The following is a 142,723-nucleotide window of genomic DNA, read 5'->3' on the forward strand; positions in this document are numbered from 1 at the left end:
CTGGATCAGTCCAGACCGTGGGATGTACCCAAGCTTCCCTAAACCGGGTGGGGTCCTGCGAGGCCTGCTCGGAGAACCTGTTCACCAAAGTGTCCCGTGACAGAAGAGGCGAGGTGTAGGCGGTAATGCCGCGCGAACGTGTGCAACGACTTCCAGGTAGCCGCTCGACAGATCTCCTGGGATGAGACCGAGCGCGCCTCCGCCCAGGAGGCCGCTTGCGACCTTGTGGAATGCGCTACAATGCCAGGCGGAGGCGTCCGCCCCGCCCCGACATAGGAAGCGGCAATACCCGCCTTCAGCCATCTCGCAATGGTTGTCTTGGAGGCTTGGGAGCCTTTCTTCGGACCGGACCAAAGGACAAATAGATGGTCGGAAGTCCGGAACTCGTTGGTAACCCCCAGGTATATACGCAGTGTGCGTTGAACATCCAGGAGTCGGAGAGACTTCGGCTCGGAGGCGGAGAAGGACGGCAACTCCACCGTCTGGTTCACATGAAAAGCCGAGACCACCTTCGGTAGGAAGGAAGGGACGGTGCGGATCGAGACTCCAGAGTCGGAGAACCGGAGGTAGGGTTCTCTGCACGATAGCGCTTGTAACTCTGAGATACGCCGAGCGGAGCAGATTGCCACCAGAAATACCGCCTTGAAGGTGAGATCCTTAAGCGTCGCGGAGCGCAAGGGCTCGAACGGAGGCCCCGACAGGGCTCGCAGCACCAGGTTGAGACTCCAGGAGGGACAGGGATCCCGTAGCGGAGGCCGGAGGTGCTTAACGCCCTTGAGGAACCGAGCAATGTCCGTGTGCTGCAGGAGAGAACCCCCATCACGCAACAACGAACCAAGAGCGGCAACTTGGACTCTCACCGAGTTGTAGGCTAATCCCTTGTCCACCCCGTCTTGCAGGAACTGAAGGATCTGAGGGACCGAAGCCGTTGTGGGACTAGTTTCCTGGTTGGCACACCACCGCTCGAACACCTTCCAGACGCGAACGTAGGCCACCGACGTGGACGTCTTGCGCGCCCGCAGCAGCGTCGATATTACCGCCTCCGGGTACCCCCTGCGCCGGAGGCGTCGCCTCTCAAAAGCCATGCCGCAAGACAGAAGAGTTCTGCCTGCTCGAAAAATACCGGGCCCTGGTGTAGGAGGAAGGGGAGATGCCCCAGCCTGATCGGGCCGTCGACCACCAGCTGCAGCAGGTCCGCGAACCAGGGTCGCCTGGGCCATTCCGGGGCGACGAAGATCACCGTCCCCGAATGTCCTTCTATTCTGCGGAGCATCCGGCCGACTAGAGGCCACGGTGGAAAAGCGTAGAGCCGCAGATGTGTCGGCCATGGGAGTGCCAGGGCGTCCACCCCCTCGGCACCGTGTTCTCTTCGCCGGCTGAAGAAGCGGGGAGCTTTGGCGTTTAGAGCGGATGCCATCAGGTCTAGGTGGGGAGCCCCCCACCGATGTACGAGGAGCTGCGTCGCCTCGTCGGACAGAGACCACTCCCCGGGATCCAGCCGTTGACGACTGAGGAAGTCCGCTTGCACATTGTCCACCCCGGCGATGTGTGACGCTGCCAGCCGGACGAGATGACGCTCTGCCCATTGCATGAGCAGCGCTGCTTCCAGCGCGACTTGTGGACTGCGCGTGCCTCCTTGGCGATTGATGTAGGCCACGGTGGTCGCATTGTCCGATAGCACTCTGACCTCGCGGTTTCGGAGGAGCGGGAGAAAATGCCGCAGGGCGAGCCGGACCGCCCTGGTCTCCAGACGGTTGATGGACCACGTCGCCTCCACCGCCGACCACGTTCCTTGCGTGGCGCTGCGATCGCAGACAGCGCCCCAGCCCGCTAGACTGGCATCGGTGGTGACCACCACCCAATCCGGTAGGTCGAGGGACACGCCGCGGGCTAGATTCGCCGGATCCAACCACCAGGCCAGACTGTCCCTGGCCTTCTGAGGAAGTGGCAGAATCATCTGGTAGTCCTGCGAAACCGGTTTCCAACGGGAGAGGAGCGCCCACTGCAAGGGCCGGAAATGGGCAAACGCCCAGGGGACCATATCTATGGTGGATCCCATCACCCCCAGGAGTTGCAGGTAATCCCATGAGTTGGGTTCCGGTAACACAGAGAAACGTCGTATGTGCTCCCGCAAAGAGAGCGCCTTGTCCTGTCGCAAGAAGACTTTGCCCAGCCGGGTGTCGAAGGTTGCCCCCAAGAAATCCAAGCGCTGTGAGGGTACGAGGGAGCTCTTGGAGAAGTTCACCACCCATCCCAGGGAATGCAGGAACTGTAGCACCCTGGACACGGCCGCCTGGCCAAGGGTGAACGATTTCGCGCGAATGAGCCAATCGTCCAGATAGGGATGAACCAGGATCCCCTCCCTCCGGAGGGCCGCAGCCACGACTACCATAATCTTGGTGAAGGTGCGTGGGGCCGTCGCCAGTCCGAACGGGAGAGCTATGAACTGGAAGTGCTGGTCCAGTATCTTGAATCGCAGAAGACGGTGCTGATCCGGCCGAATGGGGATGTGTAAGTAAGCCTCCGTGAGGTCCAAGGAGGCAAGGAACTCCCCCCGATGTACCGCTGCGATCACCGACCGCAGCGTTTCCATGCGAAAACGGAGCACTCGGAGGGACTTGTTGACCTCCTTGAGGTCCAGAATGGGCCGAAACGATCCGTCCTTCTTTGGCACCACGAAGTAGATTGAATAGTGGCCCAAGCCCACCTCTCCGAAGGGCACGGGCGCAATAGCGCCTATCTCCAGAAGCCTGTTCAGCGTGGACTGCACCGCCTGCCGCTTGAGGGCCGAGCCACAAGGGGAAAATACGAAACGACTCTTCGGTGGCCTGACAAATTCCAAAGCGTAACCCAACTTTACGGTGTCTAAGACCCACTGGTCTGAGGTAATCCGCGCCCACTCCCTGTAGAAAAACTTCAGACGTCCCCCGATCCTGGGGACGGTGGAGTGGGCGACTCTGGCATCATTGTGAAGACTTGGAGGAGGGGTTACCTGTCCCGAGAGCGGGGCGCGCAGGTCTGCGGCCGCGAAAGGAGCGCGACCAGGGCTGTGACCGGGAAGCAGGCGGCCTGGAGCCCCCCGGCCTGAAGTTCCTGTAACGTCGCTGCGCTCTGGCTCTAGTCCGGGATGAAGCAAACGCCCGGGAAGGGCGATATCTATCTTCCGGGAGGCGGTGCACCGCATTTTCCCCCAGCGACTTGATGAGCTGGTCCAGATCCTCTCCAAAGAGGAACTTACCCTTGAATGGTAGGGAGCCCAGACTCGACTTGGAAGACGTATCTGCCGCCCAATTGCGAAGCCACAGCAGCCGCCTGGCCGCCACCACCGAGACCATAGTCCTCGCCTGGACGCGGAACAGGTCATACGAGGCATCCGCCCCGTACGCCACTGCAGCTTCTAACCTGTCCGCTTGGGCGGCCTCCGCCGCTGGCAGATCCTGGGAGGTGAGAAGTTGTTGAACCCACAGGAGGCTTGCCCGCTGGGCGAGTGAACTGCACATCGCTGCTCTCATACCCAGCGCGGAGACCTCGAAGACTCTTTTCAGGAAGATCTCCAATTTGCGATCTTGCGTATCCCGCAAGGCCGTGCCCCCTGTCACCGGGATTGTCGTCCTCTTCGTGACCGCCGAGACTGCAGAGTCAACTCTCGGAACCTTGATGAGATCCAGGAAATCTTGAGGTAGCGGGTACAGCCGTTCCATGGCACGACTCACTTTCAGAGTCGCTTCGGGGGTATCCCATTCCCTCGTGAGGAGCTGCAGGAACGAGTCGTGAATGGGGAAAGCCCTCGCCCTCGGGCGCAGGGCCGCCAGGACCGGATCTCCTTTCTTTGAGGATGTGACCACCGCCGGCGCTACTGGAGCAGGCGGGTCAGGTGGCGGATCCAGGTCCAGCTCCTGAATGATGCGCGGGATGAGCTCGTCCAGCTCTTCCCTCTGGAAAAGGCGCAGCGTACGCGGATCGTCCCCCTCCGTCGTGGCGTCCCCTTGCCCCAGATCGATGAAGTCCGGGTCAGGGTCCACTGGGTCCGGCGTCGATCCCCCTGTCGTTGGCGAAACCCGAGCCCGTGCGGGTAGGCGAGGGGCCCCCGCTCCCGCCGCAACGGGGGGGGCCGGAGCCGCAGGCGAGGTTCGGCATATCTTGGCAGGGGGGGGGTCCACCGGCGTATCCAGACCCTGCAGGTATGCCGTGTGCATAAGTAGTACGAACTCCGGGGAAAACCCGGGTCGCGCCGCGGAGGCTCTGGAGGGGGGCACGTCCGCGCTCTCCTGCCCCTGCGGGCCCTGCTCCGGCAGCAAGGGCGGGGGCGAGTCTGGCTCCGACTCCCTGTCATTCGCTCTCTCCTGAGGTGCCTCGGGGCGCCGAGCGCTCAAGATGGCCCCCGTTCCCGCCAGGCCTGTGGGAGGGGTCCGCCCCCCGGCGTCCGGGCAGAGGCGCGAGAAAGGAGAAATCTGCCACAGGCTGTGAGGTGCCTTCCCCCCCGGGAAGACACCGGGCACAGATGCCCTCCCTGGAGATGCGGGACCCCGGTTCGCCGCAGGCCGCGCAGCGCGTCGGCCGCGGCATCGCAGTGCCGAAAAAGTACCGCGAAAAACGATAAACGAAAGACGAAAGAAAAACGAAAGTGCTCAAAATGAATAAAATAATGAGCCTCGGGGTCCCGCGAGCCGAAACGCCGCCGCCGCGGGGGGGCCCGATGGCCTGCACTGCCCGCCGAAGTGAGGAATCCGAAGGCGCGGGGGGGCCCTCCTGGCCGCACTACCCGCCAAAAAGAAAAACCTGCCTGCCTGCCTTGCCGAGCCGCCCACGAGGCGCTCAAGATGGCCGCTGACAGTGTGGCAAGCGCGCAGAGGCCGGTGCTATCGGTCTCCGCGAGGTACCAGGGGTGTTTGGGGAGCTGAAAGGAAAAGAAACAGAGACTTACCCCAACAGTAGTGCATAGAACACAAGGGAGACGCAAACAGAGGGTAAGCCACGCCTCCCCAAAGTTGAACCCCTCAATAAATTAATTTGCTCAATCGGAGCTTTCCTTTTTTTTTTTTTTTTTTTTTTTTTTTATAACAAACTTGCTTCAAACTTGATTCCACAGAAAAAAGGCAATAGCCCAAGAAAAGGCAGCCAAAGACAAAGTGAAAAGCTTATGCTGAATTGGGAGCACTCCAAATTCCCTACTCGCATCTGCTGGAGTCAGAAGATACTGAACTCCTGCAGAGGGGGTAGTTCTACTTATGGTGACGCCCCCTCAAAGTTTTGGCTGACTCCATCTGCTGGATTGGGGACATAACCCACGGTCTGGACTGATCCAGGTACGTACAGGGAACGTGCTATTTGCCATGCACGTGTGTGAAAGCCACCGTTTAGCCATGGTTAGGAGCAAGGCCTAGACTGATTCTTTGGGATCCTACTCCGTACTTGTGACCTGAACTGGCCACTACTACAGATAGGATGGTGGGCTTGATGGACCTTTGGTCTGACCCAGCATGTCATTGCTTTTGTTCTTAACAGCCTGACCTGGTCCCTATTTCGAGGAGGCCCGTTGAAACTTCAAGAAGGGGTCACCCTATAGCTGCCCCTTACCAGACAGGAGCAGTCTGGCACATAGGGGTAGAGTCTGCACCTGCTCCCTGCACAGCTCCTCCAGAGGCAGCAGAGGTCCTCCTAGAAATAAATAACCTGGGGCTGGGAAAGGCTTGGGCACGGAGAACCACATGTCTTCCTATTGGCGGCCCTACTGCTAGGTAACCCAGCTGCTGAGCTTCTTGCCTTATGAAAACCCATCATAAGAATACAAGTCGCCATACTGGGTGAGAGCAAGGGTCCATCAAGCCCGGTATCCTCTTTGTAACAGTGGCCAAGCCAGGTCCCAAGAACCTGGCAAGATCCCAAGGGGTAGAGAGAGTCCAAGCTGCTTATCCCAAGAATAAGCAGTGGGTTTCTGCAACAGAGAAAACTGGACATAACTTATAAACACCCACCCAGTAATATTTATTATGACACTATGTTACAGTGTTGTGATGGCACCTGTTAGTATCCTAGACATTTTATACAAAATAAAGTTATGTGCCCCAATGTAAACCATTGTGATGGCGCCCCGCTTAACAACGGTATAGAAAAGATTTTAAATAAACAAACAAACTCCACCTTAATAATGGTTAATGGACTTTTCCTCCAGGAACTTGTGTGATTCTTTTTTAAAGGCAGCTGCACTAACAGCTTTCACCACCTCCTCTTGCAAGGAATGCCAGCACTTACTTTAGGGGTGAAATAAATATTTTCACTTATTAGTTTTAAAGGTATTTACCCAGCGCCTCTTCCTGTTGCATATTGAACTCTTATTTAAAATGAACATTGCAGATACCAAACTACAACCGGGGGGGGGGAAGTGACAACTGAAAAATCCATAACCCTTTAAAAAGAAAAACTACACTGAAAATGTTAGTCGTGCAAAGTTTGCGTGAAACCCTCCTTGCCCTAGCGGGACCTTTTATGTATTGTGCCCTTGCTCCCTTTAAGAGGTGCCAAGATGGCTCGCGCCGCTCCTGTTCGCCCTTTGTGCGGGGAACAGTACAGGCCTCGTCCTCCAACCCTCCTCTCCCCCACCTTTATGTTTGACCCTTTAAAACAGGCACATGCGTCCTCGAAAAAAAAAAAAATGTGCACACGCCTCCCGGAAAGAAGAGGCAGCCGGAGCCGGGCGCTGCAGGGCGGTCGGTAACGCAAACACACACAAAAAAACAAGAGCGAGCATCGCTCACGCACGCCGCCCCGCACTGACGTCACCGCAAACGCGGCCAGTCCCCGCCCGCCACAGGGCGACGCCTTCCAAACTACAGTTTTTCTTCGGAAGGAGACCGTGAAACCAGAAAGAGGCTTGGAACGCAGCGCAGCTAAATTTCTATCTATACACAGGCAGGCACGGCGCACGCTCCGGCGTACGTTCTTATTGCGCAGGGTAGTAAGCTGCTGCGTGAGCTCTCGCGATCTCTACACCTCGCTCGTGGTTGGTGGGGGGGCGGCGGCGGCGCACGTGACCTTTGCCCCGCCTTCTCCCTGGTCGAGGCTGCACGCGCTGGGGCCGTTGCAGTCAGTGATCGCGCGCCGGGCCGCCGCTTTTCTCTCGTAGACGCCGGCCGTTGCACCGTCTTCCCCACCTCCCCAAATCCCCACCTCCCAAGCCTTTTTCCCCCCACCCCGGTAAGTGAATAACGACGATCACGGCTTTCTTACCTCCTCCTCTATCGCTGAGCATCCGGCGGCGGGAAGCGCGCATGCCGGCCGCGGACATCTTTTTTCCCCTCCTCGCCGCTCAAATGGCGCCGGTGACGCAGCGGCCCTCCGTCTTTCTCCCTGTTATGGGGCGGCGGCAAGCCTGGTCCTCCCCACCGCGCTCGACTCGCTCACTATCGGCGGCGTTATTCCGGGGTTTGGAGGGCGACCTTTTTTTTTTTTTTTTTTTAATCGCTTTTGCTCCTCTCCTATTGTGAGGAGAGAAAATGGCGGCCGGCGAGGAGGCCAGATCCTTCCGCCCAACCTTCCCACCGCTTTCCCCGCCGAGCTGACGAGTCGCTGCGCCGCGCCCCCTCCCCCCCGCTCCCTCGGTAAAGCGGTTCTACCGCGCTCCTTCCCGCCAGGGCTGGAGGCGGCAGCTTTGTGGGGGGAGGACTATATTTTATGACGGCTTGCGCCGTGCTGGTTCCGCCGGTGGAATCCCTCCGCCCGGGACTCCTTCCTTTAAAACCCCTTTCACGCCGCTCTTAACACATTTTTTTTTTATTATTATTATGGATGGTAGCGGCAATTGCGTCCTGTCTGTCACTTTTACGAAACGTTGCGGGCGGGGGATTGAAGTAGTTAATCACCTTAGAATCGCTAATGCATTCTTAAACCAAAAAAAAAAGTGGTGGGTGGGCAGCAGGTCTTGATTAGGACTGGAAGGCCCGTGGTTATAGAGTTGTCTTCCCCGCTACGGGGGAGGCGCTCTCCCGGGAACAGATGACCTTCAGGGCAGTAAATCTGGCCCGAGGGCTGTGAGGGGGGGGGGTGGTGAAGCGATACAGGAGAAGCTGTCCTGGGCCTGCTGCGCTTGCGTAGTGTAAAGGCTTCCTCCCTGCTGCCCCCGGCTTTACCGCTGCCTTCTCGGGCCTGCGGGGCGAAATGTCTAGAAGTGCGCGAGCCAAAGGAGGAGTCGAGATCAACCCGTAGCAAGTGCTACTCAAAAGAGGCAGAGAAATGGCATGAGATGTTGGTTTTAATAATGCAATAACGTTCCTTGTGCATATTTATTTTACTCTTCATCCCGGAACTTTTTCTTTCCCCCACCAACATCATGCTTGAAATCAGCCTGCCCTTTTTTTTTTTTTTTCGGCGTTTGCAATGCCTCTTTGTGCCGTGGTTTGCTACTAAATACTACAAGGAAAAAATACCACACGGTGCTCCCAAATGGGATCTTGCAGCACTGGCTTGTGGTTTACTTGACACAAAAAAAAGTCCTCTGAGGAGGACTGCATTTAATTTGACTGCAAGCTCGGCTTTTTGATTAAATGTCCAAAGTGCATGAAAGCTGTGCCAGGAATGGTTAATCTCTTCTTAGTGGTTTCTGGCCGTGGGCAATCGTGCTCATTATGTATGTCTCCATTTTCTTTCAACTACCTTGAAAGCTGTTTCTGTATTTTTTACCTGCAGAAAAACTTAAGCCAGATTAACCTTTTTTTGTTTTTAATGAAGGGGAAATATGGTTCAGATATTTTGGAACTTTTTTATTGTATATTTCCTCATTAATCTTGCAAGGCCCATGTATAGACAGCTTCATATAAAATACCATCAGTACCTTAACTGTAGAACACCTATGCCATCATAAGCTATGTACTTTCAAAAAGTTATCTTTTGTTTTTATCATGGACTTACTTTGAACTTGACATAAGTGTTGGAGCATGTGATTTATATTGCAAAACAATCACTGTTCAATTTAGATGAGGTAAAAGGTTCTTGGAGTGTTACTTTACATTGTGTAGTTTTGAACTTGACATTTGACTATAGTCCACTCTTACAAGTGCCCTTTACCTCAGGCTTTCTTAAATTTGGATAACTGCTGCCTGAATAACCCTTCCTTTGAAGAAATACTTTTTCTTCTGAATCTAACCCTCTTAGCTGCATGTGATGTGACTGGTTGTAGAACTTTTTCCTCGTTCATGACGTATCATTGAATTATTTCACTGCTTCTCATAATGTGCCATTCCACTGTAAACATCTGGATTGTGAGTCTCACCTAAGGCTTGTGGGCATATTACCCTGATAGTCATAATTTTTTTTATTTATTTTTTTCTGAAATCAGTTGACTAAAGGAATCTTGGATCTGTGTGGTGATATGTTTAGTGCCTTATTTTAGCTGTAGTGGTTTGGAGAGGCATTCACTTCATATTTTAGAAGTAGTTTCCCTTGGTTCTGATAAGAGATTTTCCCCACAGAATTGTTATTTGAGTACAAATATCAGTCTTTATTTCTATTGTAAGGTTTGGTTAAACTTTTTTTCCCCAGTACTAATCTTGTATCATACCAATGTTATGAGAGTTCATTAATTATTAGGAAGGGAATAGTTAATAAAACAGAAAATGTCATAATGCCTCTATCTCTCCATGGTGAGACCACACCTTAAATACTGTGAACAATTCTGGTCGCCGCATCTCAAAAAAGATATAGTTGCGATGGAGAAGGTACAGAGAAGGGCAACCAAAATGATAAAGGGGATGCTCCCCTATGAGGAAAGGCTAAAGAGGTTAGGACTTTTCAGCTTGGAGAAGAGACTGCTGAGGGGGGATATGATAGAGGTCTTTAAGATCAGGAGAGGTCTTGAACGAGTAGATGTGAATCAGTTATTTTACACTTTTGGATAATAGGACTAGGGGGCATTCCATGAAGTTAGCAAGTAGCACATTTAAGACTAATCGGAGAAAATTCTTTTTCACTCAACGCACAATTAAACTCTGGAATTTGTTGCCAGAGGATGTGGTTAGTGAGGTTGGTGTAGCTGGGTTCAAAAAAGGTTTGGATAAGTTCTTGGAGAAGTCCATTAACAGCTATTAATCAAGTTTACTTAGGGAATAGCCACTGCTATTAATTGCATCAGTAGCGTGGGATCTTCTTGGTGTTTGGGTATTTGCCAGGTTCTTGTTGCCTGGTTTAGCCTCTGTTGGAAACAGGATGCTGGGCTTGATGGACCCTTGGTCAGACTCAGCATGGCAATTTCTTATGTTCTTATGTTCATTATTGAAAGGGAAACTAAAATACTTTTTGCATTTTAGATTCAAAGAAATAGGATATTTTATCTGCTTTGAAGATCCGGTGACTATTTCATTTGGAGATTTTAAGAATCAGCAGGGAGAAAAGATCCCGAAGCTAAAATGGTAAATTTTTTCTTTATGGAAAATAGTTGAGTACAAAGTCTGCTGTGGTTGAAGGCACTTCAGTAAAGAAAATGCAGTATTCCTCTCATGTTATAGCAAACACCTTGCGACTTAAAGTTGAGAGAAAACATAAATATTAAGAAGCATGCACAAAACTTTGAGATGTGCTGACTTGCCATTCCCCCTTTGTATGAATTTGGAGCCTTAAAAGAGATTCTCCTAGGACAAGCAGGATGGTAGTCCTTACATATGGGTGACATCAGATGGAGCCCAGCATGGAAAAAAACTTTTGTCAGTTCTAGAAAGTTTGGCACACCTAGCATGCCACTGTCCACGTGGGTTCCCTCTTCAGTCTCTTCCACGGAACTATCGTCTCGCAGATGTGGAGCTTGTGCTGTTTTTCTTGGGAAAACTTCCATGTTAGAGTTTTTCTCGGTTCTTTTTCCTGTGCCAGGTCTTTTGTCATCTTCCCAGCCTTAGACTGCTCGCCGATGTCCATTACAGACCCCCATGAGGTCTGTCTTGTGCAAGGGGGAGTTGCACCACATCAGGGGTGTCCACTCTGTGCCCAGATGAACCCCAATTGTCGCTGTGCCTTGATAAAATGGAGAAGCTGTTCGCACCCAGAAAGGTATGCTCTGCTCAATGGCAGACCAGACTCCACAGACGCACCATGATATGGAGGAGTGTTCCTGACACCTTCTCCGTTCAGTGTACGAAGGGTTTGAAACATCTAGAGCATTAGCGACGGCCATAGCAGCCCGTAGGATGGCATGGCTGCGTTCGAGCACCATCAGAGGATTTACATGAAAAATTGGCAAATCTACCGTGTACAGGAGACAACCTATTTGGTGACCGTTTTCAAGAGACGGTGGGCAAATTAAGATGGTGGGCAAATTAAGCAGTGCAGTCATTACAATCACAGACTGCCTACTCTTAACACACGATGTTATTTCACTCCTCGTATAACTGTAGACCTCATAGATCTTACCAATCTTTTCATCCACCGACATATCCGTCATATCAATGACCACAACAACATGCCCCCCTTCAATACAGGGGTAAACCTCGAAATCAGAGACAAACAAATCAGCAACTACAGTGAAAACAACTCGCGTCTTTTTAAGCATACAGCTACCACCACAACACTTAACGCCATCGGGAAGAATCCACTCTTGCCTACCAGTTTGGGAGCAAATAACTTCAGATCAATGAGTTTTGGAGATAGTATGTCAAGGTTATCAACTTCAATTCACTACAAAACCCACATTACCTCACCTTACCACACTAAAAATTCAGAGGTCTGTCACAACTAGCGGAAGAGATTGCACTCCTGCACAGGCAACAGGCCATCACACTAATTTCCCCGAAGAACCAGAACTCGGGGTTTTATTCCCCATATTTCCAAATTCCCAAGAAATCAGGTGGCCTCCATCCTATCCTGGATCTTTGAAAACTCAACAAATTTCTGACCAAAGAGAAATTCAAAATGGTATCCTTAGTCAATCCTACCTCTAATTCAACCCAACAACTGGATGTGCTCCATCGATCTGAAGGAAGCATACACACACATTCCAATCCATCCATCCTCTTGGCGTTACCTATGTTTTTGGTACAAGCATCAGCATTACCAATACAAAGTGCTCCCTTTTGGACTGTCGGCTGCACCCAGGGTGTTCACCAAATGCATGGTAGTGGTGGTGGCTCATCTCAGACAACAAGGTATGACAATCTTTCCATACCTGGACGATTGGTTAATAATAGCCTTGACTCCAGATATATTGATCGATCATCTCCGAAGAGTAATATAGTGTTTACAAGCATTAGGACTAGTGATCAATTTTCAAAAATCACATCTGCAACAAACACAGAGACTGCAGTTTATAGGAGCATGCCTGGATACCGCTAGGAACAGAGCACACCTCCCAACGGAACGAATAACACAGCTACGTCAACTTCTTTCTCTTGCACAACACTCAAAGACCCTCAGCGAGACAAGTTCTAGTAGTCTTAGGTCACAGGGCGTCAGCCAATTTCACGGTTCCCAATACCAGACTTACACATGAGATGTCTGCAGTGGGGACTAAAACGACAATGGAAAAATACACACAACCGTTAACACAGAAAATATCGCTGACAGCCGAAATGCGGAAGGACATAACATGGTGGCTCTCACACTCCACCCTTTCCAAGGGAGCACTATTCAGTCCTCCTCACAACGCAGTCCTAACCACAGACACATCTCGCAAGGGGTAGGGAGCGCATCTTGAGATCTATGAAATGCAAGGATTATGGACAATTGCAGAGCAGACCCTGCATATAAATTTGTTGGAACTCAGAGCGATTCGAAAGGCTTTACAAGTTTTTCAAGATCACCTCAAGGGACGCAGAGTAATGATCTACACAGACAATCAAGTAGCGATGTTTTACATCAACAAACAAGGAGGGTCCGGTTCATGGTCCCTCTGTAAAGAGACCTTGATCATCTTCGAACATGCTCATCAACATATTATACATTTACAAGCGACCTACCTTCTGGGAGTGGCGAACACAAGAGCGGACAGGTTAAGCCAAATCTTTCATCCTCTTGAATGGGCACTCAATGCAGAGATAGCCCAAAACATCTTCATACAATGGGGAACACCTTTGATAGATCTCTTCGCAACGGAGATCAACGCTCAGGTTCAAAAATTCTGCTCGATGCGTCCCGCCCGCTCAGGATGGCTTCCTCTTCTCATGGACGACAGGCCTCCTGTATGCCTTTCCTCCCATTCCACTTATAACAAGGACAATTCAAAAGTGCATAGCAGACAAAGCTCAAACTATACTAATAGCTCCAGCCTGGCCCAGACAACCATGGTACAGTTTCCTTCCCAGATTCTCTTGAAGAACCAATACGTCTACCGAACCGTCCAGATCTGCTATCCAGGATCAGGGGACGCTTCTACACCCGTTACACTCATCTCTCCATTTGACAGCATGGAGGTTGAACGGCTCCTTTTACAGAGCAAGGAGTTTCCGCTTCAACACAATTCATTTAGTTAGAATCCAGAAAACTCTCAACGAGAAGGAATTACAACTACAAATGGAAACTATATTCTACTTGGTGCATATCCAAGGGCGTACCACCATTGGACTGTCCACCGGAAACCCTCATGGATTATCTTCATACACTAGACACATCTTCCATTAGAGTTCATCTCAGTGCTTTAGGGGCATATCATAGACTGATTAATGATATCCCTATATCTAATCACCCTTTATCTCGTTTCATCAAGGGATTAATTCACCTTCGTCCTCCAATTTCAATACCTCCAGTTCCATGGAATCTCAACATAGTTCTGGAACCACTCATGCTTTCCACGTTCAAACCTTTAGACTCCGCACACATAAAGTATTTCTAGTAGCGGTAACATCAGCTCGACGAGTCAGTGAATTACAAGCCTTAGTCCATTATTCTCCATACTTGCAGTTTTATCACCAAAATGTAGTTCTCAGAACTCACCCATCCTTTTTACCGAAAGTGGTTTCACAGTTCCATCTCAATCAAAGCATAGAACTACCAATCTTTTTCCCTAAACCTCACTCCAATGATAGGGAAAAGTTATTCCATACGCTAGATTAGATTCATCCCTGAAGTTAAAACATCTCTAAGGAACAGGGCCTTTTCTTCCGCAGGTCCTATTCAATGGAACATTCTCCCACCTGACCTCAGACAGGAACCCCCTGCCCAATTTCATTCAAGAAAAAACTAAAAACCTGGCTATTCAACCTAGCTTTTCCAGAAACAGCATTTTAGTTAACACATTCTCTCCTCTTTTTGCTACATATCTCTGTTCTTTCCTCACCTCAAGATAGGCTTGTTTTATTTCTGCTTTCATATTTTACTTTTCTTTTTTCTCTAATTCATTTCCCTTGAAGAGCCCTCCTATTACCCTTTGGTATTATTCTGCCTTTCTCCTCCCTTTTTTCTCCTATCTTTTTCACTTCATATCTTCTGCTTCAACCTAATAGTATCTAAGACCAATTTAATAGAATCAATTGCTTATTGTGACTGTATTGTTTCATAATTCAATTTGTTGTTCCAGGTTCTTTCAAGGTTAATGTTCAAGGTTCAATGTATAGCCTACAGGCAAGTTTTACGTTCTTTGTAAACCGGTTTGATTTGTATCTAATGCAAGAAGATCGGTATATAAAACCCAAAAATAAATAAATAGATTGTAAAAGAGCGCTAGCTTACTACAAAGAACGAAATAGGATTCCTGAGCTTCTCAACTATTTGTATCATTCGATCCGAAAGCACCTGGACTTCTAGTAACAAACATACCATTTCTAGCTGGATAGTACAATGCATACAATTTTGCTATGACAAGCAGAAATTACATCTACTATTCCCAAAGCTCACCAAGTCAGAGCACTGGAGACTTCATGGGCACACCTTCGAAACGTACAACCCATAGACATTTGTAAGGCAGCTGCATGGTCATCACTCCTACCTTCACATCCCACTACTGCCTTGATCAACAAGCAACCATGGATGCAAAGATAGGGCAAGCAATCCTGCAATCCCTATCCTCCTGTCCACGGTGACTGCCACACTTCTTAAGATCATGTTCAACCATATGTATCACAACTAACGTGATCGGGAGCTTGGGACTCCCATGACAGCATGGCTAATTCAGCCCTGCTATCAATGGGGAAAAAGCAAGTTTGCTTACCGTAAACAGTGTTTCCGTAGATAGGATGAATTAGCTATGCTGACCCGCCCTCCTCCCTGGCAGTCACCGTCTCTTCAACTCAACTACAGCTTTATCACAGACTGAGGAGAATCTGTTACTTTCCTGCGCTGGAACACACGCGCAGCCGCAGAGACTAAAAAGCCAAACCTCTGCTTAATAAAGCTCCGCCTCCCGGACCTGATTGACAGATCCCATGACAGCATGGCTAATATATCCTGCTATCTATGGAAATACCGTTTACGGTAAGTAAACTTGCTTTTTTCAGTGGTAAGCCACTCACAACTTGTAGGCTACAAGTTGTGAGTGGCTTACCATTGAAAAATAAGTGTATATGATTTCCTTTTTGTACTAGTCAATCTGTCACCCATATTTGAGGACTAACATCCTGCTGTCCTAGGAGAACACCTATTACAGGTAAGCAACTTTGCTTACCTGAAAAAGATCGACATTCTATTTTACTATTGCTTTTAGTGAATACTATAGGCCTTGTTTTAGAGTATTTTAAGTAATTGTATTGTCATGTTCTAGGTATTATGAATGTAAAAAAGTTAACTGCACCAAACAAAATATGGAGGATATGGCTAAATCTGCCTTGTTGCTCTGTGACATCTGTCTTCTTTAATGTGCCTCTTTTTAGTCCTGCCCAGCAAGCAGTTTTGCCCTTTCCATTAATGCACCTCACTCTTACTTTGAAATTGTGCATTCCCCTCTAGCGACCGATGCGAGTCTTTGTAAATGATGACCGCCATGTTATGGCAAAGCATTCCGCTGTTTACCCAACTCAGGAGGAGTTAGAAGCAGTTCAGAATATGGTTTCCCATATAGAGCATGCACTGAAAGGTGTATCTGACTGGATTGATGAGCTGGAGAAGTGCAATGAGACTCCTGAGGAACAGGCAGAGCCAGAAGTTATGGATGTAGCAGCTGAAACTGAAAACAAAGAAGGGTAAGATTTATTTGTGTTCGACTGGTGGAGGAAGAAAGTAATGTGTTGCTGTTCTTAGTCCTCACTACCACTGCTTTTACACATTTTCATTTGCACATTTTTCCTAACCAGTTACTGGGACCTTCTGTTAAAACCTGACTACCCTCATTTATAAGGACATAATGGCAGTAGTCCCAATCCTGTCCCGACTACCTCACAACCATTTGCTCCCTGTACGTACCCAGGTCAGTCCAGACTCCTGGGTTTATGCCTCCCCTCCAGCAGATGGAGACAAAGTTTAACTGACACTGCCATATAGCCTAGCATGCCTCCTGCAGTCCCTCAGTATTTCTGTCCACAGCAGATGGTAGATGTGAATACCTGCAATCTCGACTAAACTTTAAAAAAAAAATAAAAAATTCTAATTTCCAAGCCAGATGGACTCAGGACCAATGGATTATGTTGCTCCCCTGTTAGCAGTTGGAGACAGATTTCAAAGCTGATGTCACCATAGTATACCCCTGCAGTGACCTCAGCCATTCGGTATCTTTCTCTCTCTCAGATGTGGATTGTCTCCCTATCGGGAACACAATACTCTTTAGAATTGAACATTTTTTTAACCTCTGAATTGGAGAATATCAAGCCCCACTCTCCTGCCGTGATACTTAATGGTTCCTCCCCCAGTTGAGCATTTCCGAAACGATTTCAGAGATCCCTCAGAGGTGCGCCTTCTACTTTATTTTTTTAAAAAAAAAAAATCTAATTCCTCCCAGGAGTTTGGCAGGCCCTGGTGGAGCTATCCCTCCTGGTCGGTTAGTGTTGAAGACCAACGCAAGCAAGTGGATCTGATACAGTATTTATGGTCCCTTGGCTGGGTAGTAAATTGGACCAAGAGTCATCTCGTCCTGTCTCAACAGTTGGAGTTTCTGTGAGATCATTTTGATACCAAGTTGTGGAAGGCTTTTCTGACAGGAGTGCATTGCATTCTCAAGTTGCAGTTGCAAGTTTGGCGTTTGGAAAGCCAGATGCCCATGGTCTGGGATTATCTACAGGTGCTTGACTCCATGGTATCCACGCTGGAGCTTGTTCCTTGGGTGTTTGCCCATATGAGGCCTCTGCAAACAGCTCTACTTTCCCGGTGGGATCTGTTTTCAGGACAATTTCATCTTCCACTTCTGCTGATGGATTTTGCCAGGTCCATTCTTTCATGGACCTGGCAAAATCGATGTAGTCAGGACCAGTTGTGTCGTGGGGTGGACATGCATGTCCCAGAGTGGACAGTGGTCACCACAGATGCCAGAGTCTCCAGTTGGGGAGCTGTTTGCCAAGGTCGGTTGGTGCAAGGGCAGTGGTCGCCAGAGGAGGCGTCTTGGTCAGTCGCTTAGAGACGAGGGTGGTACAATTAGCATTGTCCTGCTTTTCTTCCTATTGTCCAAGAATGCGACTATGGTGACTTATCAACCAGCTAGGTGGTACCAGGAGTCAAGTGGTGGCTCAGGAGCTGGTTCACTTGGCAGAACACCTGGCATTGTTGTGGGTTCTCACATAGCGGGGTCTGACGATATGCAGGTGTATTTCCTCAGCCATCAGAAACTGGATCCCCGGGGAGTGGGAGCTGTTGGAGGTAGTGGCTCTCATCAGTGCCAGATGGGGCTTGCCACAATGGCAACGCAGCAAAATGCCAAGGCGGTCTGTTTTTTTCAGTCACAGAAGAGCGTGCGGCAGAAGGAGTCTATGCCTTGGTTTTTCCTTGGCCGAGGGACTTCCTGCTATGTGTTTCCACCATAGCCGCTGATGGGTAAGATATTGTGATACATGGAGGTCCATCATGGGGATATGATTCTACTGGAACTGGAGTGGCCTCTGAGTTTGCGGATCTGGTAAATCTCTTGTAATAGATGGCCCTTTGCGGCTCGCTCAACTGTCAAATCTCTTGCGACAAGGTCCCATATTTTTGGGTTAGGCGGATTGCTTCTGGCTCATGGCTTGGCTTTTGAGAGGAAGCACTTAAGACAGGGGCTACTTTGAGGAGGTGGTTAATACTTTTTTGCAAGCTAGGAAGCCTTCCACCTTGGTGTGTTGGAGGATTGGTGCTTGGAGCAAGGTGTTCCTATGCGAGCCTCTGTAGCGAATATTTTCTTGTAAAACGGCTATGTGAAGGGGTTATCCTTCAATTCCATCTGTGTACAAGTGGCAGCTTTGGGGTGTCTCTGGGGCAAGGTGCATGGAATAATGCTGCCTGCACACCCGGATGTGGTGTATTTTCTCCAAGGAGCAAAGCATTTACGTCGTCCAGTTTAGAAGCTCTGCCCTCCTGGAGTCTTAATGTGGATTTGAAAGATGTGTGGAGCCATTCGACCCTCAAAAGGGCTACCATAAAGGATCTTAAGTTGAAGGTGGTTTTCTTGGTGGTGATTGTTCTGCCAAACCGGTCTTGGAACTTCAAGCCTTGTCATGTAGGGAGCCTTTTTTTGAGTATTTTGGACTTTGTTACCTTGAGGACGGTTCCAGCCTCTCTTCTGAAAGTGGTTTCATTGCTTCATGTAAATCAGTTAGAGCTTCTGGCTTTCCCGAACTTGGAGGCTACAGCATCTCATGCAAGGGAGTTACAGCTCTTGGACATGAAGTGCGCAATATTGCAGTATCTTAGTCACTAACTACTTCCAGTTGGATCAACTTTTTGTATTGTGGAATGGTGCGAAGAAAGGCCATAAGGCATCGAAAGCCGCGATTGTGTGGTAGTTGAAGGAAGCTATTGGATCCGCGTTTCTGTCAGTGCGTTCAGTACCAGAGGGCTTAAGAGCTCATTCTACTTGTTCCCAGGCAACGTCCTGGGCTGAGTGTCGCCGCAGCAGATTTGCAGGGTGGCCACTTGGAAATCTCTGCAAATTTTTGCCAGACATTTGGATATCCAGGTCCCAGAGGCTGGGGGCTTTGGTGAGAGTGAGCGGGACTCTAGAGGTCCCACCCCATTTATTTATTTATTTAAAACCTTTTATATACCGACATCCGTTTGCACATCGCATCGGTTTACAAGTAACTTAATAACTTTAGGCGAAGCTTTGGTACATCCCTGGAGTATGGACTGATGTGGATAAGTACAGGGAAAGGAATATTGGTTCTTACCTACTAATTTTCTTTCCTGATGTACCACAGATCAGTCCAGAGTTCTGCCTACTGGAGATAAGTTTTGGAGAGTCCGCTCGATCTGTTATGGTACTTATTCTGAAGAATGGCATAGGATTTGTTTGGTCCTTCATGTTTTGTTAATTGGGACAAGTTTCTGTTTTTCTAGGTTGTCTCCTGCCCACTGCTTGTGCAGGGGGGATGGATTCATGTTATACTGTCTTGGCTTTGGTACAGGTCAATACTGAGGGACTGTAGGAGGCAATGCTAGGCTATATGGCAGTGTCAGTTAAACTTTCTCTGTATCCATCTGCTGGAAAGGAGGCAAAACCCAGGAGTCTGGACTGATTTGTGGTACTACAGGAACGAAAATTAACAGGTAAGAACCAATTTTGCTTTATGCGTATTGTCACGCAATGCCTTGGAGGTAGCCCCATGCACTCTTGAAGGGTCCTACCAAACATTGCCCAGGCTTGCAGTTGTGCAGGCACTCCTACATTGGCAACCTGTTGCACCAGCTGGGTTTCCACATGTCTGGTCAAATATTTGGCCCCTGGTGATTTTCTAGGGATACTGAGACTCTACAAAACCCAGAGGATTGCATAGTTTTAGAAATGCATGTACATACCATTTACAGACAATGCTGGTATCTCCAGTTTTTCACAGGGAGAAAGCTAATTAAAAAGTTTAATAAATAGAACAGGTAAAATATGAAGGACTTGTATAGCTGTTATCTAGACCAATTTCACTCTACTATAGTCAGCACCCAGGGATGCTCAGGTTAAGCTGTCCTAATTAGGTTGTGGAGAAGTGGGGGACAGGCTCAGACAAGACTGGAAAATGTTAGCAACTTCAGGGCTAGTTCTGACTGTTGGAAGGGCTAATCGGGACAAAGAGTAATAGCTTTCTGACCAGTGATACTGCAACATAAAAAAAAAAAGCAGCTCCGAGGATACTGGGAGTTAGGCAGGCAGTTTGAAGTTTACCATTGTAAAGGTTAGAACACCACTGCAAGCTAGCTTTAAAGGAAATGAGTCTTCTGGATAAAACAAGTCTCAGGGCACATAAAAGCCCTTAGGACAGGTTTGAGAATCACTAGAATAGTACAAACTTGATTAACTTTGTCTTCCTGGTTTTATTTGTAGTGACATAAAGACTGCAGAACATATGACTAGGACTCTGCGTGGAGTCATGCGTGTTGGCTTGGTAGCAAAGGGACTTCTCCTGAAGGGTGATTTGGATCTGGAGTTGGTCCTCCTGTGCAAGGAGAAGCCCACCATCTCTCTACTGAAGAAAGTATCAGACAACCTTGCAGTACAACTGACTGTGAGTATGGAGCATCATTTAAAATTGACACTAGCTGAAAATTGAGTTAACAAGCTGATGCAGATGGGTTTTAGGAAACTATGTGTAGAATTTCAGTGTGCAGTTTTAATGCAAAACAACTTTATTAATTCCTGATGCAGTAAGCTAATGCATCAAGAGTTAGTGTGCATACAAAGTTAAAATGTGTGCGCAGCACAGGCTGATGTATATTTTAACTCTAAGGGCAGGGGTGTAGAGCTGCAAGAAGGGAAGTCAGTATAATGAGAGAGGTGTTGAAATGGGGGGAGCTGTGGCAGTCATGCTCTGCTCCTGAAGTTCTGGCTGCTTCTTAAACTTGCTAACCTCTTTCCACCTGGACCTGATTTTTCTCTGAGGAAGCCTATGTGGTGGTGCTGGGAAATCAAAAGGCGAACAGAACCCATTCCAAAAGACTCAGGAATTTGGCTGTCAGACACATTCCCCCTCCTTCCCCTCCACATGACATTTCTCTCACCAGTAAAATAAAAATAAAATTGTTTTGTTGTGCGCAGGAAATCTTACTCATCTCTGACCAGGAATAGTTTCCAGAGCTAACAAAACCTGGATTAGGCCAGCACACCTCTGCATTGGTAGGAGGGGTGCGGTGGTAGGTAAAACAGTTTTTCCTGCAATTGTGCGTGTAAACCTTTCTGCCAATGCAGGTAGTCACTTGGCCCGCAGCACGAAAAGTTTTTTCTTTTCCTGACTGAAATTTTCTCCGCATTGTGGCTCTGAGCATTTTTTTTTATTCGCACCCTTTTCTATTTCACGTCAGACTATTGGTGCGCTGCTGCGGATGGCACAGAAAACAATCACAGGCCTGCCGCGTGTGTGGGTCACTGTGAGGCGTTAGATGTGGCCTCCTTATGCGCAGCTGTTCCCCAGGGTTAGAGGGCTCTTCAGGGCTTCTTGCCGCCTCCCTCGGGGCGGGAACGTCTGTCTCAGCTTCGCGGGAAGAGGATTCTCTGCCTGTTCTAGCCCCAGTGAGGGAAGACCTCACTGAGGGAACTGTTCCCTGTACGTACCAGGATCAGTCCAGACAGTGGGTTATGTCACCTATCCAGCAGGTGGAGACAGACCAGAATTGTGAGGATGTCCCTTTAAGGGGAGAACCTGTACACTAACCCCTTCAGTATTCGTCTGTCTCCCAGCAGGTGCAACAGCTCCCCTTCAGCTCTCTGGCTTGTCAGCCTTTTCTATTCCATCTTAGATTCAAGCAAGTACTTCTGAAAAGTTATATTTCTGGGGTTTTTTGATCCCTAGTGTCTTTTTTTCTTTTTCTTGGGAGACTATTTCGTCTCCTCGCTCTTGCCGGACTCACGGGGCTATTTGCCCCTTTTGCGCTGCATAGTCTGAGTCCGGGTTACCTTCCAGGTGTGGGACAGTCTCCCTCTGGGACTCACTCCCCTTTTCTGGCTGCCGAGAGGGTTTTAGACCCGCTGCTGCGCTCAGTCACTACTGATTTAAAAGAATCAGTTTAAAAGGTACCAAAGTTCCGAAGTCGCAGGTATTCAAATACCTCTGACTTCTGCAGCAGTTGACCGGAATTTTTCTTACTTTTTTTTAACCTTTTTTGGCCCTTTTCTGGTCCTCCGGCTTTAATCCGGCAGGAGTCAGCAGGGTCTCCCTGCTCTCTCCTTGGTGCTGAGGCTGTTACTTTAAGAGTTTTTACTTTAAGAGTTTTACAGTTTGTCTTGCATGTGGGCTTTTTTACTCCCGTTTTTTGCGGCAGGGTCTTTGCCCTGCTTGCCTGCCAGGTGGGGAAGGTCCCTCCTCGGCTGAGAGGACAAATTTAGCCCGGGGATCGTCTCCCCCAGGCTTGGCCAGGCTGTTTTTGAGCCGGCAGAGCTTTTCAGCGGCGGCTATTTTGGATTTTTCAACAGCTCGGATTTCGGAGCTGCCTGGGGCTGGGGGGCCAGATTTTTTTGATTTAACCCCCGATTTGAGCCCTGTGGACCCCCAGGAGGTGAGTGCTGACCCCCCCCCCCCCCCCGTCCTGTTTTTTTCCAGGGTCCCTTTTTTCAGCTGAATTTGTTCTCATGCATAAATCTTATTTAGCTAGCTTGCATGAGGAGCAGGAACCCCCCCTCCCCACCCCACCTCCTTCAAAAATGCCCCGTTCCTCGCCGTTTACTAATAGCCCGCCTGTGGAAACCCAGGGGCCAGTTAGGGTGCGGGTGGTCCCCGGCGTGGTTCCTCTCACTCATGCTCCGGGTACTCCGGACCCTGATACCTCCCCAGACGCTATGTATACCTCTCCGCTGGAGGGAGATGACCCCAGAGCCCTTCGCTTGTTCCGTAGAGAGGAGCTGGGGTCCCTTATCCTCTTCGTCCTACAGGAATTAGGTCTGGAGGGTCCCTCGGTAGATTACCTGATGGACTCCCTGCCCAAGATTATGGATCCGGTCCTAGGGGGACTTAGGGCCACGGCTTTTCCCTTTCACCCTATTCTGAAGCTTTTGATTTTACGGGAGTGGGAGGCTCCTGAGGGGGCTCTCCGAGTGGGGCGCACCGTGGAGATGCTGTATCCCTTTCCTGAGGAAGGCTTGGATCTGTTAAGGTACCCCACGGTTGATTCTTATGTCTCTGCGTTCACTAAGCACACCACGATCCTTTAAGGATCCGCAGGACCGTAAGTTTGAGTCGCATCCATGAAATTTTAGCCTTGGGGGTTCGGGCTACTTGCTGCAGTAGTCAAGTGCTGTGTGCGGACCTCCAGTGGGTTCAACAGCTCCTTGGTGCACAGCCTCTTCCGTCTGCAGAGGTGGAACAGGCGGAGCGATTGGAGGCTGTCATAGCGTATGCGGCTGATGCATTTTACGACCTGGTCCAGGTTTCTTTCCAAGGTGATGGCCTCGGCAGTATCGGCCCGGAGGCTCCTCTGGCTGCGCAACTGATTGGCTGATCAGTCTTCTAAAGCTCGACTGGCTACACTTCCCTTTAAAGGTAAGATGATGTTTGGGGAGGATCTTGAGAAACTTATGGACTCTCTAGGGAAAGACAAGGTCCATAAGCTCCCGGAGGATCGCCCCAAGCCCTCGCACCCCTCCACGCCCATGCGTTCTCGCTTTCGCGGCTAACGGCATTTTACTTCTTGTGGGCAGGGTGGTTCTTCACGAGGCTCCTCCCAGGTTCAGTCCTGGTCGCAGTCCTTTTTTGGGCGCCAGCCCTTTCGGGAGGGCCAGCCTGCATGTACCGCTCCCAAATCCTCCGCCCAATGAAGGTCATTTGATTCATTCCTCGGTTCAGGGCCTCGGTGATCACCTGTCTTTGTTTATCGAGGAATGGGTCAAAATAACGTCTGACCAGTGGGTCCTCAACATTCAGGGACGGATACGCCCCCAAGATCGTCCGCACCCTTCCACATCTGTTCCTTTTCTTGCTGTGCGGACAGTCCAAGAGAGCCGCGGTAGAATAGACGCTGGCCAGGCTCCTGTATTTGGGGGCGGTGGTCCCGGTCTCGGAGAGGGAGCTTGGCGCCGGCCAGTATTCTATTTACTTCATCGTTCCCAAAAAAGACGGGTCCTTCCGCCCGATTCTGGACCTCAAGCGGGTCAATCGCGTCCTGAAGGTTCCCCACTTCTGTATGGAAACCCTTCGAGCAGTCATAGCGGCGGTTCCTTCCGGAGAGTTCCTCGTTTCACATCCTCATTCACCGCGACTACCAGAAGTATCTCCGTTTTCACATCCTCAATCGCGATTTTCAGTTTCGGGCACTTCCTTTCGTTCTTGCAACGGCGCCTTGCATTTTCAGAAACGTCATGGTGGTGGTCACAGGGATCCTGGTCCATCCATATTTGGACGATTGGCTCATCAGAGCCAAGTCGGCGGCTTCCTGTCGACAGGCGGTGGATCGAGTGTTAGCTCTTCTCTCCTCCCTCGGGTGGATAGTAAACTTCGCCAAGAGCAATCTTTAGCCCTCCCAGGACTTACAGTTCTTGGGGGCCCACTTCGACACTTGGTGGCTCTGCCTTCGCCCACGGCCTGGGACTACCTGCAGGTCCTAAGGTCCATGGCCTCCGCCATAGATCTTGTCCCTTGGGCTTTCGCTCATATGCGACCGTTGCAGAAAGCTTTGCTGTCAAACTGTAAGCCTGTATCGGAGCAGTTCCAGATGGTCTTTCCACTCTCCGCTTCTACAGTTGACGATTTGCAGTGGTGTCTCTACCTGCCGCATCTCCTTCGGGGAATGCCTCTTGAAGCCTCGCAGTGGACAGTAGTTACCACGGATCCCAGTCTATTTGGTTAGGGCGCGGTCTGCCTCTCCCAGTCCATCCAGGGCGTCTGGACTCCGGGTCAATCTCACTGGCACATCAATCATCTGGAGACCTTGGTGCGCCTGGCTCTTCAGGAGTTCTTTCCTCTCCTACGCGGCAAGGCGGTGAGTGTACTCTCCACAACTCCACCGCGGTGTCTTACATCAACCGCCAGGAGGGTACTCTAAGCTCCCTGGTAGCTCTGGAAGCGAGTCTTCTCCTCTCCTGGGCGGAACTTCATCTGCAATGCCTGGCGGCCTCCTTCATTGCGGGCAATGAGAACATTCAAGCGGATTTCCTCAGCCGGCAAGTCCTCGATCCGGGAGAGTGAGAACTCTGAGGCGGCCACGGCTTTGATAGTGACTAGGTGGGGTCCCCCTCACCTCGATATGGCGACTCTACGCAATGCCAAGGCCAATCGGTTCTTCAGCCGCTGGAGGGAGCACGGATCAGAGGGTGTAGACGAGCTAGCTCTGTCCTGGCCGTTGGGCGTACTCCTGTATGTGTTCCCTCCGTGGCCGCTGGTGGGGAACGTTCTAAGAAGAATCTAACTCCACCGGGGTCCGGTCATTCTCGTAACTCCCGAGTGGCCGCGAAGACCATGGTTCGCGGATCTCGTCAATCTGGCGTCGGACGGGCCCTTGCGTCTCGGTCACCTACCTAGTCTTCTCCGGCAGGGACCTGTATTTTTCGACCAGGCCGATCGCTTTTGTCTAGCAGCCTGGCTTTTGAACGGCGATGCCTGAGGCGCAAGGGTTATAGAGAAGAGGTTATCTCCACCCTCCTTCGAGCGCGGAAGCAATCTACTTCCCTGGCCTACATACGGGTCTGGAAGGTTTTTGAGTCTGTTTGTGCGGAATCAGGTTCCTCTGTCCGCTCTGCTTCGGTCCCAACGATTCTTTCTTTCCTCCAGAAGGGACTTTCTAAGGGCCTCTCGTTCAGCTCGCTCCGTGTTCAGGTCTCTGCGCTTGGCTCTCTCCTAGGGCCCGTGGACGGTCACCCTCTTGCGAGTCATCCCGACGTGGTTCGGTTTCTCAGGGGTGTTCGACATCTTCGTCCTCCCTCTCGAGCCACTTGTCCGTCGTGGAGTCTCAATCTGGTCCTTCGGGCGCTCTGTGTGGCTCCCTTCAAACCTCTACGCCACGCTACGCTCAAGGATCTTACGCTTAAGACAGTCTTCTTGGTCTCTGTCTCCTCTGCGTGGCGAATTTCTGAGATCCAGGCGTTGTCTTGCCGGGAGCCCTTCCTGCGATTCTCCGATTCTGGGGTATCTCTCAAGACTCTGCCCTCCTTTTTGCCCAAGGTGGTTACCTCCTTCCACGTCAATCAGTCGGTAGAGCTCCCAGCATTTTCTGAGGTGGAACTTGCAGGCCCCACTGGCGGGGATCTCCGGTTGGATGTTAAACGGGTCCTGCTTCGCTATCTTAAGGTTACTAATGACTTTTGTCTCTCGGACCATCTCTTTGTTCTCTGGAGTGGTCCTAACCGTGGTAAGCAAGCTTCTAAAACCACTATTGCCCGGTATTTGAAGGAGGCGATCTCTTTGGTCTATCTCTGTCAAGGTCGCCCCATTCTTGAGGGTCTGAAAGTTCATTCTCTTCACTCTCAGGCTACTTCTTGGGTGGAGAGTCAAGCTGTCTCTCCGCAGGAAATTTGCAGGGCCGCCCCTTGGACGTCCTTGCATACCTTTGCTCGACACTACCATCTGGATGTTCACGCTCCGGTGTTCGGTTCCTTCGGGCAGCAAGTGCTTCGAGCGGGACTGTCTCGGTCCCACCCGGTTTAGGGAAGCTTTGGTACATCCCACTGTCTGGACTGATCCTGGTACGTACAGGGAAAGGAAAATTAGTTCTTACCTGATAATTTTCGTTACTGTAGTACCAAGGATCAGTCCAGACTCCCTTCCCTGTTTGTCATTTTGTCTGTCCTCTTGAAGCTTTTCTTGCAGGTTCACAGTTTCTCAAATGGGCATGGAGTAAGATTACTGAGCAATTACACCGGAAGTCTTGGTCTTCTGCCCATACCAAGTATATTCTAGAGCGTATAGGTTCCATGGGTTTTTATGCTTATCCAGCAGGTGGAGACAGACCAGAATTGTGAGGATGTCCCTTTAAGGGGAGAACCTGTACACTAACCCCTTCAGTATAATGACTGTCAAAGCATAAAAACAAAGAACCCAAACTAGGGTCAAGCAAGTAACAGGAAAGCTCAATGGAGCAATAATAGAACCCATGGAACCTATACGCCCTTGCGGGTCCCCAGCAGAAGAGTTGGTCATTTGACAGACCCTGGGTAGCCTCCAAAGTCTCCAAGAAAGGAAGGAAATTTTCCACCCATCCTGGATTTGAAGGAGGTCAATGTAGCCCTCGGTATACCTCGTTTCTGCTTGGAGACTCTCCGGTTGATCATTGCATCCGTGCGGAAGGGCGAATACCCTCGCTTTGTGCGGCTCTGATGTGGCATGCTGGGCAGAGGCCTTGAGCCTTTATCCCTGATTCTGGTGGGGCCATAGCTGTCGGCGCGGCATAATACCATCTCATCAGCTTGCGAGCATAGGGCCGCTGATTTCACCTGAATGAGCCAATCGTCCAGATAGGAATACACCAGCACTACCTGCTTCCTTAAGGATGCCACCACCATCACCTTGGTGAAAGTCCACGGAGCTGTGACAAGGCCAAACAGCAGGGCACAAAACTGGAATTGTTGTCCGAGGATCATAAATCTGAGGAATTTCTGGTGGACCTGCCAAATGCTGATGTGTAGATAAAGCATCTGTCAGGTCCAAGGACGCCGGGTATGCGCTCCGGTGCGCTTAAGATGAGCGTGTGAGTTGTGCGCACAGCTGTGCGTCCATCTAGAATGACTTCAGCTTTGAAGTCTGACTCAGTCTCCATCTGCTATCAGGAGAGTACAATACCCATTGGTCCATCTGTCTACACTAAGGAAAACAAAATTGTCGGGTAAGTAATTTCTCCCTTGATCAATTTTTAAGCAATTGTTATTCTTAAGCTCTTGAGTGCTGGCCTCAGACTGGGTTAGATTTGTAAAGTGTTGATTGCTTTGTCTTTTAGACCATTACTGAAGATAAATATGACATCATCCAGTGCATCAGAGAAGCAAGTATCGTCCTAAAGAACAGCAAGGAAACCCCCCTGACAATGACCATTCGTTTAACATCACCCGTTGTCCGTGAAGAATTTGAGAAATTGGCAGCTGGAGGTATGGAAGACTGCACACAGCCAAGGAGTCAGTCTTGAGACATTGGTCTGGGCTTATTTTCTTTCAGATGTGCTAGTCAAGTTTTCCATACAGCTAGTAAAAGCCAATTTGGATGTCCTTCACCTGCTATACCAGTCCAGATGCATGGGTTTATTTCCCTCCTGCCAGCAGATGGAGACACCAGGCACAACTTTTTCTGTGATATCACTGGTACTTACTGTGGTGCGGCCTAGGCAAAATCCAGTGTCTCCAGCAGACAGGAGGTTCTGGTACTGGTTCAGTCAGATGTCTAGCTCCCAGGGTTTTGGCTCTGCCTTCCCTGGTGGAGCATTTTGAGGCAGTTTCTAATTACTGTACTAAACTTCAGCTTAGAAGTTTTCTCTGCATTTCTAGATTATACTTTTATTTGGAAGTTCAGTATTAATTTTTCAAAGGAGATTTTGCTTTTCTTGTATTTGGCCCATGTCTGCTAGTATGTTCTGTAATTTTATGTATAAAGATATTCTAATGTGTCCAGAAGCACAGTATTACATTTTAAACTGTTTTAAAAACAGTGAAGGCATCTTTTGCATGTTCTTGAATTTGTTATACAGAAGTGTGTGTTGCAGCAAAAATGACCAGCATTTTATTGGACTGATTGTTCGGCGGACGTTCAGAATTCCAGAAAGTGATGCAGAGTTTTGGATAAAGTTAGATTTTTGAATAGCTGGAATTGTTCAAGACCTTGAAATGGTGACTTGTGAAGAGCAGACTCTAGTTAATTTCAAAAGAATGGTTTTCTGTTGCATCACGTGGCTTGAAAGTCCTATTTGACATTTTGAACTAGCCTTATCTAAAACCCTGGTCTTTAGTCATTTTGTTTTGGCCTAATCTTCAATTTTGCTGCAGCACAGACTAATGAATTTTTTTGTGCTGTTGATTGCATATGGTTCTGATTCTGATCTCGTATCAAGCCTTCTAGTTTGTCAATTTTTAGGGACGCTGGACCTTTGACCAACAGGATTCTCTCTGTCACGGGCTGGGGCCAGGGCAGTCAAACCTTGTGGGCGGAGGGGGTTCCCTCAGTAATAGCAAGCTGTTGAGAGAATTTTCAGTTCTTTCCCCCCGCTATAGTAGATACAGCTTACATAGATTATTTAAACAGTGTAGGACTTAAGCTCTATTTTTTTTTTTTTTGTAGTAGGTAAGCTTTCCTTATTTTGTTTCTGTAGTAAGTAATCTGTTATATTTAAGGGTAGCAAGCACTTTGCGTAGCTTAGGTATTGTGTGAAGAGAAGAGTGCAGGGTCATTAGGGAGCCTCAGCTGCCCTTTAGGAAGCTGCCTTCTCCCCTTTCCACCTGACAGACCCCCCTTGGTCAAACTGTGCCTTGTCTTCTTATTCCACCCGTGGCTAGAAACGCTATCAGTCAACGATCCCCCGGACCTTCTGGACAGGCAGAAATGCCTTGCTGCCTTGGCGTCACTTCGACACGCCAAGTGGTTCCAGGTTTGCATTTTGTTCTTATATTTGTCTTAAAGTAGAAACCGTGTTTAAAGAAAATTAACATATATTAAATTTACGATTTGAACCGTAAATAATTGTGCAGAACTTAGCGTCTGTCATTGTACAGTTGCTAAAGAAGCACGTAATGATATAAAGCACAGGAAACATTAAATGCATAGCTGCTGCTTTGTGTTAAGAGTAATTTTCTCTTTGCGCACTAATTGCTGTTAAAAGTTACATAAATACACCATACATTTTATACGTAGCTTACCCTTGACAAAGTAGCACCGCAAGAATTGATTTTTTTTTTTTTTTTTTACTGCTTTGTTTTGGTGTATGTTTTACTAAATCTGATTTTACTTAATTATCATAGGCCAGAGCTAATGGGCTGAAGTCATGTGTCATTGTCATCCGGGTTCTCAGAGACTTGTGTACTCGGGTTCCAACCTGGGCACCACTTCGAGGATGGGTAATCAGCTTTTTATCTCTTTTTACTTTTGGACCTTCATCATGCGCATGCTGAGACTTAAGTGATTGTGGTCTCTAATTATAGAAGTATATTTATATCCAAAATCTTCCTGCAGCCAGAATGCCACTGACTTAATTTCTTTTCTTAATTCTTCCTTCCCAGCCATTAGAACTTCTCTGTGAGAAGGCGATTGGAACGGCCAATAGACCAATGGGAGCAGGTGAAGCCATGAGGAGGGTACTAGAGTGTCTCAGCTCAGGAATCCTTATGCCAGGTGAGATTTGAATTAGTTACTCTTCATTTGGTAGATGATAGTAGCCAGGTATCAGTTCTAGTGACTCAATGGGAGTCCTGGCTTGTTGAGCAATGAGAAATTACTACTTATCTGATTTCCTTTTCTCCAGTGAAGACAGGTTAATCCATGGCCAGTGCGGTATGCACTTCTACCAGCATATGGAGACAGAGCAAAGCTGACGTCATAGTTATATATACCCCTGCTCTAACATCAGCTTGCCAGTATTCTCTGCAAAAGTCAACTTTGAATACACTAACAATATCTGATTATAACCATTAACAGAGAACCACTGAAGCACTCAGTAACAAAAAACACTGAACTCAGCCTAAGTGTAACATCACTAATCTAGGACTGAAACTGATACTTACCAGTTAGCCCTTTTGAGCATAGCCACTCGGGAGGACAATAGAATCACAAACCAGCAGTTAAGAACATAAGAACATGCCATGCTGGGTCAGACCAAGGGTCCATCAAGCCCAGCATCCTGTTTCCAACAGTGGCCAATCCAGGCCATAAGAACCTGGCAATTACCCAAACACTAAGAAGATCCCATGCTACTGATGCAATTAATGGCAGTGACTATTCCCTAAGTAAAATTGATTAATAGCCATTAATGGACTTCTCCTCCAAGAACTTATCCAAACATTTTTTTAACCCAGCTACACTAACTGCACTAACCACATCCTCTGGCAACACATTCCAGAGCTTTCCCTGTACGTACCAGGATCAGTCCAGACTGCTGGGTTATGCCTCCACTCCAGCAGATGGAGTCGGAGAGAAAAACTGAACAGCACCCCCTAGATATACCGGTGTGCTACCTGCGATCCCTCAGTATTTTCTCTGACTCCAGCAGATTGAGAGGCATAACCTGCAGTCCTGGTCTAACATTTCTTCTGGAATTTCCAGGTTTTTTTTCTGATAGTTGAGATTACGCTGGCTAGATCAACTGGTTGTTGCTGATTTTCTAAAAAAAAAAAAAAATGTCTGTATAGATTATCCTGTTTCTCCTGTTCTGTTCCCCGCGCAGCGGCTAGGCAGATTATCAGGCAGGCGTAGAGAGCACTGCCCTCAGGTGTTTTCCCAGTGATAGTGTGTCCCTGTATGTCCCGGGGGAGAGCTTACCGGTGGGTCGGTCCCCCCCCAACAGTGATTGTTTTCCAGAGGTTCCTCTGAAGGGGGCTTGCACTTAGAAAATTTGTCTGCTTCAAAAAAAAAAGGAAGAGACAGTTTATTTGAATTAGAAAGCCACGTAAGACCTGTTGGAGACAGGCAGTGAGCTTGGTGCTTGCAGCCCCGGCCTGCCGTGCGTTGGACCAGGGATTCCGGAGGGGGTGGCTGGTTTCACCTGGCGCATTTACAAATTGGGGGCATTACTTACTTTTGGCGCGCTTTTCCTGCCGACGGCCTCTTCATGCCGCGAACTTCGGCCTGCGGGAAGGTGGGGGCGCGACTCTCCCGAGAGGGTCTCTGCTCCTGATGTCTTCTTGGGGGGCCAAGCGCTGCCCGCAGCAGTGCTTCCTTGTCGTTTTCGGCGTGGCGGCGAAGGGTAGCTGAGTCCTGGTCTTCAGCCCCGCCTCCCATAGAGCGGGAGACGGCAGCCATTTTGACCACACGGCAGGCTCACGATTCAGTGTCAGAGGAGGATTCTCTCCCTCCTTCACAGCCTGATTTAAGCCCGCAGAGTGTGCCCGATTCAGACGCTCCTCGGCCCCCCCCCCCCCCCCCCCCCCCCGGCCCGCAGGGGCAACATTTAAGGGACCTGTACCTTTCTCCTCCAAGTTTGTGCTGTTGATGCACAAAGCTTTTTTGGAGGGCCCTGCATTTTTTGACCTGGCGGATCGATTTTGTCTGGCGGCTTGGCTTATGAGCGGAGGCAGTTGAGGAAGAAAGGTTATCCAGAAGCGGTCATTTCCACCCTCCTTCGCGCGCGCAGGTCTTCGACTACGCTTACTTATGCTAGAGTATGGAAGGCCTTTGACTGTTGGTGCAGTGACTTTCAGATTTCGCCACAGCAGACCTCTGTAGGGCATATCCTTACGTTCTTACAGGAGGGATTGAAGAAGGGTTTGGCCTACAGTTCTCTTAGAGTTCAGGTGGCGGCTCTGGGTTGCCTGAGGGGTAAGATTGAAGGTTCCTCTCTTGCGTGTCACCCAGATGTTGCTCGTTTTTTGCGTGGTGTTAGGAACTTGCGTCCTCCGGTGAGAGTTCCCTGTCCTTCCTGGAACTTGAACTTGGTTCTCTGTGGTCTCAACGCGGCACCTTTTGAGCCTATTAAGAGGGCTTCATTGAAGGATTTAATTCTCAAGACTGTATTTCTTGTGACCATTTTGTCAGCGCGTTGTGTTTCGGAGCTGCAGGTTCTTTCGTGCAGGGAACCGTTTTTGCGTATTTGAGTCGGGAGTGTCCTTGCGCACAGTACCTTCCTTCTTGCCAAAGGTGGAATCGGCTTTTCATGTTAATCAGACGGTGGAATTGCCTTTTTCGGAGAAGGAGCTCCAGTCTTCTCAAGGTCGGGACTTGAGGCGTTTGGATGTCCGGGTAATCCTGCGGTATTTGGAGGTCACTAATGATTTTCGGAGGTCGGATCACCTGTTTGTGGCATGGGCCCAAGAGGGGTCTGCAGGCGTCCAAAGCAACTATCGCCCGATGGTTGAAGGGCGCGATCGCGTCCACATTGGTTGCGGTAAGTCTGTTCCTGATGGGCTTAAGGCTCACTCCCTGTGTTCTCAGGCGACTTCGTGGGCTGAAAGTCAGCTTGTTTCTAGCCAGGAGATTTGCAGGGCGGCCACTTGGAAGTCCTTGCATACGTTTGCGAGGCATTATCGTTTAGATGTTCGTGGTCCGGATGAGTCCTTTGGGAGCAGAGTGATTCGAGTGGGACTCTCTGGATCCCACCCCATTTAAGATGGCTCTGGTACATCCCAGCAGTCTGGACTGATCCTGGTACGTCCAGGGAAAGGAAAATTAGTTTCTTACCTGATAATTTTCATTCCTGTAGTACCTAGGATCAGTCCAGACGCCCGCCCAAGTCTTTTTCAGGAGAGTCCGCTCATATTTTGATATGATACAGACTTTCAGATACTTGAAAGGTTTTAATGATCCAAAAACGACAAACCTCTTCCGTAGGAAAATAATCAGCAGAACCAGGGGTCACGATTTGAGGCTCCGGGGAGGAAGATTCAGAACCAATGTCAGGAAGTATTTCTTCACGGAGAAGGGTGGTGGATGCCTGGAATGCCCTTCCGGAGGAAGTGGTGAAGACCAGAACTGTGAAAGACTTCAAAGGGGCGTGGGATAAACACTGCGGATCCATAAAGTCAAGAGGCCGCCAATGAAGAGTGGGTGACTCGCCAGAATGATGGCTATTGACACAATACCCTTATTAAATAAACATACACATGCTTACTGTGACTCCTACATCGCTCTAAGCTTCAACAGCAAGAGGTAATGGAAAAAAGGATTTGCACTCACAAAGAGGGGAGTAGCTGGCTTGTTACGGCGGTTACTACCCCAAACCAAATATGCCTGATACTTCACTTTCAATGCATATACAGCATAGCTCTCTGCTTCAATGACAGGGGAGAAGAATAACTGATACTTCACACATCCAGCAGAGCTCTCTGCTACAACGGCAAGGGAGAAGAAAAAGGGTTCGCACTCAAAAAGCGGAGAGTAGCTGGCTTGTTACGGCGGTTACTACCCCAAACCAAATGTGCCTGATACTTCACTTTCCATGCATATCCAGCATGGTTCTCTGCTTCATCGGCATGGGAGAAAGACTGATACATCACGCATTTCCAGCATAGCTCTCTGCTTCAACGGCAGGGGAAAAAAAAAAAACAACCAAAACAAAAAACTGATGCTTCACGCATATCCTGCATAGCTTCAACGACAGGGGTGAAGAAAAAAAAAAGGATTCGCACTCACAAAGCGGGGAGTAGCTGGCTTGTTACGGCGGTTACTACCCCAAACCAAATGTGCCTGATACTTCACTTTCAATGCATATCCAGCATGGCTCTCTGCTTCAACGGCAGGGGAGAAAAAAAAAAAAAAAAAACCAACAAGGGCTGTACAACATAGTCTAGGTAAAACAAATAAGCATGGGTGTAGCTTGCTTATCGCGGCGGTTACTGCCCCTACTACCCCTAACTAATCAAGCTAGATATTTCACTTGGATGCAGCTCCATCACTGCTCTCTACATTAATGGTGGGGGTGGAAGGGGAATAGAACAAGGAGCTAAGAGAAACAGATAAGAATGAGAGAAAAAATGTGTGAGGCTTGCTGGGCAGACTGGATGGGCCATTCGGTCTTCTTCTGCCGTCATTTCTATGTTTCTATGTTTCTATATTTTCGGCTGTTAGGCGCTTCTTAACAGTGAAATACATCTGTTCTACCTTACATACGTTAAGTTGTTCTTCCCTTCGTCTTTGTGAGGGGGCAAGTTTGTTTTGGGTCCTTAGGGCAGTGTTACTACTTGATCTAGTCAGTTTGGTTTAACTTGTTTGAATTTTCAATGGAAGGGTTGGTTTTGTTCCTTCTGCTTTGATATCAATTATACTGAGGGGGATCGCAGGTGGCACACTGGTATATCTAGGGGGTGCTGTTCAGTTTTTCTCTCTGACTATCTGCTGGAGGGGAGTCATAACCCAGCAGTCTGGACTGATCCTTCATACTACAGGAACGAAAATTATCAGGTAAGAAACTAATTTTCCTTTATTGTGCGTTGACTGAAAAATAATTTTCTCCGATTAGTCTTAAATGTGCTATTTGCTAACTTCAAGGAATGCCCCCTAGTCCTTCTATTATTCGAAAGTGTAAATAACAGATTCACATCTACTCGTTCAAGACCTCTCATGATCTTAAAGACCTCTATCATATCCCCCTTCAGTTGTCTCTTCACCAAGCTGAACAGCCCTAACCTCGTTTGAGCCTCTTCGCCGGTCTTATCTGAAGAATCTGACTTTGAAGACAGTGTTTTGGTGGGCATTCGCTCAGCCTGTCGGATTTTGGAATTGCAGGCGATCTCCTGTCGAGATCCCTTTCTGTGGATTTCCGACAATCAGGTGTCTTACGGACCGTTCCGTCCTTCGTTCCTAAGGTGGTTTCGGCCTTTCACGTCAATCAGACTGAGTTACCGGGGTTTCCACACTGGTCCTGGGATTCTCCTCAGGACAGGGACCTTCACCTCTTGGATGTACGTGTCTTATTATGGTATCTAGAAGTTACCAATTATTTCCGACGTTCCAACCATTTGACCAAAGAAGGGAGATAAGGCGTTTAAGGTGACCATTTCTCGTTGGATTCGGGAAGCCATTTGTTCAGCATATATAGCTTGGGGCTGACAGGTCCCCACGGGGCTCCAGGCTCATTCCACTCGAGCCCAGGCTACCTCCTGGGCAGAGTGTCAATTACTGTCGCCTCAGGAGATTGGCAGTGTGGTCTTCTCTTCACACTTTCACTAAGCATTATCGATTGGACGTTAGGGCGTCGGGGGAATCGTCCTTCGGTGAGAGTGTTCTTCATGCGGGTCTTTCGGGTTCCCACCCGGTGGCTTGGGTACATCCCACTCCTCTGGACTGATCCTGTACATACTGGGAAAAGAAAATTGGTTCTTACCTGCTAATTTTCATTCCAGTAGTACTAAGGATCAGTCCAGAAGCCCTCCCCTTACTTCAGATTCCGAAAGACTGTTGGCTAGCATTTTGCCTATACGTATTTTCTGAATCTCCTTTTTGAAGTATGGTTTGGAGCAGTTCAGTTCAGTTTTTCATTGTTTTTTGTCTTGAGCGGCGAGGTAGTCGGGCTTAGTGGAGCTACCTCCCGTTTCTTACTCCTATTCTCATGGGCTTGTGCTCAGGAGAATACTGACGAACTGCAGGTGGCACTCTGGTATTTATGGCAGTGCCCAGAGTTTTGGTTCTCTGACTCCATCTGCTGGTAGGGATACACAACCCACTTCTCTAGACTGATCCTTAGTACTACTGGAACGAAAATTAGCAGGTAAGAACCAATTTTCCTATATTGTTGATGCAACTCCATCATTCTTCTCTGCTTCAACGGCAGGGGGAAAAGGAAATTGGATTCAGACAGTAACCAACGAGGGTCCTGACTTTTACATTCTGGGAAACTGATAAGCATGGGGGTAACCTGCACGGCAGATACTACCATGAGTTTGCTAGCCATTCCTATCTTTCTGTGACATGGTTTATTTGTAAATACAAATATATTTTCAAAGCATCTTGTTCTTTATATTAAGACTATGTTGATGGGCTAAAATAAACTATTCAGAAAATTGCTTGACTTCTATTTTAGATGGTCCTGGTCTCTATGATCCATGTGAAAAGGAGGCGATGGATGCCATTTGTCATTTAGAGCGTCAACAGAGGGAGGACATTACACAGAGCGCTCAGGTGTGTAATGCCCTCTGGCTTTTTGCATGATCCATTTTAAACCCTGTTGCTTTCCAGTTTTGTGGTCTCTGGACACGCTTGCTATAGTCTCAAGTAAAATGTAATGAATGCTTGCCTTCTATGGGGGTCATTTATCAAAATGCGCTAAGGCATTTTCGCATGCGTTAAGTGCTTATCGCATGCGAAAAGCCCCATTAACGCATGCGAGAGCACCATATCGTATGGTGCGATGCAAATTTGAAAAACAGGAGGAGTTAGGGGTGGGGAGAGGGCTGGGTTTTCCTGTCTGCGAAGTGCTATCGCACAGACTTAACACCGATTTTATTAACTACACCTATTTCAGTAGCGTTAAGCCATGCGATAGCTTGCGTTACGGAGCGGTAAGGTTTTATCACATTTCACGATGTTTTAGGTGATTTGAAGCTCCCTATGCGAAGAGGTAAGTTAGCAGAAATGGCGATAACATTTTCAGACTTCGTGATACGTGCCAGAGCTGTTGTATTTCCTGCCTTCAACCACTGGGGGACGGAGAGGGGGGGGGGGGGGGAGAGACTAGCCATGATGTCTTCTCCCTAGATAAGTATTTGTATCACGGCCCACCTAGTAACTCGAGGTGGGGTTCAGGTATAAGAGTAGAGGGTTAGGGGCCATTGTGACATTCAACGCGAGACGTATGAACAGAACAGCGGTCTCTTGTGAAGATTTGATGGCCCTCGGAGTGAGGACACTCACCCAAAGATGAGATTTGTGCAATGTTCTCTCATGTTATCGCCATTTCTGCTAACCGTCGCATAGGTAATTAGTGCAAATTGTGATAAACTGTATATTAGCATAAAACACACCCCTTTTGCCTATCACATGCGATACTTATCGCATTTTGATAAATCCAGGACTATGTGAAGTAACAGTTGTAGGACTTGTGCTGTTCCTAGACATTACCAGATCAGTCCAGACCAGTGGGTTATGCATTCCCACCGGCAGATAGAGGCAGAGAAACAAAACTTTGAGGCACTGCTATATATCAAGCGTGCCACCTGCAGCCCCACATAATTTGTCTCCAGCAGATGGTGGTATTCCCTGTACGTACCCGGATCAGTCCAGACAGTGGGTTATGTCCCCGTTCCAGCAGAGTGAGTCTGAGGAAAACTTGAAGGGACACAGGTGCGTCCTCTGAGTCCCTTCAGTATTGCTTTGACTCCAGCGGAGGACGGTCACAGAACCTGCGGTTCCCTACTAGTCTCTCTCCAGGATGGATCATTTCTAAATAATAAAAAAAAAAAGTTTAAAAAAATATTTGCTCTTGAGGAAGTTTGAGACCTTTTCTTTTTTCTCATGGCTTTCTCAGTAAATATTCTTGCAGACTGAACCGGCAGCAGTCTAGTTTAATTTGGTTTTAAACTTGTTACGTTTTCTGTAATTTTTTACTTCACAGATTGGGGTGCACGTTGGTGGTCCAATCTCTTCCCCCACAATGACCCGCTGCCTTGAGAAGCCGTTTACCTCAGGGCAGCACTTGCAGAGAAGCGGTATTCCTCTGCTTTATTAAAAAAAAAAAAAAGAGAGGCTATTTCCTAGCGTGTAGCAGATGGACTCAGGACCAATGGGTATAGTGTACTCCTGTTAGCAGTTGGAGACTGATTAGATTTCAATGTGATGTCAGCCCCTAGTACATATACCCCTGCAGGAAGTGCAGCTCTTCAGCATTCTCCTCGAAAAGCATCTGTTTACACTAAGGAAAATGAAATTATCAGGTAAGTAATTTCTCCATTAAAATAAGCTATACGGACTGGACATTTGCTGGGTCGTTTTTACCTGAGCAGAGGTTCGAACTCTTTCCCGCTCCTTACAGCCTTTGGGGGAAGTTTTATTTTTGTTTACCTTCCCTTCTCTCATGCCGCGACCTTCACGATGCTCGGCATGTGGAGAACCAGGGACCCGGCTCTCCCGCCACAGTCTCTTTGAGTTGCCTCCCTGGTGGGGAGGGTACCTCAGGGCCAGCGGGGCGTTCCTCAGCGCGCTCTCAAGCGCGACGGATTGATGGCAGGCCGACTTCTCTCCCGTCTAAAGCGGGAGTGGTAGCCATTTTGTTTTCCCTGTACGTACCTGGATCAGTCCAGACAGTGGGTTATGTCCCCAATCCAGCAGATGGAGTCAGCCCAAAGCTTCGAGGGGGCGTCACCATAAATACTACTACCCCCTCTGCAGGAGTTCAGTATCTTCTGACTCCAGCAGATGCGAGTAGTGGAATCTGGGCTTGCTCCCGATTGTCTTTTTCCTTTGTTCTTTTGCTTCCCTTGTTTGGAGGCTTTATTGTTTGTAGGCTTGTTTTGGTTGGATCAAGTTGTGTTAACTTTTTTTTTTTTTTTTTTTTTTAATTGATTAATTGGGGAGGCGTGGCTTCTGTATTGTTCTCTGTCTCTCCCTTTCTCTATTTACCGGCGCTGTCCGTGGCTGCTGCGGGGTAAGTGTGATTTTCTGTTTCTTCCCTTGCAGCTAGGTTACACGCGGCTGCCGGTGCTCCGGCCTCCTCGCGTCTTCACCCTCTCCCGCGGCCATTTTGCGGCTCCACGTGGGCTGCACCGGGGAGAGGGCTGCTCATCACCGGCGGGTCGTGCGGCCAGGAAGGCCCCCCCGCGGCGCCGTTTCTGTCTTCGGCGGGTAGCGCAGGCCACCCGGGCCCCCCCCGCAGCGGCGATCCGTTTCGCGGCCCCCCCCCGGGTTTTTCAAGGCGTTCTGGGCTGTCGGGGGCTGTTTCCCTTGCGCTTCAGATGCCGCGGCCGGCGCGTTGCTCGGCCTGTGGGGAACCTGGATTGCGCGTGTCAAGGGAGGGAATTTGTGCTCGGTGCCTTCCCGGGGGGGGGAAGGCACCTCTCGGTCCCTCACGCATCGGCCCTCCATGACAGCCTTGCCCGGGCGGCGCGGGCCGGCCCCTCCCCCATTCCTGGCGGGAACGGCGGCCATCTTACATACGCTGCGTTCTGAAGGAGCCCAGGCAGCGCGGGGGGACGAGGTGGCTTCAGAGGGCTCTCCCCCGAGGTTAGTACCGGAGACAGACCCGGAGGAAGGCCCGCGGGGGCAGGGTCCCCCAGGGCCCCCACCCGCGGAGGTCCCCCCGACCAGGCCGGGGTTTTCCCCGGAGTTCATACGGCTGATGCATACAGCCTACCTGCAGGACCTGGCTGCGCCCGCGGATCCGCCACCACCCAAGCACCCGCGACCTTCGTCCTCCTATCCGGCCCCCCCCCCCGCCCCGGCGGGTGTGGGGGCCCCACAGCTCCCCAGTCAACCACGGCTCCCCGTGGGCTCGGGGGGGCCTGGGTCGGCACCAGCCTCCCCTGGGTCGGACCCCGCAGCGGCGGGCCAAGGGGACTCCACTTCAGAGGGTGAGGACCCACGCACCCTGCGCCTCTTCCAGCGGGACGAGCTGGATGACCTGATCCCACAGATCATTCAGGGATTGGACCTTGATCCCCCACCGGACCCGCCAGCTCCCGTCGCGCCCGCTGTAGTCACCTCCTCGAAGAAGGGAGACCCGGTGCTGGCAGCCCTTCGCCCGAGGGCTCGGGCTTTTCCCATTCATGAGTCGTTCCTGCAGTTGCTCACCAGGGAATGGGATGCCCCGGAAGCCGCTCTGAAGGGCAGCCGCGCCATGGAGCGGCTGTATCCGCTGCCGGAAGATTTTCTGGAGCTCATCAAGGTACCCAGAGTGGACTCCGCGGTGTCGGCGGTCACGAAGAGGACGACCATTCCGGTGACAGGTGGAGCAGCGTTAAGGGATACGCAGGATCGCAAGTTGGAAGTCTTCCTCAAGCGGGTCTTCGAGGTCTCCGCAGTGGGGCTGCGGGCTGCGATGTGCAGCTCGCTCGCCCAGCGAGCCAGTCTTCTCTGGGTGCAACTACTGCTCACGTCTCAGGCGTTGCCACCCGAGGAGGCCGCCCAGGCGGATAAACTGGAAGCTGCGGTGGCATACGGGGCGGACGCTTCCTATGATCTGTTTCGGGTCCTTGCCCGCTCCATGGCCTCGGTGGTGGCGGCACGTCGACTCCTATGGCTTCGCAACTGGGCGGCGGACACGTCCTCCAAGTCGAGTCTGGGTTCCCTGCCGTTCAGGGGTAAGTTCCTGTTCGGCGAGGATCTGGACCAGATCATCAAGTCTCTGGGGGAAAATGCGGTCCATCGCCTGCCGGAAGACAGATACCGCGCTAGCAGGGCGTTTTCGTCCTCCCGGACCAGAGCCAGAGCGCAAAGGCGCTATAGGAGTTATAGGCCGGCGGCGGCTCGGACCTCTGCCCCCAGGTCTCAGCCCTGGTCTCGCTCCTTTCGCGGGCGCCGCCCCGCGCGATCTGCTTCCACGGCGGGACAACCCTCGCCCAAGTCCGCTCGATGTTCAGCTCGCCCACTCCGCCGTCCCCAAGATTGGAGGGCGGCTGGCGTTCTTCCACGAGGAGTGGGCGCGGATCACCTCGGATCAGTGGGTCTTGGACACCATAGGACGCGGCTACGCTTTGGAACTTGTCCGCGCTCCGAAGGGTCGGTTCATCTTCTCACCCTGCGGCTCGGCCATCAAGCGAGAGGCGGTGCAGTCGACGCTGGACAGGCTGTGGGAGATAGGCGCCATTGTGCCCGTACCCTCCGGAGAGGTGGGCTCGGGCCACTATTCCATCTACTTCGTGGTACCAAAGAAAGACGGCTCCTTCCGCCCCATACTGGACTTGAAGGAAGTCAACAAATCCCTCAGGGTGATCAGGTTCCGCATGGAAACGCTGCGTTCGGTGATCGCGGCGGTACACTGAGGGGAGTTTTTGGCCTCCTTGGATCTGACGGAGGCCTACCTTCATATCCCCATTCGCCAAGAACACCATCGCCTTCTACGGTTCAAGATCCTGGACCAGCATTTCCAATTCGTGGCGCTTCCGTTCGGCCTAGCAACGGCCCCACGCACCTTCACCAAGATCATGGTAGTTGTGGCGGCTGCCCTTCGGAAGGAGGGTATTCTAGTTCATCCTTACTTGGACGACTGGCTCATACGGGCGAAGTCCTTCCGGCATGGCCAGGCGGCAGTGGCCAGGGTGATAGAGTTTCTGCAGTCCCTGGGATGGGTGGTGAACTTCTCCAAGAGCTCCCTCGTGCCTTCGCAGCGCTTGGATTTCTTGGGGGCGACCTTCGACACCCGTCTGGGGGCGGTTTTTCTGCGGCAGGACAAGGTGCACGCCCTGCGGGAGCACATACAGCGGTTCTCTGCATTACCAGCTCCCACTTCCTGGGACTATCTACAGCTCCTGGGGGTGATGGGTTCCACCATCGACATGGTTCCCTGGGCCTTTGCGCGCCTCCGGCCGCTACAAAGGGCACTTCTATCCCGCTGGAAACCACTTTCGCAGGACTACCAGGTGATACTCCCGCTGCCCCAGTTTGCACGGAGCAGCCTGGACTGGTGGATGGTCCCAGAGAATCTGGCTCGAGGCATGTCCCTCGATCTACCAAATTGGGTAGTGGTAACCACCGACGCCAGTCTCGTAGGCTGGGGGGCAGTCTGCGACCGCAGCGCCACACAGGGAACGTGGTCCGCGGAGGAGTCGACGTGGTCCATCAATCGTCTGGAGACCCGAGCGGTCAGGCTGGCTCTTCTTCACTTCCTGCCACTCCTTCGGAATCGGGAAGTCAGAGTCTTGTCGGACAACGCGACCACGGTGGCCTATATCAACCGACAGGGCGGCACCCGCAGGTCGCGCTCGAGGCGGAGATGTTGATGCAGTGGGCGGAACGGCACCTGGCCCGCCTGGCGGCCTCGCACATAGCGGGCGTGGACAACGTCCAGGCGGATTTCCTCAGTCGCCAGCTCCTGGATCCCGGAGAGTGGGCCCTCTCCGAGGCCATGCAGCTGATCGTGCGGCGGTGGGGTCCCCCCCACCTGGATCTTATGGCATCCGCTCAAAACACCAAGGCGCCTCGTTTCTTCAGTCGCCGGAGAGAACGGGGGGCGGAGGGCGTCGATGCCCTAGCGCTCCCGTGGCCGGCCGAGCTACTTCTATACGCGTTCCCCCCCGTGGCCACTGGTGGGAAGGCTTCTACGGCGGATAGAGGCTCATCGGGGGACTGTCATCTTCGTCGCGCCAGAGTGGCCGAGACGACCTTGGTTCGCGGACCTTCTCCACCTAGTAATCGACGGGCCCATACGGCTGGGACATCTTCCCCGCCTCCTCCACCAGGGACCAGTATTTTTCGACCAGGCAGAACTCTTCTGTCTTGCGGCCTGGCTTTTGAAAGGCATCGCCTTCGGGGATACCCGGAGGCGGTAGTGTCCACGCTGCTGCGTTCTCGGAAGACCTCGACGTCGGTGGCCTATGTGCGGGTCTGGAAGGTGTTCGAGCTGTGGTGTACCGGCCTGAACACAAGACCCTCGGAAGCGTCTGTCCCTCAGATCCTCCAGTTCCTGCAAGCGGGGGTGGACAAGGGGCTCGCTTACAACTCGCTTCGGGTTCAAGTGGCCGCTCTTGGCTCCCTCCTGCGTGACGGAGGATCTCTGTGGCGACACCCGGACATCGCCCGTTTCCTCAAGGGGGTCAAGCATTTGCGGCCTCCACTGCGCGATCCTTGCCCCTCGTGGAGTCTCAATCTGGTACTACGCTCTATGTCAGGACCTCCGTTTGAACCGCTGCGGAATGCGACGATCAAGGATCTCACCCTCAAGGCGGTGTTCCTAGTGGCCATCTGCTCCGCTCGGCGTATTTCGGAGCTGCAGGCCCTGTCGTGTAGGGAACCTTATCTCCGGTTCTCCGATTCGGGAGTTTCACTTCGCACTGTCCCCTCCTTCCTCCCGAAGGTGGTGTCCGCGTTCCACGTGAATCAGACGGTGGAGCTTCCATCGTTCTCTTCGTCGGAGCCGCGGTCTCTTCGTCTCCTTGACGTCAAGCGCACCCTGAGGCTCTACCTGGAGGCCACGAATGATTTCCGGACTTCTGACCATCTCTTCGTCCTTTGGTCTGGTCCCCGTAAGGGATCTCAGGCTTCGAAGACGACCATTGCCAGATGGCTGAAGGCCGGCATTGCCGCCTCCTATATTGGGGTGGGGCGGACTCCCCCACCCGGCATCGTAGCACACTCTACACGCGCTCAGGCGGCCTCCTGGGCAGAGAGCCGCTCGGTGTCTTCGCAAGAAATCTGTAGAGCGGCCACCTGGAAATCGTTGCACACGTTCTCGAGACACTATAGACTACATCTCGCCTCGTCCGTCCAGGGACACTTTGGCGAACAGATCCTACGAGCAGGCCTCGCAGGATCCCACCCGGGTTAGGGAAGCTTGGGTACATCCCACTGTCTGGACTGATCCAGGTACGTACAGGGAAAAGAAAATTATTACTTACCTGCTAATTTTCGTTCCTGTAGTACCATGGATCAGTCCAGACGCCCACCGCATTTGGGTCCTAGGGCCTACTCCTGCTCGGCTGTATGTGGATGCTGAGTCTGTTCAGCTGTGTCTCCTTTTACAGTAGTGCCCTTACTGCTGTTTGTTGTTACGTGTTTCCAGTTTTCTCTCTGTCACTGTTTTACTCCCTTGGAGGTTGACACGCTATGTTCGTGTCCGCCCACCCGTTGGTGGGTCGGTTTTCAGTTTACTAAGTTATCACTCAGCGGCTTATTGTTGCCGTCCTGTTTCAACTTGATCCAAGCAGGGGGTTTCTGTTTACTCGGGCTTTGATATACTCGATACTGAACTCCTGCAGAGGGGGTAGTAGTATTTATGGTGACGCCCCCTCGAAGCTTTGGGCTGACTCCATCTGCTGGATTGGGGACATAACCCACTGTCTGGACTGATCCATGGTACTACAGGAACGAAAATTAGCAGGTAAGTAATAATTTTCTTTTCTGTGCCGGCTGCTCCACAGCAGCCCCCGGAGGTTTTAAATGTGTTTGCTCCACGGATACTGACTCCGGAGAACCCCCCCCCCCTGTTCAAAAGACTCCTTTGGAGACCCCTCCCTTCCATTTTTTCCGCAGACTTTTTTATCTCTGCATAGGGCTTAGTTAGCCCCATCCAGTTCCTACTCCTCCCAAAGTGGCCAGGTTTGCGGACCCCCTTGATTATGCAGGAGCTTTTCAAGGTACCTCTAGGGTTAGGGTGGTTCCTCAGCCTGATCCTCCTCCTCGGGATCCCTGTACACTTCCAGATACTATTCAAGATACGCTGGATGATTATGTGCAAGTAGAAGGCGATGACCGGCGGGTCCTGCGTTTATTTCAAAGGGATGAGTTGGACGCCCTCATTCCTCACATTCTGGCGGAATTAGATATTGATGCTCCTCAGGAGGCTCCAGTTTACCCCTTTGGGAACTAAAAAGGGTGACCCCATCCTAGCTGGGCTGCGTCCTCCAGCATCACCTTTCCTTTTCATCCCATGTTGTTGCAATTGTTGTCCAGGGAATGGGACTCGCTGGAGGCTAGTCTAAGGGTTGGCAGAGCCATGGACAAAGCTGTACCCTATCCCTGAGGAGTATTTAGAACTTCTCAAGGTTCCTAAAGTTGACGTGTCTGTCTCGGCGGTCACTAAAAGAACCACTATTCTGTGACTGGAACTGCCCTTCGTGACGTACAGGATCGGAAACTCGAGGTTTACCTTAAGAGGATTTTTGAAGTTTTGGCCTTAGGTGTTAGAGCCACAGTCTGTAGCTCCCTGATGCAGTGTGCTGGTCTCCGTTGGGTCCAACAGCTACTTGGCACTCAAGATCTTCCTCCGAAGGAAGCGCAGCAAGCAGAACGTCTAGAAGCGGTAATTGCTTATGGAGCGGATGCTTTATATGATCTTGTCCAGATCGATGGTATCTGCAGTTTCTGCTAGACGTCTTCTCTGGCTCCGCAATTGGTCAGCAGATGCCTCTTCTAAGACTCAGGTGGGGTCTCTTCCCTTCAAGGGCAAGTTGTTTGGCGAAGATCTGGAGCAAATCAAATCCCTGGGTAAAAATAAAGTACATAAGTTGCCGGAGGATCGTTCTCGGCCCTTTGGGACCTTCAACTCTTAACAGAAACCGATTCCGGGGTCAGCGTCATTTTCATCAGTCAAGGCCTCCGCAGAAGCTTCCTTCATCACGATCGCAGTCCTGGTCTCATTCCTTTCAGGGCTGCAGACCAGCCCGAGATGGCTTCTCCCAAGGATGCCCCTCTAAGCCAGCCCAATGAAGCCTTGCCGATCCACTTCTCAATTCTCAGGATAGGGGGACGTCTTTTCCCTCTTCTTCGGGGAGTGGGTCAAAATTACCTCGGACAAATGGGTCCTGGATATTCTACAGCACGGCTACGCTTTAGAATTTGTTCGCCCCTTAAGAGACAGATTTCTCCTTGCAGAACCCTGCAGAAACATATAGTTCGACAAATGCTAGACCGCCTTCTCGACCTAGGGGCTATCCTTCCGGTGCCTCCGTCGGAACAAGGATTAGGCCATTATTCCGTCTACTTTGTTTGTCCCCAAGAAGGAAGGCGCTTTTCGGCCAATTCTGGATCTCAAGATGGTTAACAAGGCCCTCAAAATCCCTCACTTCCAGATGAAAACATTGCGATCAGTAATAGCAGTTCATTGCCGAGAATTCCTAGCCTCCTTGGATCTCATGGAGGCTTACCTTCACATTCCTATCCTGAAGCAGCATTAACGTTTTCTCCGGTTCAAGATACTCTGACAACACTTTCAATTTCAGGCCTTACCGTTAAGCCTTGCAATCGCTCCCCGCACTTTCACCAAAGTTATGGTGGTAGCTGCAGCTCTACGAAGAGAAGGGATTCTGGTCCATCCTTACCTGGACGATTGGCTCATCCGAGCAAAGACCCTGGATCTTTGTCATCAGGCAGTCAACAGAGTATTGCACCTTCTGCACTCTCTGGGATGGGTCATCAACCTTGCCAAGAGCAACCTTTTGCCCTCTGTCGATCAATTTTTTTGGGAGCTCACTTCGATACCAGCGTGGGCAAAGTCTTCCTCAGTCACGATCGTGCTCAGTCTCTTATCTCTCAGGTACAGCATTTCTGCTGTCTCCCTCTCCCCACAGCATAGGATTATCTTCAGGTCCTGGGCTCGATGGCTTCTACTATAGATCTAGTTCCTTGGGCTTTTGCTCATGAGAGACCGTTGCAGACAGCATTACTCTCCCGCTGGAAGCCTGTGTCTCAAGAGTTCTAAGCCCTCCTGCCCCTATCTGAGGTTGCCTTTGACAGACTAAGCTGGTGGCTCTGTCTGGACCACTTGCTCTGGGGAGTGGACTTGGAGATCCCTCAGTGAATGGTCATCACCACGGATGCCAGTCTCTCCGGCTGGGGAGCGGTATGTCAATCGCAGTCTGCTGCAGGCGACATGGCCAATCAATCGTCTGGAGGCAAGAGCTGTTCGTCTCGCATTACGACATTTCCTTCCTCTAGTTCTTCACAGAGCGGTAAGAATCCTCTCCGACAATGCCACTTCAGTGCCACTCCCATCTTTTTCTGATGAGGATTCCAAGGAACTTCGAAAGCTTGATGTTAAACGAACTCTTCTTCGCTACTTGGAACTTACCAATGACTTCTGACTTTTGGATCGTCTTTGTCCTCTACAGCAGCCCCAGGAAGGGAAATCTAGCTTCCAAAACTACTATTGCTTGCTGGCTGAAGGCAGCCATTTCTGCAGCATATATTGCTGCCGGGAAGCCTCCTCCGAAAGGCTTCCCTTCTGCTTCCCTTCCCTTCTGCTAGGCTTCCCTTCTGCTAGGTCTACCCATCAAACCATTACAGATGGTACAGAACTCCGCTGCTAGAATCCTCACAAACTCTAACAAAAGAGATCATATCACCCCAATCCTTCGTAACCTACATTGGCTCCCTATTAAACACAGGATACTCTATAAGGTACTCACAATCATCCACAAAGCAACATACAAAACTGGCTCCTATCATGTTAAGCTCTCAACTTCAACCACATACATCTTCCAGACCAATTAGAAGCGCATACAAAGGCACACTGCATGCCCCACAAATAAAATCATCATTGAGCAAACGTGCACTATCTTCAGCAGGCCCCCACCAGTGGAACACGATCCCCCCAGATCTAAGACTAGAACCCAGTCATCAAGAGTTAAAAAAAAAAAACTGAAGACCTGGCTTTTCCAACAAGCCTTCCCAGACTCTTAATGCTACCCAGACGGGAGGATATCCTAAATTATGGGATACCTCACCAAGTTTTACTATCATGCCTTTCTAACTGTACAATTTTTGAGTTCAAACGTTTCTTGTATTTATATTGTATTTATATTGTTCCTTTAATATTTCATTATTACTACGTTAAATTGTATCTATAATATTTATTTATTACTATGTTAAATTGGCATTCGGTTCTATTGTTCCATGTAAAGCCCCTTTCTCTTTTTTGGGCATTTCATCGTTTTATGTAAACCGGAGTGATTGTAGTTCTTACAAGAACTTCGGTATATAAAAATTATAAATAAATTAAAGCTCATTCTCTTCGGGCTCAAGCCACTTCTTGGGCAGAAACTCAAGCAGTCTCTCCACAAGAGATCTGCAGGGCTGCTACCTGGAAGTAGTTGCACACTTTTAACCGTCATTATCGTTTGAATCTACAAACTCCGATTTTTGGTTCCTTTGGCAATCAGGTCATTCGAGTAGGGCTATCCGGGGCCCACCCTACATCGGGAAGCTTTAGTACATCCCACTGTCTGGACTGATCCGGGTACGTACAGGTTAGTGCAGTTAGTGTAGCTGGGTTCAAAAAAGGTTTGGATAAGTTCTTGGAGGAGAAGTCCATTAACTGCTATTAATCAAGTTTACTTAGGGAATAGCCACTGCTATTAATTGCATCAGTAGCATGGGATCTTCTTAGAGTTTGGGTACTTGCCAGGTTCTTGTGGCCTGGTTTGGCCTCTGTTGGAAACAGGATGCTGGGCTTGATCAACCCTTGGACTGACCCAGCATGGAAATTTATGTTCTAATATTCAAGGAGTTGGCGCAATTAAGTCAGCCCAATGAGTTCAGACCCACCCACTCCTTGGTGGTCGGGGCCAGATTGTCCCGGTTTTATGAGGAGTTGGCAGAAATCACCTGGGTGCTGGAGGTGAAATGGGACGGATATGCCTTTAGAATTTTCTTGCCCTCTCAAGGACGCCTTCCTGGAGTTGGACTGCACTTCCCAAATCAAGCAGGAAGCAGTAGAGGACACTCTACAAAGGTTAAGCTTGGATGCTATTCTCTGGTTCCACTAGACAAATAAGGGCAAGGAAGGTACTTCATATACTTTCAGGTTCCAAAGAAGGAGGGTACCTTCTATCTTTTATATTGGACCTGCAGCAAGTAAACTTGAGCTTGCGAATGCTGTGATTTCAGATGAAAACTGTGCCAAACGGTCTATGCAGCAGTCCGCAAAGGCGAGTTTCTCGCATCATTGGATCTCACAGAGACCAGGATTCTAGGTCAACATTCCCTATATGTACCAGGATCAGTCCAGACCACTGGGTTGTCTCCCTATGGAAGGCGGGGGGGTTATTTCACAAATACCTCAACGATTGGTTGATCCGGGCGAAGTTGGAATAGGGCCTGCACCCGGTCCGTGCACCAGGTGATGCAAGTTTTGCATTCGCTAGGTTGGGTGATCAGCAGAGCAAAGTCATCTGTCCCTGTCTCAGTTCCTGGTGTATCTGGGAGCTGGATTTGACACCCGAATGGGCAAGGGATACCTCACAACGGACAGGATGTACAAATTGCAGCAGCAAGTGATTTGCCTGCTGCATCTTCAGGTCCCCAGAGTCTGGGATTATCTACAGGTTCTAGGCTTCACGTTGGAGTTGGTGTCATGGGCCATGGCACATAGCTGAATTTTAACTGGTATTGATTTTTTATTGAAACTTTTAAAATTTATTTTATGCAGTATTTTAAATATTTTATGCATTTTATATTGTAAACAAGTATGATTGTACCAGAATACCGGTATATAAAAATAAATGTGGCTGTTGCAGAGAGCATTATTGTCCCGCTGGAATCTAGTGTCTGAGCAGTACTAGCTGCCATTACCGTTGTCGAAACAGGCCAGGTCCAGCCTGGCGTGGTGGCTGTTGACCAATTTGCAGAAAGGAATGCCCCTCGAAGTCCCAGATTGAATGGTGGTGACAACTGATGCCAGTTTCCAGGGCTGGGGAAGCAGTGTGCTTGGGTCGTGCAGCCCAGGGTGTTGGGTCATTAGCGGAACAGACCCGGTTCATAAATAAATCGTCTCAAGATGAGAGCGGTCGACAGGGCTCTAGAAGTCTTTCTGCCTCAGGTTTAGGGGAGAATGGTTCGCGTTTTCTCGGATAATGCGATCACGGTAGAATACCTCAACTGGCAAGGAGGAACCAAGTCCTGCTGTGGCTTTAGAAGCTCATCTACTATTTGCATGGGCTGAGTGTCACCTGGAAGGGAATCGCGGCCTTCCACGCGGCAGGAGTAGATAACGTTCAAGCGGACTTCCTAAGTCATCAATAGCTAGATCCCAGGGAGTAGGAACTGTTCCTGGAGGCTTGGAATCACATTTATGCCAGATGGGGGTCCCTCAGTTGGATCTCATGACGACGTGAGCCAACACAAAGATGGCAAGGTTTTTCAGTTGCAGAAAGGTTGGATCAGTGGAGCTAGACATCCTGGTGTGCAGGTGGCCGACCGGGATTCTTCTGTGTTTTTCCCCCTTGGCCGCTCATAGGTCGGGTTCTTCAGGACATAGAACACCACGTGGACTCTGTAGTCCTGGTGGCACCGGAGTACCTGTGGTGTCCTTGGTTGGTGGATCTGGTGCAGCTTGTGGTGGTCGTGCCTTTACGCCTGGCCCATCTGGGACTTGCGATAGGGTCCCATCTTTTCGGTTTGGGAGGATCACTTCTGTCTCGCGGCTTGGCTTTTGAGAGGCGGCAGTTGTGCATGAAGGGCAGTAATTTCCATCCTGCTTCAGGTTAGATATCTTACTTCAACGACATATGTCAGGGTGTTGAAAGTGTTTTGAGTCTGGTGTGATCAGTTGGATCATCAGTTGGATACCCATTAATGTTTAATGTTACAATGTATAAATGGTAAGACACCCCTGTCATACTATTACAACTGTTATAATGTGAGCCGATGTGATGTACTCCAATGAATATCTGTATATAAAAGCAAATCAGCATGGACTGGAGCCACTATCTGTGTCCGTTCTGCATATTTTAGCCTTTCTGCAGCTGGGCTTGTGCAAAGGGTTAGCCTATAATTCCCTATGGGTGCAGGTTTCGGCCTTGGGTTGTCTTAGGGGCTGGGTGCAGGTCAAGCCTCTGGCTGGTCATCTGGATGTCATCCATTTCCTGAAAGGGGTAAAGCATTTGCACCCTGCAGTTCATAGGGTGTGTCCTGATCGGAACCTTAATCTGGTTTTGTGGGTTCTTTGTCACCCTTTCTTTGAGCCTTTAGGCTGGCCACACTGAAGGATCTTTGTTGAAGGTGGTTTTCCTGTTAGAGGCTTGCTCTGCCAGGCAAATATTGGAGCTTCAGGCTCTTTCCTCATGATCCCTTCTTGTGGTTTCCTTGCGAACAGTGCCTTCATTTTTAACAAAAGTGGTGTCTGCCTTCCACGTGAACCAATCAGTGGAGTTGCCCAGTTTTCCGGATTGATCTGGAGATTCTTCGGGTAGAGACCATGCTTTAGATGTACGTCGTGTCCTGCTCAGTAATTTGAAGGTCACTAATTCTTTTAGGAAGTCAGACCATCTTTTCATACTGTTTGGGGGACCAGAGTAAGGAGAGAAGGTGCCAATGGTGACTGAAAGACTATTTGTTCAGCCTACGTTGGTAAGGGTCGTACTATTCTGGCTGGACTGAAAGCACATTCCACGAAAGCTCAAGCTGCCAATTGGTGTTTCCTGAAGAGATATGTAGGACCACTGTTTTGTCCTCACTGCATACTTTCACCAAGCATTACAGTTTGGATGAGGGCGCCGGAGGATGCAATTTTTGGTGAGTGTCTTAAGAGTGGGTCTTTCGGGTTCCTGCCCAGTGTTGAGTGGCTTTGATACATTCCACTGGTCTGGACTAATCTGGGTATGTCCGGGAAAGGAAACTTGGCTCTTATCTGCTAATTTTCGATCCTGTGATACCAAAGATCAGTCCAGAGGCCCACCCTGGTAAGAATGCCGAAAGACTCATTTGCCTGGTGGTTAGACGCTGTATGTAAAGTTTGTCTTCACTTTATAAATGTTAACCTTTTAAAGTCAAGTAGTTGTCATGAGTGCTCCACTGTAACCCCAGTTAAAACTTACAACCTATATGTCGAAATCAAGACACCGTTATTACCTGCTGTAACTGCTGTAAATAAGCTAATATTTTATATATATGTGTTTAATTGTTTAATAAGTTATCAATATAATCCACCATAACTGCTGTAATTAAGCTTTAATATATATCATTATATAATCTATTTATTCCTCATTAACCGCTGTAAAAATCAACCATGTTCTAACCTCATTAAGCAACCTATCCTGTAAATACTGATACGTTCCTTGTACCTTTCTCAGCTCCTGTCTTTCCTCCTTTACCTCTCTCCCCCCTCTCCCCCCCCCTCTTTTTGCTCCTGCTCCACTCCCCCACTCCCTGTTTTTTGTAATTTCCTACTTTCTCAAGTTTATTGTAAACCGGTGTGATGTGCTTGCACGAACACCGGTATATTAAAAGCTGTTAAATAAATTAAATAAATAAATGAGTTGGTGGTACGGAGCTAGGTTCTTTCCAGTTCAAGGGAATCCAACCCCCTGGGTTTTTCTGTTCTCCTAAATTGGGGTTAAATTTCTCGAATCTTGTCTTGGGTATTGGTCAATACTGAGGAGCTGCAGGTGGCACAAGTGATATAGCAGTGTTTCAAAGTTTTTGTTTCTCTGCCTCCATCTGCTGGTGGGAGTGCATAACCCACTGGTCTGGACTGATCTGTGGTATTACAGGAACAAAAATTAGCAGGTAAGTAATTCATTTTTGAAAACTACTTTGTGAATGTCCACTTGGGATGTGCCTTGTGCTTGTCCCCGATGCAGTATGGCTTTGTTTTATTGTAGTGTCTGTGTGGCCTATTCAAGATTTTTGTTTAATCCTCAGCATGCTCTGAGATTGGCTGCCTTTGGTCAGCTTCACAAAGTGCTGGGAATGGAACCACTTCCCACAAAGTTACCCAAGAGACCAAAAAGTGAAAATCCAGTGGATTATACTGGTAAGTCACCCATTTTAAATGTTTTCTGTGAAACATGTTGCTGCTTGCCACATACCTGTTAATCTGAGCAGAATTTAAAGGCTTGGCAGCGGATTCCTTTTTACAGTATCTTTAATATTTCATTCTTTTCCTCACTTTGTCCAAAACAGTTCAGATTCCTCCCAGTACTACGTATGCTACTGCCCCACTGAAACGTCCAATCGAGGAGGATGGCGAGGACAAAGTCCCCATCAAGAAGAAGAAGAAGGTTCAGAAGAGAGGTAGATCCATCGTGAGGAGTGGGAGTTTGTAATGGCACACTGCATTAGAATATTACTCTTCTAGTGGTTCTGTGTTCTGGGATAAGGAAGAATTGTATTGGGAGACTGGGCTCACTTGCTAATAGCTGAATGAATCTGAAGATTTGTCATAAATATATTATGCACCAGACAGAAGGCTGAAATAGACACCCAAGCCAACTTTTTCTCCCTGCAGATTTTTCATCTGACCCTCCTCAGGGAATGAACGCATTAATGAGGCTAAATCAGCTGAAACCAGGTCTACAGTACAAGCTGGTTTCCCAGACTGGGCCAGTTCATGCACCAGTCTTCACTATGGCTGTGGAGGTTGAAGGAAAATCATTTGAGGCATCAGGACCTTCCAAGAAGACCGCTAAGCTTCACGTTGCAGTGAAGGTGAGTGTGTATAAAATGTTAATGCTAGCTGAGGGAAAGTGTTGTTCACCTTTTGCTTGCTTTTGAGTTTGGGCTAGTTATCTAATGTCTAAGCTTTGTGGGGTCATCTTACCATAGGTGCTGCAGGATATGGGTCTTCCTACAGGTGTGGAACCCAAAGAGCCAGGTAAAGAGGAGGAAGAAGAACAGAAGTTAGGAATCGCTGCAATCACTCCCATAGCAGAAACGGCGCCAACAGCTGATGATGTTCCACCTTCAGAACAGTCAGAGGTAATATGACCGAGAAACTAAAAGGAGTCTGGTCCAGATTGATGACAATATTAGTTTTAATCCTTAGTCTTCTGTGTTAGCTGACTTGAAACTGACCGGATGTGTGTGGTGGGGGAACGAAATGAAGAGACCTGGACTCAGTTTCCATGCTAGTCCATGGATTGGATTTGGGACATGAAGGAAGCCACAGTCTGGGGGAGGAGGAAATCATGCATGGCACAAGATTCGGGCTTGTGGGATAGGCTCTTATTTTGAGATGGAAAGCAAATATAGCTAAAAAGAAGAACCAAAAAAAAAAAAGCCCATTGAGGGTGGAGGTAAATCCAAAGTTGTCATTGTTGTGCAAGTGCCTAAAATGTGAGGAATAATGACTGATTCCTTCAGAATGTGAAACAGCAGGGACCAATCCTGACAAAGCATGGCAAGAACCCGGTCATGGAGCTGAATGAGAAGCGACGAGGCCTGAAATACGAGCTGATCTCGGAGACTGGTGGCAGTCATGATAAGCGCTTTGTTATGGAGGTGAGTGAAAAAGCAAACGATGCTTCAGTAGCGGATGTGTTAATCGCATTTTTACTTCACCGAGGTGTTTCTAAAAATGTATACGTGAGCTAACCATGCTTTGAAAATTGCTGTCAAGTGCAGACTCCTTGGACATGGGAATCTATTTGCATAACGAGCCTGCTAGCTAGCTCAAAGGCAAGCTTGTGCCAGGTTCTACAGAGAGCTAGGCTTCAACTTTGCCAAAGCACTGTGGTGGTAGGGTAGGGGAAGCATTATTAGTCCACTCATAAGTAATTCCCTGTACATACCAGGATCAGTCCAGTCAGTGGGTTATGTCCCCCGTCCAGCAGCTGGACTTTAATCAAAACCTGTGTTGGCCTGAAACTAGTAACATTGCTGTTTACTTGTCATGTGGTATGTGCATCTCCATCTACAGATGGAGTCAGAAACAAAAACGTTGGACACTGCTACATGAGAGAGGTCCACCTGCAGTCCCTCAGTATCTCTGACTCCAGCAGTTGGTAGAGATGCAAACCTGCATCTAGGGTTTAGTTTAAAAAAAAAAAAAAGTGTAGTTTAGAATAGCTGAGCTGAGATTTTGCTCCCTGAGGTGTTAGGCACCATTGCAGGCCATTCCTCCAGTGGAGCCAGGTGTCCAGGGGGGTTAGATACCCCTGACTGTTTCGCCTGCACCCTGCCAGAGGGCCTGATAACCAGAGGCTTCGGTCTCCGAAGGTGTTCCGGTTTCCTCTGGTCCTGCTGAGGTTGGCTAAAGTGTTTTTATTTAAAAAGAAAAAAGTGATTCCCTGTACATACCCGGATCAGTCCAGACCATGGGTTGAGCCTCCTGTCCAGCAGATGGAGACAGACCAAAACTGTGAGGGTATCCTATATTAGGACAGAGCCTACCCTGTAACCCTTCAATATTCGTCTGTCTCCAGCAGGTGCAGCAGCTCACCCTTCGGTTCTTTTTTTTTGTTACTTCTTAGCCGCCTCTTGGGTTTCTTTTCTGTTGTCAGTAGCTCAGGATCAAGCAAGTATTGATTTTATATTGCCAATTCCATTTAAAAAAAAAAGTTTTTGTTGGTAAATTTGGACACTTTCTCTGCTTTCTAGGAGACAGCTCGGTCTCCTCGCTCTTGGGGGGCCTGGGAGCTTGGCCCCTTCTTGGGAAATAACCTAGGTTCTTATTCCCGGTGGTCCTCGGCTGTGGGGCGATACTGGTGGTCCAGTCACTCCCCCTAAACAGCCTCGCTCTGTCTGTCTCTATCCTGGGACGTTTTTCCCCAGTGCTGCCAGCAGGCAGGAATTTCCCCTGCACTGATCTCAATTTAAAAAAAAAAAAATGATCTTAATATTTTAATCGGGGTCGCGATCCAGCAGCTGAGACCAGAGACAAGGGAGGGTGCAGGGTTCGTTCTCCTGCTCCTGTTTCCTCATACGCTGCAGCCCTGCTATTTCTGGCACACTGCCCTGACTCACACCGTGATCTAATATTTGTTTGGCCTGCGGAGAGCCCTCGATCAGGCGCTCTCGCGAAAATCTTTGCTTCCGTTGTCTGCCGGGAGAGGAGGACCCCTCCTCAGCGCGCAAATCTTCTCCCCGGGGTAGGTTGCTGAAGTGCATGGCCAAGACCGTTCCCGGGTCGACAAACCGCGGGAATGGCGGCCATTTTGGGGATCACTTTAGCTGCTGATACAGAGCTGCAGGACGCAGAGGAGCTTGACTTAATTCTTCACCCCCCGATCTGAGCCCCGAGCCCTCTCCTGAAGAAGATAATGACCCCCCATTCCCTTCCCCTCCCCACCTCGTGGTTTCTCGTCCTCGTTTTTCATCTGAATTTGTGCTGCTTATGCACAAATCTTACCTTGCTAGCTTGGTTGAGTAGGTAGACCAGACTCGGGTCCTCTTCCCCACCCCCCCCAAAAAAAAATCCCTCAGATGATCCCCTAACCCGCTCCCGCGGCTCCGGATACGCAGGGGCCTTATCCGGGTGCGGGTGGCTCCTGGGGCCTCCCCCTTGCCAGATCCCCCTGCTCCTCTATCCCGGATCCAGACTCTGATCAGTTCAGAGACGCGCCCCCCCCCTTCCCCCCAGAGGGGGATGACCCCCACATCCTAGGCTTATTTCAAAGGGAGGAGCTTGATCTTCTTATTCCTTTTGTTATCCAGGAGCTGGGTATTGACACTCCCGACAGTGGCTGCGCTCACGGCTGCGATGCCGGCCTGCATGGACCCGGTCCTGGTGGGACTTAGGGCTCTTCCGCGCACCTTCCCGTTTCATCCCATGCACAAGCTGATGCTTCTAAGGGAATGGGAAACTCACAAAGCGGGGCTGCAAGTGGGGAGGGCCAGGGATAAGCTTCACCCCTTACTGGAGGAGTGTCTGGACATGCTGAAAATTCCTAAGGTGGATTCTTCTGTGACGGCCATCACTAAGCACACCACCATACCTGTGGTGGGTGCTACGGCCCTGAAGGACGTTAGAATTCCAGCTTGCAGTCTTTATCTAAAGCGTATCTTCGAATCCTTGGCCTTGGGAGTTCGGGCGTCGATATGCAGTGGGCAAGTCTTAGGTGGGTTCAATAATTACTCAGCACCCAGGACCTCCCATCTGCAGAGGCAGAGCAGGCTGATAGATTGGAAGGTGCTATAGCGTATGGGGCAGATGCCCTTTACGACTTGTTCCGCTTTCAGGCGAAGGCAGTGGCTTCAGCGGTCTCGGCCAGGTGGCTGCTCTGGCTCCGGAATTGGTCGGCCGACTCCTCTTCCAAGGCACAGTTGGGCACGCTTCCTTTTAAGGGCAAGTTGCTTTTTGGCGAGGACCTAGAGCAGCTTACTAAATCCTTGGGTGAAAACAAGATACATAAGCTGCCTGAGGACCGTCCGAAACAATCTAGAGCCTTCTTTCCAGCTTGCACCCGTTTCTGGGGTCAGCAGCATTATAATGCTAAGGGGAGAGGGTCTTTCTCTAGGGGAAACTCCTCCAGATCTCTGACCTGGTCTCAGTCCTTTCGAGGCTGCCGCGCTTTCCGGGATGGCCTCCCGCAGTGGGCCCCTACCAAACCCGCCTCCCAATGAGATTCGGCGGGTCCATTCCTCCGTTCCAAACTTAAGTGGCAGTCTATCTCTCTTCCTCGAGGAATGGGCCAAAGTCACGTCAGATCAGTGGATCCTCGACATAATCAATGGCTACACTTTAGATTTTGCTCGAGACCTACCGGATCTACCCATAGTCTCCCCTTGCGGACATCAGAAGTGAGTTGCCATATCTCAGACTCTCTCCAGACTGCTCGGACTGGGGGCTATAGTCCCAGGCCCCACGGAGGAACAAGGCGCCGGCCACTATGCCATCTACTTCGTGGCTCCGAAAGGACGCTTTGCTCTGCCCCATTTTGGATCTCGAGTCAACCGAGCTCTCAGGGTCTCTCATTTTCGCATGAGTTTCTGCGTCAGGGGCCTATATTCTTGGATTGGGTCGATCACTTCTATCTCTCAGCTCGGCTTTTGAGAGGCGGAGGTTACGTCTGAAATGTCCACTCTTCAGGCTAGGACACCTGCTACATCGATGGCAGGTGTTTGAAGGTCGGTGCTTGCAGTGGAACCTGAGCCCCCCGGTAGCTGTGAGGGTGTCCCAGATTTTGCATTTCCTGCAGCAGGGGTTAGCTAAGGGCTTAGCCTTTAACTCACTTCGAGTTCAGGTAGCTCCTTTGGGAGCCCTCAGATGTTGCACAGGGTCAGAAGCTGATGACGCATCCGAATATCATCAGGTTTCTTAGAGGAGCAAAGTATGCCCGGAGTGGAGCTTAAGTTTGGTACTCTGCGCTATGTGAAGCACCATTTGAACCGTTGAAGAGGGCATCATTGAAGGATTTGACTCTGAAGACTGTGTTCCTGGTGGCTATCTGTTCGGCATGGAGGATTTTGGAGCTGCAAGCCTTATCCTTATCCTGTAGAGACCCTTTCCTGAGAATTTACTGAGTCAGGGTATACTTGCGAACAGTTCCTTCATGCCCAAAGTGGTCTCTTCTTCCATGTCAATCAGATGGTGAAACTTCCAGCTTTTCCGGACTGGTCCCGTGATTTCTCCCGGGAGAGGGAGCTGTATTTGGGCATGCGGTGCATCCTTCTCTGCTATCTGGAGGTTTCTAATGCTTTTCGACTATCAGACCACCTCTTTGTCTTGTTTGCCAGGGCCAAGAAGGCGGAGACTGCATCGAAAACTACTATTTCTAGATGGATTCGGAAAGTTATCACTTTCGTGTAATTTCTAAAGGAAAGCAGGCTCCTGTGGGGTTGAGAGCCTGCTCCACAAGGGCACAGATGGCCTCCTGGGCGGAGTGTCAACTTTTTCTCCGCAGGAGATTTGTAGGACAGATGTCTGGTCTTCCCTTCACACTTCCACCAAGTTTTATCGTTTTGGATGTCAGGGCGCAGGAGGAGGCATCCTTCGGTGAGAGTGCTCAGCGAGTGGATTTTTCGAAGGCCTGCCCAGAATAAGGTGGCTTGGGTACATCCCACTGGTCTGGAATGATCTGAGTTTGTACAGGAAAGGAAAATTGGTTCTTTCCTGCTAATCTTCGTTCCTGTAATGCAGCAGATCATTCCACAGGGCCCACCCTGTTCTGATTCTGAAAGACAGTCTGTGGAACTTTTAGTATTCTGAAGGAATGATTGGATTTCTATTAAACAGCAGGGCCGGTGGCTTACTGGTGTGTTTTGGTTTTGGATGACCTACACCTCAGGCTAGTTGGGAGGGATTGGTCGCCCTTGGTTGAAGTTTAGTTTCAAGGGCTAGGGTAATGGCCGATACTAAGGGCCTGCATGCAGGTGACACTCTTATGTAGCAGTGTCCAAAGGTTTTGTTCAGACTCTTTGCTAGTTTGGATACACAACCCACTGGTCTGGAATGATCTGCTGTATTACAGGAATGAAATTAGCAGGTAAGAACCAATTTTCCTATAACAGGAAAAAGATTAAATTGCACCTGTATGGGGTCGTTCGTGAGGCTGCATCTGTAGTACTGTTCAGTTCTAGAGACTGTATCTTAAAAGACGGGAACGAAGCAGTCCAAAGAGGCAACCAAGATGGGTGTCTCCGTTGAGACATACAAGTACGTATGATGTATCATTGACTAATAAATGTATTTGTGATACTGTGTTTGTGAATAAAACAATATACTATTTATCATGTATGCTTGTTATTGAAGAAAATATTGTTTATGCTGGCATGAATATATATAAAAACATTCATAACTATTGTATAGATTCCCTATATACTTGTGTATCTGGTAAAGGATTAGGGGATCTCTGCTCTTTGTCGCCAATAAAAGCCATGTGAGACGAGACTGAAATATCTAAATATATATACCCTGGAAGAGAAAAGGGGTGGGGGGGGGGGGCTGGTGATATGTAACATTAAAATACTTGAAGGATAAGTGATAACATTTGAATCAAGCCTTTCTTGTCCAGTGGAAAGAGAGTTGTAGCTAGGGGTCATAATATGAAGCTCCAAAGGGATAGACTCGGGAACATCAGGAAATCTTTTTCACAGAAAAGGTAGTGGATGGATGGAATGTCCTCCTGGTAGATAGAGGTAGTTAAGATGACAACTGTGTAATAGAATTTCAAAGAGCTTAGTGTTACTTGGAATGAACATAGATGATCTCTAGTGACTAAAAGATGGAAATAATAGTGGTAACCTGCATAGAGCAGTTTCTGCTGCCCTTGACAGAAGGCATGGGGGTAACTGCATGGAGTTGCAGTTTATTACATTAACAGAATAAAACTTGTTGGGTACTGGTCTACTTGGCTCTTTTTCTGCTTTCATTTACAATGTTACTATATACTTTTCCGCAATGAACTTTTTTTGCTTGCATTACTAGTATGGTTGAAGTTTTAGTTTGTGTGCTGTTAAATTTTATCCCATTTCTAAAGGTTGAGGTTGATGCACAGAAATTCCAAGGTGCTGGTTCAAACAAGAAAGTCGCCAAGGCATATGCTGCTCTGGCTGCACTGGAAAAGCTCTTCCCCAATGCCCCGGCCCCTATGGAGCCCAATAAAAAGAAGAAACCTCCTATGGCTGCCAGAGGAGGACCCAAGTTTGCAATGAAGGTAGGGGTTTAGGGTATGCATGTAGCCTGGGATATAGCTGCTTTTACTTGTGCGCCTGTCCTTTATATATGGGATAGCCTGTGTGTGTGTGCTTTGTTACTTAAGCCATGAAGGGGAAACTTTGTATTTCCTAGTGTGTGTAGCCAGATGGTCTCAGGACTAATGGGTTGTATGCTCCTCTGTCAGCAGATGGAGACTGAGTCGGGTTTCAAAGCTGACGTCACCCTAGATACAGCCCTGCAGTGACCTCAGCCATTCAGTAACTCTGTCTCCTAGCAGATGTGGATGTGCTTTCCCTACACCACCCCCCCCCCCCCCCCCCCCCCCCCCCCCAGCTGCAGACTCTCTCTGAACTCAGTCTGTAAGCACTGAGCCCAAAGGACTTCTCCGTTCCCTGTACGTACCCGGATCAGTCCAGACACCTGGGTTGTGCCTCCGCACCAGCAGATGGAGACAGAGCAAGACCTGTCGGGCTCAGCCACATATAGCAGGGTGCCACCCACAGCCCCTCAGTCTTACTCTGTCTCCAGCAGATGGGGGCAGGTGCACCACAGCCTCTGGGATCCCTAGGGTGAAAGTTGTTTTTTGCTATTAGGTTTTTCTTTTTGGGGATTCCTCTGTAAGGAATAAGGCTAAAAAAGGAAAAGGAAGAAGAAACAGAAGATGTCCCTCATTGTGGGAGCCTCCCAGGGGGGTGGAAGGTTCTGAGGGGACCATCCCCCTCTGGTTGAGGCCACTGCTAAGGGTCGAGGACCCGGCCCTTCTGGTTAGCAGCGTCGGGGGTGACACCGGGGAGCCCGGTTCACTCACCCCCGCTGGAACAGGAGTTTTCAGAACCTGGGACAGCAGCGGCAAGTACAAAAAAAAAAATAGAGAACTGTTTTATTTCCCTGAGTGCCGACTCTCCGTTTCGTTTGCTTGGGGGGGGGGGGGCGTTTTTTGTTTTTGCTGGTCTGCGGTGTTGCAGGCAGATGCCGCGGGGGTCGCACGTGCTTATCGCGCGACGGCATTTGTTCGACTTGTGTTCAGGGCGATGAGGGGCCGTCCTATGCCGGTCTGGGGGGGGGGGGGGGGTGCGGTCCCGGCCTCCGAAATCGCTGCCGCGTGCTTTGCCGCAGACGGGAGGGCAGTGCAGAGCCGTTCCCGCTCAGCGTGGGAACAGCGGCCATTTTAGGTTCTCTTTGGGAGGCCACGCGGACGGCTGCAGGAGAAGGCGCCATGCCTCCTGCGCTTTTTCCGCAGCAGAGGCCGTCCCGGGGGGGGGGGGGGGGGGGCTGCGTCTCCGGTGCCAGTGGATAGCCCGGAGGAGGCATCCTCATCGGATTCGTTTTCTTCTGATTTCGCGCTTCTTTTGTACAAGGTGCCGAAGCACAAGATTTTTAAGTGAAAGGCAGGCAAGAAGGTAGCCCCGGGGGGACTGGAGAGGCAGTCAAGGTCCCGGAAGAGGAGATACACGGATGGGTCCCGGAGGGGCTCGGACCTGCCCAAGGAGAAGCGTCCAGTATGGGGTGTCCCTCAGGACACGGACACTGAGTCAACGTCGCAGGATGAGGCGGATCCGCTCATGGAGCCCCGGGGGGGGGGGGGGGGGGGCGGCAAGCCGGAAGGGGAGGGACCAGCCCAGCCGGGTACCAGCAAAGGCACTCCTGCAGTGGATGTGATGACCCAAAGGTGGTATGGCTCTTTCGAAAGGATCAACTGGCCCCGCTCATTCTGGCCATTCTTCAGGAGCTCGGTGTGGAAGCTCCACCTGTGGAGTCCTGGCCAGGAGCAAAAATGGATCCGGTGTTGGGCCTTAGTGGTCCGGCGGTGGTTTTTCAATTTCATTTTTCGGCATCTGACATACTGTTCAGAGAATGGGACACTCTGGAGTTGGGCCTGAAAGTGAGTAAGGCCATGGATAAACTATCCGCTTCCAGAAGACGCTTTAGAGCTTCTCAGTCTCCCTAGAGTGGACACAGCGGTTGTGGCCGTGACGAAGAGGTCGATTCCGGTCACGGGGGCCACAGCACTTAAGGACATACAGGATAGGAAGCTGGAGCTCCAACTTAAGAAAGCTTTTGAGGTTTCTGCTCTGGGAGTCCGTGCAGCAATTATTCCTCGGCAGGTACTGTGAGGAATTTGGGTCGGTGGGGCGCTTGGAGCGGCTTTCTTGGTCCAGAGGAGAAATTTGCGGCACCGCTGGTGTTTGATTTTCCCACGGTTCCCCCCCCCCCCCCCGAGGTGCATGCCAACGCTCTGTTGGCATGCACCTCGTGTGGCTGGCCCGGGTCCCAGCTCTCCCGGGAGGGAGTTTGCATGAGCTGCCTTCCTGGCGGGGAGGGCACCTTGCAGCTGCTGGAGGTCTCAGGATCGCACGATCAGGACCACCCTGGCAGACAGCGGCAGACCCCGATACCGCTGAGCACGGGAACAGCAGCCATTTTGAATCAGGATCTGATGGACTCTGGCTCCTCGGAGGAAGAAGCAGAGGCCCCATTTTCTGCCATGGTTCCTGGCACCGGTACCGCCTCTGGATCCGTCTCTTCAGTCTGGGGATTCCTCAACCAGACCCCCACCGGGCCCACCGGAGATAGATCTCCATATGGAATGGGCGGAGTTGAATTTACAGGGGCTCTCAGCCTCCCACATAGCAGGAAAAGACAACGTCAGAGCAGACAGGGAGAGGCTGTATACAGGAGAGTGGGCGTTGTCGACCAATCCTTTCAGCTCCTGGTAGATCACTTGGGCCTCCTGTCCATCGACCTGTTAGCCGCATGTCAGAATGTGAAGGTCTCCCAATTCTTCAGTCATAGAAGAGATCAGCATACCCAAGGGATTGACGCCTTTGTTCAGATGTGGCCAGAGCAAGACATAATATATGCCTTCCCTCCATGGCCTCTGCTGGGCAAGGTCATTCGCAAGATCAAACGCCACAAGGGATTAGTCCTTCTATTGCTCTGGGTAGGCCCAGACACTGTTTATGCAGACATGCGGAAGCTTCTGGTGGAGAAACACACCCCCCCCCCCCAAGGCCTCCCTCTGCACAGGGACCTTCTCCAACAATGTCCGATCCTTCATGAGGACCCAACTTGATTTTGTCTTGCGGTCTGGCCCTTGAGAGGGCTCACCTTAAAAAAAAAAAAAAAATTCAGCGGCAGTAATTCCCACCTTGCTCCATGTGCGGAAGTCCTCGGCATCCTTAGTGTATGTGCAAATCTGGAGAATATTTGAGGCCTGGTGTGAGGAACGCATAGTGGCCTCTCGGATGACCAAAATCCCTATAGTTCTGGAATATTTACAGGAAGGCCTAAATAAAGGGCTGTCCCTTAACTCCTTGAAGGTGCAGGTAGCAGTGCTCTCCCATTTCAAAGGCGAGGTGAATGGATCCTGATTTTTAGTGCATCCGGACTTGGCCCCTTTCCTAAATGGGGTTAAACACCTTCGACCACCCTTGTGGTGGCCGGTTCCCCTGTGGAATCTTAATCTAGTATTGCATTTTTTTTTTTTAGCTGGCCCTCCTTTTGCCCACTGCAGTTTATCCCTGCGCCTGTTAACGCTGAAGACTGTTCTTGATGAAGGTACGCTCGGCTCATCGCATCTCAGAACTTCAGGCCTTATCGTATTGGGAGCTTTTCCTCCAGATGACTCCAGGAGCATTACAGCTTCACACAGTTCCTTCTTGCCCGAGGTAGTCTCGGAGTTTCATTTGAATCAATCCATTTCCTTACTGTCCCTGGATAAACACAATGATCAGTAGGCTTTTAGTGCGGTATCTGGAAATCTTGGAACCGGTGCGCAAGATGGACCGCTTGTTTATTCTTCACGGTGGAAGGAAACAAAGTGAAGCAGCTTTGTGAGCTACCATAGCTTGCTGGATCAAGGAGATGATGATGAGAGCTTCTGTAGAGGCAGGGAAGCCATTACCCTTTCAGGTTAAAGCTCATTCCACTAGCGGCCAAGCAGTATTCTGGGCAGAAGCTAAGCTACTGTCTCCTGTCGACATCTGAGTGGCAACGTAGTCCTCCTTGCACACTTTCTCCAGGTTCATCGCCTGGACATACAGACCCGAGGAGACTCTGCCTTTGCAAGGGCGGTGCTAACTGGACCGTGGGCAGCCTCCCACCCCGTTTAGGAGTAGCTTTTGTCATCCCATTGGTCCCGAGTCCATTTGCTACACGCTAGGAAATAGAGAAATTACCTACTTGATAATTTCGTTCTCCTTAGTGTAGACAGATGGATTCAGCATCCCGGTGCCAGAGAATCACCCTTGAGGTGTATCTCAATTGCAAGAGGGTACGTATAAGCTGTCACCCAGTCCCTAGATTAGGGCATCTGTAATCTTGCTGGGATTCAGCATGTATATTTGAGTACAGTTATGGTTATCCTTTTTTAGACAAGTTTGTTCAAGAAAACGTCCACAGTGGCTTTTGAAGAGAATACTGAGGGGCTGAGGTCACTGCAGGGGTGTGGATCTAGGGTGACAGCAGCTTTGAAACCTGACTCCATCTGCTGGCAGGGGGAGCCCATAACCCACTGGTCCTGAGTCCATCTGTCTACACTAAGGAAAACAAAATTGTCAGGTAAGTAATTTCTCCACTATCCTGTCTTGGCTGTTGTGGGTACTGGTATTACTGGAGCAGTTATCTCCTGTAAGACTTCTGAATGATAGTGCCCCTGTTGGATTAAGTTGAAGATGAGACTTTTACTGATATTGCTGGTTTGTTTTAGAAAGTCTTGAAGTTCTGTGCAGACTTCTGTGATTTGTTTTTTATTTCAATACAGAAAACAGACCCAGTCCATAAGCAGAGATTGTTTTATGATTCAAAAAAATTGGTGATCCACTGGGTCTGGCTGCCTTTCTGTTTCACTGGGCACTTTGAAATGAGCAGAAGGGGTTTGTTTTGTGTTAGTACTGCAAGGAAATTACTTCCTGTAATTGTTTGTTTGCCTCCAGCAGCATAATCAAGGTTTTGGTATGGGTGGCCCCATGCATAATGAAGTGCCACCACCACCCAACCTTCGTGGCCGTGGGAGAGGAGGTGGCAACAGAGGCAGGGGAAGAGGCAGGGGTGGATATGGTGGCGGTGCCAACCATGGCTACATGAATTCTGGTAAGAAAAGATGCTGTCATTCAGAGTTAAGGGCCAGGGACCTGCTAGTAGTGAAAGATCTTTTAATCTTCTTGACATCTTGCTTTAATTCTTTTCTGTAGTTACAACAGTGTCAAAATCTCAGCCCTTTTTCTTTCCATTCTTTTTATGCCTGAGCAGTTACTGGTGGTGGTTACGTGTAGCCCTTATCCTCTTTCTCCAGGTCAGTAACCTCTGTGATTCTTCTATTGTAGGTGGTGGCGGCGGCGGCGGCGGCAGCTACGGTGGGAACTATGGAGGGAATTACAATTATGGAAATTCAGCAACAGCAGGTTACAGTAAGTATTTCAGCATTTTTAACTAGGAGGCTGAAAATCGGAGGATTAAGCATCTCTTAAGCTTTTCAACAAACGGTGGCATTGCCAGTGCCTCAGACATGGTCATAGGCCCCACGTAGGATTGAGGCATTAGACAAAAAGATGGAGACAGAATTGTTCAAAAAATCAGCCAAACCAAAGTTAAAATCCAGGATTCTTCTCCAGTCTTTTACATTTCTCTGCTTTGGTTGAGCCATGCAAAGCATTCCACTACTCTTGGGAAATCTTTACTTTCCATGCAAACAGCTTATTTGTTCTCTGAGGAGAAGCCATCTTTTGGGGGTGACAGGAGCAGAGAAATCTAAAAAAAAAATTAAAATTAAATACAAATTAAATGTGGCGCTTCGTGCCATTTTCAAAAATTTCTAATTTTTTTTCTCTGCTCTGTCTCCCCCTTTTGTAGGTGACTTTTTCACAGGCTGCTACGGCTATCATGATTTTGCATCTGCCTAGATCATCTTTAAATAAAAAACAAAACACAGTATTATACACAACACAGCTTTTTACTTCATTTTTCTCCATCTCCAAAACCCCCAAGTGTCTGTGCTGTGTTCCCTGTGCTTCACTGTGGGTGTCTCGACAGTGACTTTCCATCGCTACTTGTCTGAAACAAGTCTTAGCCTGCAGAATTTTAAGACTGGTTTTAAATGTGACTGCCTATTGAGCTCTGGTCCCCCTGTATGCAACAGCAGAGGAACCTCGTCAAAGAACACTTGTGGCTTTTTGTCCTACAGTGCAGCTGGAATAAAGGGAAAAGCCCCTTGGCTTTCAGTGGGATGCATTAAGTTATTTATACCTAATGGAAGAACTAATATAGTGTCTTTGCAGCAGTACATTTTTTTTGTGTGATTTTTGCATACTTTTTAAATTGGGAACCTTTTGACAATCTATCGCATGGGTTTGCAAGAAATTGTGAATCTCAACATATTAACCAGCACAGCCTGGGTTTTTCCATCTTGCAACATAGTTCAGGCCTTTCACATGGATAAAAGGAGATGCCTGGTTTCTGATGGTTTATCCGCATAATTTGGCAGCATTCAGAAAAGAGGGATCCTTAATTTCATACTGATTTCACTTTCCCAACATGGTGGTATAATGCCTGACGTTGTGCAGGTTACTTACGTATGTGTCCTGAAGGGTAACAGGAAAAGCTTTTCCAGAGACTTTTTTCAGAATTTAGTTTGCTCCCCATGGACATAGGGGATAAGTAGTTCCATTAAACACTAGAGTGGTAAAAATGGGGGCTGGCAAGTTAGAGCAGACTGTACTAAGGGGTACATAGAGCTGGCTTCACTGTAGTAGCCAATGGATATCACTGTCTGCCATGCTGTTATGACCAAAGGTATTTCAAGGATAGCCAGCAGGAAGTAAACCCCTTCACTTCAATTAACATAGCAGCTGTTTTTAAATAGGCTTAGTGTAGTTTTGCTCTGGAGATACTGTGACTTATAAACTTGAATAAAGTTATAGCTTAAAGGGTCTCCCTGGTCCTAGACTCCCCCACCCCAAGTTCTGAATGTGGGGACATTTTTTTCCTTTTCAGTTCTGTTAAAAAAAAAAATAAAAAAAAAAAATTGGTATTAAATGGCATGATCTGTCACTTTGCTGCTTCTTTAGCTTATAGTGTGTGAGGTGAGCAAGCCTGGAGTTAATTTTTGAAAGCTTTGCGGCTTAATGAGGTGGTTCATTGTTGAAGTCCGTTGGCTTATGTCAGACCAGACTTGCTGCCATGATGCTTCTAATGTGGATGGCCCCTTTATTGGGAATAAAAAAAAAAGTAGTTCTATTGACACTGTTGGGTCATTTTCACAGTGAAGACATTTTTTATGATTGGATTGAATTCCAGTTTATAAAGAGCAGCAAACTGATGGTTTTTATTTTCAAAAGAACATGCTTTTGAACTGCAGATTATATTTTCCTTCAGGCAAGTTTTACATCTTCAGTGGATACAACTTTCTGTTCAGTTCTGTATATTTTTTAAACAACCATTCTAATGCATGATTTTATTTTTAGAATGTTACTGTTTAAAACTTTTTATACAAAGGAATAAATGTCTTAAATGAAGTGACCTGCTGTTTTTTGTATCCGTAATGTCAAAATCGGGGGTTTGGACTTTTTCCTACATATATGGGGTGCATGAAGTTATTAGCATAATAGGTCTGAAACCTTTCATTCAGGGGATTTATTACTTTTGAAGCTTTGTAAAATTGAAATGTAGCTGCTTTATACTTGAAAGACTGGTTCACGGGGAAGTGGTGGCGGTGTTTGCCATTACTGTTACCACCACTTGAGTTACTAAATGGACTGAGTCTTGTTTCCTGTAGCTCCTCCTTGAGTTAACTTTTTAGTCTTTGCTGATTTTTGTTTTTTTGCAGTCTCCGACCTGCTCATTCTAGCCATCTCTTCTTCCACTGTGGTACTTTGCCTGTAGTTTCCATAGATGGCTGAACCATGGTGGAAACTTAATGGCCACTACCTAACTTGATCCATCTTCTCTTATTTTATTTTTATTTTATATTCTGCTTTTTGGCACTTCAAGTGGATTTCATTCAGGTTCTGTAGGTATTTCCCTGTCCCCAGAGGGCTCACATTCTAAGTACCTGATTCACTAAGGATTTTCCCTATAGAGACAAAATGGAGAAAAGCTTTAATGAATCTACCCTTCGTTGTCTTAGATATAAACTTAGAGCCAAAGTGATTTGCCCAAGGTCACAGGGAGCGGCAGTGGGATTTGAACCCTGGTTTTGTAGCCTGCTGCTCTAACCACTAGACTTACTCCTTACTTGCATAACATGATTTCCCTGTATGTACCCGGATCAGTCCAGACCCCCCCCAGCAGATGGAGACAGAAGTTTACAAACAAAACTGCCTTATCTAGGCTGGTGCCACCTACAGTCTGGCAGTATTCTTCTGTCTCCTAGCACGTGGAGAGGGTGCAAAACCTACAGTCTGTGCTGAGGCCTAGTTAGTTTAAAAAAAAAAAAAAGAGAAAGTGGTAGTTAGGTTAGTATTGAGACCGTAGTGGCTTGCCTGCAGGTCCAGTCGCATGCCTCCCAGGGGGTTGTGAGGTCCTGAAGGGACCATTCCCCCCCCCTGGTTTCAGAGGCCGCTGAAGTGTGGAGTTGTCTCATTTACCAGCGTCTGTTTTCCTCACTGGGGGTGACACCGGGGAGCCCAGCTCACTCCCCCCAGGTGGTCCTGGAGCCGGCGGTGATCAGTAATGGTATTTAAAAAAAAAAGTAAGTTTGTATTTTTCTTGTATTGCTTTGGTTGGGTGCCAAAGCTTCTTATTTTTTGCGTCCCGGCCGTGTTCGGGGGGGTAGTGCATCGTGGGTCGGTGAGCCTCGTGAGTTGGTCGCAGTTTTAAGTGTGGAGCATGCCATGTCAGACGGCTTGCCAAGCTTTCAGTGCTGCGCGGCGCCTCTCCCGAAACAGCCTGTGTTCCAGCTGTGTTTCGGGGGGGCGAAGATGCGTCTTCGCTCCCGGATGGAGAGCGGGGTTGAGCGCCATTGAGAGCCGCAGCTCTGGGGAACAAGCCCAGGTCCGGGTCAGGCCCGTTCCCACGGAGTGTGGGAACAGGCGCCATTTTGGGCTCTAGGGACTCTGTGTCGGCGGGAGTGTCCACCATTTTGTTTCCTCTGGGTCCCGCGGTTCCCGCGTCCCCGTCGGATCGGGGGGAGGAGGACTCGCAGCCGCGTTTATCGCCCCAACACTGTCCCTGAGGGGGACAAACCTGCAAGGCCACGCTCTACCAGTGATTCGGAGGTCCCTGAAGGGGATCCGGCGGATTGGTCCTCTGATTCTTCTTGTTCATCGGAGTTTGTTTTATTAATGCACAAGGCATTTAAGGCACGTAGATTAGCACGGAAAAGGCCACAGGGGTCTCATGACCCCGACCCTTCGACAGGGTCGGGGAAGTGGGCTAGGCCCGTCAAGGCGTCTGATCCCGCTGAGGGGCCCCGGACTTTCAGACTGCGGACCCCGTGGGGAGATCCCGATATCTCTACGGATACCGATGACTCAGAGGAGCATCAGGGGGACTAGGACCCACCATCCCAACTCCCAAGGGGGATTGAGGGGGACGGTGAGCAGTTAGCAGGTAGCCTGAGAGGTACCCATGGGGCAGACGGGGATGACCCCAAAGTAGTACGTCTCTTTCGGCAAGATGAGTTGGGGCCCCTTATCCCGGCAATTCTTGGTGAGTTAGGCATACAGTTGCCGCAGGCAGAGTCCAGACTAGGAGCGAGACTGGGCCTGAGAGGTCCTCCATCCTCCTTTCCATTACATTTTTCAGTGTCAGATTTACTCTTCAAGGAATGGGATACCCTAGATTACGGACTTAAAGTGGATAAAGCGATGGATAAGCTCTACTCTCTTCCTGAGGACGAGTTGGAGCTGTTGAAGGTCCTAAAGATATAGATGTGGTGGCGGCGGTCACAAAGACCACCATCCCGGTTACCGGGGGAATGGCTCTCAAGGATTTACAAGATCGAAAGCTGGAGATACAGCTTAAGATATTTGAAGTCTCCGCACTAGGGATTCGTGCGGCCATCTGCAGTAATTTCTGCGAGTGGGACTTCGGTGGGTTCAAAAGTTGTTGGCCAATGAATCTTTCACAGGAGGAAGCGCTTCAGGCGGGGCGTTTAGAAGTGGTGATTGCCTATAGTGCGGATGCCTTTTATGATTTACTTCGCACATTGGCTAGATCCATGGTTTCGGCGGTATCGGCGCGACACTTGCCGTGGCTCCACCATTGGGTGGCGGATGTGTCGTCTAAAGCCCGGTTAGGTTCGCTACCATTTAAGGGCAAGTTATTGTTTGGCAAAGAACTGGAGAATTTGAGTCTCTCGGCAAGAATAAAGTACATCGCTTGCCGGAGGACAGATCTAGGTCTAGAGGGACTCCTCAGTCACATTCCCGTTTTCGGGGAGGTCAGAAACCTCTGAATTCGCGAGGGTCGGTATCCTCTTTTCATCATAGTGCCAACCGGCAGCAGACGTATTCGCAGTCCTTTCGTGTGTGCCGCTTTAGCCGACCAGGGGCCGGTCAGAATACACAGTGGTAAATCTTCACAATGATGTACAGCCGGTCCACTCCTTGGTACCGGTGGTCGGAGGCAGATTGTCTTGGTTTTACGAGGAGCAGACCAGGATCACCTCGGATCAGTGGGTCCTAGAGGTGATAAGTCAAGGTTACGCATTAGATTTTGCATGGCAGCCCCGCCAGTGTTTCCTGGTATCACCTTAACGGGTTTTCAGAAAAACGCCGAGCGGTACGGGAGACACTGAGATGTCTTCGCGACCTCGGCACGATTGTGCCAGTTCCGCCGCATGACCTTCGCAGAGGCCAGTATTCCATTTATTTCGTGGTACCAAAGAAAGAAGGAACCTTTCGACAGATTCTCAACCTGAAGAGCGTCAAGTGTCTGTGAATACTTCGTTTTCGTATGGAGACTCTAAGGTCCGTGATCGCTTCGGTGAAGCAGGGAGAGTTTCTAGCACCACTGGACCTCACGGAAGTGTATCTTCATATCGGAATCCGTGCAGAGCACAGATTCCTAAGGTTCGCTGTGATGGGTCAACATTACCAGTTCCAGGCGTTAATGTTTGGCCTTGTCACCGGGCCTCGCACGTTCACCAAGATTATGGTGGTGGTAGCAGCGCATCTTCGCAGGGAAGGTTTCCTGGTACACCCGTATCTGGATGATTGGCTGATTCGGGCAAAGTCGGAGAAGCTTTGTCAGGAAGCGGTTCAACGGGTGATTCACTTGTTACAGAAGCTCGGCTGGGTAATCAATATGGCCAGAAGTCACTTGGTTCCTTCTCAGTCTCTGGAGTTTTTGGGAGCCTTTATTAGACACTCGTCGGGGAACGGTGTTTCTCACGCGGACACGCATGCTCAAGTTACAAGATCAAGCTCTGCGCTTGTTAGCCAAGCCCATGCCAATAGTCTGGGGTTATCTTCAAATGTTGGGATCCTTGACTTTGACGTTGGAATTGGTTCCCTGGGCTTTTGCTCATATGCGTCCCTTACAGTCAGCGTTGCTTTCCTGGTGGAACGCGGTTTCGGAACTATTTCATCTTCCGTTACCGCTACCAGTCGGCCCGGTCCAGCATGGATTGGTGGTTGTGTCCAGACAACTTGAGCGGAGGAGTGCCGCTGACGGTTCCCTCCTGGACAGTGGTCACCATGGATGCCAGCTTATCCGGTTGGGGAGCAGTTTGTCTCTGGAATTCGGTACAGGGGATGTGGTCCCCGCAGGAAGCTCGTTGGTCCATCAATTGTTTGGAGACCAGGGCAGTTCACCTGGCTCTATAGGCCTTCCTTCCGCTGGTTCGAGGCAAGTTGGTCAGGGTTCTGTCAGATAATGCGACCATGGTGGCCCGGTGCCTCTATGGAATCTCAATCTAGTATTAGACTTCCTACCTGGGGCTTCCTTCAGATCAACACACAGTCTGTCACTACGCCTCTTAACATTGAAGTCTGCATTCTTGGTGGCAATATGTTCAGCTCGTCACATCTCAGAACTACAGGCTCTCTCCTGTCGGGAGCCGTTCCACAGGTTCACAACTGGAACCATACAACTGCGCACCATCCCCTCCTTCCTTCCGAAAGTGGTTTCCGAGTTTCACTTGAACCAAACCATCTCGCTACCAGCTCCAGATGAACATAAGGACTCGAAGACTTGTGCCTTCTTTGCCACCTGAATGTCAGAAGACTCCTGGTGCAATACCTGGAAAGATTGGAACAGGATCACTTATTCGTTCTTCACAGCAGGAGAAATGAGGAGAAGCAGCCTTGCGGGAAACCATAGCCCACTGGATCAAAGAAGTAATCAAGGCAGCCTACATAGAGGCAGGAAAGCCCTTACCACTACAGGTTAAGGCTCGTTCTACGAGGGCCCAGGCAGTCTCCTGGGCAGAAACCAAGCTGCTGTTGCCTGCCGAGATCTATCTGGTGGCGACGTGGTCCTCCATACACACCTTCTCCAGGTTCTACCACCTGGATGTTCAGGCCCGGGAAGATACAGCCTTTGCAAGGGCAGTATTAAGTGGGCCACGGGCAGCCTCCCGCCTTGTCCGGGTATAGCTGTTATACATCCCATTGGTCCTGAGTCCATCTGGCTACACGCTTGGAAATGGAGAAATTACTTACCTGATAATTTCGTTTTCCTTAGTGTAGACAGATGGACTCAGCATCCTGCCCACCGCTGCCCCAGAAAAGGAGAACCTCTGATGATAAACCTTGAGACTAAGCAAATACGGGTACGCCATGGCCTACCCCTAGTTCAGGACACCCACAGTTAGTCTGGTGTCGTCGTTAATTGGTTGAGTGCACTGGCGGTCTCCAATTTGGAAATTAGTCGAACCAGTTCAAGTTTTACTCAAGTTTAATAAAGTTATTTAAGCAAAGATATATCCACAATGGCTTTTCAAAGAATACTGAAGAGCTGAGGTTACTGCAGGGTTATATCTAAAGTGATGTCAGCTTTGAAATCTGACTCTCTCCCATCTGCTAGCAGAAGAGCACAATACCCATTGGTCCTGAGTCCATCCTTCTACACTAAGGAAAACTAAATTATTAGGTAAGTAATTTCTCCTTTTGAGGCTTCATCCTTCACCCAAATCTTCCCACATTGGCACTAATAGTGTAGATGTTGAAGGTCAATTGAAAGACACTCTACCACAGAAAGTAAAGGAAGTTCTTTTAGCATCAAAGTCCTATAATCGTAAATGGAAGAGATTTTAGAATTGCTGTTCTCAATATAAGGACCCAGTTTCTTGTTCCAAACCAAATTTACTACATAATCTACTTAATTTTGCCAAGGGCAGGCCTAAAAACAAAACCAGTACAAGTACAACTAGATGCCATCATAGTCTAAACATAAGGTTTACCAGTTTCTCATGACTCGTTCTTATCTAAGTTTATGAAAGGCGTTTATAACTTGAGACCTCCAATAAAATCCCCACCACCTCAGTGGGACTTGATAGCTAATCAAAGCACTTTTCAAGCCCATAGCTGCAACGCAGATGAAATTCGTTACATGGAAACTGTTTTATAATTGTATTTACTTCATCTAGAAGATTGTGAACTACAAGCTGTACACTCAGATATTTAAAGCCAGTGATACTAAGAACATCCAGAGATATCACAGTTCCATTTGATCCAAAACATGTCAACATTTTTTTTCCAAAACCACGTTCAACAGTGGCAGTGCTAGCTTTACATAACTTTGGATTGTAGGAGAGGCCTTCTTTTACCTAGGTAGGAACAAAACCTTACAGAAAATTCACAGCCACTCTTATATGATTTTAAACAAATGGGGGTTTCCAGTAAGATGTTATCCAGAAGGCTGTCTCAATGCATAACTTACTATAAAAGTATTGATCTCAAATTGGTACTAACTCATCAAATTGGTGGTAACTCATCAAAACAGGGTAGTGGCCACCTTTGTGGCACATTGTAACTATGCATCCATCCTGGACATTTGATATTTGGTTATCAGTTACATATATTTTACCAGGCATTATCTGGATAAGGAATCTAAGATGGACAAGTAGCTTTGGTCAAGCTGTGCTGACTTGTATTTAAGACTCCAACATTCCATGTTGCAGCAGACAGGATTTGGTCTTAGTTCTAATGCAACCCTCAGCTTGAGAATCCCCACTTGCTAGCTATATTGTACTGCTTGTCCAGGGAGAAAGTGGGGTTGCTTACTTATTTCAAGTATTCTTTGTGGATAATGGAATAAGCTAGGTATAAGACAGAAAAGTACTATGCATGCTCAGAAAAGCTGCTTGATTCTTGTGAGCTATGAGTGGTATCAACCTCTGTGTTGTCAGATGACATCACCCACTTAACTGTTATGCTGGATTATTTCAGCTTTATTTAAAAAGAATATAAAAGAGGATTTAAGGAAACTGGAAGAGTGGTCGAAGATATGGCAGCTGAGATTAGATGCCAAGAAGTGCAGAGTCATGCATATGGGGGGAGTGGAAATCCGGAAGAACTGTATTCGATGGGGGGAGAAGAGCTGATGTGCACGGGGCAGGAGAGAGACCTTGGGGTGATAGTGTCTAATGATCTGAAGTCTGTGAAACAATGTGACAAGGCGATAGCTAAAGCCAGAAGAATGCTGGGCTGCATAGAGAGAGGAATATTGAGTAAGAAAACGGAAGTGATTATCCCCTTGTACAGGTCCTTGGTGAGGCCTCACTTGGAGTATTGTGTTCAGTTCTGGAGACCGTATCTCCGAAGGGACAGAGACAGGATGGAGGCGGTCCAGAGAAGGGCGACCAAAAAGGTGGAGGGTCTTCACCAAATGACTTATGAGGAGAGATTGAAGAATCTAAATACGTACACCCTGGAGGAAAGGAGGAGTGGGGGTGATATGATACAGACCTTCATATACTTGAAAGGTTTTAATGATCCAAAGACGACAAACCTTTTCCATTGCAAAAAAATCAGAAGAATCAGGGGTCATGATTTAAAACTACAGGGAGGAAGACTCAGAACCAATGTCAGGAAGTATTTCTTCACGGAGAGGGTGGTGTGGATACCTGGAACGCCCTTCCGGAGGAAGTGGTGAAGACGCATATCCAGCATAGCCCTCTGCTTCAACGGCAGGGGAGCAAGTCTGATATTCACTTTCAATACAAAACCAGCATAGCTCTCTGCTTCAACAGCAGGGGGGAATGAAGAAAGGTGGATCTATATTCAGGCAACAATCAACAAGGACTGAATTACATAGTCTGGGTAAACAGATAAGTATGGGTGTAGCTTGCTTATTGCGGTGGTTATTACCCCTAACTAAGCTATTTCACTTAGATGCAGTTCCAACACTGCTCTCTACATTAATGGCGGGGGTGGAAGGGAAATAGAATAAAAGGTTACTAAGAGCCTAGAGAAACAGATAAGTATGTGAGAGAAGAAGAAAGGTGTGAAAGCTTGCTGGGCAGACTAGATGGGCCTTTCTATGTTTCTATGCTGTCCCAGGTAAGCAACCCCACTTTGTCTGCATTATAGTTCTGAAAACAGAATTGCACCAAACCTGCTGCTTAAAGAAAATGGGGGAAAAACCAGAATTCCCTGTATGTACCCGGATCAGTCCAGACTCCTGGGTTTTGCTCCCCCTCTAGCAGATGGAGACAGAGCAATTATCAAAACAAACTCTGCCTATAAATAGGCTGGTGCCACCTACAGTCCGGCAGTATTCTTCTGTCTCCAGCAGATGGGAGAGGTGCCAAACCTATAGTCTGGGCTGTGTGCTTAAGTTGATTATCTTGTGTTTAGTTAGTTTAGGGGACTTTTTTGTCTTGTTTCTGGATTATTTCAGCTTTATTTAAAAAGAATATAAAAGAAAGGAGCTTGTGGCAGCACAGTGGTTGTTGGGCTCTGAGAGAGCCATCCCATGCTGATCTGAGGCAGCTGCTTCACAGGGTCGAGGGCCCTACTTATCTACTTAGCATCTTGGGGGTGACACCGGGGAGCCCGGCTCACTCAACCCGAAGGGATCAGCAACTTGGACCACTGCCGGGCAAGTTTTATAATTTTAAAAAAGTTTTGCTTTCGTTTTCTCCCGCACCAGCTCTCTCACCTTCACTCCCTGTCGCAGTGCAGTATTTGCCTTTCGGTTTGCTGTTTATTCATTGAATTTTCTTTAATTTATTTTGTCTTTATTTTCCTGTCACGACTTGATGCCGTGTTCGTCCATTTGCCACATGTGCGGGTCAGTCCGCGCGGCTCTCCAGGGAGGGCCTTTGCTCTGCTTGCATCCCGGGGGGAGGGGCTGTCGGGAGCCAAAAAAAAAAAAAATTAAAATGGTAAAACTAGTTAAATCAAAGTCTGCCCCATTCCAGATTGGGACGTCTGCTGCAATTCACTCTGAGGCTGATCAGTTCCTGTTCAGCATGGGAACGGGGGACCGTTTTCCAGTTATTCAGGGTTGTCTAGTGCAGCACTGGAGGAGGGGGTTTTACCTCCTCTTTCTCCCCAGCAAGTTTTCCCAAGGGACAGGGAACCTTTACAGCCTAATTCCCCTGCAATGGAGGATAGCCTCGAGGGGGCCTCTGACGACTCCTCTTCTTCTTTTTTGTCACAATTTGTGGTATTGCTTCATAAAGCTTACAAGGAGAGGAAGTTAGGGAAGCTGCAATCTGGTAAAAAAAAAAAAAAATTATTTCTCAAGGATCTAAGCCCTCTGCTAAGAAAAGGTCTACCTCTAAGGGAGGTGTGGAGCCTGCTCAGCCTAAGCATCCCCGTCGGTCAGGGGTTCCCCAGATTACTACATATACTTCTAGTCAGGATTATGATCCAGATGACCTAGACCTACTGCTCAAGCCCCCCACAGGGGGTGGATGTAGACCCTGATTTACAGCACCAAGGTACAATGCGTGGGGCACATGCTGCGGAAGGGGGATGACCCTAAGGTGGTGCGCCTCTCTAGAAAGGAGGAGTTGGGTCCCCTTATTCCTTCTATTTTAGCTGAACTGGGCATTGAATGTCCCCCTGAGGAATCTAAACTGGGTGCTATGGATCCAGTGTTGCTGGGTCTGAGAGGCCCTGCTTCTTCCTTTCCCTTTCATGTCTCAGCTACAGATTTGCTCTTCTGGGAATGGGATACCCCGGACCTGGGATTGAAAGTGTGTAAAGCCATGGACAAGCTATATCCTCTGCCAGAGGATGCTTTAGAGCCACTATGAGTACCCAAGGTAGATGCGGCAGTGTGCTCTGTTACCAAGAAGACCATGATCGGAGCTACAGCACTCAAGGACCTGCAAGACAGGAATTTGGAGGTGCAACTTAAAAGGATTTTTGAGGTTTCAGCACTGGGAGTGCATGTGGCTATTTGCAGCAATTTCACCTTACGAGCAGGTCTCCACTGAATTCAGCAGTTGCAAGCTAACGCCGCCTTATCTGATGAAGAGGCGGCCCAGGCAGGTCGTCTGGAAGCTTTGGTGGCGTACAGCGCAGATGCACTACATGATCTACTGCACACATCGGCCAGATCAATGGCTTCAGCTGTCTCAGCTCCGTAGGCTCCTCTTTTGAGAAACTGGTCGGTGGATGTCTCCTCCAAGTCACAGCTAGGGTCCTTGCCCTTCAAAAACAAATTACTTTTTGGTAAAGACCTGGAAGATATCAATCTCTGCGGGAAAATAAGGTTTCTAATTTCTCCCTGCAGTTATGAAACCAAGCGAAGAGCGGTGCAGGACACTTTGCAATGACTTCTGCAACTAGGGGCCATCGTCTCTGTGCCTCCAGAGGCAAGAAGGAAAGGCCATTACTCCATTTACTTCATAGTGGCAAAAAAAAGGGATCCTTTCGGCTCATTCTTGATCTGAAAAAAGTAAATTGATATCTGGTCCCCCGGTTTCGCATGGAGATGCTCTGGTCAGTCATTGCCTCTGTGCGCAAGGGAGAGTTTCTAGCATCCTTAGACCTCACGGAAGCAGATCTTCATATAGGCATTCGGTCAGACCACCAGAGGGTTTCTTAGGTTTTCGGTACTGGAGCAGCATTTTCAGTTTCAGGCTCTGCCCTTCGGTCTAGCCACAGTGCCCAGGATGTTCACCAAGGTGATGGTGTTGGCAGCCCATCTCCGCAGGGAAAGGTTGCTGGTACATCCTTACTTGGACGATTGGCTGATTCGTGCAAAATCGAAAGCGCTTGCCCAGGAGGCGATTCAGAGAGTACTTCAGCTCCTGCAATCGCTGGGCTGGGTGGTCAATTTCGCCAAGAGCTGACTGGAGCCCACTCAGTCGTTAGAGTATTTGGGTGCTCTATTCGACACTCAGCAGGGCAGAGTTTTTCTTACCACGGAACGCATCTCCAAGCTGCAAGTCCAAGTAAGAGGTTTAATGCTCAAGCACCCACCCAGTCAGATTATTTTCAGGTCGATGACTTCAACATTAGAACTTGTACCCTGGGCCTTTGCTCATATGAGGCGTTTACAGTCCCTCTTGCTTTCCGATGGAACCCAGTCTCCGAGCTTTTTCAACTACCTTTGCCGCTTATGGAGGCAGTGCGATCCAGTCTCGACTGGTGGTTGGTGATGGACAATTTAGTCCGAGGAGTCGTCCCCCCCCCCCCCCCCTCCCCTAGAAGTGCCTGACTGGACAGTCTTACCACCCGATGCCAGTTTCTCTGGTTGGGGAGTGGTATGCCAAGGGAAATCGGTACAAGGACTTTGGTCTCCTGTCGAATCTCTCTGGTTGATCAATCGACTAGAAACCAGGGCAGTATGGTTGGCATTGCAAGCATTCCATCCTCTTCTCCAGGGCAAGTCGGTCAGAATTCTCTCAGACGATGTGACCATGGTGGCATACATCAATCGCCAAGGAGGAACCAGAAGTCAACCGGTGGCGATGGAAGCTCAACAATTGATCAGCTGGGCAGAACAAAACTTGGTAAGCATAGCAGCGTCTCACATCGCCGGCGAGGACAACGTGCAGGCAGACTGTCGTCGCCATCTCTATCCCGGGGAATGGGAATTGACGGACACGGTTTTTCAACTCATTTGCAACGCATGGGGCACGCCCAGCATGGATCTCACGGGAACATTTCGGAATGCCAAAGCTCCACGGTTCTATGCTCTGCGGAGAGACAGGAGCAGAAGGGGTAGATGCCCTAGTGCTGCCTTGGCCCACAGAGGTTCTTCTATACATCTTTCCGCCTTGGCCATTGATCGGCAAAGTGCTCAGGTGGATAGAGATCCATCCAACGGAGGTCATCCTGGCAGCTCCAGAATGGCCGAGACGTCCCTGGTTCGCGGACCTTCTCAATCTTGCCATGGAGGGCCTGCTGCGGTTTCCAGTTCTCCCAGACCTGCTGCATCAAAGGCCTGTTTGTTTGGAAGAAGTCTACCGCTTCTGTCTAGCGGCATGGCTTTCAAAAGGCAGAGGTTAAGTCGCAAAGGCTGTTCTCTGGCTGTAGTAGCCACGCTCCTCCGATCGCGTAAGACTTCTACCAATCTCACATATGTTAGACTATGGAAAGTTGAGACTTGATGTCTGGACCGAGAGGTCATGCCTACCCGGTCTTCGGTGTCAGATATTCTGTGTCTTGTACAATCCTGTCTAATGGTTTGTCATGGTTCCCTCAGAGTGCAAGTGACGGTGCTTGGTTGTTTGGGTGGATCCGTCCAGGGCATAGTGTTAGTCGCACATCCGGATGTAGTTCGTTTTCTTAAGGGAGCAAAACACTTGCGTCCTTCACTTCGACATCCCTATCCGTCATGGAGTCTGAATTTAGTCCTCACTGCTCTTTGTTCGGCGCCTTTTGAGCCCTTGAAGAGATCAACTCTAAAAGTTCTTACCTTGAAGGTGATTTTTCTGGTGGCCATTACATCAGCTCGTAGGGTGTCTGAACTCCCAGGCACTTTCATGTAGGGAACCCTTTTTGTGGATTTCGGATTCAGGAGTTTCTTTAAGGACTGTTCCGTCTTTCTTACCAAAAGTGGTTTCCTCTTTTCATGTCAACCAATCGGTTGATCTGCCGGCCTTCACGGAGTTAGACCGTTCGGATCTTGTGGCTGGTGACTTGCGGAAGTTTGACGTTCGCAGAGCTTTGCTGCGTTACCTAGAGGTTACCAATTAGTTTTGTATGTCTGACCATCTTTGTGCTGTGGAGCGGTCCTAAACGAGGACAGCAGGCGTCCAAAACTACTATAGCTCGTTGGCTAAAAGAGGCTATTAGTTAGACCTATCTCCTTCAGGGTAGATCCCTTCCTACGGGTCTGCGTGCCCACTCTACTCGTTCGCAAGCGGCGTCTTGGGCAGTGTGTCAGATGGAATCACCGCATGCAGGACGGCTACGTGGAAATCCATGCATACTTTTGCAAGACATTAGACTGGATGTTCAGGCTTCAGTTGCAGGAGGATTTGGAGAGGGAGTGCTTCGAGCTGTCCTCTCTAGATCCCATCCCAATTAAGGAAGCTCTGGTACATCCCAGGAGTCTTGACTGATCCGGGTACTTACAGGGAAAGGAAAATTAGTTTCTTACCTGATAATTTTCGTTCCTGTAGTACCACAGATCAGTCCAGAATCCTGCCCATCTCAGACATGAGAGAAAGGGAGAGTCCGCTCGGTTCTTATATATTATCTTATTTCAGATTGGCAGAGTTCTGAATTTTGCCCTCAGGTGGTTCTCAAGGTTCAGGACCTGGGAGGGTTCAGTGGACCGGTTTGTTTCTTTTACTGTATAGTTATAATGGTTTTTAGATTTCCATTCTGCTTTGACATTGAGTAATAACTGCCGGACTGTAGGTAGCACCAGCCTATTTATAGGCAGAGTGAGTTTGGTAACTGCTCTGTCTCCATCTGCTAGAGGGGGGCAAAACCCAGGAGTCTGGACTGATCCTTGGTACTACAGGAACGAAAATTATCAGGTAAAACTAATTTTTCTTTGGAATATGGTATCTTCAAATGGTGAAATAACATGTACTTGTGGATTTTTAGAAGCAGTGTTTGACAGCTTCCTAGCAGTGTTTCGAACTTATCTTGCCCTTTTCTCTCTAGGCCAGTTCTATAGTAACAGTGGACATTCTAATGCCGGTGGTAGTGGAAGCGGTGGTTCTGGTTATGGTGGCTCCGGCTATGGATCCTACTACCAGGGTGGTGATGGCTACAACACACCAGCTCCTACAAAGCCACATACTGCCAAGAAACAACAGCATGGCGGTGGGCAGCAGAAATCTATGAATCAAGGGTACCAGTCCCATCAGGGTTATCAGTCCCATCAAGGGTACCAGTCCCAAAATCAGCATCAAACATCATACAACCAGAACCAGAATCAGTACAGCAACTATACACCACCTCAGAAGAAGCAGAATTATAATCAAGGGGGTCAAGGTGGTGGTGGTGGTGGTGCTGCTGCTGCTGGTGGCGGCGGCGGTGGCAGCGGTGGCGGCAGTGGAGGGAACTACTCTTATTCTAACTCCTACAACTCCAGCGGGGGGCAGGACTACAACTACAATGAGAACAAATACAGTAAGTTTGGTGTCTGCTTGGCCTGGTACTAAGCAGTCTGTTTATAATATGCTGGTTGAGTTCTCTGGTGCTCAGACCCTTTGGGAAAAGCCTGGATTACCAGACTGTTATCTTGCCCTATAAGCACGCTTGTGGCCAATGTGGGGATCCCCTTGTTTCTGGACATGTTGGGTGTCGGGATGAAGAATCTGCAGTCGACTTCTAAACCTCACAGACTGTTCCCCGTCTCTTCCCCAGATCCACTTTAGATGGTGGTGAAGAGTTCAGAGATATGTAGTGGGTGGTGGTGGTGATTATAACCGTGGGTCTTTTGCAAAGTGCTTGAACTCTCTTTTTGTCACTGGCTTTCAAAGCTAAATCTGTTGTAGGATACGGCGGGGAAGGTAATGTTGGTGGAGGTGGTGGCGGTGGAGGCGGCAGAGGTGGCGGCAATTCCTACGGAAGTGGAGGTGGCGCTGCATCCAACTACTCGAGCTCCCAGCAAGGATATGGTGGAGGCGGTGGTGCTCCAGCTGGTGGAGGAGGCTCATACCAAGGTAATCAAACGGAAATACCTCTGGCTATTCACGAAAGTTGATCTGCAGCTGTATCGTTTTTAGGGAATTTACAGTTTTTCTGCCAGAGAATGTAATTGGAAACTATAGTCCTATCTTGGCATTTCAGTTCCTTAACAGAATGCATTTTAGCCAGGAGTAAGTTGCTTCACATTTGCAAGGCTGAAGACATTGATTATAGGAAAGCAACTATGGAAAAACGGATTCATAAATCAGTTGCATTAAGTGTAGTCCACTTTGTGTCCTGAACAGAATGGGCATTTGTAAAGTAAGATGTGTGGGTTGTGATAGTGTATACAAGAATGAAACAGGTTTTAATGGGCTGCTTTTTTGTGGGTTTTTTCCCTTATCCTGCAGGGTATACTCAATCCACCTACAATCAAAATTCAGGACAGAATTACAGTGGAGCAGCCCAAGGCACCTACCAGCCCAACCAGGGGGCCAACACCGGAGGCTATGGCAGGAATGCAGATCACAGCATGAATTATCAGTACAGATAAAGCCCCCCTTTCCACCTTGGGGGGAGAGTGGGCAGGGAGTTTTTGTTGCCCTGTCCACCCCTTTCTGAATGTTTTATTGCATCGCAGTGACCCTGTAAATCTCCATTTCCATGTTGCAGTGCTTTGTGATATATTTGATCACACTAATGGTCTCTAGTCCACCTTGTAATTCCATCCTTAACCATGTTTTGGACATCTCTGTACATCAGTGCTTTGGTAGTTACCAGTTGAGCCCTGTCTGAATAGAACTTGTTCATTTAAATGCCTGCATCCTTTTTGTTCCTTTTTAAAGCTTTCAGGTTTGATTTTCAGACTGTGGCTTTAGAGACAGGACGCTTCATCTGTTAATGGGATTTTTGTTTCCTTGTTTTTCTTGGAAAATTCAAACCATTTTTTGTGAAGTTTCAGCTTTTTCTGTAATTTTAATGCATTAGTATTTTCAGTTTTATAAGTGAAGATTTTATTTTAAGAGAAACGAGTTGGGGGAGGGGATTTTTTTGTATGTCTATGGATCATTCAGGCAGTACATCCCAGAGTAAGCTGAATGTGGACAAATAAAAAAGGCTAATCTTACCATAAAAATGCTCTCTTGTGTTGCTGTATCCGAGTTTGTTTGTTTTTTTTGTTTTAAAGGATTGCAAAAATGAATTGTCACCAAGAGCAGTCTCCAGATACCTAGCCAAAGCTATAACAAAAATAAAACATTCCCTGTAGGAACCAGGATCAGTCCAGACAGTGGGTTATGTCCCCCGTCCAGCAGAGGGAGTCAGAGCAAACTTTGGAGGGTGCTGGCATATTAACCCGTGCACCCTCCCTACATCCTCTGTATCTCTCTGACTCCAACAGATAGGAGTAGGGGAACCTGGTGCTTCCCCCTGGTGGATGTATTTCCACACTTAGATTTCTATTCTTTTCTTTCTCTGAAGTTGGATCAAGTTATTTTAAAAAAAAAAAAAAAAATTGTTTCACAGACTCTGTTTAGAGTTCTTGGTCTCTCTTGCAGGCAGTGCTGTGTGGGCACTTCTTCCTCTTTTCCTGCGGGTAAGTGTTGCGCTGGGGGACTTGCTTCTGTTTTGTTTTTTCCACAGGTTCTAGGGGTTTTAAGTGCAGTGCCTAGGACGGTGGATGCTGGTGGGGCCAGCCTCCCCCCCCCCCCCCCCCCCCTCGCCGTGGGTTTCCCCAGCGGCCCGGAGACGCGCATTCCCCGGGGCCGCCGCAGCAGGGAGGCTTCATTCCCCTGCTGCCTCTGGAAGGGGATTAGAGTGAGCGGAGGCGTCTTCCCGCTCCCCCCGCGGTGCACATCTCTCCTTTGGCTCCGTTGCGGCTGCAGCCTGCCCCTCCGAGCTTGCTGAGGGCTCCACGTTGCTCGGCCTGCAGCGGTCCGGGGTCTCGGGGATCGTGCGAGAGACTCTGTTCTAGGTGCCTCCCTGGTGGGGAGGGCATCTCTGGGCCGCCGCTGACATCTTCTTCGTGTGCCTCAGCGTGCTGTGCACTGCAGGAGCCGTTCCCGTTTTCAGCGGGAACGGTGGCCATTTTGGATTCGGAGGTTAACACCTCCAAAGGAGACGGGGAGGCTTACATGGACCTGTCCTGTCACCATCGATTCTCTCTCCGGTCCCCAAGCTGGCTTCCCAGGACCCCACAGGGGACGCCACCTTGGTCCTACCCTCCCCCCCCCACACACATTTTCCGCGAAATTCATTGTGCGCATACTCAATCCTTATCTTCAGCGCCTGGTGCATCCCAGACACCTCGGAACAGAGCCTCTTCCATCCAAGGCTCCCAGGCTAGCGGAGACTCCTGCATCGGATCCCTGTCATGCAGGGGTGGGGAGCCCCAGAGACCCCTCAGTGGCCTCCCAGGGTACACTTTGTGCGCCCCCTGGTGGGGGGAGCTGACTCTCTTCCAGATTTGGGGGGGGACCCAGCATTGCCAAAAGGGGATGACCTCCTGGCCACTCAGTTGGGCGGCAATGACCCGTGGGTCCTTCGCATATTTCGCAGAGAAGAGCTGGAGAACTTAATTCCTCACATCTTACAGGCGCAGGATCTCGAGCCTCCTGTCGACCCCCCCCAGGGCCCTCCGCGCCTGTCGTCGCCTCGTCTAGCAATAAGGGGATCCGGTGCTGGCGGAACTGCGCCCTTTGTCCTGGGGTTTCCTGTTCCATTCCTCTTCAGCTTTTGGCAAGAGTGGGACACTCCTGATCAAGATCCCGAAGGTAGACTCAGCGGTCTCAGCAGTCGCCAAGAGGACTACGATCTCTGTCACGGGGGGGCACAGCCCTCCGCGACCTCCAGGATAGAAAGCTGGAAGTGTACCTCAAGAGAGTCTGAGGTTTCGGCGCAGGGAGTCCGTGCGGCCATCTGCAGTTCTCTCGCCCTGAGGGCTGGACTCCGGTGGGTCCAGCAACTCCTTACCTCGCAACAACTGCCGCCCGGGGAAGCAGACCAAGCTGACCGCCTTGAGGCTGTTATTTCCTATGGGGCAGATGCCCTCTACGTCCTGTTGCGAGTTATGGCAAGATCCATAGTTTCCTTGGTCTCGGTACGGCACCCCCGTTGGCTTCGCAATTGGGTGGCAGGCTCCTCTTCCAACTCCAGTCTGGGTTCCATCCTTTTTAAAGGCATGTTCCTCTTCGGTGAAGACCTTGACCAGCTCATCAAGTCCCTGGGGGGGGAAACGCAGTGCATCGGCTGCCCAAGGACCACCAGCGGCCTACCGACCGTTCACCTCCCGCAGAAGTCGTCCCCGCTCTCAGCACCGCTTTCGCGGCTCCAGACAGCCAGCGCCTCGGACGCCTTCCTTCAGGTCGCAGTTGTGGCCTGTTCCTTTCATGGCCGCAGACAACCCAGAGAGGGGTCGTCGCAAGGGGTGTCGTCCAAGCCCTACCAATGATGCCAGGCTCACCCGCTCCCTGATGCCCTGGAGCGGCGGGCACATTTCCCTCTTCTACGAGGAGGGGGTCCGTATTACTTCAGACCAGTGGGTCCTGGATATTCTAAGGAACAGTTACACGTTGGACTTTGCTCGCATTCCAAGAGACAGGTTCCTCTTCTCGCCTTGCGGTTCGAGTCACAAGTGGCTAGCGGCACGGCAGACCCTCAACAGACTCCTGGATCTCAGGGCCATCTCTCCCATCCTCTGGAGAGGTGGGCTCGAGCCACTATTCAATCTCCTTCGTGGTACCCAAAAAGGACGGAGCCTTCCGTCCCATCCTGGATCCAAGGAGGTCAATAAGCCACTCCGGGTATTTCGCTTCCGCATGGAGACCCTATGGTCAGCGACGGTACATCAGGGAAAGTTCCTCGCTTCTCTCGACTTGGCAGAGGCATATCTTCACTTTCCCATCCGCAAGACTTACCAGAGGTTCCTTTGCTTCAAGATCCTGAACTAGCATTTCCATTTCCAGACCCTTCCATTCGGTTTGGCGACCGCCCCTCGGACCTTCACGAAGATCATGGTGGTAGCGCCGGCCACTCTACGATGTGGCAGCACTGCACACTATTGCCCCCATAGCGCCACAGGAAAAGGTGTAGTTATTTCCTGCGGTGCTGCTGGGAGAGAATTCCGCCCAAACCCCGCCCACACTCACACCTCCCCCTTCCCCTAATTTTAAGAATCCCGGCACATTGCCCACTAGAGAATGACCCTATTAGACGGATAACTTTTCAGTTCTGAATATCGGTTTTCCTATTTGCAAACAGAAGGCACAAAGCTCTCAGGGGAAGCTTGAAGCCCTGCAGCACAGAATGAGCCAACGCTAGACGCAGAGCCAGCCTGCCCTTTCTAAGGGGCCGCTGCAATAATCTTTGTGAAAAGTGGGTGCTGACTTTTCAGCGCCCGCAAGGGGGGGTGCCATGCAATATGTAAATTAGGGGGTCACACTAGGAAGTAGGCGCTAGGGTCGCTTGCACGACCTTCACGCTGCCTTGCTAATTCGACACGCCGTGGCTGCCGGTTATGAAGACCGATGCCGGTAAACTCAAGTTTATTGGCGGCCATTTTCATTACTGGCAGATGGCCGGTTATGAACACAGACACGGAGGTTTGGCTGTCTGCCAAGTATTTTTATTTTAATTTTTATACTTTAAAAAAGTACAGAAAAGCAGTTTTTTCTGTACTTATTTAAATGTGCTCAAGCAGGCGTTAATATCTGAGATGCACATTTATCTTTTTGCATTTGGAGTGAATGATTAATAGCATGTGTTCCCTGTACGTACCTGGATCAGTCCAGACAGTGGGTTATGAATATCTGAGATGCACATTTATCTTTTTGCATTTGGAGTGAATGATTAATAGCATGTGATGAGGGCTAACTCATTCACTCCCCGTGGGACATGCATTAAATAGGTGCTAATTGCATTAGGGGGTGGATTAGCGCCTATTTAACCTGTGTCCGACAGTGGGTTAAACAGTGCATTTGGCTGTGCGCACTGTGTTGCATCTGCCCCTAAAAGAGAGCTTCCCCTACGAAATCAACTGCCGAAAAGTGAAACTTTACATAGACTGATAAAGCCAACTTAGAAGGCCGTATCTCTGCTAATTCTCAGTTTTGCTGCAACAGATTCTATAAGCCCAACAGCTATATCTAATGCTCCAAGTGCCAGTGGTTCCAGGGCCAGAAACTCAGACAATGCCTTTTCATAAATAATTATTTTATTTATTTATTTAAGTTCTTTTAATATACTGAAGCTCAAGACAAGGTCTTATTGTACCTATTTCCCCTTTGGAAACCAGTTAACATAGGAAGTGAAAAAAAGTTACATTAAAACAGGGAAATTGAAAATAATACCATATAAAATTAATGCCTTGAGAAAAACAATTGTAAATTAAAATAATTTAAAATTCTAAATAACAGTATACCAGACATCTAAAAAGTAATTAATAAAGTAATTAAAAACTATAAAACCAGAGTGATAGGTATACGTAAAATAAGAATGCTAAAAATATGAAATAATATAAAAATATTTCAAAATACAGAAAGGTCCCATTCAAGACTGAGTCCCAGGGGAGTAATAGTTCTCATTGCAAAATGAAGCGTTGCTCTTTTCTTAATAAAACAGCATCCTGGTCTCCACCTCACATCCACCAGCACACAGAATCTCAGGTCCTCAGACGGATGTTCATATGCTTTACAGTGCTCCACTATGGCTGCTTCCAGCATGTTCCTTTCCATGCAGCTTTTGAGTTGCAGGAACCTTCTCAATTCTCTTTTAGTTTGACTGATGCACAACAGCTCTGAAAGGCACTGGATCACATGGACCAACCTTCTGAGCAATGTAGCTGGAGAAATCAAAGGAAAGATTGTTTTTGGATGTGAAGGCATCAGCACCTCTGAAAGGCCCATCTCTGGATCTAATGCTGAATGAACAGGCAGGCAGCTAAGATTTTGCCCTCTGGCGTAGGAGATAATTTATTTTATTTAGAAACTTTTATATACCGGTATTAGTGGGGACATCATACCTATAAGAAGCCATCTGAATCCTGCATGATGTGCCAATGTTCATGCAATATCTTGCTTGCTACCTGTTGCAAGATATGAACATTTCAATGAAGACTACAGCTTTACCTTTATTTCTTTTGCCTGTTTTTTCTAAATCGCTATCACTCTGTAGTGCCCGCTTATAACACTGTAGTGTTTGTTATAATTTTACAGCTTTGAACATCGATATTTATGGTCTCTTCATAGGAACTGATGACAATCATTCATTTAATCACATGGTCAAAAAACGGCCACGTCGGGTGTACTGGCTCCATCACTGTGTTTGTTTAATGGTTTGTTTGTTTTTTTTATTGCAGTTATGCTTTTATTGACATTAAATTTGTGATATTTTATCTTATGTATTTTTGGATATTTACTTTTATGTAATTTTCTATTCATTTATTGTTCTTTTGTTTTTTTCTTATGTGAACAACTCTTGTTCTTTTTCCTATTTATAATATCGCTCAGTACTTTCCATCCAACCCCAATTGCTCCATTGTTCTGTTTTATTTCTATCGTGTGGCAGGATATGCATCTAATTGTATTTAATTACAGTTTTAGTATCCTGTTACTAGAGTAAACATTCCCAAAATTAAAAGAATCACATGACAGAAAATAAAGCAGAGCTCTGTAAGATGCTGTCAAGGATCTTGAAGGATTATGAACCGGAAACACATACTTCATCCAAGATAAATTCTCCATGCTGTCATTTTAAAGACCAGGCACGCTACCTCGTAGCTTGTACAGGTCCTTGGTGAGGCCTCACCTGGAGTACTGGATTCAGTTCTGGAGACCTCATCTCAGAGGAGACAGAGACCGGATGGAGGCGGTATAGAGAAGGGTGACCAAAATGGTGGGAGGTCTCCATCAAAGGACTTATGAGGAGAGACTGAAGGACCTAAATATGTATAACCCTGGAGAAGAGGAGGTGCAGGGGAGATAGGATACAGACCTTCAGATTCCTGAGAGGTTTTAATGATGCACAATAAATGACAAACCTCCGTTGGAAAGAAATCAGTAGAACTAGGGGTCACATAATCAAACACCAGAGAGGATGACTCTGAGCCAACGTCAGGAAATATTTCTTCATTGAGAGGGTGGTGGATGCCTGGAAGGCCCTTCCAGAGGAGGTGGTGAAGACAAAAACAGTGAAAGATTTCAGAGGGGCATGGGATAAACACTGTGGATCTCTTAAGGCTAAAGGATGGGAATGAAGGAAAGAGTGCATGGGGGTAACTTGCTGGTGTGGCAGTCACTACCCTTAACCAATAAACTTACATATTCTTGATGCAACTCCATCAGTGCTTTCTGCTTCAACAGCAGGGGGAAAAGGGAAATTAGATTCAGACAGCAACCAACAAGGGCATTGAATTTGCACAGTCTGGGAAAGCAAATAAGCATGGAGGTAACTTGCTGATTCAGCTGTTGCTACCCTTAACCAATAAGCCTGATACTTTGGATACAACTTTAACATTGCTCTCTGGTTCAATGGCAAGAGGTAACGGGTAATTTCCTAGCGTGTAGCAGATGGACTCAGAACCAATGGGTATAGTGTACTCCTGCTAGCAGTTGGAGACTGATCAGATTTCAATCTGACGTCAGCCCCTAGTACATATACCCCTGCAGGAAGTGCAGCTCTTCAGTATTTTCCGTCTCCATAGCAGTTAGGGACTATCTGCACGCTCTCAAGTGTTAGATCAAATTCAAAAAAGAAAAACCCAAAATTTAAAGAAGAAAACCTACCTGAAGACTAGCCCCGCTCTCCTGCGGTGATACCCTCGGGTCTCTGCCCTAGTTGAGATTCCCAAGGTGATTTCCGTGGTCCCTCGGAGGTGAGCCTCGGTCTGGCGGCGGAATCGTGGCAAGGACCTAGCCCCCGATCCTTTGGGCGAGGCTGAGAGGCAGCGGGTGCACCCTTGAGCGCGGCGGTGAAGGTATTTGCCCTCTCCCCCTGCAGCCGGAGACCGCCTGGGACGAAACCGGGAAGCGCTGAAGACAAGGTAAGGTAGAAATCTTCTACTTGAATACGGTCTCCGAGGATAGAGGAGGATCACAGGTCACCGACCGGGACCAGTGCCACCAGGTTGATCCGCCCTAGCAGAGTCAGGCCCCGGCTATTCCAAGAGTTGCCCATGTGGAGACTCTCCAAGGGGGTCGCCATCTTGGCCTACTCGCCGCGCCGTTCGCCTCCGAGCGCCCATCTCAGAGTCAGGTGCACAAAGCACTTGTGTGCATAGACTTACGCGCGCATAACTTGCACTCACAGAGCCGAGCGCATATCTACAGCACAGCCGCGTGCACAACTTACACGCTCATTTTAAGTGCACCGGAGAGCATAAGATTTACGCGCCGACAGCCATGGCACCCCCAGGAACAGAAATTTATTTATTTAGGAGCTTTTATATACCGAGGTTTAGCAGTTAGCCTACACCCCGGTTTACAGTATAACACATTTTTACATCGAACTGGTAATGGAACACAAAAAGGAAAATGAAAACAAAACAAAATTACATCGAACTGTTAATTGAACATATATTGATCATTAAATTAAAGCGCAAGGTCTCTGCCCAGCATGCCACATGAAAGCTGCACAAAGCAAGGAGGCTGACGCCCTGTGCACGCATTGCGAGGAGGCCCTGGGAGAACCAGCTCAGGGCCAGTCCCACCCAGGGCCGAGTTCTTGCTCCTCAGGGGGCACCCCGGACCTAGCCTGGGGGACCCCCCCACAGACGGGGACCGCCAAGGAACCAGCGCCCCTCGGCTTTGATCTAGCGTCAATATCATTGGTGGAGTTCTTCAAGGGGATTCACGCCTTTGTTCAAATGCAAACTGAACATCTGGCTGACCAGCCACATGCTCCACTGGAAGACCCACATGCCCCAGGCCCTTCAAGACCTAGGCACAGGCTCCCATTACCCAGAAGCCCCACCTATGGGGACTCAGACTTCTCTGAGGAGGAAGCCGAACCCCTAGAAGAGGGGGAGCTCCCCCCGGGGACAGAGCCTCACTGAACCATGAGACGCTTCTTCACAAAGGACAAGCTCCCGGACCTGGCCAATCAATGTCTGACGGAGCTAGCTATCCCGGGCACAGATACTTCGGGGGAACCTAAACCGAACCTCTTGCTGAAGGGTCTTCGACAGACTTCTCGCCATTTCCCCCCTGTTATAAGCAGCACAGCAGCTGATTGACCTGGAATGGAATACTCCGGAGTCCGCATTCAAAGGGGGACGAGCCTTGGCAGCCCTGTACCCCCTGGACCCAGCAACCAAAGATCTTGCATGCCCCTGCGTGGTCTTTAAGCGCACCACTATCCCAGTGGAGGGAGGAGCTGCGCTCAAGGATGCACATGACCAACATCTGGAGTCCATCCTCAAACAGTCATTTGACGTTGCCGCTATGTCTCTACAAATTGCGGCCTGCTGCATCGTGGTGACACATGCCTGCTTATCACATACCAGGAACAACACCCCGGGAGAAGACATGGAACCAGCAGTATCATTCCTAGCTGACGCTGCCTCCGACCTAGTACGCACAGCGACCAGAGGAGGGTCACCTGCGGTGGCTGCCAGGAGGCAACTCTGGCTCCAAAGCTGGTCGGCCGAAGCATCTTCCAAAATGCGCCTCACAAGGATGCCCTTCAAAGGATCCCTCCTGTTCGGCAGCAAACTAGAGAAACTGGCCGACAAATGGGGCGAGTCCCCATTGCCGCGACTGCCGGAAGATAAGACGAAGAGAAACAAGCGTCCCTTTCCCAGGTCCTCCAGGGGCAGAAGTTCGCAGCGCTTCAATTCTTACAGGAGCAACTATCAAGCGCCCCGTCCTACGGGCAGGAACCAGTCCTTTCGGACCAAGCACAACAAGAGGGGAGCCAGCTCGGGTATGGCCCCAGCCGCACCCCACAATGAGATTCAGCCGACCCATCCAAGGGAAGAAGCCATAGGGGGCAGACAAGCCCTATTCTACCGCAGATGGGTCGAAATAACCTTGGACAAGTGGGTCCTAGCCATCATTCGGGAGGGGTACTACCTGGATTTCCTACGAACCCCTACGGACAAGTTCGTGGAGTCCCCCTGCCACGACCCCTCCAAGAGGGCAGCAGTGGAAGCTACACTGTCCAGACTACTGGCACTCGAGGCCATAACCCCAGTGCCTCCCCAGGAAATAAATACTGGCCATTATTCCATTTATTTTATCGTTCCCAAGAAAGAGGGAACATTCAGGCCCATCCTGGACCTCAAGTCTGTCAACCGCCACCTCAGGATCCCTCGCTTCCGCATGGAAACCCTACGATCCGTTATAAGGGCAATACAACCAGGAGATTTTCTCACATCCCTGGATCTTGTGGAGGCCTACCTGCACATCCCCATTCATCAGGAACATCAGCGCTACCTACGCTTCAAAGTCCTAAACCGTCATTACCAGTTCCGGGCACTACCCTTCGGGTTAGCCACAGCACCCCGGATGTTCACCAAGGTAATAGTGGTGGTGGCGGCAACACAGGAAGGAAGGAATCCTCGTTCACCCTTACCTGGACGATTGGCTGATCAGAGCAAAGTCACCAGAGGAAAGAAAGCCGCCAAGCAACCAGCAGAGTCAAAACTCTACTGGAAAGCCTAGGATGGGTAGTCAACACAAACAAAAGTTCCCTACAGCCCTCACAGTCGCTGGAATACCTAGGAGTCCGATTCGACACCAAAGAGGACAAGGTCAGCCTGACTCCCACAAGGAGATCAAAATTGTGGAACCGGCTGCGAACCTTGCTGAACGATCCTCGTCCCACAGCATGGGATTACCTGCAAGTCCTTGGGCTGATGGTATCCACACTGGAAGTTGTGCCATGGGCACGAGCCCACATAAGGCCCCTACAGCGCTCACTCCTATCACGGTGGAGCCCCCGGTCCCAGAAATACACCGTACGTCTATCACTACCGGGCAGAGTTCAGACCCAGCTACGGTGGTGGCTGCAGGCCAGACACATGAGCCGTGGCTCAAGACTATCTTCCCCAACCTGGACCCTACTCACCACAGATGCCAGTCTACGAGAATGGGGAGCACACTGCGAGGAGCTAACCGCCCAAGGGCAGTGGAATGCAGAAGAGGCAGGATGGAACATCAACCGCCTAGAAGCGCGGGTAGTCAGACTAGCCTGCCTGCGGTTCGCTCACAGACTTCGAAACCGGTCAGAGTAATGTCGGACAACGCCACGACAGTGGCTTACATCAACTGGCAGGAGGGAACCAGAAGCCAGCAGGTGTCCCTAGAAATAGACCCCCTGATGGCGTTGGCGGAAGCAAACCTCCAGGAGATTTCCGCCGTCCACATCGCTGGGAAAGACAACGTCACGGCAGACTTCCTCAGCAGGGAAAGTCTAGACCCAGGAGAATGGAGGCTGTCGTCCGCAGCACCCCTACCCCTGCACCCACACAGGGACCTGCTACAACAAGGTCCGATCCTCCACGAGGACCCAGCTCAATTCTCTCTTATGGTCTGGCCATTGAGAGGGCTCGCCTGAGAGAGCAGATACTCGGGGGCAGTAATCGACACTCTCCTCCGAGCACGCAAGTTCTCCACATCACTAACGTACAGAAGGATCTGGAGAGTATTTGAAGCCTGGTGCGAAGACCACAACATCAAGCCACGCTCATTTACAGTTCCCGTGATCCTGGAATTCTTACAGAACGGACTACAGAAGGGTCTGTCCCTCAACTCCATCAAGGTACAGGTGGCCGCATTGTCATGCTACGGCTCCAAGAGTGAGGGCGACAGCATAGCTTCTCACCCGGACTTGTCACGCTTCCTGAAAGGAGTCAAACACATTCGCCCACCACTAAAGTGGACGGTACCTCTGTAGAATCTCAATCTCGTTTTGGACTTCCTAGCGGGAACCGCCTTCAGACCCCTCCAAGGCCTGTCCCTCCGCCTATTAACCTTAAAGACGGTGTTTTTGCTGGCGGTGTGTTCAGCCCCCCACATATCGGAACTGCAAGCACTGTCCTGCCGTGAGCCGTTCCTCAGACTCACCCCGGGGTCCATCCAACTACACACGGTTCCCTCCTTCCTCCCCAAAGTGGTCTCACACTTCCATCTTAACCAGACCATCTCGCTACCAACGACAGATGGCTTGAAGAATTTGGAAGAAGTCCGTAGTCTACACCACCTCAACCTCGGCAGACTCCTATCCAGATACCTGGAAATGTCCTTCACAGCGGAAAGAGACAAGGAGAAGCGGCTTCACGGGCAACCATCGCCCGCTGGATCAAGGAAGTCATCAAGGCGGCCTACGTGGAAGCTGGCAAGCCACCACCTCTACAGGTCAAGGCCCATTCTACCAGAGCCCAGGCAGTATCCTGGGCAGAAACTAGAATGCTGCGACCTGCCGAGATCTGCAGGGCGGCTACATGGTCCTCCATCCATACCTTCTCCAAATTCTACCATCTGGACGTTCAGGCTAGGGAGGACATGGCATTTGCAACGGCAATACTAAGTGGGTCACGGGAAGCCTCCCACCTGGTTCGGGAGTAGCTTTTATACATCCCATTGTTCCTGAGTCCATCTGCTACACGCTAGGAAATGGAGAAATTACTTACCTGATAATTTCGTTTTCCTTAGTGTAGACAGATGGACACAGCATCCCACCCTTGGCTGACGTCTCGCATGGTCTTTCAAGTGATTCAAGGGTAAGCCATGTTTTCATTTACCTAGGGCATCCACACTGCCCGGTGTCGATGCTTTCCGGTTGAGTACACTGGCGGTCTCCAGCTATAGTCAATCAACCAGTTCAAGTTAATCAAGTTTAACGTTTAACCAAGTTATGAAGTTATCCAAGTTAACCAAATTATTAAGTTAATCAGTCAGTCAGTCACACATATATCCACAATGCTTTTCGAGGAGAATACTGAAGAGCTGCACTTCCTGTAGGGGTATATGTACTAGGGGCTAACGTCAGATTGAAATCTGATCCATCTCCAACTGCTAGCAGAAATACACTATACCCATGGGTCCTGAGTCCATCTGTCTACACTAAGGAAAACGAAATTATCAGGTAAGTAATTTCTCCATTGGACTCAAACAGCAACCAACAAGGGCCCTGACTTTGAATGGTTTGAGAAACTAAGCATGGGGGTAACTTGTATGACACAGCAGAAACTACCAAAAGCTTGCAAGGCAGACTGGATGGACCCTTTGTCCTTTTCTGCCGTCATTTCTCTGTTTCTGTATATGTTTCATCTCAGATGGCAGCCAGTGTGAATCACAAAGCGTTGACAAAATGTGGGCCAAGTCTTGTAATTAAGTGGGAGGTTTAATTTTGCAGCAGCTGTAGGGCAGGACTTGGTGAGAGAGGTAATGGTGGTGGGGCCGCTTGGCAATAGTGATCATAATATGATCAAATTTGAATTAATGACTGGAAGAGGAACAGTATGCAAATCCACGGCTCTCGTGCTAAACTTCCAAAAGGGAAACTTTGATAAAATGAGAAAAATTGTTAGAAAAAAACTGAAAGGAGCAGCTACAAAAGTAAAAAATGTGCAAGAGGCATGGTCATTGTTAAAAAATACCATCCTAGAAGCACAGTCCAGATGTATTCCACACATTAAGAAAGGTGGAAAGGCGGCAAAATGATTACCGGCATGGTTAAAAGGGGAGGTGAAAGAAGCTATTTTAGCCAAAAGATCTTCGTTCAAAAATTGGAAGAAGGATCCAACAGAAGAAAATAGGATAATGCATAAACATTGGCAAGTTAAATGTAAGACATTAATAAGACAGGCTAAGAGAGAATTTGAAAAGAAGATGGCCGCTGAGGCAAAAACTCACAGTAAAAACCTTTTTAAAATATATCCGAAGCAGAAAGCCTGTGAGGGAGTCAGTTGGACCGTTAGATGATCGAGGGGTTAAAGGGGCACTTAGAGAAGATAAGGCCATCGCGGAAAGATTAAATGATTTCTTTGCTTCGGTGTTTACTGAAGAGGATGTTGGGGAGGTACCTGTACTGGAGAAGGTTTTCATGGGTAATGATTCAGATGGACTGAATCAAATCACGGTGAACCTAGAAGATGTGGTAGGCCTGATTGACAAACTGAAGAGTAGTAAATCACCTGGACCAGATGGTATACACCCCAGAGTTCTGAAGGAACTAAAAAATGAAATTTCAGACCTATTAGTAAAAATTTGTAACCTATCATTAAAATCATCCATTGTACTTGAACACTGGAGGATAGCAAATGTAACCCCAATATTTAAAAAGGGCTCCAGGGGTATCCTGGGTAACTATAGACCGGTTAGCCTGACTTCAGTGCCAGGAAAAATAGTGGAAAGTGTTCTAAACATCAAAATCACAGAACATATAGAAAGACATGGTTTAATGGAACAAAGTCAGCATGGCTTTACCCAGGGCAAGTCTTGCCTAACAAATCTGCTTCACTTTTTTGAAGGGGTTAATAAACATGTGGATAAAGGTGAACCGGTAGATATAGTATACTTGGATTTTCAGAAGGCGTTTGACAAAGTTCCTCATGAGAGGCTTCTAGGAAAAGTAAAAAGTCATGGGATAGGTGGCGATGTCCTTTCGTGGATTTTTGCCCATATTGCTCCCCCGTTGCCCCCGCAAACAAAGCACTGGGGGAAGGGGGGAGGGAAGACTGGTGTCTTCTGTCTGCATGGGAGGCACTGGCACCAAACTAAGCTTAGTTAATAACTAACCAAGGGCACCTGGCAGATACCTGCATGTGTTTCAAGGTCTCGGTTGAGGTGGGAGTGAGAAGGGTAGAGCCCGGTGCCCCATGGCTTGTTCAGGAGCAGGCAGAGTTGTTCTGGAAGTCGGGCCAGAGCTCTAGAAGCTGCTTTGCACTGTAGTGATGCACAATGATGAGTTTCTTGAACGTGCACCTGTCGTAAGCTATCCAGTTGATATTGAATAGTCCAGGGGGTGGATCTGTGATCTGGATTTGCAGCTCTCTCAAGCAGATTCCTATGAACGCATCCTCCATGTTGATTACCGTGAGGCCCTGGGCCACATCATAGATCCTCTTAGCTATGTCTACTGAGAAAACATAGCCTGGCCCAACGCAGTACGGGGGGTAGGTGTCATTGGGGTAGATTTCCTTGGGCATATACCACTTGTATTTCTTGCTCCGCAGCGGGCCCGTGTTGGCTATTATTTTGCCAGAGATGTAGCGCTCCCTGGGCTGTCCCTCCGGCTTCAAGAGGCTGTGCACCAGGTAGTCCACATTGATGAACGTATCGCTGTCCACTTTCATGACGTATCTGGCATTGGGGCAGTACTTGCTCACCCATTCCATGCCCATCAAGGTCTTGAGGGTCAGGTTGTAGTAGGTATCCAGGAAGTCCTGCTGAATAATGTCCCCAAACATCCTGCTCTCCTCCTGGAGAAGGTTCTGCACAGGGCCACCAAAGGCTGGCGCCATCCCAACTAGAAAGAGCCTTGCAATGGACACCCCAGGAACGGTGCTCTCATTGCCCCAGGTTTGTCTGATGGCATTCCTAGAAACCACATCCCTGGCTTCTGATATGATCAGCAGGAGAAGAAATGGTGACTTTTTGCACTTGTCTGGCTCGTTGAGAAGGAATTGGTAACTGTAGGGATAGATAATTTGTAGATGATGCCTGGTTTGTGGTGGTGATGGCAGCATGGTTATGGGATGCTGTGAGATGCGTTGGGTTAGGTGCATGAGCTTGCCCTGTTTCCAGGCCTCACTTCTTGTCCAGTTAAGCACCGCGAGCAGTAAGATGGAGCCAAGGAAGAGCAGAGCAGTGAAAACCCTAAGGTATCTGAATTGTTCCTTGAGGAGAATCCTCATGCTGGACCAAACTCTTCTGTAAGCACCAACAGAAGGCCTTCAATCTGAAAAGGAATCAAGGATTGCCATCAGAAAAGCAGGGCCCAGAAAACAGCAAGGTAGGCAATCAAACAACGCCGTGAGGATAACAACAAAGAATAGATGCCCAAGAGTCTTTTTCCAAATCTTTAATTGGTGGAGACGGATGTGATTAGTTAAAAATGCCCGACTCAAGCCGAGTTTAGCTACGGTCCAGTGGCTGCCTCAGGGGCTATGAGTAAACAAATACATTAAAAATCAGAAAATGAATCAGAATAAATAAAACACACATTTAAAATAAAGATAAAATATTAATATTAAAAAGCAATAAAAAACAAAAAGAACCTCACATAAAAAATGAATAAATAGTTAGAACATACATAAAAATATAGAAAACAATGTAGCATGTGGAAATCAATATAGCATACATAAAAAATGACATACAGACTAAATAACTGAGTAAAAACTAAATAAAAGAGCATGTGAGCAACATCAATCTAAAAATATTATTGTTGGACAATAAGAGATCTATATGTATTTTTAAGAAAAGGTAAAATTATTACCTTAAATGAGAGCACACTGAGCGACAATTAATTCCAACAACATCCGCATTATAAACGTATCTGTAAAACCGAAAAATATTAGTCAGATACAAAATTAAAAAAAGAAAAAAAGAGGGGAAGAAAAGGGGAATTGAAAAATAGATAAATCACACCTTAAATGAATAACGTAGCGCTTAAGCCTCTCCCGGTTCCATTCTCTGATGGCGCCGCATACTGTGAGGGATTCAGAAAGGATGAATGTAATACATAGATATTCAATCAGTGTATACTTATTGAGGTAAAAATAGCCTGTGAATGGATACTGCTGAAGACAAAAGTGCAATGTGCAAAATACTATTCTAAAAAAAAAAAAAGCCATACAAAAATAAAAATAAAACTAGTCCAGAGGTCAGTAAGCTCTGACAAGTGCTGGGCAACTTGACATTTTAATAACAAACTAGAGCAAAGTCAAATGGCATTAAAATAATGACACTGGGGGGTACATTTTAAAAAACAGCACGCGTGCGAACAAAAGTACGCCGTATTTTAAAAGATACGTGCGTATCTTAAATATCTTAATATCTTGTATGTATTTTATTGATAGTGCAGAAGGAGCTATACTATCTTTTAGATTTCTATCCCTTTTGTTAGCAATTAGTAACTCTCTGTCTTTAAAAACTGGTAAAACTTGTATTCATGGCCGGTGTTTTTTCAAAATGGTTATGATCTTATGAGACGTTGATGTGTAGGTCATTGGACAAACCATACGATCCATAGGTTTTTTTCTCCTTTTTTTTTTATTAAGAAGTTCTGATCGATTTTTTTCCACATGCTTTTAGATACCCATTCTGTACACATCTGGCTGGATAATCTCTGTTAATAAATCTCTGTTTCATTTCTGATACTCTAATATTAAAAGTAGAATCACCAGCGCACATCCTACGTAACCTTAAGAATTGTGAATAAGGGAGATTTTGTAATAGTGATCTGTTATGACAACTCTTACAGTGTAAGAGCTTATTCGTGCCCGTAGCTTTTCTGTAAATGTGTGTGCTAAAAATGCCATTTTTGTGTGTAATTTGGATATCTAAGAAGGAGATAGTTTCTTTATTATAAGTCATAGTAAATTTAAGGTTCCCATAGATGCTGACGCCGTCAATGCTCCGTCACTGCCATCATTACTCTGGCCTAGTCATCGACGTTTTTTCATACGTGGCGTATGCTATGTCGGTGGTGGCCGCTTCGGCCACCACCGACATAGCACCGCCACGTAATGCCCTGGCCTAAACACTGTGCCCCATGCTTTGGGTTCTTATTAAAGCTCCGTTTTAGCCTAAGACACTACATAGTGCCAGGAGCAGTGCAGGCATGCTGACAGTCCGTCATCAGTCACCATCCACGACAGCGAGGGCATCCATCTCGGCACTGGGGATAGACTAGGCCGGGCACTGTGGCATGCATCACGAAACCCACCCGCCACCCCGCGGAGTTGGGTCTGTATACGTTTTTACTTTATTTTAGTTTCGCTTGCGCTTTTAGCTATAAGATGAGACTGAGGAAGACACCTGAGGCTCACAGGGATAATTGCAGACAGAGCATGCTCAGGGCACTCAGTGTGCCAATGTCAGTCAAAGCTTTGTAGGAACTTTGACAGAAAAGTTTTCTGTACAGGGCTCCATCCTGTGATGTTACCCATACGTGAGGACTGACATCCTGCTGTCCTGTGAGAAGACCTGTTACAGGTAAGCAACACTTGCTTACTCTTTCAGATAATAGAAGGACTAGGGGGCACTGCATGAAGTTAGCATGGGGCACATTTAAAACTAATCAGAGAAATTTCTTTTTCACTCAACGCACAATTAAGCTCTGGAATTTGTTGCCAGAGGATGTGGTTAGTGCAGTTAGTGTAGCTGTGTTTTAAAAAAGGATTGGATACATTCTTGGAGGAGAAGTCCATTACCTGCTATTAATTAAGTTTACTTAGGGAATAGCCACTGCTATTAATTGTATCAGTAGCATGGGATCTTCTTAGTGTTTGGGTAATTGCCAGGTTCTTATGACCTGGATTGGCCTCTGTTGGAAACAGGATGCTGGGCTTGATGGACCCTCAGTCTGACCCAGTATGGCATGTTCCTATGACACCCCTTTCAAATACCCCCCCCCCCCCCCCACACACACACACACACACACACAGAGCATGACTACCCTTCCCTATCTCATCCCCACACACATACATCATGACACTTCTTCTCTAACCTCCACAAACTCATTCACATATTCTGACACTGTTTCTCCATCCCAACCCAAGTAACACACTCACCCTGATAGCACTCCCTACCACCACAGCTGTCTTTCAGTAAGATAGATTTGTGGAGCTCTATGATATGAGAAGTTTCTCTCATACTGTTTTCCTTACTATATCTGCAGCTCACAGCTCCCTTGGTGGCTGGTCCAGGTGTGGGTGACTGTCCGCTGTGTGTCAGCTGCAAACTCCAGTTGCTAGTAGGGTCAGGAAGGAGCAGAGTCCCAGTGGATCGGAGCTGGTTGGAAGGCTGGCTCCTGATGTTCTCCTTCAGAGGGATCTAGAGGTTGACTGGCAATCTTCCCTCCTGAAATACTCCTCCAGCTGAAGGGTGCAAAGCACTGACAAAGTGAGACGCACCTTCTGTGTAAACATTAATTCAGATTATTCTCACAGGACAAGCAGGATGGTAGTCCTCACATATGGGTGACATCACAGGACGGAGTCCAATCACGGAACACTTTTGTCAAAGTTTCCAGAACTTTGACTGGCACTTACTTGGCATGCCCAGCATAGCACCAAAGTTGCAGCCAGCAGGGGTCCCCTTCAGTCTTCTTTTTTTCACGCAGCAGTAGCAACGCGGGTTAAGGAGCTCCACAGAGATTCCTGACACGAATTTTCCTCACGGAATTACTAAAAACTTTAATATCCCACAGGTGTCCCTCCTTTGAATTTTTGACTCCACGGTACTCCGGTAAATCTTTACACGTTTTCGGTCGGTTCCCGTCGAGTTTGGCCCTCGCAGCCTACTGGCCCTCGACTGTACCGTGGCTAAATTTTTCAAAGGCCATGGCATCGGGGTTCCGTCTGTGCCCAGACTGTACTCGCACCATGTCTATAACAGACCCACATAAAGTCTGTGTAATGTGTCTCGGGTGCGAGCATGATATCCTAACTTGCACCAAATGTGCCTTAATGATACCAAAAGGTCGCAAGGCCAGAATGGAGAAAATGGAACTTCTCTTCCATTCTCAGACTCAGACATCATCTATTGCATCGACTTCGTCTAAACCGGCACCGTCCACTTCGCGCCAGTATCCGCCACCGGCTGGTGACCATCCGGCGTCGACAACTTCTCGGCCTTTGACTACCTCTACTCCCCCTCATGACCCGAGGGGATCGTAGAGAAAAACATTGGCATCGACACCGTACGTCTCGGGCCATCGATGAAGGAAAATCATCGTCCGAGCCACCATCGAAGAAATCCCGTCCAGAAATGGCACCGACCCTTTCTGCGACCTGGTCACAGAGGCAACCCTCACCCGGACGGGTATCTGGAGCCACGACGCCGCCTTTAATGGTGGTCCCTCTGGCTATGCCTCTGCCTCCTTCTTCCCTTCCAGAGCCGGGGCTGCTTGCGCCAGGTCTCCGTGAAGAACTGGACTGGATGGTTCAGGAAGCCATCGATAAGGCGATGCATAGACCCCGGCGCCGAAATCGGTGCCGGTTGCGGAACCGTCCACCGATCCCATTCCGGCAATATTGGCACCGCTGCTCTTGAAGATGGAAGCACTTATAGCTGCTTTTCCACCGAAGGATCCTTGGTCACCGATGGCTCCGGTGACTTCCCCGCTTACCCTGTCATCGGGAGAGGAAACACCGTTCCGCATGCCTCCCTCGGGAGTGATACCGATGCGCACATCGGCACCACTGATCCATACATCAATGCCCTCGATGCCTTCATCAGTGCCTCCAGTACTTCCCTCGATGCCTTCAGATCCTAGACTAGGACCTTCAGGAATACCATCGTCCCAACCGTCTCAGGTTCCTACAGGGGCAGGTGCTGATCCCTATGACACCTGGACTGAAGATTCATCTCAAGACACCGAAGATTTACCATCGCCACCTTCCCCTACTGAAAGTAGGAAGCATTCTCTTCCAGAGGACTTGTCCTTCATAAATTTTGTGAAGGAAATGTCTGAATTGGTTCCCTTCCAATTACAGACTGAGCAAGATGATAGGCATCAAATGATGGAGCTGTTACAATTCCTGGATGCTCCCAAGGAAATAACCTCCATCCCTATTCACCAGGTTCTTTAGGATCTCCTCAAAAAGAACTGGGAACACCCAGGTTCTGTTGCTGTGTATGCTGAAGGAGCTTTGTAAATAATCACTGCTCTGTGGCTGTACGGTGCTGTGTATGCTGAAGGAGCTTTGTAAATAATCACTGCTCTGTGGCTGTACGGTGCTGTGTATGCTGAAGGAGCTTTATAAATAATCACCACTGTGTACAGTGCTGTGTACACTGACTGAGCTTTGAAATTAAAAATTACTTCTCTATGATTGTACAAAGCTGGGTATGCTGATTAAGCTTTATTTATTTATGAGTTTTTATATATCGATAACAGTTTGCACATCGTATCGGTTTACAAGAAACAGTGATTAAATAAAGTAACATATCGTTTACATAGAACAATTGGTAGAATATATGGTTAACAGAAAACGGTTAAATAATTGTCTAAGTCAGCCTGACGACCAATAAGGTGTTAATTGGGGTGGTATGGATAGACAGAGGTAGTAAATATACTTAATGGAGAGATAATTAAATTAATGTGATATAGTGTGTTACGAGCGCACGCGGAGCGTGGTCGTCTCAAGCGGGTGGTGAGCCCTTGGGCCACGGCAGGACTCAAGGAGGAGCCCCAAGCCACACCGTGGGAGGTGAGCTGGGCAGGCATGGAGAGCCAGGCGGGTACAGAAGCAGGGGAGCAGGCACGGAGTCTGACCCTCAGCCGGACCTGCATGCCCATGGCAACCAACACTGGAAGTTGATTGATGAACGGTCCTCAGACTGTTACCGGCACTTTCGGACCTGCCGCTGGGTACGGCAATGGGCGGCAGGCCGGACAGAGGCGAGGGCAGACAGAGTCCTTTACACTGAAGACATCGTAGACAAGGCAGGTGCAGACATCGAAGATGAGGGCTGGAAGGAGACATGGGCACTGTCCCTGAAGGCGCCCTACTCAGCCCACCCACAGGACTGAGTCGCGGACCACCCCATCCCATACGCACCCTACTCAGCCCAGGAAGGCTGGTCGCGGACCACGCTGAGAGCGGGAGAGCACCAGGAAGACAAGGCGGAAGGAACGCTGCACTCCAGGCAGCACGAGGCAGGACATCAAGGAAAAGCAGGAACTGGATCAGGCACAGGATCAGACATCAGGTAACACATCCAGGCAGACATCAGTAACATCAGGTAGCAGACATCAAGGTAAGACAGGACAAGGCGCCATCAAAACAAGGTAGACCATGGAAGACCTGGATCGAGGAAGCTGTACAGGCAACTGTAGCACTCAATCCGAAGGCCCGTTGCAAGTGACAAGAAAGTCCTTATGTACTGGAGGTTGTAGGCAACTCCCTGGGAGGAGTTTGCCAGGACCGCCCCTCGCTGGCCCTATAAGTGGGGTAGAGAGCTGCGGGCCGGCCCCTAGGAGAAGGGCGTCGCCAAACAGGAAGTCCAAACGCATGCATGCAAGCCACAGGCAGGCCTCAGGAACCGCTAGGCCTCCCAGGCCCTGGAGCAAGTCCCGGATGGTGCACAGGAGAGGCCCTGGCTTAGCAGTGGCCTCCGGGAGGAAGGTAAGATACCTCCTGTAGCGCAGCAACAGGGGGGATCGCAACATAGTGGTAGGAGCGGCGCGTCAACTTAGGTGTGGAAAAACTATGTACAAGGAATAGCATCAATGTTTAACAGAACATTAGTTAAAATAATTAAATTGTCTTGGACAGTCGGAGCATAGTAAGTGTTAAGCAAGACGCAGTAACGCTTGAAGGGTAAGCTAGGAGTGGGAGGGGGGCCAGGGGTAGAAAGGGGTATAAGAGGGGAATACTTGTTGGAGTACTTGTATAAAGTTAGTCAAACGCCTGTTTGAAAAGCCATGTTTTCAATTTTTTTTTTTAAAGTCTGTGTGGATGCTTCTGTGTGGAGTTCAGGAGGTTTGGTGTTCCAGATAGATGGTCTTGCTATTGAGAAAGCTCGATTTCTTGTTGAGGAGAGGTGAGCGAGTTTGGGGGAGGGTGTGTGGATAATTCCTTGGTATGCAGATCTGGTGGGTCTGTTGGATGCATGGAAGCGAAGGGAATCGTGTAGCCACTAGCCAGTGTAATTCTTCATTGTGTAGTGTCTTGTGTATGAGGGAGAGTGTTTTGTATTGGATTCTTGAATGGAAAGGGAGCCAGTGCAGATCTTTTAGTATGGGAGTGATATGGTCTTTCTTTTGAGTGTTGGTGAGTATTCTGGCTGTTGCATTCTGAGGCAGTTGTAGGGGTTTGATGGTGGAGGTTGGGAGGTCTGGGAGGAGGGCATTCAATAGTCAATTTTGGAGAAGATGGTGGTCTGTAGCACGGTTCGAAAATCATAGGCATGTAGGAGGGGTTTTAATTTCTTTAGTACGTGGAGTTTGAAGTAACAGTCTTTTAAAGTAGCTTTAATGAAAGCTTTTAAGTTCAGGTGGGAGTCGAATGTGACCCCTAGGTTTCGGGCTTGTATTGCGAAGGGTATGTGAGGGGGTGAAGCATTGGAGATATTGTGGGAAGTAGGGGGGGGGGGGGGAAGGGAGATATAATGAGGATTTCAGTTTTGGAGGTGTTTAGAGATAGGTTCATGTTTTGAGGAGGTGTTTGATTGAGGTGAGGCAGTTGTCCCATATCTTAAGGGCCTTAGGTAGGGAGTCAATAATAGGGATGAGTATTTGGACATAGTCTGCGTATAGGTAATGGGTGATGCCTAGGTTTGACAAGAGATTGCAGAGTGGTAACATGTAGATGTTAAAGAGGGTAAAGAGGGTAGAAGATAATGCAGATCCTTGGGGAACACCACAGTTTAGAGTAATGGGATCGGATTCCTTGTTTCCCAGTTTGACCTTGAAAATTCTCTTTTTAAGGTAGGATTTTAGCCAGAGTAGTGCTGTTCCTGTGATACCAATGTCAGCGAGTAATTTTAATAGTATCTTGTGGCTGATGGTATCGAAGGCAGATGATATGTTGAGCATAGCTAGGAGGTACGAGTGACCATTATCCATACATTTAAGTATGGAGTCAGTAAGTGATATTAGAAGGGTTTCTGTGTTGTAGCATTTGCGGAAGCCAAATTGCGATGGTGACAGTATTTTGTGGTTGTCAAGGGATTCGGAAAGGCAGAGATTGACGAATTTTTCTGTGATTTTGGCTAGGAAAGGCAGGTTTGAGGTCTAAAATTGGAGAGGTCAGAGTGGTCGAAGTTGGGTTTCTTGAGTATGGGTTTGATGACTGCTTATTTTAGGATGGAGGGGACACAACCTTGTGTGAGGGAGCAATTGATGATCTCTGACAAGGGTTTTGCTATTACGTTGGGAATGGTTAGTAGGAGCTTGGTGGGAATAGAGTCGGATGGGTGGGTGGAGGGACTGAATTTTTTGAGTAGGGTTTCTATTTTGGAGGAGGAGGTTATTTCAAAGGAGTGGAGGCTGGCAGTTATGGTGGTAGTGAGGTAATTGATGTTGGAGATGGCAGTGGGAAATTTAGCTGTGAGAGTGGAGATTTTGTTTTGGAAGGAAAGGGCAAGGTCGTTGCACTTGCTTTTGGATTGACTGTGGATTGTGTGTGCCAGGGAAGTTTTAGTGAGGTCAGATATGATTGAGAAGAGGGCTTTGGCATTATATTGGACGTTTTGTATTTTAAGGGCATAGAAATCGCATTTAGTTTTTGTGATGGGCATCCTATAGGTATGCATGGAGGAGTTGTAAGCTGCGCGTAGAGAGGGAGAGGGGTGTTTTTGCCATTGTCTTTCTTTATTTCATAGGTCGTTTTTTAGTTTTTGTAGTTCAGTGGAGTACCATGGTTTTTTTGTGGTTGAGAGATGGATTTATTGTTTTGGTAGTGAGAGGACAGAGTTTGTTGGCGATATCGTTAGTGGTGTTGTACCAGGAGGCAAGTGCGGCTTCAGGGTTTGATAATTCCAATTTGTGTGTGATGTCAGAGCAGGCAGATACGAGGTCATCCCTAGTGGAGATTCTATGGAATTTGAAGGTGTGTTGAGGTGTGTGGAGAGTGAAGTGTTCTTTATAGCTAGGGTGGTGTTTGTAAGGGAGTGGTCAGACCATGGGACTGGTGAACAGGACGAGGTTTCGGTGGTAATGATGTTTGAGTTTGTGAAGATAAGGTCTAGTGTATGTCCAGCTTTATGGGTAGGTTGGTTTATGATTTGTTTGAAACCCATGGCTTTAAGGGAGGTGATGAAGACTTCGCATTGTGATTGTGGGCATGTGTCTACGTGGAGATTGAAGTCACCGAGTAAGATGGTAGGCAGTTCAAGGTCAAGGTTTTCTATGAGGAATTCAATAAGGGGGAAGCGTTACTTTCAAGGAGTCCAGGGGGTGTGTAGATAAGGCAAATTTGGAGCTGAGAGAATTTAAGGAATCCTATTTCATATTTAGGGGGGCTGTTTATCATTTGTGGTGTTTGAGGTCTCTTCTGGCTGCAAGGAGTATACCATCTCCTCTTTTTCTGTGTCTGGGTATGGAGAATATGTCGTAGGTGTGTGAGGGAAATTGGTTAATTAGGGCTATGTCAGTATGTTTTAACCATGTTTCTGTGATAGCACAGATGTCAGGCTTAGAGTCAGATAGGATGTCATTAAGAAAGTGGGTCTTTTTCACCAGGGATTGTGCGTTGAAGAGGATTACGGAGAATAGGGCGAGTCCCATGAACTGGGTGAAGGGAGAGGTCATGATGGGGATCAGTGTTCTTAGATAATGGGATGTAGAGGAGTAGACGGAGCTCTATGGTTGCGATGATGATATTTAAGAATGGGGATGGCTTGAGGAGTAATCATGTCAAGAGTGAGTGCAGGGGGCGATAGGAATGGGGAGGGGTGTGAGTGGTTGTGGTGTGGTTGGAGGAAGGGTGGATCTGGCAAGCGATAGGTGATGATCAACGTGGTTATGCTAGGGTTGGGGCTGGTAGAGCGATTCGGAGCTGGGGGGGGGATAAGCGCAAGTGGGAGATCTGGTCCCTGCGGTGGCGCTAGGGGTCAGGGGTAGGTCGCTTGGATCACGTTAGAGGTTAGGGCCTAAGAAGGGCCTTGGCTTTTACCCCTGATAGGCGTGCGCCCATTGCGCGAGCTGCCGGGTCTGGTGTTGTAGTTTCATGGGCAGATGTGCGCCGGCTGATTGTTCAGGATGCCGGTCAGGTCGAAGCACAGCTAAAGGGCCGTGGTATTGCCAGTGGTGTGGTGGCAGGGTCCGTGTGCTCATTTGATGAGCGTGTCGGTCGGATGGATGGAGTTCCTTGAAAGAGCTGTCCCGCGTCATTTCTTGGTGAAGTTTCTCTGTCGCTCTGGGTGCAGTTTGGTGCGGTAATTAAAGGTGCTCCCTCGTTGCGTCTGTGTGACATCGTCGGTTGGCGAATGCTGACGTCGCCGGTGGTGGGCTTGATAAATAATCACCGCTCTGTGTCCAGAGTTTTGTAAATACTAATCACCATGCTGTGACTGTACAGCACTGTTTATGCTGATGGAACTTTATAAATAATCATTGCTCTAGGTCGGTACTATATTTTGTACACTGTTGGAACTTTATAAATAATAATCACCACTCTCTCTAAGAAATACATATGCGTGCGTTTGCTGCACATGTCTGCAATTTGTTGCCAGAGGATGTGGTTAGGGCAGTTAGTGGAGCTGGGTTTAAAAAAGGTTTGGATAAGTTTCTGGAGAAGTCCATTACCTGCTATTAATCAATAGGGAACAGCCACTGCTATTACAGGCAGCAGTAGCATGGGACGTATTTAATGTTCAGGTACTTGTGGCCTGGATTGGCCACTGTTGGAGACAGGGTGCTGGGCTGGATGGTCCCTCGGTCTGGATCAGTATGGCAACTTCTTATGTTCTCACTGGGGACACTGGGCGAAGTAATCCTGGGAAGAAGGGGTGTGTATGGATAGTGGATGAGGATGCCGTTAGTTGTCTTTGAAACGTCAACAGGGTCATGGAGATAAGGTGAGTTTTTTTCTTCCTGAACAAGCAAATCCTTATGGCTTCTGTGTAAGCACTGACTTAGCCCCTCTCCCCCGCCCGCAGGACCCGGGAGGGATGCTCCATTGTTTGAGAGAAGGAGCTATCAGTCGAGAAGACCGGCTTATATCAGCAGCACACTCCAGGAAATGACAGAGGTGCATGGCACCTTCTAGACTTAACCAATTTATTGAGGCGTGAGCTTACAGGACAGAGTCCACTTCGTCCCATGCAGAAAGTGGAAGCTTTTACGGCTGCGGTGGCTACCAACAGCATTTTAGCATCTTCAAGAATGGAGACCCTTCAAAGGAATACAAGGCTTATTCAGGTCCTACATTTTTCTAAGGTATCTGGCTCAAAGTTATCACAACATTAATTTCATGCTTAAATTTTATGCAGGAGACACTGCGATCTATAGCTGCCTTACCTTTCAAAAAGGTTCTCTCCTCTACAGCTGGAGCTAAGGTTACCAACTGGCTCCAGATTTTCAGGACAAGTTGATCCTGTCCTGGTTTCTTAGGGAATGCAATAGGGAATTGAGAATAAGTCCCAGCCAGGACCGGATCAGCCTGTCCTGAAAATCTGGAGCCAGTTGGCAACCCGAGTTGGAGAAGAGACTCTTGATAATCGGCTTTATGCTTCTGTGCAGTGGATAAGAGAGTATTGGGAGGCTCCAAGCTAAGAAGGTGCCCCGGATGTTTCTCTCATGATTCAGCCTCCGGTCCCTGTGAAGTGCAGCACCACAGAAGGGGGCAAAGTTCTCCCTGCCAAGGCTTGAGTTGGGTGCATGGAAGGAGACCTCCAGTTCCAGGTAAGAGCTTTGTGCTTTACTGCACAGAATGTAAACTTGTATTATTGTTGCATGTATCTTATGTTCTTGTGTTTTCTATTCATAATTATGAGGAAGGAGGGTTATAGATGTCACTTTCTGCTGTTCCTCATTGTTTGATTAAAACTGTTACCGAACATTATGGCACCTGTGTAAACTGATAGAGGTTAATAGCATTTCTTACTGTAAACCGTTGTGGCAGTACCCACCTTGACGGTATAGAAAAAAAGTTTTAAATAAAATAAATATACCGCCATTCCACGTGAGAGTCACGTGATCAGCACGGGGTACAGGTTTGACACGCAGACGATGCGGTGTATGGAGGTAGGGATACAACCAGCGTTAAATTGGGAAAATACACTCTAGCCACAGAGTTTTACAAGGAAACACTGTAAGCAAGAAACAAAACAATGTAACTTATTTTATTTATTTAAGGTTTTTATATACCGGCATTCATGATAAAATCATATCATGCTGGTTTACAGTAAAACAGTGGTGCATAAAAAATACAAACAGGAACTATAGCGTGGAAGTCAGCAGTTACAAAAAACAGGGATGCTTAAACTGGTAGAGGAAGGAAAAAAGAAAAGGTTAATAGCATTTGAACTTACAGTAACATTATAAAAATGCACAACAGGAAGCAAATCCTTACAATATTATACAACGGACCAGCAATAATGGGAGGAGAAGGGAAGCCTCAGATCCTGCCAGAGTAAGCCTGAGATGGTCCTTCTAAGAAGTAGGGGGCTGGCCTTATCTCCCCCCCCCCCCCCCCAAGACAGTTTCTAGCTGCTCTGGTTCAGCTAAAACATGGTCCAAATGCGGAAATTCACTAGATGCTTGCATGGCTTCCTTAAGGTGGCGCGTCCCAGCACGCAGTTGAGGTAAAACCAGGGTGGCGGCAGCCTGTCCTTACAAAGTGCAGTCGGTTGTCACTGCTACTGCTCTTTCAAACTTTGGACAGTCCATAAAAGTAGGGAAGCACACAAAATTCAAAGTTCACCACCAGGTGGCAGCACAGCTCCAGCAGTCATGGGAATGGGGCGATGTAACCTTGCAGTCTGGATTTTACCAGCCTTCCTCATGATTTTTCCTTGCCATGGGTGATCCTGTTGACCTCCCCCCAAACAAAGCTCCCAGCTAGGGCGTGGGTGGAAGGAGAGGAGTTTTCTATTTTCATGGAGGCACTGGCACCAAACTTAGCTTAGTTCATAACTAACCAAGGAGACCTGGCAGATACCTGCATGTGTTTCAAGGTCTCGGGTGAGGTGGGGCTGAGAAGGATAGAGCCCGGTGCCCCATGGCTTATTCACGAGCAGGCAGTGTTGTTCTGGAAGTCGGGCCAGAGCTGGAGAAGCTGCTCTGCACTGTAGTGGTGCACAATGATGAGTTTCTTGAACTTGCACCTGTCATAAGCTATGTGGTGCCCATTGAATAGTCCAGCGGGTGGTTTTGTGATCTGGATTTGCAGCTCATAGAGGCAGATCCCCATGAAGACATCCTCCATGTTGACCACCTTGAGGCCCTGGGCCACATCATAGATCCTCTTAGCCATGTCTGCTGAGAAGACGTAGCCTGGCCCAGCGCAGTACGGGGGGTAGGTGTCATTGGGGTAGATTTCCTTGGGCACATACCACTTGTATGCCTTGCTCCGCAGCGGGCCTGTGTTGGCCACTATTAAGCCAGAGATGTAGCGCTCCCTGGGCAGCTCCTCTGGCTTCAAGAGACTGTGCACCAGGTAGTCTGCATTGAAGAACATGTCGCTGTCCACTTTCATAACGTATCTGGCATTGGGGCAGTACCTGCTCACCCATTCCATTCCCATCAAGGTCTTGAGGGTCAAGTTGTGATAGGTGTCCAGGAAGTCCTGCTGAATAATGTCCCCAAACATCCTGCTCTCCTCCTGGAGAAAGTTCTGCAGAAGGCCACGGAAGCTTGGCGCCATCCCGACTAGAAAGAGCCTTGCAATGGACACCCCAGGAATGGCGCTCTCGTTGCCCCAGGTTTCTCTGATGGCATTCCTAGCAACCACATTCTTTACCCTTGCTATGATCAGCAAAAGAAATGGTGAGGTCTCCTTGCACTTGTCCGGCTCATTGAGAAGGAATTGGTAACTGTAGGGATAGACAACCTGCAGGGGGTGCCTGGCTTGCAGCGGTGGTGACAGTGGTGAGATGTTCTGAGTTTGGTCCATGAGCTCCACCTGCTGCCAGGCCTTACTTCTTGCCCGCGTGTGCATTGAGTGTAGGAACATGCTTGCAAGGAAAAGCAGAAAGGTGAAAACAGAGGAATCTGGATAGTTTGAGGACACGCCTCATGCTGGAACCACCTCTTCTGGAATTGCCTACGAGAGGGCTTTGGCCTGAAAAGGAACCAAAGATTGTCATTAGGAAGGCAAACCAGAGTTGTCCCAAGCAAACGGGTCGCTGGACTGGCTGAAGGTCCCAGGTCCTCTTATAGCATGTACAGTGTCACTGATGGACAGTGAGATCAGAGGGCCACTCAGGTACCTTAGAACAATGGTTCTCAACCCAGTTCCTGGGACACAGCCAGTCGGGTTTTCAGGATCTCTACAATGAATGCACATGAGATGGTGAGATCCATGCAAATCTCTCTCATGCATATTCATTGTGCAGATCCTGAAAGCCAGCTGGCTGCCTGTATCCCCAGTACTGGGTAGAGAAACCCTTGAACTAGAGAAGAGAGTGTCCGCCCAAACAGGCAGTCCCAAAAACTAAACACATCTATGAGAGCCCCCGCCCCCAAGCCCTGGGCAGAATTTAGGTTAGAAGAGTGCAGACATCCGGAGGAATGATAGGGGTACAAGAAAGCGTTTAAAAAAAATACCTGGACGAAGATTTCAACCAGCAGTTTCTGCTTTGAAAAATGTTAATATGAGGGGGAGGGAAGGAGCCTCCCTGACCAGGGCAAGTCCTCGGCACTATACATGCGCAAGCAGGTTTTTATTAAACATTGTGTTTGAAACTGGTTATGCTGAAAGTAAAAGGCCACCCAGGCATGAGACCGAAAATATGCAGCAACTCAACTCAAGCATCCAGCACCCAGAAGCGCATAGCGATCCGTTCCAACAGCGCAGCTTCGCTCCGCGCCTTATACCGCGCAGCCATCTGTGGACGTCTTCCAAATCGAGGCCGGGGTCAACCCGGCTGCATGGAAAGGCTGCTTTACACTTCGGACGAATAACCTGGCCCCCCCTCCCACCCACCGTGGGAGGCAGAGCTGTGGAGAACTTTAAGACCCAAACAAGGCTCTCTCCCTAGCCCATGCTTTAAAGTTAGCTGCGCGGCGGCTATCATGAGCCCCCCCACCTGGCTGTTTCTTACCGCAAGATAAGTTGGAGATGGAGCCCAATCACGGAACACTCCTGAAATACTCCTCCAGCTGAAGGGTGCAAAGCACTGAAGAGTGAGACGCACCTTCTGTGTAAACATTACTAATTCAGATTAAACTCAGGCTTCCAGTGCAGGAATTATGGGACTTGAAGTCGCACAGTGAGTCAAGGTATATGGAGATGGGAGTCTGCGTTTTCACAGCTTAGGGCAGGGATAGAGGCAGGGAGAAGAAGTGAGTATATTTATAATATGGGTAAATCACACAAATAAATAGGAAAACAACAAAAGTGATACAAACAAAAGAGTAATAAATGAATAAAAAATTATATAATAAAATTGTCCAAAAACACATAAGATAAAATATCAAATTTAATATCAATAAAAGCATAAATATAATTAAAAATCAACCATAAAATGAACCAGGGTAATTACCAAGGGTAATTGCCAGGTTCTTGTGGCCTGGTTTTTGGCCTCTGTTGGAAACAGGATGCGGAGCTTGATGGACCCTTGGTCTGTCCCAGCATGGCAATTTCTTATGTTCTTATAAACATAGCGATGGATTCAATAGATTCGACATGGCTGTGTTTCGAGAGAGCATCTACATCAGCAATGATCATCAGTTCCTGTCAAATATCTATGCTCAAATTAGTAAAATTAAAAAACAAACAACAAACAACAAGATAGTAAAAACATAGTAAATAAAATCTAATAAAAAAACCAATAGTAATAAAAAATTGCAAATACAAATTTAAAAATTATAACAATATAAGATGGTAAAATATAACAGAAGTAAATGAAAGGAAAAAAACAACACATACCATAAAATGCCAAGAAAATAAATAATTTAAACAAAAACATAAGGAAAGCATAGCTCCTAGCTAAGAGGAAAAAGGCTGACCCCAGGACCATAAATGAGATGTTAAATCACAAAAATAAAAACTAAAATACAATACAATGTTATTTAAATAAATATATCTAGATCTGTAAAAATATCTAGATACAGAGTGTAAAAAAACCAATTAAAACAAAATAGTAATGAAATAATAAATACCATGCTATCTGTGTGAAAAAATACCAAGGTCCTCTAAGATGCACCAGAAATCAAAACATGAACACTCTTCCTTAACATGAACACTCTTCCTGAACCACATCTCCGCAAAAATCAAAGATGGATATCACAAACTCCTAACCCCACGATACCTAAAGCCTTTCCTCTTCCCCAACGACTTCAGAACAGTCCTCCAACTACTCATCTTCTCCAACCTGGATTACTGCAATTCACTGCTTTTCAACTTACCTCTCACCACCATCCAACTGCTCCAAATCCTTCAAAATACAGCCTCCAGAATAGTCACAGGAACAAAAAAATACGATCACATTACTCCAACTCTCGTATTACTACAATGGCTCCCAATAAAATACAGGATAGACTATAAAATACTATCCATAATACACAAAATAATATATGAAAAACAAACAAATTGGCTAAATGCATCCATCAAGCCGAAATCTCTGATCACCTAACAAAGGTTTATTAAAAATCCTACCCGCTCGTCACAAACTTACCTCAACTCAGAAGAGAGGCATATCCCTAGGAAGCCCCGAACTATGGAATTCCCTCCCAACCGACCTGAGAACACAACAAAATTTAAAAACCTTCAAAAAGGAACTAAAAACTTGGATTTTCACCAAAGTCTACCAAAACACCGTATGACTCTTTAATACATCTTCCCTCCATATCAACCCATATAAACATGCAGACCCAATACAAAACAGCTAATCAAACCTGTCCAATTTACAACCAAGATATGTTTAAACGAATAAGATAAATATGATAACAAGCGTTGAATTGTTGAACACTTTGTTAAACATCGAAACTTTGTAAACCGTTGTGATGGCGAAACCAAATAACGATATATAAAACTCGATAAATAAATAAAAGATAATATAAACATCCAAACTAAAATAAACACATGCACAGACAAGGGGGGGAGGGAGGGCCAAGGAAAAGTTGAGCAGGGGAACGGGAGGGAAAGAAGAATGAAGAAAGGGAATGGGGCTTAGAGGGAGGAGAAGGGAAAAGGAAGAGAGGAAAACAGAACAAAACAAACCGGCAATTTTTAACAAGGAAAACAACAAATAATGTAAAACAATGAACTAAGAGGTGTCCTGTAGAACCACAAAAAGCAAGCACTCACCACAAACAAGCAACACGACGAGAGACCAAGAGCACGAGACCGGGAGCAACCAAAACCAAGGAAACAAGGGACGACGCGAACACGAGACAGAGGGAACAAGGGACGACGCGAACGAACAGTAACCGCACGAGCGACACACAAATACAAAAGAGGGAGCAGAGAGCGAGAGAGCGGAGAGCAAGGGAACAGAGAGCGAAGAAGCCCCAAGCGAAAGAGCAACGAGCAAGAGAGCGGAGAGCGAAATAGCGAAGGGCGAGAGACAGGAAGCGGGGGAAACAAAACGCGGGAACGAGGAGGACGGGAGCCCACAAGCGGGAAAAGAACAGAACAATCGAAGGACAGAAAACAGCACAGACGAGCACCCACGCGGCCCACAGCACAGACGAGCATACCCAGGCACACCCACAGCAGAAGCAGGAGCAAGAGGGGGGGAGGGCGGGCAGAAACTACAGCAACATCAGGAGGAGCGCAGGCGCCTCCTGCAGGTCGTAAGCAAAAGCAGAAGCTGGTGCCTCCAGCAGGTCGAGAAACCAAAACAGACGAAGAAAAAATCCTGGAACCAAACAAGTCCATCACGAGCACAGCTCACCGAGCTCATGTCCTTCGGATTCTGTTACGAGCGCGCGCGGGCGCAGTCTCCTCCAGCGGGTGGTGAGCCCTTGGGCCACGGCAGGACTCAAGGAGGAGCCCCAAGCCACACCGTGGGAGGTGAGCTGGGCAGGCACGGAGTCTGACCCTCAGCCGGACCTGCACGCCCATGGCAACCAACACTGGGAAGTTGATTGATGAACGGTCCTCAGACTGTTCCCGGCCCTTTCGGACCTGCCACTGGGTACGGCAGTGGGCGGCAGGCCGGACAGAGGCGAGGGCAGACAGAGTCCTTTACACTGAAGACATCGTAGACAAAGGCAGGTGCAGACATCGAAGATGAGGGCTGGAAGGAGACATGGGCACTGTCCCAGAGGGCCCCCTACTCAGCCCACCCACGGGACTGAGTCACGGACCACCCCGTCCCATACGCACCCTACTCAGCCCAGGAAGGCTGGTCGCGGACCACGCTGAGAGCGGGAGAGCACCAGGAAAGGTCCAGTCGAGAAGGAACTCCGATGCCGGGACCAATGACATCCGAAGCCCCGTCGGCTGGCAGGAACAGAAGCTCAAGAGCCCGGGGGACGAATCCCTCCTGTTGGCCACACCAGAGCCCAACAGGCCAGAAGGCTCAGGAGCCAGACGAGGACATAGGGCAGAACAACCAGAACTGGAACAGGATCAGGCGGCTTCAGGAACAGACATCAAAGCAAGGTCAGGAACAGACATCAGGTAACACGTCAAGGCAAACATCAGGTAGCAGACATCCGGGCAGAGACAGGACAAGGAGCCATCAAAACAAGGTAGACCATGGAGGACCTGGATCGAGGAAGAGGTACAGGCAACTGTAGCACTCAATCCAAAGGCCAGTTGCAAGTGACAAGAAAGTCCTTATATACTGGAGGTTGTAGGCAACTCCCTGGGAGGAGTTTGCCAGGACCGCCCCTCGCTGGCCCTATAAGTGGGGTAGAGAGCTGCGGGCCGGCCCCTAGGAGAAGGGCGTCGCCGAACAGGAAGTCCAAACGCATGCATGCAAGCCACAGGAACCGCTAGGCCTCCCAGGCCCTGGAGCAAGTCCCGGATGGTGTACAGGAGAGGCCCTGGCTACGAAGTGGCCTCCGGGAGGAAGGTAAGATACCTCCTGTAGCGCAGCAACAGGGGGGATCGCAACAGAAATGTATGAAAGGAAGATAGCAGCAAAGTTTCAGTAGAGTGAGCTTGGCGAAAGCCATATTGGCTGGGATGGAGGATATCATGATCAGAAAGGAAGTCTGTCAGTTGATGCAGAACGATGGAGTCTGTGAGTTTGGCGAAAGTAGTGAGAGAAGCGATTGGTCTTAAATTATTGAGATCTGCAAAGTTTTGAGATTTGTTCTGCGATATTGGAAGGACTGAAGTCTGTTTGAAGATGTTTGTGAAAGATCAGGATTCTAGAGATAAATTGACCAGTTTACATAACTAAACCTTTAAAAAGGAGCCCAGAACAGGGGTTTAAGGGGGAATTAGAGATTTTCTGGGTTGTTTTTTTTTAGAACAGATCATAGTATAACAGATGAGACCGGAGAAAAAGAGGACCAGTTGAGGGGGGGGGGGGGGGTTTGAAGGTTTTGGAAAAGGAAGGTGAGAAATTTCCCTTGATATCATGTCAATTTTATTTTTGAAATGATCGGAAATCTTGTGGCAAAACATTTGGTTGATGGTTTTGCCAGGGTTTGGACGAGGGCTTGTCAAGCCATTTACCCCTAGATTCATCATTCTGGGAGTGCGATAGTGGGCAGCCGGCCTCATGTGCTAGCAAGTTGTCAGATAAGTGCCTGTTTCCATTATGATGTCGAGATATGTTTTAGATTCAATGAACGTGTGAACTTTTTCCTGTTCAGAAAACAGAACTTATGAAGTTTGCTCCGTTCTGAAGTATTCAGCCATTGGGCTATCTTGTCAAATCAAAGTTGCCATGATTTAAAATCAAATATAAAATATTAAGTTGCTGGACATTCTGTTGTAATAATAGCAGAAATAATCCACAATATATCTTGTGAACAGATTGAAATCATGTTCCATTTTGGCAATACTAACTCGTTTGGCAAAACGTTGCAGTACATTAAGAGATCAATTAACATATTCAGAAGGAACATGCATTAAGTTCATTACTTTTTAAATTAAAGACCGGTGATTGAAACAACTGGCTGATGAGCTTCTGTATTAATCAGAAACGTTGCCAGTCCTGAGGTCTTCTTTTACCATAAAAAATTACACAAAATATTTAAAAACGAAAATTGAAGATTTTACATAATATTGCCTGGTACTTTCCATCCAACCGCATTTGCTCCATTGTTCTGTTTTCTTTCTATCACGTGGCAGGATATGCTTGTAATTGTATTTATTTACATTATTAATATCCTGTTACTTAAGTAAACATTCCTAAAATTAAAAGAATCACATGACAGAAAATAAAGCGGAGCTCTGTAAGATGCTGTCTAGGATCTTGAAGGTTTGTGAACCTGAAGCACATACTTCATCCAAGACAAATTCTCCATGCTGTCATTTTAGAGACCAGGCAGGCTACCTCGTAGCTTGTACAGGGCCTTGGTGAGGCCTCACCTGGAGCACTGGGTTCAGTTCTGGAGACCTCATTTATTTATTTATTTATTTATTTAAATGCTTTTAAAATATACCGACATTCATAGGACATATCATGCCGGTTCACAATCAACATTGTAAAGGAGGAAGAGGAAATTACAAATAACAGGGAGGGGGGAGGTGGAGCAGTGAAGGAAAAAGGAGAGGATGGGGGTCAGGTGACAGTAAGCGCAGAAGTTGCGGGAAGGAGAAAGGTAGTGAAGTGCTAGGGGAGAGAGAAATTGATAGGAACTGTGTTAAAAAAAAAAAAAACTGAGAATAAAAAATTAACAAATTTACAAAATCAGGAATTCCCTAGGATGCATCAACGGATTAGAGGGGGTAAGGGAATTGGAAGTGGCAGTGGAGGGGGTTTAGGTCTGATTGGAGTCAGGGTATGCTTGTAAGAAGAGCCAGGTTTTGATGCCTTTTTTGAAGTTGGGTAAGGAAGGTTCAAGGCGGAGATACGTGGGAAGAGAATTCCAGAGGGAGGGGCCGGCTATGGTAAAGGCTCTCTCTCTGGTAGTTGAGTGGTGTGCTATTTTGAGGGGTGGGATGTGTAAGGTGCCCGCCGTGGAGGCTCTGGATGGACGATTGGATGTACGGAAACGTGGTGTTTCCTTGAGCCATTCGTGGGTATTTTTGTGAAGCATGTTATGGAGTATTGTAAGGGTTTTGTATTTTATACGGAAAGGGATGGGGAGCCAATGCAGTTCTTTTAAAATGGGTGTGATGTGTTCTCTCTTACGAGTGTCTGTGATGATTCGTGCCATGCCTCATCTCAAAGGAGACAGAGACAGGATGGAGGCGGCCAGAGAAGGGCGACCAAAATGGTGGGAGGTCTCCCATCAAATGACTTATGAGGAGAGGCTGAAGGAGCTGAATATGTATAACCCTGGAGAAGAGGAGGAGCAGGGGAGATAGGATACAGAGCTTCAGATACCTGAGAGGTTTTAACGATGCACAATCAACGACAAACTTCTCCGTTGGAAAGAAATCAGTAGAACTAGGGGTCACGAAGTGAAACTCCAGGGAGGACGACTCAGAGCCAACGTCAGGAAATATTTCTTCATGGAGAGGGTGGTGGATGCCTGGAAGGCCCTTCCGGAGGAGGAGGTGAAGACAGAAACAGTGAAAGATTTCAGAGGGGCCTGGGATAAACACTGTGGATCCCTCAAGGCTGGAGGATGGGAATCAAGGAAAGAGTGTTACGAACGCGCGCGGGCGTCTCAAGCAGGTGGTGAGCCCTTGGGCCATGGCAAGAGCTAGGGAGGAGCCCCAGCCACACCATGGGAGGTGAGCTGAGCAGGCATGGAGAGCCAGGCGGGTACAAAAGCAGGGAGTAAGGAGTCTGACCCTCAGCCGGACCTGCACGCCCATGGCAACCAACACTGGGAAGTTGATTGATGAACGGTCCTCAGACTGTTCCCGGCCCTTTCGGACCTGCCGCTGGGCACGGCAATGGGCAGCAGGCCGGACAATGGCGAGGGCAGACAGAGTCCTTACACAGAAGACGTCAGACGAGGCTGAAGCAAAACATCCAAGATAGGCTGAAGCACGACGTGAAGACATCAGGGCAAGGGTTGAAGCAAGACAGGGGCACTGTCCATCAGGGCGCCCTACTCAGCCCACCCGCGGGACTGAGTCGCAGACCACCCCGTCCCAGATGCGCCCTACACAGCCCCGGAAGGCTGGTCGCAGACCACGCTGAGGATAGGAGACTGCTGAAGACATCAGGGCAGAGGTTGAAGCAAGACATGGGCACTGTCCATCAGGGCACCCTACTCAGCCCACCCACGGGACTGAGTCGCGGACCACCCCGTCCCAGACGCTCCCTACACAGCCCCGAAAGCCGACAGTCGCTCAGCAGCACATGGTTCGGAGAGAGGTATCTTTAAAGGATACTAATGATGCATTAGAATTAGGGCATCCCGACAGTGAGGTTCCAATAATTAGAAAAGTAGTCCAAGTGCCTGTAACTAAAAACTCACCTGAGCTAAAAAATTCTAACTTATCCCTATCAATTAAAAAGCAGAATAAAAATACAAACAAAAAACAAACTGAAATGTTTGTATGCTAATGCCAGAAGTCTAAGAAGTAAGATGGGAGAATTAGAATGTATAGCAGTAAATGATGACAGACTTAATTGGCATCTCAAAGACATGGTGGAAAGAGGATAACCAATGGGACAGTGCTATACCGGGGTACAGATTATATCGCAATGACAGAGAGGAGGGGTCGGGAGGAGGTGTGGCGCTTTATGTCCGGGATGGCATAGAGTCCAACAGGATAAACATCCTGCATGAGACTAAATGCAAAATTGAATCTTTATGGGTAGAAATCCCTTGTGTGTCAGGGAAGACTACAGTGATAGGAGTATACTACCGTCCACCTGGTCAAGATGGTGAGATGGACAGTGAAATGCTAAGAGAAATTAGGGAAGCTAACCAAATTGGTAGTGCAGTAATAATGGGAGACTTCAATTACCCCAATATAGACTGGGTAAATGTATCATCGGGTCACACTAGAGAGACAACGTTCCTGGATGGAATAAATGATAGCTTTATGGAGCAATTGGTTCAGGAACTGACGAGAGAGGGAGCAATTTTAGATCTAATTCTCAGTGGAGCACAGGACTTGGTGGGAGAGGTAATGGTGGTGGGGCCGCTTGGCAATAGTGATCATAATATGATCAAATTTGATTTAATGACTGGAAAAGGAACAGTGTGCAAATCCAAGGCTCTCGTGCTAAACTTTCAAAAGGGAAACTTTGATAAAATGAGAAAAATTGTTAGAAAAAAACTGAAAGGAGCAGCTACAAAAGTAAAAAAAATGTCCAAGAGGCGTGGTCATTGTTAAAAAAAATACCATTCTAGAAGCACAGTCCAGATGTATTCCACACATTAAGAAAGGTGGAAAGAAGGCAAAACGATTACCGGCATGGTTAAAAGGGGAGGTGAAAGAAGCTATTTTAGCCAAAAGATCTTCATTCAAAAATTGGAAGAAGGATCCAACAGAAGAAAATAGGATAAAGCATAAACATTGGCAAGTTAAATGTAAGACATTGATAAGACAGGCTAAGAGAGAATTTGAAAAGAAGTTGGCTGTAGAGGCAAAAACTCACAGTAAAAATTTTAAATATATCCGAAGCAGAAAGCCTGTGAGGGAGTCAGTTGGACCGTTAGATGATCGAGGGGTTAAAGGGGCACTTAGAGAAGATAAGGCCATCGCGGAAAGATTAAATGATTTCTTTGCTTCGGTGTTTACTGAAGAGGATGTTGGGGAGGTACCCGTAATGGAGAAGGTTTTCATGGGTAATGATTCAGATGGACTGAATCAAATCACGGTGAACCTAGAAGATGTGGTAGGCCTGATTGACAAACCTAAGAGTAGTAAATCACCTGGACCGGATGGTATACACCCCAGAGTTCTGAAGGAACTAAAAAATGAAATTTCAGACCTATTAGTAAACATTTGTAACTTATCATTAAAATCATCCATTGTACCTGAAGACTGGAGGATAGCAAATGTAACCCCAATATTTAAAAAGGGCTCCAGGGGCGATCCGGGAAACTACAGACCGGTTAGCCTGACTTCAGTGCCAGGAAAAATAGTGGAAAGTGTTCTAAACATCAAAATCACAGAACATATAGAAAGACATGGTTTAATGGAACAAAGTCAGCATGGCTTTACCCAGGGCAAGTCTTGCCTCACAAATCTGCTTCACTTTTTTGAAAGAGTTAAACAAACATGTGGATAAAGGTGAACCGGTAGATATAGTATACTTGGATTTTCAGAAGGCGTTTGACAAAGTTCCTCATGAGAGGCTTCTAGGAAAAGTAAAATGTCATGGGATAGGTGGCGATGTCCTTTCGTGGATTGCAAACTGGTTAAAAGACAGGAAACAGAGAGTAGGATTAAATGGGCAATTTTCTCAGTGGAAGGGAGTGGACAGTGGAGTGCCCCAGGGATCTGTATTGGGACCCTTACTGTTTAATATATTTATAAATGATCTGGAAAGAAATACGATGAGTGAGATAATCAAATGTGCAGATGACACAAAATTGTTCAGAGCAGTTAAATCACAAGCAGATTGTGATAAATTGCAGGAAGACCTTGTGAGACTGGAAAATTGGGCATCCAAATGGCAGATGAAATTTAATGTGGATAAGTGCAAGGTGATGCATATAGGGAAAAATAACCCTTGCTATAATTACACAATGTTGGGTTCCATATTAGGTGCTACAACCCAAGAAAGAGATCTAGGTGTCATAGTGGATAACACATTGAAATCGTCGGTGCAGTGAGCTGCGGCAGTCAAAAAAGCAAACAGAATGTTGGGAATTAGAAAAGGAATGGTGAATAAAACGAAAATGTCATAATGCCTCTGTATCGCTCCATGGTGAGACCGCACCTTGAATACTGTGTACAATTCTGGTCGCCGCATCTCAAAAAAGATATAATTGCGATGGAGAAGGTACAGAGAAGGGCAACCAAAATGATAAAGGGGATGGAACAGCTCCCCTATGAGGAAAGACTAAAGAGGTTAGGACTTTTCAGCTTGGAGAAGAGACGACTGAGGGGGGATATGATAGAGGTGTTTAAAATCATGAGAGGTCCAGAACGGGGAGATGTGAATCGGTTATTTACTCTTTCAGATAGTAGAAAGACTAGGGGGCACTCCATGAAGTTAGCATGGGGCACATTTAAAACTAATTGGAGAAAGTTCTTTTTTACTCAACGCACAATTAAACTCTGGAATTTGTTGCCAGAGGATGTGGTTAGTGCAGTTAGTGTAGCTGTGTTTAAAAAAGGATTGGATAAGTTCTTGGAGGAGAAGTCCATTACCTGCTATTAAGTTCACTTAGAGAATAGCCACTGCCATTAGCAATGGTTACATGGAATAGACTTAGTTTTTGGGTACTTGCCAGGTTCTTATGGCCTGGATTGGCCACTGTTGGAAACAGGAGGCTGGGCTTGATGGACCCTTGGTCTGACCCAGTATGGCATGTTCTTATGTGGAAAGGAGAGTGCTGGGAAGAAGAAGAGGCGAACACTGCACTCCAGGCAGCTCAGGCAGGAACGCTGCACTCCAGGCAGCTCAGGCAGGAACATCAAGGAAAAGCAGGAACTGGATCAAGGTAACACATCAAGGCAAACATCAGGACACGTACTGGAACAGGCATCAAGACAGGACAAGGCACCATCAACACAAGCAAGACCACGGATGATCTGGATCAAGGAGAAGGTACAGACGACTGTAATACTCAATCCAAAGGCAAGTTGCAAGTGACAAGAGAGTCCTTATATACTGGAGGTAGTAGGCAACTCCCTGGGAGGAGTTTGCCAGGACCGCCCCTCGCTGGCCCTATAACTGGGGTAGAGCTCTGCGGGCCGGCCCCTAGGGAGAAGGGCGTCGCCGAACAGGAAGTCCAAACAGCCGAGCAAGCCACAGGCAGGCCCCAGAAACAGCTAGGCCTCCCAGGCCCTGGAGCAAGTCCCGGATGGAAAACAGGCGAGGCCCTGGCTTCGAAGCGGCCTCCAGGGGAAGGTGAGATACCACCTGTAGCGCAGCAACAGGGGGGATCGTAACAAAGAGTGCATGGGGGTAACTTGCTGGTGTGGCAGTCACTACCCTTAACCAATAAGCCTTTATGCTGTTAATGCAACTCCATTATTGCTCTCTGCTTCAACAGCAGGGGAAAAAGGAGAATTAGATTCAGACAGCAACCAACAAAGGCATTGAATTGCACAGTTTGGGAAAACAAATAAGCATGGGGGTAACTTGCTGATACGGTGGTTACTGCTAGGGCTGTGCAGAAGGGACGGAATTGCCCGATTCGGTATTTGTATTCGTCGGGACCCAAATACGTTGCATTCGTTCAATGGGGACCCTGATCCGTTGATAAGTTTTATTCATTTTCTGATTCCCATTAAAGTCAATGGGGGAAGTATTTGCAGCCTATTTTTGGCTGCAGAATTGGGGTTTTATTATCAATTCTGATGAAACTTCTGGGGAGCAATCATCAGAACAAGAAAAGAGCTCCAAGGTACTTAGACTGTGGCAAAGTGGCACCAAAGTGGCATGAATAGCCTAAGGCACTGTAAAGGGGCAAAGGGGTATCAGAAGTGGCAAGAGTGCTTTAACAGAGGTACAAAGCAGCAGCGAGAGTGTCAAAGCAGCAGCTTCAAAAGAGAGCACCGATAACAGATACATGAACCCTCGAAGGCAGCACGACAGGCAAAGCGGCAAGAAAAGTGGCATCAACATCCTACAGCACAACGAAGGGGGAACATAGCAAGCAGAAAGACTAGCATCAACACACTGAGGAACCATGAGAGTGGCAAGGACACCACAAGAGTTGAGTGAGTCATCTGGTGTATGGCAGCAAGGCAGAGTGGCAGAAAGCTGATAGGGGCAAGACAGGCTAATAGAGCGGAGGTAGTCTGGTCCCTGTGGTTTTGATAGGGGCAAGACAGCCTGGCAGAGCTGAGGTAGTCAGGTCCCTGTGGTTTTGATAGGGGCAAGACAGGCTGGCCCCAGGGAGAGTTCCCTTTCCTTTGCGCAGGAAAGGGCTCCCTAGAATGGGTTTGCCCCTAGATTGGGGTATTTCCATTGGCATCTAGTGAGCTCTCGCTGGTCTTTTAAAATCTGGTGGAGTTAGCAGATATACAAATGAGAATTTTCAAGGCGGAGAAGGGTGCTATGTTGAACAGGGTTCAACATGGGTCAATAGGTATTAAGAGATAGGCTGGCTACACCCGGGGAGAGTTCCCTTTCCTTTGAGCAGGAAAAGGCTCCTGGATAGACAGGCATAGCATTAGAGGTCAAGCCCTTTTAGGGACATAAGGCCTGGACGGACAGGCAGGCACAGCATTCTAGGATAGAGGTCAAGCCCTTTTAGGGACAGAAAGCCTGGATGGACAGGCACAGCATTCGAGGACAAACCCTCATAGGGACATAAGGCCTGGACGGACAGGCACTACATTAGAGGTCAAGCCCACAAATGGACATAAAGCCTGGATGGACAGGCACAGCATTCGAGGATAGAGGTCAAGCTCTCGTAGGGACGTAAGACCTCGACAGACAGGCACAACAATCGAGGATAGATGTCAAGCCCTTTTAGGGACAGAAAGCCTGGATGGACAGGCACAACATTCGAGGTCAAACCCTTGTAGGGACATAAGGCCTGGACAGACAGGCTCAACATTAGAGGTCAAGCCCACATAGGGACATAAAGCCTAGACGGACAGGCACAGCATTCGAGGATAGAGGTCAAGCCCTCGAAGGGACATAAGACCTGGATGGACAGACACAACATTAGAGGTCAAACCCTCATAGAGACATAAAGCCTGGTTGGACAGGCACAGCATTCGAGGATAGAAGTCAAGCCCTCATAGGGATGTAAGGCCTGGAAGGATAGGCACAATATTAGAGGTCAAACCCTTGTAGAGACATAAAGCCTGGATGGACAGGCAGAGCATTTGAGGATAGAGGTCAAGCTCTCATAGGGACATAAGGCCTGGACGGACAGGCACAGCATTCGAGGATAGAGGTCAAGCCCTCGTAGGGACATAAGGCCTTTATGGACAGGCACAGCATTCGAGGTCAAACCCTTGTTAGGGACATAATGCCTGGACAGACAGGCACAACATTAGAGGTCAAACCCTCATAGAGACATAAAGCCTGGACAGGCACAGCATTCGAGGTCAAACCCTTGTAGAGACACAAAGTCTGGATGGCAAGGCACAGCATTCAAGGATAGAGATCAAGCCCTCATAGGGATGTAAGGCCTGGATGGCCAGGCAGGCTCAGCATTCTAGGATAGAGGTCAAGCCGTTTTAGGGACATAAAGCCGGACGGACAGGCACAACAATCGAGGATAGATGTCAAGCCCTCGTAGGAATGTAAGGCCTGGACGGACAGGCACAGCATTCGAAGATAGATGTCAAGTCCTCGTAGGGATGTAAGGCCTGGATGGACAGGCACAGCATTCGAGGTCAAACCCTTGTAGGGACATAATGCCTGGACAGACAGGCACAGCATTAGAGGTCAAGCCCACGTAGGGACGTAAGGCCTGGACCGACAAGCACAACAATCGAGGATAGAGGTCAAGCCCTTTTAGGGACATAAATCCTTGACGGACAGGCACAGCATTCGAGTTCAAGGCCTTTTAGGGACAGAAAGCCTGGTTGGACAGGCACAGCATTCGAGGATAGAAGTCAAGCCCCCATAGGGATGTAAGGCCTGGAAGGATAGGCACAATATTAGAGGTCAAACCCTTGTAGAAACATAAAGCCTGGATGGAAAGGCACAGCATTCGAGGATAAAGGTCAATCCCTCGTAGAGATATACAGCCTAGACGGACAGGCACAAAATTAGAGGTCAAGCCCACGTAGGGACATAAAGCCTGGACGGACATGTACAGCATTTGAGGATAGAGGTCAAGCCCTCTTAGGGACGTAAGGCCTGGACTGACAAGCACAGCAATCAAGGATAGAGGTCAAGCCAACGTAGGGACATAAATCCTGGACGGACAGGCACAGCATTCGAGGTCAAACCCTTGTAGGGACATAAAGCCTGGACTGACAAGCACAGCAATCGAGGATAGAGGTCAAGCCAACGTAGGGACATAAAGCCTGGACGGACATGCACAGCATTCGAGGTCAAGCCCTTGTAGGGACATAAAGCCTGGACGGACAGGCACAGCATTCGAGGTCAAACCCTTGTAGGGACATAAAGCCTGGATGGAAAGGCACAGCATTCAAGGATAGAGGTCAAGCCCTCATAGGGATGTAAGGCCTGGATGGCCAGGCAGGCTCAGCATTCTAGGATAGAGGTCAAGTCCTTTCAGGGATTTAAAGCCTGGACGGACAGGCACAGCATTTGAGAGACAATGAGTTCAATTAAAAAAAAATGCAGTTTACAAAAAACCCTTGCTTGGCACAGCAACAAAATCGATGAAATATCTTTTCCAATAGCAATTCTGTCAAAGTAGCTAGAAATTGAATATATCTCCCACCCACAACACCCAAATGCTGCTTGCAACTGACCCCAGGGGGTAAAATAAGCAGTAAAATGTCACTGCTAGTGCTAGGAGCTTGCCAGCTTCTCTCAGTGGCAGAGAGAAACCGTCTCAGATCAATAAGAATATCTGCAGTAAAAAAAACCGGGCTAGTAGCTGGCACTGCAGCCAAATGCAGAACAAATATGTTTTTCTATCGAAGCAGCTAGCCTAGCTAGCAATTGAATACAGATTTGAGAACTCAGACTAGCTCTGAGTGCAGCCACCTTCCGCAGAGACCACCTCCCCAGCCACCCCTGCAAAGAAAGTGTGTGGCACGCCGCGTGCTTAACTGTATATATAGTGCTGGGTCATCAGCAAAAGCGGCACCGACCACTGAGTGAGTGCGCGATTGGCTGCTTTGCCAAAATGCTTACCGCTGATACGTTGCACTCTGGTCTCCTTGCCAACCTGTTCGACCCGTTCTGTGACAGGGCTGTGAGGTCACTGATGACCCACAGGAAAGGGCCGGTTTCTGGCTATGGGTACACCCAAATGGCATTCTCCTATTTCAAACGGCCGCTGAGAAATCACTGCGAGCGCTGAAAAGAATAAAACGTATGATATGTTTTATCCGTGGGGGATCGCGATACGTTTTGCGGACCCACGAATACAGCGAATATGGACCTATACGTTGCGGATTGCCAATACGCTGCAAACGAATGCACACCCTAGTTACTACCCTTAACCAATAAGCCTGATATTTTTGATGCAACTCTAACATTGCTCTCTGGTTCAATGGCAAGAGGTAACGGGGAATTGGACTCAAACAGCAACCAACAAGGGCCCCTGACTTTGACGGTTTGGGAAACTGATAAGTATAGGGGTGACCTGTACAGCGCGTCTAATGCTACCATAAGCTGGCTGGGCAGACTGGATGGACCCTTGGTCCTTTTCCGACGTCATTTCTCTGTTTCTGTATATGTTTCATCTCGGATGGCGGCCAGTGTGAATCACAAAGCGTCTACAAAATGTGTGCCAAATTCTTAAGTCTTGTAATTAACTGGGAGGTGTAATTTTGCAGCAGCCGGAGGGCATGCAATATGTAAGCAGGTGAACCCATGTGAAGGGCATTGCAGTATCTGAGCTGCGGAGAATCACAGCCTGCACAGCAGATTGAAAATTAATTTTACTAATCACCATGCTGTGAGTGTACGATGCTGTGTATGCTGAAGGAGCTTTATAAGTAATCACTGCACTGTGACTGTACAGTGCTGTGTATGCTGAAGGAGCTTTATAAATAATCACTGCACTGTGACTGTACGGTGCTGTGTATGCTGAAGGAGCTTTATAAATAATCACTGCACTGTGACTGTACGGTGCTGTGTATGCTGAAGGAGCTTAAATAATCACTGCGCTGTGACTGTACGGTGCTGTGTATGCTGAAAGAGCTTTATAAGTAATCACTGCACTGTGACTGTACGGTGCTGTGTATGCTGAAGGAGCTTTATAAATAATCACTGCGCTGTGGCTGTAGGGTGCTGTGTATGCTGAAGGAGCTTTATAAATAATCACTGCACTGTGACTGTACAGTGCTGTGTATGCTGAAGGAGCTTAATAAATAATCACTGCTCTGTGACTGTACGGTGCTGTGTATGCTGAAGGAGCTTTATAAATAATCACTGCTCTGTGGCTGTACGGTGCTGTGTATGCTGAAGGAGCTTAATAATAATCACTGCATCTGTGACTGTACGGTGCTGTGTATGCTGAAGGAGCTTTATAAATAATCACTGCACTGTGACTGTACGGTGCTGTGTATGCTGAAGGAGCTTAATAAATAATCACTGCTCTGTGACTGTACGGTGCTGTGTATGCTGAAGGAGCTTAATAAATAATCACTGCTCTGTGACTGTACGGTGCTGTGTATGCTGAAGGAGCTTTATAAATAATCACTGCTCTGTGGCTGTACGGTGCTGTGTATGCTGAAGGAGCTTTATAAATAATCACTGCGCTGTGGCTGTACGGTGCTGTGTATGCTGAAGGAGCTTTATAAATAATCACTGCACTGTGACTGTACGGTGCTGTGTATGCTGAAGGAGCTTTATAAATAATCACTGCACTGTGACTGTACGGTGCTGTGTATGCTGAAGGAGCTTAATAAATAATCACTGCTCTGTGACTGTACTGGTGCTGTGTATGCTGAAGGAGCTTTATAAATAATCACTGCTCTGTGGCTGTACGGTGCTGTGTATGCTGAAGGAGCTTTATAAATAATCACTGCTCTGTGGCTGTACGGTGCTGTGTATGCTGAAGGAGCTTTATAAATAATCACTGCTCTGTGACTGTACGGTGCTGTGTATGCTGAAGGAGCTTTATAAATAATCACTGCTCTGTGGCTGTACGGTGCTGTGTATGCTGAGGAGCTTTATAAATAATAATCACTCTGTGACTGTGCAGTGCTGTGTACATTGATGGTGCTTTATAAATATTAATAACTACTCTGTGATTGTATAGCACTGTGCATGCTAACTGAGGTTTATAAATATTAACTGTTCTGTGACTGTACAGGACTGTGTACTCTGATGTAGCTTTATAAGTAACACCACTCTGTGTACCCTGCTGTGTACAGTGACTGAGCTTTAAAATTAAAAATGACTGCTCCATGATTGTGCCGAGCCGTGCGTTATCCCAGGACAAGCAGGATGCTAGTCCTCACATATGGGTGACGTCACTGACGGAGCCCTATCGCGGGAAAACCTTCTGTCGTCAAAGTTTCTAGAAACCTTTGACTGGCCCTGTGAGGCCACTGGGCATGCCCGGCGTGCCATGATATTCTCTGCCACAGGAGTCTCTCTCTAGTCTTCGTAAGCACCGTGGATCAAGGACCTGGGGCTCTCTCCATACCTTCACAGCCCATTGCTGCTTAGATAACGACTCGCCGGCATGCTCCATGTTTGGCCAGTCCGTCTACTCCTATTCTTTTCGGTTTAACTACCCAACATCCTTCCACCAACCCGTTAAGGGTTTCAGGATGCCCTGCGTTCCAAATTCCACCGCCGTTCGCGCATCTTGGGTGCATTTGGTGCACTCTTGAGGGCATCCTCAGCTCGGTACTCAGCCACATGTGAGGACTACAGTCCTGCTTGTCCTGTGAGAAAGCAAATGTTGCTTACCTGTAACAGGTGTTCTCCCAGGAGGGCAGGATGTCAGTCCTCACGAAACCCGCCCGCCGCCCCGCGGAGTTGGGTCTCTATACGTTTTTCACTTTTATTTTAGTTTCGCTTAAGACGAGACTGAGGAGACACCTGTGGCTCACAGGGATAATTGCAGGCAGAGCACGCTCAGGGCACTCAGTGTTGCCAGTGTCAGTCAAAGCTTTGTAGAAACTTTGACAGAAAAGTTTTCCGTACAGGGCTCCATCCTGTGATGTCACCCACATGTGAGGGCTGACCTCCTGCTGTCCTGTGAGAACACCTGTCACAGGTAAGCAACACTTGCTAACCTCTGTGTTTGTGCGTCCTGAGTCTAGCCCAGCACTGTGGCTCCCCACGGGGCTCCTCTCCGTGAGCGTGGTCATCTGCCACGGTACCCGACAATCCGCCCAAACACCTCAAAACCATCACAAGCACATAGCATATGGAACTGAAACCTGAGAGCTTTCAGCTAAGACAGAAGCTTTCCCAGGATTCTCTTTATTTTTCTTAACTATATTTTATCTTGTTTTAATGTGTAGATTTTAACTATCGTACTATTTTTATTTTTATTGAATTTTTACTGTGCTTATTCCTGTTTCTAATTGGTTTTTTTAATTGAATTTTATCATGTAAACCGTAAAGATAGAATTTTGTATTCTGTGACACGGTATATAAAAGCTGCATAAATAAATAAAATACATAAAATGGAGACCCTTCAAAGGAATACAAGGCTTATTCAGGTCCCACATTTTTCTAAGGTATCTGGCTCAAAGTTATCACAACATTAATTTCATGCTTAAATTTTACGCAGGAGACACTGCGATCTATAGCTGCCTTACCTTTCAAAAATGTTCTCTCCTCTACAGCTGGAGCTAAGGTTGCCAACTGGCTCCAGATTTTCAGGACAGGTTGATCCGGTCCTGGTTTCTTAGGGAATGCAATAGGGAAATGAGAACAAGTCCCAGCCAGGACCGGATCAGCCTGTCCTGAAAATCTGGAGCCAGTTGGCAACCCGAGTTGGAGAAGAGACTCTTGATAATGGGCTTTATGCTTCTGTGCAGTGGACAAGAGAGTATTGGGAGGCTCCAAGCTAAGAAGGTGCCCCGGATGTTTCTCTCATGATTCAGCCTCCGGTCCCTGGGAAGTGCAGCTCTACAGAAGGGGGCAAGCGTTCTCCCTGCCAAGGCTTGAGTTGGGTGCATGGAAGGAGACCTCCAGTTCCAGGTAAGAGCTTTGTGCTTTACTGCACAGAATGTAAACTTGTATTATTGTTGCACGTATCTTATGTTCTTGTGTTTTGTATTCATAATTATGGAGGAAGGAGGGTTATAGATGTCACTTTCTGCTATTCCTCATTGTTTATTTATTTGATTGTTTTATATACCGTCATTGCACGTGAGAGTCACGTGATCAGCGCGGGGTACAGGTTTGACACGCAGACGATGCGGTGTATGGAGGTAGGGATACAACCAGCGTTAAACAGGGAAAATACACTCTAGCTACAGAGCTTTACAAGGAAACACTGTGAGCAAGAAACAAAACCAAACAACAATGTAACTTACAGTAACATTGTAAATATGCACAACAGGAAGCAAATCCTTACAGTATTATACAACGGACCAGCAATAATGGGAGGAGAAGGGAAGAAGGGAACCCTCAGATCCTGCCAGAGTAAGCCTGAGATGGTCCTTCTAAGAAGTAGGGGGCTGGCCTTATCTCTCCCCCCCCCCCCCCCCCCAAGACAGTTTCTAGCTGCTCTGGTACAGCTTAAACATGGTCCAAATGCGGAAATTCACTAGATGCTTGCATGGCTTCCTTAAGGTGGCGCGTCCCAGCACGCAGTTGAGGTAAAACCAGGGTGGCGGCAGCCTGTCCTCACAAAGTGCAGTCGGTTGTCACTGCTACTGCTCTTTCAAACTTTGGACAGTCCATAAAAGTAGGGAAGCACGCAAAATTCAAAGTTCACCACCAGATGGCAGCACAGCTCCAGCAGCCATGGGGAATGGGGCGATATAACCTTGCAGTCTGGATTTTACCAGCCTTCCTCATGATTTTTCCTTGCCCTGGGTGATCCTGTTGACCTCCCCCCAAACAAATCTCCCAGCTAGGGCGTGGGTGGAAGGAGAGGAGTTTTCTATTTTCATGGAGGCAGACCTGGCAGATACCTGCATGTGTTTCAAGGTCTCGGGTGAGGTGGGGCTGAGAAGGGTAGAGCCCGGTGCCCCATGGCTTGTTCAGAGCAGTCAGTGTTGTTCTGGAAGTCGGGCCAGAGCTCTAGAAGCTGCTCTGCACTGTAGTGGTGCACAATGATGAGTTTCTTGAACTTGCACCTGTCATAAGCTATGTGGTGCCCATTGAATAGTCCAGCGGGTGGTTTTGTGATCTGGATTTGCAGCTCATAGAGGCAGATCCCCATGAAGACATCCTCCATGTTGACCACCTTGAGGCTCTGGGCCACATCATAGATCCTCTTAGCCATGTCTGCTGAGAAGACGTAGCCTGGCCCAGAACAGTACGGGGGGTAGGTGTCATTGGGGTAGATTTCCTTGGGCACATACCACTTGTATGCCTTGCTCCGCAGCGGGCCTGTGTTGGCCACTATTAAGCCAGAGATGTAGCGCTCCCTGGGCAGCTCCTCTGGCTTCAAGAGACTGTGCACCAGGTAGTCTGCATTGAAGAACATGTCGCTGTCCACTTTCATAACGTATCTGGCATTGGGGCAGTACCTGCTTACCCATTCCATGCCCATCAAGGTCTTGAGGGTCAGGTTGTGGTAGGTGTCCAGGAAGTCCTGCTGAATAATGTCCCCAAACGTCCTGCTCTCCTCCTGGAGAAGGTTCTGCACAGGGCCACCAAAGGCTGGCGCCATCCCGACTAGAAAGAGCCTTGCAATGGACACCCCAGGAATGGCGCTCTCGTTGCCCCAGGTTTCTCTGATGGCATTCCTAGCAACCACATTCTTTGCCTCTGCTATGATCATCAGCAAAAGAAATGGTGAGGTCTCCTTGCACTTGTCCGGCTCATTGAGAAGGAATTGGTAACTGTAGGGATAGACAACCTGCAGGGGGTGCCTGGCTTGCGGCGGTGGTGGTGGTGACAGTGGTGAGATGTTCTGAGTTTGGTCCATGAGCTCCACCTGCTGCCAGGCCTTACGTCTTGTCCGGGTGTGCACTGAGAGTAGGAACATGCTTGCAAGGAAAAGCAGAAAGGTGAAAACACAGAGGAATGTGCATTGTTTCTTGAGGACATGCCTCATGCTGGAATCACCTCTTCTGGAATTGCCTACGAGAGGGCTTTGGCCTGAAAAGGAACCAAAGATTGTCATTAGGAAGGCAAACCAGAGTTGTCCCAAGCAAACGGGTCGCTGGACTGGCTGAAGGTCCCAGGTCCTCTTATAGCATGTACAGTGTCACTGATGGACAGTGAGATCAGAGGGCCACTCAGGTACCTTAGAACAATGGTTCTCAACCCAGTTCCTGGGACACAGCCAGTCGGGTTTTCAGGATCTCTACAATGAATGCACATGAGATGGTGAGATCCATGCAAATCTCTCTCATGCATATTCATTGTGCAGATCCTGAAAGCCAGCTGGCTGCCTGTATCCCCAGTACTGGGTAGAGAAACCCTTGAACTAGAGAAGAGAGTGTCCACCCAAACAGGCAGTCCCAAAAACTAAAAACATCTATGAGAGCCCCCGCCCCCAAGCCCTGGGCAGAATTTAGGTTAGAAGAGTGCAGACATCCGGAGGAATGATAGGGGTACAAGAAAGCGTTTAAAAGAACCAATTAGTTTTCAATCCTTGTCGTCTATGCCTATAGCTGGTACAGGAAACACAAAGAATGTGACAATGGAAATGTTATGGCAAGCAATAACTCTTGCAAAATAATATAATAATATTATTATAATAATATAATAATATAAACTATAGCTTATATTATAGATATATAATATAATATAATATAATATATAATATAAATAATATAATATATATATATTAATATATTAATATATAATATATTAATATATTAATATAAATAATATAATATAATATATAATATAATATATAATATAAAATAATATAATAATATAAACTATAGCTTATATTATAGATATTGTAAATATATTTATCTAATGTAAATATCTTTATCTAAAGTTATCCTCTCCTTTTTTCTTCTCTTCTCCCAAGTTTTAATTCCCTTGTTATTTGTAACTGCTCACTTCCACAGGTTACACTGTTGTTCATTGTACACCCCTGTTATATGTAAACCGGCATGATGTGATTGTATCATGAATGCCGGTATATAAAAATCTTAAATAAATAAATAAATATAATGAAATTGAATATAAATATTAAAGAAATGCAAGATGTTTTGTTAAATTTAAATCCTATGGTAACAAATTATGGGGTAACCTTAAAACAAAAAGTAGAGGAGGATATAATCTCCATTAAGAAAGTTCAGACCTCTATAATTCAAGGGGAATCGGCGGTATTGAAAAAAGTTGTCTTTGGAGAACTCTGTTAGATATACAAATTTAAGAATACTAGTAAATTTTCCAAAATGTAAGATGGTTTCTTTGAAAGAACAATTGAAAAATGATTTCCTTGAAATATTACAAATTTCATCTGAAAATCTTCCACTGATTATAAATGTGTATTTTTTAAATGGGAGAGATCAAGGTATAACATCTGCTTCGGCAGTTCAAGAAACCTCATTAAATGTTACCGAGCTGATAGAAACATCATATAGTTCCCAGGTTGAGAAGAGAGGAACTCTTTTGGTAAAATTTGCCCTGTCTTCGGACAGGGATATAGTGTTAAAAAGATCTTCCCTTTATCTGGGACAAAAAATATGGTTATACCCCGATGTAGCTAAAGAAACACAGCAGAGACGAAAAAAGTTTATAACTTTGGCTAATTTAGCAAGAACATTTGGCATTCAAGTAATTATGAGATTTCCGTGTAAATGTGTTATGCGCATAGATGGAATAAGGTATGTTTACTACGAACCTGAACATCTAGAAAGGTTTTTGGAAGAACGTAGGAACCAGAGGGAGGGGAGTAGCACCTAAAGTCCAGATAAAAGTTGGTAGTAAATGTAATATCTGAATTTTTCTGTAACTTATGGAAATATCATTATGGTTATTTTTGCTCAAATTTGCTCCCAAATTAGTTTGGTAATATGGAAACCAGATAAAGTAAGAAATTATAGGTTTTGGCTTTACCTATCGGTTATGTAATGATTATAATTGCCGATGTGCATTTATAGTCAATTATAATTGCAGATGTGTATAATTTGAGAGGGAACCTTCGGTTCCCTCTCAAATCAGAGTGGCACACAAAGGAACCCTTCAAGTTCCCCCAAATGAATCCACCCGTCTAACCTCCACGAAAGAACGAGCATTCTCCACAGTTGGCCCCATCATCTGGAACAACCTGCCCACTGATCTAAGACTTGCCTGACTACCTTCCGAAAAAAACTCAAGACTTGGCTTTTCGTCCAAGCCTTCCCTCAAGCCTAACATTGCAACAGTTTCTTTCATATAGCCCAATAGACTAAATGTCCGACCCAGCCATTGTATATTCATTCGTGTTCATTCTCCAGTTTTTTCTGTCCTTTCTTTCCTGGCTACCCTAGCCCCCAAGTTTATTCTCCATGTTATTTGTATCTGCGCCTCGGCCTTCTTGTTATATGGTTCTGTTAAGTTAACCCCTACGTTTGATGTAAACCGGCCTGATATGAAGCTTGTCATGAAGTTCGGTATAGAAAAATGTTAAATAAATAAAAAAAATAAAAAAAATACCCGGACGAAGATTTCAACCAGCAGTCTCTGCTTTGAAAAATGTTAATATGAGGGGGAGGGAAGGAGCCTCCCTGACCAGGGCAAGTCCTCGGCACTATACATGCGCAAGCAGGGTTTTTATTAAACATTGTGTTTGAAACTGGTTATGCTGAAAGTAAAAGGCCACCCAGGCATGAGACCGAAAATATGCAGCAACTCAACTCAAGCATCCAGCACCCAGAAGCGCATAGCGATCCGTTCCAACAGCGCAGCTTCGCTCCGCGCCTTATACCACGCAGCCATCTGTGGACGTCTTCCAAATCGAGGCCGGGGTCAACCCGGCTGCATGGAAAGGCTGCTTTACACTTCGGACGAATAACCTGGCCCCCCCTCCCACCCACCGTGGGAGGCAGAGCTGTGGAGAACGTTAAGACCCAAACAAGGCTCTCTCCCTAGCCCGTGCTTTAAAGTTAGCGAAGCGCGGCGGCTATCGTGAGCCCCCCCACCTGGCAGTTTCTTACCGCAGGATAGGTTAAGAGATGGACCCCGCAGTCCATCTTGAGGTGGAGGTCGGAATGGTCGGCGCCGGTTCCCGCCTCCTTCCCCCTCAAAAGCCACCAAGGAAGGACGATGAGAAAATGCCGTTCTGTGCGCTAGCTCCAAACCTGACTGCGAGGAATCCGCGCCTGTTTTTCGCCTGGGGAATTGAGGCGCTCGCGGTCTCTCTGCAGCCCTGGACTGTTTCTCCACCCCCCCACCCCCCCCGGTTGGGAAACTCTTTGTAGCGGCCCCCGAAATCCGTGCGATGCGCGGGCATTCTGAAGCAAGACGACGACGCCCCTTCCTTAGCGGCGCTCAGTGGCCTTGCGTTTAGCCCGGGGCCTCGCAGAAACCGTTGGTACCCGGAAGATGAGACTTGATTGCCGGTCAAGCTCTTCCCTGCACTGCGCTGCAGGAGTCCTGGAAAAGCCCAGTTTTAAACAATTCTAGGGCCTTGTTGATGACCAACAAATTCTTGACCCTCCACCTCTCCTCCATAGATCACTTGTGAAATTCCCTTCCCAGGGCACTGCCCATAGTAGCTGGATCAAGATGTTTAAGAGTTTGCTTAAAGCTGACCTCTGACCTCTGAGTGTTCTTGTGCTTAAAGGTGACCTCTGAGTGAGTGTGTGTGATTAAAGCTGACCTCTGAGTATGCTTGTGAATAATGCTGACCTCTGAGTGTGTGTGTGTGATTAAAGCTGACCTCTGAGTGTTCTTGTGCTTAAAGGTGACCTCTGAGTGAGTGTGTGTGTGTATGTGTGATTAAAGCTGACTCCGGAAGGGAAGAAGGAGGCAGAGGCATAGCCGGAGTGACCACAGTTAAAGGCGGAGTCGCGGCTCCCGATACCCGTCCGGGTGAGGGTTGTCTCGGTGACCCGGTCGCAGAAAGGGTCGGTGCCTTTTCTGGACGGGTTTTTTTCGATGGTGGCTCGGACGAAGGCGAGGTCGATGACTTTACTTCCTCGATGGTCCGAGACTTGCGGTGTTGATGCCAATGCTTCTCTCTATGATCCCCTCGGTCCTGAGGGGGATTAGAGGTAGTTGAAGGCCGAGAAGTCGTCGACGCCGGACGGTCACCAGCCGGTGGCCGATACTGGCACGAAGTGGTTCAGACGACATCGATGCAATAGACAGCGTTGGAGTCTGAGAATGGAAGAGAAGAGAAGTTCCATTTTCTCCACTCTGGCCTTGCGACCTTTTGGTGTCATTAAGGCACATTTGGTGCAGGTCAGGACATCATGCTCGCACCCGAGACACATTACACAGACCTCTTTGCATCACCTCAAAACCGCAAGTTAAAGAGTTTTTTCTCTCTCACTCGCAGCCAACACTCACAGCCAAGAGATGCGTTCTCCCTCTCATGGGCAACCGGTCTCCTATATGCATTCCCTCCACTTCTCTCGAAGACTCTCGTGAAGTTATGTCAGGACAAGGGACGCATGATCCTGATAGCACCTCATTGGCCTCGCCAAGCGTGGTTTCCAATACTTCAGGATCTCTCCATTCGCAGGCACATTCCCTTGGGAAAGGACCCGCTTCTAGTCACTCAAAACGACGGGTGCCTTCGCCACCCCAGTCTTCAAGCCTTGTTCCTGACGGCATGGATGTTGAAAGGTTAATTCTTCAGCCACTTAACCTTTCGGAGCCAGTTTCTCGTGTCCGGTTGCTTCACGGAAGCCTTCCATGAGAAAGTCTTACCTCTACAAATGGAACAGGTTTAAGTCATGGTGCTCTTCTCAATCCCTTGACCCCTTTACCAGTTCCACCACGAAGTTTCTAGACTATCTCTGGCACCTGTCAGAATCAGGTCTAAAAACATCCACTATCAGGATGCATGTCAGTGTGGTGGTCGCCTTCCATAGAGGTGTCGGGGATGTTCCTATTTCAGTACAGTACAACCCCTCGTAACACGTTTTCTGAAAGGCTTGCTTCACCTCAAGCCTCCACTGCGCCCTCCGGCCCCTTCCTGGGACCTCAGTCTGGTTTTTGGGTCGGCTCATGAAACCACCATTCGAGCCTCTCCAGTCCTGTGACCTTCGCTCTCTCACATGGAAAGTGATTTTTCCTTCTGGCAATCACTTCAGCTCGCAGAGTTAGTGAATTACAGGCCCTAGTTACCTATCCGCCTTACACTAAACTCCTGCAGGACCGGGCAGTACTCTGCACTCACCCTAAGTTCTTAGCTAAGGTAGTATCGGAGTTTCACATTAACCAATCCACCTTCTTTCCCAGGCCCCACTCCAATCCAGGTGAGCAGGCTCTGCATACCCTTGACTGTGAACGGGCTCTAGCCTTCTACCTAGACCGTACAGCTGCCCACAGGAAAAACACTCTTTTTCTATTCCACCAAATTGGGGAACACTCTCTTTCCATTCCACCAAATTGGGGCAGCCTGTGGGTAAGCAGACTCTCTCCTCCTGGTTGGTGGACTGCATATCCTTTTGCTATCAGCAAGCGGGCATTCCACTTCTAGACCGTGTTAAAGCGCACTCTGTGAGGGCCATGGCGACTTCAGTAGCGCACCTACGCTCGGTGCCGCTTCCTGACATTTGCGGGGCTGCCACCTGGAGTTCTCTCCACACTTTCGCAGCCCCACTATTGCTTGGACAAAGCCGGAAGACAGGATTCCATCTTCGGCCAATCTGCCCTGCGTAACCTGTTTCCAACGTGACGTACCTACACCCTTCCGCCTGCCCGGTGGGGTTCAGGATGCCCTCTACCAAATTCCACCCCACTCCTTCTGCCTACTGCACATCTTGGGTACAGTTGGTGCATTTCTCGGACATCCTCAGCTCGGTACTCACCCACGTGTGAGGACTACCATCCTGCTGTCCTGTGAGAACACCTGTTACAGGTAAGCAACATTTGCTATACAGTTCAGATGTCAACCCTTTAACCCTTACAGCTTTGGAGCATAGCCCTTCCATCTCAGCTGGGGCTTTAACCAACCGCACCTTACCTAAAGCACCTCATCAGGGGGGCTGGGCCCCATTTAGTGACAAGCAAACCTTAGCCCCTAGGTGGCTGCAGGCTCCAAGAAGATGCTGCCCCCTCTCCCCATGCCCAATCATGCTGCCGGCACTGCTGAGTGGAGCACGGACATTATAGGGGGAGGGGGGAGTGGAGACTGGGTTTGCAGCAGGAAGGGGGTACAGACCTGGGCAGAGAGTGGCAGGGGGTCACTGCAGTACATTCTGTGTTTTTTGTTTAAGCCCCGATGACTTCCAAGCTGCTAAGGGGCAGGAGCTGCAGAGACCCTAGAGAGATCCTGGCCCAGGGGAGAACGTAGGGAGAGGTGCGGACACAGGAGACATGGAGGGAGGTCAAGGGTCACAGAATCTCACACTCATTCCAGCCCTCACCTGCAGATGTCTGGGAAGTTGCAGGGAGCCCCAGAGAGATGGATCCCGGCCCAGGGAGGGACCGGGTCCCAGGATCTCACCCTCTGTCCGGCTGCGAGCTGCAAAGAGCCCTACACAGAGAGAGATCGCGGCCCACGGGAGAAGGTGGGGAGAGGCGCGGGCAGAGGTTGGAGAGGGTGCGGGGAGGAAGGCACCGGGGGACGTGTGCGATGCTGCTGTGTGGGGATCGCTCCCTTATGCAGAGCCCTTCAGCAGCTCATAAAGACTCTGAGGAGCTCTGCTTTCCTATGGGAATCTAACTTTTTGCTGTTTAATGCGGCGATCGAGGAGGCTCCTGCACAGGTCAAGCAGTTCATATCTCAGGTTCTTAAGGCTGCGAGATGCTCGGTTCCGTCCGAATGGAAGAAGATCGCCGCTCCGGCAATGTCGCGGGCCTGCAGCCGTCCGGATGAGATGCACAGGGGATGGAGCAGGTCAGGGCAAAGCGGAGAAACGGGCTGGATCCTTTACAGATATAGGGAAGCCCTAGGAGAAGGGGAAATCCGAGCATTGTCCGGGGCGGGGGAATAACAGAAGGGCGGGGGATATTGTTCTATACTTTGTATCTGCTGATGACTAAATTATGATGGATAGAGGCGTTGGGCACTTGCTGTTTTCCTGATAAAAAATAAAGTTTATTGTAATAAAATCACATCGAAGTGTGTTTAAATCAAAGAGAAGATGGATGTGAACCGCGGGACTTGTGGTTTATAAGTGGCTCCCTCTGAGCACTGAGCCACCCGTGGATCCTGGGAGGCTGTAGTGCTCCGGGTAAAGATATCTTTTTGGGGGTGGGTGGGGAGGCGTTTTTACTCCCTGAAAAGGTCAAATATAAGTTCCGAAAAGAGCTTAGTGTGAAAGCCTCGCTGACCCAAGGGTTGGGAGCTGGGTTAGTAACAGTGAGGCTGTGGGTTCGAGCCCCACCAGCTCAGTAAGACCAGGAAGTGGTAGTTTTGGTGAAATTTGGGCCATTTTTGCCTGGTAGAAAGTAATAAAAGCCCCCGCTGCTGGTGGCTCTTTCTTGTTATTAATTAAGGCTCTTTCTCATTAGAGGTATTCACCGGAATATGCTTGGAACACAAGTCTAACTGACCCCCCTCCTCCCCATCCACCCGCACCACTTCCCTACACTGGCCCCCACCTAGCTTCTGGCTAAGCTAGACTCGAACCCGCGCCCTCCTATATTCGAGTAAATCCCTGTAACGGAGCCATCGGATACTGCTGCTGAGCCACCAGTCAGCGAGTTACAGACTGTAGTGCTCCTGGTAAAGATATCTTTCAGGAGGTGGGTGGGGAGGCGTTTTTATTCCCTGAAAAGGTCAAATATAAGTTCCGAAATGAGCTTAGTGTGAAAGCCTCGCTGACCCAAGGATTGGGAGCGGGGTTAGTAACATTGAGGTTGTGGGTTCGAAGCCCCACCAGCTCAGTAAGATCATGGATGGTAACATCCTCTCCGCGACAGAGGATGTTACTGACCAGAAAGGGGTAGTTTTGCTGAAATTTGGGCCATTTTGCCTGGTAGAAAGTAGTAAAAGCCCCTGCTGCTGGTGGCTCTTTCTTGTTATTAATTAAGGCTCTTTCTCATTAGAAGTATTCACCGGAATATGCTTGGAACACAAGTCTAACTGACCCCCCTCCTCCCCATCTACCCGCACCACTCATCTACACTGGCCCCCACCTAGCTGCTGAGCCACCAGTCAGCCGGTTACAGACTGTAACCCGGGTTTTTACCCCTTATTCTTCTCCTAGCACAGGACTCCAGCCTAAGGACCAGCCCTTCACAGCCGGCTCTGCACTCTCCGGGCAGCCGGGGACAGAGGCTCCGGGGTTTTACCCCTCTTTCCAGGACTCTCTTGTATTACACCCTCCAGTGATTAACAGATCCTCGCCCGCACTCACAAGAATGAAATGTTCTCTCTTAAAATAAAAGAATCTTTCTAACGCACACAGTGCGCGGTGAAACCTCCTCCCCTATGCAAACAAACATTAAACGTGGACAGATTATGGGTTTCTAGCAGGGGCTGTTAGACCCGGGCTGCGGGGGAGCTTCTGAGCCATCTCTCGCCGGCACAGACCGTCCAGAACTGCCCTGGAAAAGGAAGCCCCCAGGACAGATTTTGCC

At 48.4% G+C, this 142,723-nt stretch overlaps 4 protein-coding genes and 1 long non-coding RNA gene across 10 annotated transcripts in view; 1 reads left to right on the plus strand and 4 right to left on the minus strand.

The window, feature by feature from the left end:
- The first annotated feature begins 7,038 nt into the window (after positions 1–7,038).
- On the plus strand, positions 7,039–83,518 carry ILF3 (interleukin enhancer binding factor 3). Of its 6 annotated transcripts, none has more exons than XM_029585402.1 (20): positions 7,039–7,194; positions 10,299–10,400; positions 15,853–16,085; positions 20,336–20,516; positions 27,862–28,009; positions 29,405–29,496; positions 29,867–29,962; positions 30,125–30,236; positions 36,571–36,668; positions 52,773–52,884; positions 53,034–53,144; positions 53,359–53,558; positions 53,676–53,828; positions 54,213–54,350; positions 60,269–60,445; positions 65,382–65,538; positions 65,772–65,855; positions 81,414–81,884; positions 82,238–82,420; positions 82,796–83,518. In XM_029585402.1, exons 2-20 carry the CDS (start codon positions 10,398–10,400, stop codon positions 82,936–82,938), a joined length of 2,892 nt encoding a protein of 963 aa, XP_029441262.1. In that variant the 5' UTR covers positions 7,039–7,194; positions 10,299–10,397; the 3' UTR covers positions 82,939–83,518. The 6 variants fall into 6 exon arrangements, with proteins under 6 accessions (XP_029441262.1, XP_029441265.1, XP_029441263.1 ...); XM_029585405.1 differs by having other exon boundaries at positions 82,253–82,420; XM_029585403.1 differs by having other exon boundaries at positions 65,385–65,538.
- A 13,691-nt stretch (positions 83,519–97,209) lies between these two features.
- LOC115080405 (beta-1,3-galactosyltransferase 2-like) lies at positions 97,210–98,129 on the minus strand. Its single transcript, XM_029584547.1, has one exon. It carries the CDS (start codon positions 98,107–98,109, stop codon positions 97,210–97,212), a length of 900 nt encoding a protein of 299 aa, XP_029440407.1. The 5' UTR covers positions 98,110–98,129.
- Positions 98,130–98,207: 78 nt separating this feature from the next.
- LOC115080720 lies at positions 98,208–101,290 on the minus strand. Its single transcript, XR_003853639.1, has 4 exons — positions 101,215–101,290; positions 98,972–99,032; positions 98,820–98,879; positions 98,208–98,282 (listed from the first exon to the last, which is right to left on the minus strand). It is a non-coding gene; the product is annotated as an uncharacterized LOC115080720 (long non-coding RNA).
- A 9,161-nt stretch (positions 101,291–110,451) lies between these two features.
- LOC115081232 (beta-1,3-galactosyltransferase 2-like) lies at positions 110,452–112,269 on the minus strand. The gene has a single exon (XM_029585774.1). It carries the CDS (start codon positions 112,171–112,173, stop codon positions 111,229–111,231), a length of 945 nt encoding a protein of 314 aa, XP_029441634.1. The 5' UTR covers positions 112,174–112,269; the 3' UTR covers positions 110,452–111,228.
- Positions 112,270–132,241: 19,972 nt separating this feature from the next.
- LOC115080994 (beta-1,3-galactosyltransferase 1-like) overlaps positions 132,242–142,723 on the minus strand; it is a 19,220-nt gene continuing 8,738 nt past the window's right edge. The window contains exon 2 of the mRNA XM_029585495.1: positions 132,242–134,176. Coding sequence (XP_029441355.1) covers positions 133,053–134,132 — 1,080 coding nt within the window. The 5' untranslated portion in view covers positions 134,133–134,176 and the 3' untranslated portion in view covers positions 132,242–133,052. The remainder of the gene's footprint in view (positions 134,177–142,723) is intronic.

The sequence above is a fragment of the Rhinatrema bivittatum genome, chromosome 19 (genome assembly GCF_901001135.1).
Source record: "Rhinatrema bivittatum chromosome 19, aRhiBiv1.1, whole genome shotgun sequence".
NCBI classification, from domain to species: Eukaryota; Metazoa; Chordata; class Amphibia; order Gymnophiona; family Rhinatrematidae; genus Rhinatrema; species Rhinatrema bivittatum.

What these genes read in the sequence shown, in the direction of transcription:
- ILF3 (XM_029585402.1), top strand. An exon ending in CACCTTCAGAACAGTCAGAG is followed by an intron (nt 53,829 to 54,212) that starts GTAATATGACCG and finishes TGATTCCTTCAG; the next exon opens with AATGTGAAACAGCAGGGACC. An exon ending in CTACAATGAGAACAAATACA is followed by an intron (nt 81,885 to 82,237) that starts GTAAGTTTGGTG and finishes TGGCTTTCAAAG; the next exon opens with CTAAATCTGTTGTAGGATAC.
- LOC115080405 (XM_029584547.1), bottom strand. Translation starts at nt 98,109, where the DNA reads ATGCACCTAACCCAACGCATCTCACAGCATCCCATAACCATGCTGCCA.
- LOC115081232 (XM_029585774.1), bottom strand. Translation starts at nt 112,173, where the DNA reads ATGTTCCTACACTCAATGCACACGCGGGCAAGAAGTAAGGCCTGGCAG.